Source organism: Microcaecilia unicolor, chromosome 2, assembly GCF_901765095.1.
Source record: "Microcaecilia unicolor chromosome 2, aMicUni1.1, whole genome shotgun sequence".
Taxonomy (NCBI): Eukaryota; Metazoa; Chordata; class Amphibia; order Gymnophiona; family Siphonopidae; genus Microcaecilia; species Microcaecilia unicolor.
This window is the reverse complement of record NC_044032.1, coordinates 4,283,331-4,417,880: the sequence shown is the minus strand read 5'-3', so window position 1 is coordinate 4,417,880 and position 134,550 is coordinate 4,283,331. Positions and strand designations below refer to the sequence as shown.

At 47.2% G+C, this 134,550-nt stretch overlaps 1 protein-coding gene across 2 annotated transcripts; it reads right to left on the bottom strand.

The window, feature by feature from the left end:
• Positions 1-30,158: 30,158 nt before the first annotated feature.
• On the bottom strand, positions 30,159-81,898 carry PDCD2L (programmed cell death 2 like). Of its 2 annotated transcripts, none has more exons than XM_030192742.1 (8): positions 81,856-81,898; positions 59,705-59,898; positions 56,332-56,495; positions 55,190-55,259; positions 54,083-54,453; positions 44,114-44,224; positions 42,684-42,835; positions 30,159-30,383 (listed from the first exon to the last, which is right to left on the bottom strand). In XM_030192742.1, exons 2-8 carry the CDS (start codon positions 59,825-59,827, stop codon positions 30,253-30,255), a joined length of 1,122 nt encoding a protein of 373 aa, XP_030048602.1. In that variant the 5' UTR covers positions 59,828-59,898; positions 81,856-81,898; the 3' UTR covers positions 30,159-30,252. The 2 variants fall into 2 exon arrangements, with proteins under 2 accessions (XP_030048602.1, XP_030048601.1); XM_030192741.1 differs by having other exon boundaries at positions 81,802-81,884.
• Between the last annotated feature and the right edge of the window lie 52,652 nt (positions 81,899-134,550).

The following is a 134,550-nucleotide window of genomic DNA, read 5'->3' as shown; positions in this document are numbered from 1 at the left end:
GTTGCAGGGAGCAGTCACGCAGCTGTCGGCTCTGCCGGTTCCCTGCCCTGGAACAGGAAGCAACGTCAGAGGGAGCAGAGAACTGGCGGAGCCCACAGCCGTGCAGCTGCTCCCTGTACCCCCCTTGCAGATTTCAATTACCCCCCTCCTCTGGGCGCATCACGCCCTAGGGTTGCAGGGAGCAGTCACGCAGCTGTCGGCTCTGCCGGTTCCCTGCCCTGGAACAGGAAGCAACGTCAGAGGGAGCAGGGAACTGGCGGAGCCCACAGCCGTGCAGCTGCTCCCTGTACCCCCCTTGCAGATTTCAATTACCCCACCCCCCTCCTCTGGGCGCATCACCCCCTAGGGTTGCAGGGAGCAGTCACGCAGCTGTTGGCTCTGCCAGTTCCCTGCCCTGGAACAGGAAGCAACGTCAGAGGGAGCAGGGAACTGGCGGAGCCCACAGCCGTGCAGCTGCTCCCTGTACCCCCCTTGCAGATTTCAATTACCCCACCCCCCTCCTCTGGGCGCATCACCCCCTAGGGTTGCAGGGAGCAGTCACGCAGCTGTCGGCTCTGCCGGTTCCCTGCCCTGGAACAGAAAGCAACGTCAGAGGGAGCAGGGAACTGGCGGAGCCCACAGCCGTGCAGCTGCTCCCTGTACCCCCCTTGCAGATTTCAATTACCCCCCTCCTCTGGGCGCATCACCCCCTAGGGTTGCAGGGAGCAGTCACGCAGCTGTCGGCTCTGCCGGTTCCCTACCCTGGAACAGGAAGCAACGTCAGAGGGAGCAGGGAACTGGCGGAGCCCACAGCCGTGCAGCTGCTCCCTGTACCCCCCTTGCAGATTTCAATTACCCCACCCCCCTCCTCTGGGCGCATCACCCCCTAGGGTTGCAGGGAGCAGTCATGCAGCTGTCGGCTCTGCCGGTTCCCTGCCCTGGAACAGGAAGCAACGTCAGAGGGAGCAGGGAACTGGCGGAGCCCACAGCCGTGCAGCTGCCCTGTACCCCCCTTGCAGATTTCAATTACCCCACCCCCCTCCTCTGGGCGCATCACCCCCTAGGGTTGCAGGGAGCAGTCACGCAGCTGTCGGCTCTGCCGGTTCCCTGCCCTGGAACAGGAAGCAACGTCAGAGGGAGCAGAGAACTGGCGGAGCCCACAGCCGTGCAGCTGCTCCCTGTACCCCCCTTGCAGATTTCAATTACCCCCCTCCTCTGGGCGCATCACCCCCTAGGGTTGCAGGGAGCAGTCACGCAGCTGTCGGCTCTGCCGGTTCCCTGCCCTGGAACAGGAAGCAACGTCAGAGGGAGCAGGGAACTGGCGGAGCCCACAGCCGTGCAGCTGCTCCCTGTACCCCCCTTGCAGATTTCAATTACCCCACCCCCCTCCTCTGGGCACATCACCCCCTAGGGTTGCAGGGAGCAGTCACGCAGCTGTCGGCTCTGCCGGTTCCCTGCCCTGGAACAGGAAGCAACGTCAGAGGGAGCAGGGAACTGGCGGAGCCCACAGCCGTGCAGCTGCTCCCTGTACCCCCCTTGCAGATTTCAATTACCCCCCTCCTCTGGGCGCATCACCCCCCTAGGGTTGCAGGGAGCAGTCACGCAGCTGTCGGCTCTGCCGGTTCCCTGCCCTGGAACAGGAAGCAACGTCAGAGGGAGCAGGGAACTGGCGGAGCCCACAGCCGTGCAGCTGCTCCCTGTACCCCCCTTGCAGATTTCAATTACCCCACCCCCCTCCTCTGGGCGCATCACGCCCTAGGGTTGCAGGGAGCAGTCACGCAGCTGTCGGCTCTGCCGGTTCCCTGCCCTGGAACAGGAAGCAACGTCAGAGGGAGCAGGGAACTGGCGGAGCCCACAGCCGTGCAGCTGCTCCCTGTACCCCCCTTGCAGCTTTCACCTGGGGCCCCCACTGTCCTGCCCTTGGTACGCCACTGGTAACAGGGACAAGGAGCTAAGGGTTGGGGGGGGATTGAAGTTCCACTCAACCCAGAGGAGCTCCATGAGTTAGGGTAAGTTCCCAGACAGTTCTTTGAGTTTGCTCTCCTGAGTGATGGGGTAAAGGGAGAGGCATCTGATGTTATCTTGAATTCTGCAGGGACAAGGACACAGAGAATACCCTGGTTATGATAGCGTAGTGGGGGAAGGGTGCTAGTGGAAAAGCAGAAAAGCCATAGCTAGTTCAAGTGATGAAAGAATGATGTTTGTTCTGTGGTAACACAGTGGGGGAAGGGCTAGAGGAAAAGCCAAACCGTGTAACTAACTTAAAGGGTGAAAAGAAGTGGTGTTTAACCCAGGGTTTGTAAGGTACCACAGTGGGGAAAGAGTCAGTTACTAAGAAATACCTCATAGCTACTTGAATGGTTGAAAAGGAATGTGATTCAATCCTTACTACTACTACTATTTAGCATTTTTATAGTGCTACAAAGCGTACGCAGCGCTGCACAAACATAGAAGAAAGACAGTCCCTGCTCAAATAATATGAGGAAAAGGTCCCTTGATTGTTTATAAATTGAATCCTGCCTAGAGCTGTGCTGTATAAGACCAGTAAGAAAACCTGGCCTGGATTGTGTAAGGTGAGGAAGGTCAGGCAGGAGATTTACGTAAGAGATTGCAGGAATATGTGGACTGTATTTTGATGACCCATTTTCTGTAATATGCTGTTTAGTTTGGACATATTAAAGAACCTGCGTACTACTACTACTACTATTTAGCATTTCTATAGCGCTACAAGGCGTACGCAGCGCTGCACAAACATAGAAGAAAGACAGTCCCTGCTCAAAGAGCTTACAGTCTAATAGACAAAAAATAAAGTAAGCAAATCAAATCAATTAATGTGAACGGGAAGGAAGAGAGGAGGGTAGGTGGATGCTCAGTCCACCAATAAGAGCCAACCTCATCAGTGATGTCACAATGGCTTGATTGCCCGATACTTGGCTCACTTCTGATATTGTGATGTCATAAGGGAAAGGGGGAAAGGGAAATGGGACTTGATATACTGCCTTTCTGAGGTTTTTGCAACTACATTCAAAGCGGTTTACATATATTCAGGTACTTATTTTGTACCAGGGGCAATGGAGGGTCAAGTGACTTACCCAGAGTCACAAGGAGCTGCACTGCACTAACCAATAGGCTACTCCTCTACTACTACTACTACTACTATTTAGCATTTCTATAGCGCTACAAGGCGTACGCAGCGCTGCACAAACATAGAAGAAAGACAGTCCCTGCTCAAAGAGCTTACAATCCAATAGACAAAAAATAAAGTAAGCAAATTAAATCAATTAATGTGTACAGGAAGGAGGAGAGGAGGGTAGTCTCCCCTGTTATTTAATCTCTACCTCAAGCCTCTGGCTGACCTGCTTTAGTCCATGGACACAAAATTCTACATCTATGCTGACGATGTGCAACTACTTATGCCCCTTGATCCCGAGTCTGTTCTCAACCAACTCTCTTCTCCATGAGAGAAGCTGGGAATAATTCAACAACAAGCTGACAGTGATGCCGTATATATTTTTACACTGTGAAAAGCTTGATGGAGTTACAGGGGCTTGTAGGGCTCATGCAACAAAGAGACCCAAATTAATTAGCTAGATCATAGAAGGAGCATGCCGCAGACAGATTAATAGATCTGATGGAAGAGGGGAGATGGGCTACTAGCTCGGCATGCTTACAGAATCAGGCTGACCAATAGAAAGAGTCCCACAAGACACAGGGATGTGGGACATCTGCATAGGTGGTTGATGACCAGCTGTTTGGGGAGGCTATAGTGGGAGGGGCTGGGGCAGGATCAGGGCAGAGTCTGAGCATAGCAGGGGCGTAGATTTTGGGTGGGCCTAGGCAAGAAGTGGGTGGGCACCAAGTGTTCTTCCCCTCTCCCACCACCACCAAAAAAATATCTCAGCTGGCGGGAAAACACTTCTTTCCTCCTTGGCAGTCTGCAGCAGGCATGCGCTGAAAACTGAGCATGTGTAGATGCCAGTATCGTGGAGAGTAGCGTTTTCATTACCATCAGGGGGAAGTCTTCAGCTGGCAGAGCTTGGGATCCCCACCAGCTACCGCTAAACATGTGCTACTGTTGGGTGGGCCTGAACCCTAAGTGGGTGGGCCCTGGCCCACCCAGGCCCACCTGTGGCTACGCCACTGTGTGAAAGAATAAAAATGGCAAGGAAAATTAGGCAGTGCAGACTTCAGTATGAAGTTATATATATGTATATATAGTTCTTATAGGCAACAGAATTACATTGAATTGAAAGAATTGTTCGTAGATGATGCCTCTACCTCTCTAGAGGCCTGCAGCCAGTCTGCCGCTCTCTTAGCCTTCTCTCTTTCTCTCTCTCATCCCCCTCTCGCTCACATATCTTCTCTCCCTCCCCTTCCACCCTCAGAAAAGTTGTTGATTTTGCTGTTCGTCCCATGAGATGGGGAGCTGCAAGATCAACAAGCTCTTCACGAACCTTGTTATTCAAAGTGAGAGCTGGGGGGCTGTACAGTTCAGTTGGCAGGAAAGTACATTTCTGCAGCGTAGACAGCCAGGACTTTTGGATGACGCAAAACCGCCATCGCCAAGGTCCAATTTCCAGGCACCATAGCAATCTGGCACTCGGGATTTGTTGAGCCTTGACTTGAATGATTTATATATGTCTAATGTTTCATATTATGAGCATAGAAATCAACAGATCCATAGCTATCATTAAAAGACGTATAAGCATACATTAACTAATAGTTGCCCCAGTAACCTCTGTCACTGATGATAAGCACCGTGCAAATACTCCAGGGAATTAGGCACCAAAACAGCATAAGAAACAGAACAGTATTTGCAGTATTCTGGAACTATATCAACCTACTTTAACACATAAAACAATGAATAGAGATCTAGTACTTTTGTTGAGCATGAGACAGGGGTAAAGAGACTGCTGGACACAGAAGTACGGAAGGGAAGATGCTAGACCAGACTGCAGAGACCATCCCAAATAGCGAGACATTGTAGTGGTAATTGCTAAGCAAGTTTAGGAAAAACAGATGATTGCAGTACTCGGTAAACACGCTTGCCACTGTTCACACAGTATATCAAGACACCACAGAACCAAACAGGGTTTGTTTTCCAGGTGGTAATACCCAATGAATCAATATGCCAAAGTGTAAAATATATGAATCTTTATTATATAATAAGAAGAAGAATTAGCAAAACAGCAAAATAAATACTGACCAGCTATATTTTGAATGTCTCCAATTAAATCTCTGTCCACTTCTGCCTGTATACCACACCAATGAAAACAGATTTTCCATATTAACCCACGTTGCTTCTTCCTTTTCTGCCAAGTCCTGTAATTCTCCTGCCACTTTCCTCCCTTTATTTATATCCCATTCTTCTCGAATAGATTATAGCCCAGTGTAACTATATCCCAGCCATGGCTCTCTGTGAACAATCTCTCTGTGACCACCACTAAATCCAAGTGAGCCTTTTCTATCACAGCGTCTAGACTCGGATCTTCATTTGCTCATGCTACAGGTACTAGTACACACAACTTTCCAGATGTTGCCCCCCCCCCCCCCCCCCCCCAATTTCTGTAGATATATTTGTTTTACTTACCTAAGGGTTTTTCTTACTTGGGGGCTTTGTTCGCTCATCCCCAATGATTCTAGTTTAAAGTACAGGTTAGCCAGTCTGCGGCAGAAGACACTTAGTGCCTTCATCGATAGCTGGACACCATCTCTGCTTGGAAGCCTTTGGAAAATCATCCCATGGTCCAGGAAGCCAAAATGCTCTTGAGGACACCTTCCATGCAGCCATAAGAGTCATCTCTAGGATGTCAACTTCTCTGCTTTGTCCTTTATCATCAACAGAGAGAACGGGTGAGAACACCTCCTGCCCACCTATCTGCTTCACCCTCTCTCCCGGAGTCATGAAGTCACTTTTGATATGTTTCGTGGGAAACCTACCAGTATCATTTAAGCCAACATGGATAAGAAGCATCTGATAATAGTCAATAGACTTGATGAGTCCTGGCAAAAATCTCTGTACTGTCTTAAATCTTGGCACCAGGTGGACAGCACACCTCATAGTAACATAGTAGATGATGACAGATAAAGACCTGAATGGTCCATCCAGTCTGCCCAGCAAGATAAACTCATTACTTATGGTATGTGATACTTCATATATATATCTGATCTTGATTCATCCTTGCCATTTTCAGGGCATAGACCATAGAAGTCTGCCCGGCACAGTCCTTGTTCTAAAATTTCTGAAGCTCAATCTGTACAGCCACGATCAGGGAACAGACCGTAGACGTTTGCCCAGTACTGGCTTTGTTTCCCGATTACTACTGTTGCTACCTAATCTCTGCTAAGCTTCCTTGGATCTGTTCCTTCTAAACAGTATTCTTTTGTGTTTACCCCACACATTTTTGAATTCCGTTACCGTTTGCATCTCCATCACTACTACTACTACTTAACATTTCTAGAGCGCTACTAGGGTTACTCAGCGCTGTACAGTTTAACAAAGAAGGACAGTCATCACCTCCCGTGGGAGGGTATTCCCAATATCTACTATCCTCTCAGTGAAAAACGTACTTCCTGACGTTATTCCTGAGTTGGCCCCCTTTTAACCTCACTTCATGTCCTCTAGTTCTACCACCTTCCTGTTTGCAGATTTATACCTTTCAAGTATTTGAACATCTGTATCATATCACCCCGGTTTCTCCTTTTCTCCAGAGTATACATGTTCGGGTCAGCAAGTCTCTCCCCGTACATCTTGCTACGCAAACCCTATACCATTTATGTCATTTTTCTCTGAACCGCTTCAAGTCTTTTTACATCCTTAGCAAGATAACGGCCTCCAAAACTGAACACAATACTTCAAGTGGGGCCTCACCAACGACTTATACAGGGGCATCAACACCTCCTTTCTTCTGCTGGTCACACCTCTCTCTATGCAGACTAGCATCCTTCTGGTCACAGCCACTGCCTTGTTGCATTGTTTTGTCACATTGAGATCCTCGGACACGATCACCCCAAGGTCTATCTCTTGAGCAGAGCTTACCAATCTCTCCCCTCCTATCTGATACATCTCCTTTGGATTTCTGCACCCCAAGTGCATCACTTTGCACTTCTTCATTTTTGAATTTTAATTGCCAGACCCTTGACTATTCTTCCAATGTTTGGAGATCCCTTCTCAAGATTTTCATTCCCTCCAGGGTATCCACTACTACTACTACTTAACATTTCTAAAGCGCTACTAGGGTTACGCAGCACTGTACAATTTAACATAGAGGGACAGTCCCTGCTCAAAGAGCTTACAATCTAAAAGACAAGTGAACGGTCAGTCCGATAAGGGGCAGTCAAATTGGGGCCGTCTGGATTTACTGAACGGTAGGAGTTAGGTGCCGAACGCAGCATTGAAGAGGTGGGCTTTAAGCAAAGACTTGAAGACGGGCAGGGAGGGGGCTTGGCGTAAGGGCTCAGGAAGGTTGTTCCAAGCATAGGGTGAGGCGAGGCAGAATGAGCGGAGCCTGGAGCTGGCGGTGGTGGAGAAGGGTACTGAGAGGAGGGATTTGTCCTGTGAACGGACTGTATTGCCTATCTTTTTGTCATCCGCAAAAAGGCAAACTTTTCCTTCAGCAGTATCTCTCATAAATATGTTAAACAGAATTGGCCCCAGCACTGACCCCCTGAGGCACTCCACTACTCACCTTCCTTTCCTCTGAGCGGATTCCATTTACCAGCACCTTCTGCTGCCTGTCAGTCAACCAGTTTCTAATCCAGTTCATCAGTTTGGGTCTTAAGTTCAGCCCTCTCAGCTATTCAGAATACTGCACCTTGGTCACATTTATTTGAAACGGAAAACCAACACAATCCCTCCACTGCAAAACACTATACACAAACAGGCAAAAACACACTCAAATCCTTACCAAACTGTAACAGCACTAACTCCCAGAACAGGAAGAGCTAGAACCTCATGCGTGAAAAGGCAGCACTGTAAATATTACACCGGGCCCTAAAACACCAAAACACCACCAAGTGAAAAAAACAAAACAAGTAGAGTTGTAACCGGATCTCTACACAAATACTACATGCTAGCAGAATACTGCACCTTGGCCACACATGAAAAACACATGACACAACAGATATGACACAAGGGAGCAGAGATCAATAAAAGATATGAAGGCAAACAACCGAACTGGAAACCTCAAAAAGTCAGACTCTGCATACAGCAATGCTAGAGAACTGGAAACGGAGATGCAAACTATCACAGATGCACATTTCCAAAAGCTGACATATTCCAATTAATACATTTCTACCTTTGTTGTCTGAGCATTTTGTTTTTCTATTCACTTTGGTCCCAGTTTTATACTTTTCTCAGCTGCTTTTTTTTTTTTTTTAATTGTCTTTGCAATGTATCCTATCCATTTGACATTTCTTCTGTCTCCATGTCCACCATCCTCCTGCGTCCTGTCCACCATCTCCCCTCTGTGGCCCTGCCTCCATCCTTCCTCCAGTTTCAGCATCTGCCCTCAACGTGTCCCGATTCATCCCTTATATTCATCAGTTTCTCCTCTATGTCTTTGTCTTGCTTTATTCTGCATTTCCCCCTCATTGTCCCTGTCCTTTCCTGTGATCAGCATTATCCGTCTGTGTCCCTACCCCCCACCAGTGTTGCCCCTCTGTGTCCTTATCCTTTCCCCTCCATACCTAGCATCTCTTCTGTCTCCCCCCTCTCTCTTTTCTTCTTCCCACACCCCCCACCCTGGGACCAGGATGTCTCCCTCTCTCATCCCACTCCCCTCCCCCACATTTTAGTATGTCTCCCTCATAGGTCTTCAGGGTCTCTTCCCCTCTCTTCCATCCAGCATCTTTCCCCCTTTCCCCCCCCCCCACCCCATGCCTCCAAGTATCTATCCTTCCAGCGCCTCTTCCTGTCTCTGTCCCTCCCTCTCCCCTCCCATTCCAGCACAGCGGCACATAGTTCTCCCTCCTTGTCACCTGCAAGTCAAGCATTTCTTTCCTTTTGTTATCCCTTCCCCCCCCCACTCGCAGTTCAAGTGTTTCTTCCCTTTTCTTACCCCCTCACAGTTTCAGAGTTTCTCCCCTTTTCTTACCCCTCCTCTTCATCACCATAGGCACCCTGTATAAGAGTTTTGAGGAGGCTTCAGCAAACAAAACCTAAACAGGAGGACCCCCCCCCCCCGACTCTCATTCCATCTACTGTCCGAGACTGTTGGCAGCTTTCTTCTTTCCCTCCCTCCCTCCCTCCCGCTCCCCAGGTTTGAGGGTGCTTGCTAACCGTTCTCAATCACTGCCAGTAAGGGCACCACAGCGATTGAAAGGAACTGCCTCGATCTTCCCTGTGACGTGTTCTGATGCAATGTCCTGTTCCGCATGGGCAGGACACGTCACAGGGAAGACCGAGGCAGTTCCTTTCCATCACTGTGGTGCCCCTGCTGGCAACAATTGAGGAAGGTTAGCAAGCACCCTCAAACCGCGGGGAACGGGAGGGAGGGAAAGCTGCCGACAGTCTCGGACAAAAGGTGGAATGAGAGTCAGGGGGTCCTCCTGTTCAGGTATTGTTTGCTGATATACAAAGTGCCTATGGTGATGAAGAGGAGGAGGAGGCGCTGTTGACAGCAGCAGCCCCCATAGCACATCATACCACCTCTCCCACCCCAGGAGCAGCAGGACCAGCCTCAGGAAGGGTTTGTAATTTCTGAGGGAAACATAGTAACATAGATGACGGCAGAAAAAGACCTGCATGGTCCATCCAGTCTGCCCAACAAGATAAACTCATATGTGTATACCTTACCTTGATTTGTACCTGTCTTTTTCAGGGCACAGACCGTATAAGTCTGTCCAGCAGTATTTCCCGCCTCCCAACCACCAGTCCCGCCTCCCATCACCGGCTCTGGCACAGACCGTATAAATCTGCCCTCCCCTATCCTCGCCTCCCAACCACCACCCCCTGTTCCCCCCAACTGCTCCGCCACCCAATTTCAGCTAAGCTTCTGTGGATCCATTCCTTCTGCACAGGATTCCTTTATGCCTATCCCACGCATGTTTGAATTCCGCTACCGTTTTCATCTCCACCACCTCCCGCGGGAGGGCATTCCAAGCGTTCACCACCCTCTCTGTGAAGAAATACTTCCTGACATCTTTTTTGAGTCTGCCCCCCTTCAATCTCATTTCATGTCCTCTCGTTCTACCACCTTCCCGTCTCCGGAAAAGATTCGTTTTCGGATTAATACCTTTCAAATATTTGAACGTCTGTATCATATCACCCCGTTCCTCCTTTCCTCCAGGGTATACATGTTCAGGTCAGCAAGTCTCTCTTCATACGTCTTGGAACGCAACTCCCATACCATCCTCGTAAGGACATTGGTTTCCTGCATCTTTCCCCCATCTCCCCCAAGACATAGAGCTGAGGCTTTAGCAGTTCTAGGGGCAGCTGCAGATACAGCCAAACCTTGCTCTGCACCTGCCACTAGAACTGAAGCTTTGCTGGAGAGGATGGGGGGTTAATGCTCAAGGTCATTGACCAGCAACAAAGGACCCTGGAAGCTGGTCTAGCCAAGATTGAGCATGCTCAAGGGTGTATGTTATCTGCCCTTGAGCATGCTGGGATCCTAGGACCCAACCCCTCCCACAACCCTTAGCCTGCCACATCTCCTAAGGCAGCTCCTGCAACTCTTCCCTCTGCCCACAGTGATCCTTCCCCCTTCCTTCCCCCTTTTTGTTTATTGTAAATATGTTGACATTTCTTGTTTCACATTCATTACTACCTCCCCTTCTCTTTGTATTTTATATTTTACTTTTATAAATATTCACCCTGCATTTATGTTTCCTATCCTATATAATAAAAAGCACCTCCAACGTTTTGAAGCCGAGAAAGTGAAGCCTTGAAGCATTCCTGCGCTCTGTAAGGCTCCATCTCCTGAATTGACGTCACGTAGTTCCGGGTACAGCACCCGCAGCACTGACCAACCGCACGACGGCAGCACGAGGACCCGCCCCTGTCGCAACCCCCCCCAGGTCACCGCCACAGCCGCCACTCACCTCTCCACCCCCCGAGGTCGCCACCGCTCCCCATCCACCCCCTGCCCCCCCTGCAGCGCCCCATGTCCAGTGACCCTCTTCGCTCCCTTGCCCCCCCTGCAGCCACCCATGTCCAGCGACCCTCCTCGCCCCCTGCCCCCCCTGCAGCTCCCCATGTCCAGCGACTCTCCTCTTCCCCTGCCCCCCCTGCAGCCACCCATGTCCAGCGACCCTCCTCTCTCCCCTGCCCCCCCTCCAGCCACCCATGTCCAGTGACCCTCCTCTCCCCCTGCCCCGGTCTTGCCTGCCTGCTGCTGGTGCTGGCCCTCCCCCACTGTCGGATCGCTGTTCAAAATGGCCACCAAGACTTACAAGGGTGACCTCCAAGACTTCAGCAGAAGTCTCGCGAGCCCGCCACTGGAAGTCTCGGCGGCCATTTTGAAGACCGATCCGGCAGTGGGGGAGAGTCAGTGCCAGCGCCAGCAGCGGGCAGGCAAGACTGAGGCAGGGGTAGAGGAGGGTCTCTAGACATGGGTGGCTGCATGGGGGGGGCAGGGGGAGAGGAGGGTCGCTGGAGGGGGGCAGGGGAGAGAGGGTCGCTGGACATGGATGGCTGCAGGGGGGACAGGGGGGTGGAGGGGAGAGTGGTGGTGGCGGCAACCTGGGGGGCGTGCGAGGGTGACAGGGGCGGGGCCTCGTGTTGCTGTCGTGCGGTTGGTCAGTGCTGCAGGTGACGTACCCGGAACTACGTGACGTCAGTTCAGGAGATGGAGCCTTACAGAGCGCAGGAATGCTTCAAGGCTTCACTTTCTCGGCTTCAGAACGTTGGAGGTGCTTTTTATTACACAGGATAGGATATATATTGCATATGTAATACTGTGTCAATTTATGTATACATACATATTTTTATGTTTTATTTCATTTCATTTATATGTTATTGATTTTATTTGTACATGGTTGTAGACTCCAAAGGAAGGCCTTTTAGGCCGAAACATGATTCGTGTTGAGTCTTGGATTTTAAAAGAAAGAGAATTGGTTTGACCATCGTCTGATGCTCTATCGACGCAGTGAGCCATTTCACATATTACATGTGTAACTCAGTGGCGTAGCCAAGGGTGGGCTTGGGTGGGCCGATGCCCACCCACTTTAGGTTCAGGCCCACCCAGTAGCAGCATACCTATGATGTGGCTGGCAGGGATCCCCAAGCCCCACCAGCCGAAAACTCCCAACAAACTGTCCCTCCTGCATACCTTGTAAGTAGCAGATCTTCACCTGCAGTGAGCAGTGAGATACATACTGCTCGCACCAGCCCCACAGCCTTTCCTGTGATGTATTTCTGCCTACATGGAAACAGGAAGGAAGGGTGTGGGGCCAACATGAGCAGTGTGAATTAGTTGCTGCTCGCTGCTGGTGAAAATCTGCTATTTAAAAAGGTATACTGGAGAGGGGGGATGTTTGAGAGACCATATGGCATGCAGGCGAGAGAAGGAGAGACCAAATCACTTGTGGAACGGGGCAAGGTTCTTCTGCCCACCCATCTTGGGTCCAGGGCCACCCAAAATTGGGTGTCTGGCTATGCCCCTGGTGTAACTTCCAGTGTGATAATAGAATGGATGACTATTGTAAACTGCTCAGGCAGGAGCAACACTTTCACAGATGACTGTTACTAGGCCTTGATGACTGTTCTGGATGCAACTCATCAGTAGATACAGACTGTTAGTGCTGCATCGTTATGTCACACGTGTCCTACAAATGGAATGGCACCCATGCTTTCTGTGGTTTGCAACCTCGTAACTTCATGACTTAATGTGCATAGAAGATACTCATGTACATGGCTGCAGGGTCTACCTGACCACCATGATTAACTACCTGTTGAACCCTGTCCCCTACTATACATATGTGTGGCATGGTTTACCAACAGGCTCATTTTCAAAAGAGATAGGGAGGAGTGGCCTAGTGGTTAGGGTGGTGGACTTTGGTCCTGGGGAACTGAGGAACTGAGTTCGATTCCCGGCACAGGCAGCTCCTTGTGACTCTGGGCAAGTCACTTAACCCTCCATTGCCCCATGTAAGCCGCATTGAGCCTGCCATGAGTGGGAAAGCGCAGGGTACAAATGTAACAAAAATAAAATAGATACTATTGGAGATTCTACATGGAATGTTGCTACTATTGGAGATTCTACATGGAATGTTGCTATTCCACTAGCAACATTCCTTGTAGAAGGCTGTGCAGGCTTCTGTTTCTGTGAGTCTGACGTCCTGCACGTATGTTCAGGACGTCAGACTCACAGAAGCAGAAGCCTGCGCGGCCACATTGGTGATCTGCAAGGGCCGACTTCTACATGGAATGTTGCTAGTGGAATAGCAACATTCCATGTAGAATCTCAAATAGTAGCAACAGTGGAGGAGTGGCCTAGTGGTTAGGGTGGTGGACTTTGGTCCTGGGGAACTGAGGAACCGAGTTCGATTCCCGGCACAGGCAGCTCCTTGTGACTCTGGGCAAGTCACTTAACCCTCCATTGCCTGCCACATTGAGCCTGCCATGAGTGGGAAAGCGCGGGGTACAAATGTAACAAAAAAAAAAAAAAAGTGACATAAATCGGCATTTGGACGTCCATCTCACAGGAACGTCCAAATCGGTATAATCAAAACCTCATTTTGGATGTCTTTCTCCGAAGTCCGTTAGAAGTGCATTCAAATCATAAGGGGGCGTGTTCAAGGCGGGACTTGGGCGTTCCTAATACTTGGACGTCTTTCAGCCATAATGGAACAAAGCAAAAACATCCAGCACTAAAACTTAGACGTTTTGAGCTAGACCTGTTTTTGTTATGAATAAGGCACAAAAAGGTGCCCCAAATGACCAGATGACCACTGAAGGGAATCAGGGATGACATCCCCTTATTCCCCCAGTGGTCACTAACCCCCTCCCACCCCCAAAAGTGTGTTGAACAGTGTGGGCAGATGGGAAAAATTTTCCCCACCCAAAATCGGCCCTAAACCAGCCCAAAACCCACCCAAAGTCAAACCCCGCCTCCAACGTCACCGCCCCCGCCCCCAACATCACCGGCCCCCGCCCCTGACGTTGTTAGCCCCACCCCTGACGTCATCTCTGATGTCATTAACCCCGCCCCTGATGTCAACCCTACCCCGGAAAAGCTTCTATTGGCCCAAATTGGACCAATAGAAGCCCCGGAAAAGCTTCTATTGGACCAAATTGGACCAATAGAAGCCCCGGAAAAGAGCACAAACCCCGCACAGCTGCAACGAAAAAGAAGCCCAATTTCCCGCAGCCCGCAGCCTTCAAAAATTTCCAGCATCCTGGCTTAAAAACCAGCCCAATTGGGTGGGAAACCCACCCATCTGGCAACACTGGTGTTGAAGAACATTACTTGTCAGCCTCAGATGGTATACCCAGATTCATGACAGCAGAATGCAGGTCCCTGGAGTAGTTTAGTAACAAATTGTATTTCCACCATTCACAACGTATTGTAAGCCACACTGAACCCGCAAATAGGTGGGAAAATGTGAGATACAAATGCAATAAATAATAACAGTAGTAGGTGCAGTGCACTTCAGACATGTGGACCCAGGCCCATACTCCCCCTACCTGTTACACTTGTGGAGGAAACTGTGAGCCCTCCAAAACTCACCAGAAAACCACTGTACCCACATATAGGTGCCCCCTGCACCCATTAGGGCTATGACATTGGTGTACAGTTGGGGATATTGGGTTTTGGGGGGACTCAGCACACAAGGTAAGGGAGCAATGGTGAGATGTGTACCTGGGAGCATTTTATGAAGTCCACTGCAGTGCCCCCTAGGGGCGATTGCTGTCCTGGGATGGCAGAGGACCAGTCTACTAAAAATGCTGGCTCCTCCCATGTCCAAATGGCTTGATTTTGGACGTTTTACAATTGGACTTTTTTTTTTTGTTCAAAAATGGCCAAAACTCAAATACGTCCAAATTGCAAAACGTCCATGGTATTTTCGAACACAAAAGATGGACGTCCATACACACAGGAGTAAGCTGTGTAGTTCAACATTAGTTTTTGTTAAGGTTCATAATTTGAAAAATTACAGAAGGACCTTACGAGACTGGGAGACTGGGCGACTAAATGGCAGATGACGTTTAATGTGAGCAAGTGGAAGGTGATGCATGTGGGAAAAAAGAACCCAAATTATAGCTACGTCATGCAAGGTTCCACGTTAGGAGTTACGGACCAAGAAAAGGATCTGGGTGTCGTCGTTGATAATACACTGAAACCTTCTGCTCAGTGTGCTGCTGCGGCTAGGAAAGTGAATAGAATGTTGGGTATTGAGGGTCACGTGATGACGCGGAGCTGAGCGGAGACCTCTGAAACCGGCTCCGACTCAAGCGCTTAAAAATCAGCTATTTAAACACCGACCTCCCCCCGGGGTGAGTTCCATACCTGCAACTGCAGACGGCGGAAGGTGAGAGGCACAAAGAGAACGAGTCGGGAAAGCGCTGCGTTGAGCGTGAAGGAGGTTATGCCCGCCAAGACCCCGCGGGGAAAGCAAAACATCAGCGCGACGCAAGGCAAGATGGCGGCGGCTCCGGAGACAGCGATGGCGGGCCCGCTGCCAGCTGACATGGTGCGGGATATGGTACAACAAATTTCCGTGATGTTGGAGGACAAATTAACCAAGCTGCAGACGTCGGTAGACCAAGTTCGCGAGGCGCTGGAACGCCAGAGCGCCAGACTGCAGCATGTGGAGGACAGAGTCTCGACATGTGAGGATACGGCGGCGAACACGAACGAGCGAGTGGCAGCCTTGGAAAGAAAATGCGAGCAGCTGACCCAGAAGGCAGATGATCTGGAAAATCGCAGCAGAAGAAATAATCTTCGGCTTGTGGGCATCCCAGAGTCCGTGAAAGCAATGGACTTACGAAAAATGGTGGAACAATGGCGGCCTAAGGAGTTTGGCCTGGACACCAGAAAAATTCCCCTGCAGGTGGAGAGAGTGCACAGAGTAGGAGTGATAAGAGAGAATGAGAGCAGGCCAAGGCAAGTGCTAGCAAAGCTGTTGAATTATATGGACAAGGAAGCACTACTGCAAGCATACAGGAATAAATCGGGCCTTACATATGAAGGAGAGAAAATCCTGCTTTTTCAGGACTACTCGACCATAGTATCTGACCAGCGGAAAGTTATGGGTCGTCACTGTAAAAGATTGTATGACAAGGGAGTCCGTTTCGCTTTACTATACCCGGCAAAGGTGCGGGTGATGCATGAGAACAAAACTTTGTTTTTTAGTGAGGCGGCGGAGCTGGAAAAATTTGTGACTACCTTGCCATGAAAGAGAACAGTAAAAGAGAGGAGATATGCTGGAGGCGCTTTTTTCATCTCTCTGGAGTTGAAGGGCAGTGGAAGAGGCAAGGATATAAGGCGCTTAAAGAAGGCAACGAATATGCAGCTGGCCAGAGCAGCATGTAAGCGCAATTATAGTGAAGAGAAATCCTGTGCCATGAACTGCCCAGTTTAAGTTACACAGTTTACAAGTTGGACCTTTAAGTATGCCCATGTTTTTACTAACATTCATGTTTTTCCCTACTTTAGGGAGCGCAAGTGTCTAGTTATAGGAGTATAATGGAATGAATAAGAAAAGTCTGTGTTGAGCGGGGTGTGGGATATCCCCGGGGGGAGAGGGGAGGTAGGGGTAGTGAGTGTGGAGTTCGGGAGAGTTGGTGGTGTGAAGGGGAGTGTGTATGTTGAGTTTTGATATGCACAAGGGGTATGTGGACTTACAGGGTAAGACTGGTAGGGGCAGGATGGGGGGGGGGGGGGGGGGGGGAGCAACCAAGGGGGGGGAGAGGAGGGTGGGAGGGAGTAAAAGTTTCTCAAAAAATACTCATGTGGAGAGTGAACGGACAGTGGGGGGGGAAGAACAAGACCAGAGAGTAAAAAGAGAGGACAGTCTGAGAACCAACAGAAACAGGTACAATGTGTGTTAAGTCTGGGGGCTCAGCTGGGAGGCCCGCAGATTATACCGGGAACTGGAGCACGAATTGACAAGAAATGCTCTATCCCTAATGGTTAATCTTAAGATTGTGTCATTGAATGTGGACGGAGTACATTCCCCAGTAAAGAGAACTAAAATACTGCAGGCCCTCAAGCGCCAAAAAGCGGATGTGGCCATGCTTCAGGAAACCCACTTAAATAAATTAGAACATCTTAAGCTAAAGAAAGACTGGGTAGGGGATGTATTCTTTGCTGCATACAATGGCAGACAACGAGGGGTGGCAATATTGCTTAAGAAAAATGTGGCTTTTGATTTGCATAACATGTATCAGGACCCTGAAGGGCGTTTTTTAATAGTGACAGGTGACCTGCAAGGGAAAAGGGTGGGACTATGTAGTGTTTATGCTCCCAATGTTTATAACCATAAATTTTTTACTCTACTGACAGCTAAGTTGGTAACATTAGACAATTACCAGCTTATAGTTGGGGGGGACTTCAACATTACAAGTGACCCTTCAATTGATTGCAAGCCAGCGCGGAGAGCGGGAAGGGATCATGAGGATAAGGGAGTAAATTTACTACTGAAAGATTTAGCATTAGTGGACATATGGAGGCAGCAACACTTAGAAGATCATGATTACACCTTTTTTTCCCACCCCCACGGGGCCCATTCACGCCTTGACTATCTGCTGGTATCGTATTCACTTAGTGTCGTAGTGACTCGCTCGGGAATAGAAGAGCCAGCTGTGTCAGATCATGCCCTAGTGTGGGTGGAGTTATCTTGGGGAAAAAGGGAGGGCCCGGACCGCTGGCGGATGAATCCGGCGTTATATAGAAGCAGGGACTTCTGTACCTATCTGAGGCAGTGCTGGCTGGATTATATAAAAGACAATGACACACAGGAGGTGAGCCCAAGGATTTTTTGGGAAGCTGCAAAGGCAGTGTTAAGAGGGAAGATCATTTCCTATGTTGCTTCTAAGAATAAAGCTCGGGGGGAGAAAATAAAGGTGCTTACTACACAACTGCGAGAAGTGCGCAGGACATTGATAGGCCGCCCAACCGAAGGCAATAGACAGGCATACGTGGAGTGTAGGAAAAACATACAGGTTGTGCTGGATGAGGGTGCGATGTATAATGTTAAATTGTATAAATATAAATTACAGCAATGGGGCAATAAAACTGGTAAAATGTTGGCGTCTCTTGTAAATCAGAGGTCAACGAGGAAGTACATAAGTAAAATTAAAAACGTGCAGGGGAGAGTATGTGCTACAGCAACAGAAATTCAAGGGGAGTTTGTACATTTCTTCTCTTCCCTGTATGAAGAGGGGTCCTTCCCAGAGGATAAATGTAGAGAATTCCTTGAGGGGGTGGGTTTGGCTAACATAACGGTAGAGCAGCAGCAGATGTTGAACGCTCCGATTCAGGGGAAGGAGGTACAAAATATCATTAAACGATTAGCCTTAGCAAAAGCACCAGGTCCCGATGGGTTGGGAGGGGAATATTATAAAATCCTCCAAGATATGATAGTGGCGCCGTTTATTGCAATGTGTGAAGATATAAGAGAAGCGGGCAATATGGGCTCGGTCTTAAATCATGCACATATAGTGGTGCTTCCCAAGCCTGGGAGGGACGGAGAGCTGGTAGGCTCCTATAGGCCAATCTCACTGCTGAACCAAGATGTAAAGATATTAGCGGCAGTGCTCGCGAGCCGTTTGGGACAAGTGGTGCCTTGTATAGTACATCCTGATCAGGTAGGATTTGTTAAGGGAAGATATGCATCGGCCAACATCTTAAAAGTGTGTAGAGTTTTGTTGGAAGGGAAGGGGAGGAGAGGGGATGCTATTTTGGCCAGCCTGGATGCCGAGAAAGCCTTTGATAAGGTGATCTGGAAATATATGTTCTGGATCTTGGGGCGTTTCGGCATCCAGGGGGAATTCTTGAGCTGGATTAAGGCACTATACAGCTCCCCGACGGCTCAAATACTCATAAATGACTCCTTATCGGAAGCATTTGCTTTGGGAAGAGGGACCCGACAGGGGTGTCCTTTGTCGCCCTTACTATTTATCTTAACTTTAGAACCACTGGCAGCCAAAATCAGACAGGAAACGAGCTTGAAAGGGATAAAAGTGGGAGGAGAAGAATATAAAATAAATCTGTTCGCAGACGACATGTTGCTGCTGATAGACGACGCAACTGAAAATTTACCGGTAGTTATGCAGATTATTCGAGAATTTGGGGCCTTCTCAGGCCTTAGCATAAATTTTGAAAATCGGAGGCGTTGGCGGTCAATGAAGCGTGTCGTTGTTTTGATTTGCTGAGCTTCCCACTACGTCGGGCACAAGGAGGTATCAAATATCTTGGGGTATACCTGAGTGCAGACATGGCCTGGGTATACAAACGGAATTTAGTTGGACGCATAGAAGAGGTAAAACAATTGTGTAAAAAGTGGAAGGAGTTCCCAGTAAATTTCATGGGTAGGATTGCATTAGTAAAGATGGTGTTATTGCCTAAGTTATTGTACCCATTGCAAATGCTGCCACTGTGGGTGGGAAGGGAGGAAGAGAAACAATATAAAAGCATAGTAAGCACCTTTATTTGGCATTCTAAGCGCCCAAGGATAGCATTCACCAAACTGGTATACGGTAAAGCACAGGGAGGGCTCCGACTCCCAGACCTGAGGAGATATAATGTGGCAGCGTTAATGCGGTGGATACATGAATTGGTCTCGGGGGAGGGGCATTATGCGCTCCCGGGATTTTGGGAGAGCTGGTGTAGTCCTAATGACCCCTTTACGGTGTTAGAGTCTTGGGCAGTGCAGGGAGCCCGGAAAATAGTGGGGAACCCCTATGTGGCTGCGTTACAACGGGCATGGAGGTGGTGGAGAGGACATGGAGAGGCGGGTAAGGGGGTCAGTCCATTTATGCCGTTAGTGGGAAATATGGCTTTCCCAGCAGGGCAGGGCGTGTCGGTATTCGGGAGCTGGCGGGACAAGGGATGTCGGTTTATAGGACAGTTCCGAAAAGAGGGAGATGATGCCTTTCCAACCTTTGATACGGTAAAGCATGAACTGCAGATAGCTGGCTCACAATTTTTTGCTTATTTGCAAGTCCGAGATTACGTGCTAAGTGAAGAGCGCAGGACTCGGTCTTTAGCTCGGTTCACTAAATTAGATTTATTGTTTATGCAGACTAGCCCACTAAGTAATGGGATGTCAAGATGGCATCAAGCGATCAGAGACCACAAAAAAGCGCCCCATATGTCACACTTAGCAGAAGAATGGAGCAGAGATATAGTAGAAGAGGTCATGGTGGAACGCCTGGGGGCAGCTTTTCAAAATCTGGGGAAGACAACTCCGAATGCATCATTACAGGACATTCAGTACAGGATCCTATACAGGGTGCACATCACGAAGGCCAGAGGGAAGGTATTGGGGATGTGGGAGGAGGACATGTGTAACAAATGTAAGAGGAATGTGGGTTCATTTTTGCATTCCTTTATGGAGTGTCCATCATTACATGAGTTCTGGACAAGGGCGTTGCACCTACTAGAAGAGATATTGCAACGTACAGTAGAGTGGCAGTATTCTGTTACCCTGATGGGATGTGGGGAGTCACTCCAAAAGCAGGGATTGGGTGCGGCCCAGACCAAATTCATATTACTAGCCATGATAATTTTGAAGAAGTGTATATTAAAAGTGTGGGTTGCTGAGGAGCCCCCGGACCTGGAATCGTGGAAGTCATGTATGGTAGAAATGGGTAGCTGGGTAAGCATGACATATAAATTTGCTAACGCTCTCAGACTTCGCCAATACCGAGATCTCTGGGGAAGAACTCAGGTTTTGCTCTCACAACAATGCTCCAAGTAGGGACAGTAGAGTCTATGTTTAGTTGGGAAACTCACTGGGGAGGGGCAATGGGGGAGGGACGGGAGATGGGAGGGAGGGAGGAAAGGGGTAATAAATAAAATGCTGTGGAGATCAGATGGATATAGAGTTATTATATGTTGATGTACAAAGAGTGTTATTATGACTGTATAGGTTCTGTTAAGTCGAAGACATATGCTGTATGATAACTGACTCCTCAAGTAATAAAAATATTTAAAAAAAAAAAAAGAATGTTGGGTATTATTAGGAAAGGTATGGAAAACAGGTGTGAGGATGTTATAATGCCGTTATATCGCTCCATGGTGCGACCACACCTTGAGTATTGTGTTCAATTCTGGTCTCCGCATCTCAAGAAAGATATAGTGGAATTGGAAAAGGTGCAGCAAAGGGCGACTAAAATGATAGCGGGGATGGGACGACTTCCCTATGAAGAAAGACTAAGGAGGCTAGGGCTTTTCAGCTTGGAGAAGAGACGGCTGAGGGGAGACATCTCGGGCCCTTGCTGATTTCTTACACTTTAAGTTCATGCTGACCTCCTTCCAATCTGCTCTTTCACGTGCCAAACAGGATTATTATATCCAACTGACCAACTCTCTTGGCTCTAATCCTCGACTTCTCTTCACCACATTGAACTCTCTCCTCAAGGTGCCCCCTCCCCCAACTCCCCCTTCATTATCTCCTCAGACCCTTGCTGAATTCTTTCACAACAAGGTTCAAAAGATAAACCTTGCTTTCTCTACCTCACCAGCTCTCCCTCCACTAGTCCGTTCCCCTCTCTCTCCTTCCCCTCATTCCCTTTCCTCCTCTCCTGAAGTTACTATTGAGGAAACTACACTTCTCCTTTCTTCCTCAAAATGTACCACCTGTTTCTCTGATCCCATTCCCACCCACCTTCTTAATGCCATCTCTCCTACTCTTATTCCTTTTATCTGTCACATTCTCAACCTCTCACTTTCCACTGCGACTGTCCCTGCTGCCTTTAAACATGCTGTGGTCACACCTCTCCTTAAGAAGCCTTCACTTGACCCTACTTGTCCCTCTAATTACCGACCCATCTCCCTCCTTCCTTTTCTCTCCAAATTACTTGAGCGTGCTGTTTGTTCACCGCCGCTGCCTTGATTTTCTCTCCTCACATGCTATTCTTGACCCATTACAATCTGGTTTTCGCCCTCTCCACTCAACCGAAACTGCGCTCACTAAAGTCTCCAATGACCGATTACTGGCTAAATCCAGAGGTCAATATTCCATCCTCATTCTTCTTGATCTTTCCGCTGCTTTTGACACTGTCGATCACAGCATACTTCTCGATACCCTGTCCTCACTTGGATTCCAGGGCTCTGTCCTTTCCTGGTTCTCTTCCTACCTCTCCCTCCACACCTTTAGTGTTCACTCTGGTGGATCCTCTTCTACTTCTATCCCTCTGCCTGTCGGCGTACCTCAGGGTTCTGTTCTTGGTCCCCTCCTCTTTTCTATCTACACTTCTTCCCTTGGTTCATTAATCTCATCCCATGGCTTTTCCTACCATCTCTATGCTGATGACTCCCAAATCTACCTTTCTACCCCTGATATCTCACCTTGCATCCAAACCAAAGTTTCAGCGTGCTTGTCTGACATTGCTGCCTGGATGTCTCAACGCCACCTGAAATTAAATATGACCAAAACCGAGCTTCTCATTTTCCCCCCCAAACCCACCTCCCCGCTCCCCCCGTTTTCTATTTCTGTTGATGGCTCTCTCATTCTCCCTGTCTCCTCAGCTCGAAAACTTGGGGTCATTTTTGACTCTTCTCTCTCCTTCTCTGCTCATATCCAGCAGACCGCCAAGACCTGTCGTTTCTTTCTTTACAACATCCATAAAATCCGCCCCTTTCTTTCCGAGCACTCTACCAAAACCTCATCCACACCCTTGTCACCTCTCGTTTAGACTACTGCAATCTGCTTCTTGCTGGCCTCCCACTTAGTCACCTCTCCCTCTCCAGTCGGTTCAAAACTCTGCTGCCCGTCTCATCTTCCGCCAGGGTCGCTTTACTCATACTACCCTTCTCCTCAAGACCCTTCACTGGCTCCCTATCCGTTTTCGCATCCTGTTCAAACTTCTTCTACTAACCTATAAATGTATTCACTCTGCTGCTCCCCAGTATCTCTCCACACTCGTCCTTCCCTACACCCCTTCCCGTGCACTCCGCTCCATGGATAAATCCTTCTTATCTGTTCCCTTCTCCACTACTGCCAACTCCAGACTTCGCGCCTTCTGTCTTGCTGCACCCTACGCCTGGAATAAACTTCCTGAGCCCCTACGTCTTGCCCCATCCTTGGCCACCTTTAAATCTAGACTGAAAGCCCACCTCTTTAACATTGCTTTTGACTCGTAACCACTTGTAACCACTCGCCTCCACCTACCCTCCTCTCTTCCTTCCCGTTCACATTAATTGATTTGATTTGCTTACTTTATTTATTTTTTGTCTATTAGATTGTAAGCTCTTTGAGCAGGGACTGTCTTTCTTCTATGTTTGTGCAGCGCTGCGTATGCCTTGTAGCGCTATAGAAATGCTAAATAGTAGTAGTAGTAGTAGTATATAAAATAATGAGTGGAGTGGAACAGGTGGATGTGAAGCGTCTGTTCACGCTTTCCAAAAATACTAGGACTAGGGGGCATGCGATTAAACTACTGTGTAGTAAATTTAAAACAAATCGGAGAAAAGTTTTCTTCACCCAACGCGTAATTAAACTCCGGAATTCGTTGCCGGAGAATGTGGTGAAGGCGGCTAGCTTAGCAGAGTTTAAAAGGGGGTTGGACAGTTTCCTAAAGGACAAGTCCATAAACCGCTACTAACTGGACTTGGGAAAAATCCACAATTCCAGGAATAACATGTATAGAATGTTTGTACGTTTGGGAAGCTTGCCAGGTGCCCTTGGCCTGGATTGGCCGCTGTCGTGGACAGGATGCTGGGCTCGATGGACCCTTGGTCTTTTCCCAGTGTGGCATTACTTATGTACTTATCTTTTTTTGAAAATGACCTTCTTCCTGAGACCCTGAAGCAGCCTTGCGAAACGCTGGCCATCGTCAGCTCAGGGCACAAGAGTTCAAGAGAGCACAGCAGTATTTAGGGCAACGCGGTCCAAGAGCATCACCGTGAAACGTAAGTGATGGTGCTAATATTAGGTTTTTTTGGGCCAATGACGAAGGTAAGATCCCTGTGATCTGTTTCCGCTCCGATAGATTGATTAAGATCTAGGAGCTCTTTGAGGCCTTTTTTTTCCCTGCAAAGTGATATACTGTTTTGAATACAGTTTATTTATTTATTGCATTTGTATCCCACATTTTCCCACCTCTTTGCAGGCTCAGTGTGGCTTACAATACATCGTGATAGGTGGAAATATAATTAGAAAATATACATTTAATGGTACAGAAGGATCTTGGGTAGCATTATAATAAAAAACATGATAGTAATATAGCAAGCAGATATAATTAAGACAGTTCTGAATATATGTGGAGGAATTGTATATGATCATATTTGTGGTATGCCTTTAAAGTCATTTTTTCCGGCAGCGGATTAATTTTTAATTTATCCCCTGCCATTATCTAGTACGTCACCTGCCAACTCTATGGTAGAAAAACCCCTTCCTGACCTCCTCTCAGCTGCTCTCCATCTTTTTCCAAGATTGTGCATTCCCCTCTCAGTCCCCCCCCCCCCCCCCACGCCATTTCCAATATCCCTCCCTCCCCACAATCAATTTTATTCCTTCCATGGCTTCCCAACCTACCTCCCCCCCCCCCCCCCCCAAAGATCATAAAGAGCAGCAGTGGGATTTGAACCGGCCACCCCCACCCCCACCCCCCCATCCACCCATGCTCCCAAATTCATGAATAGTGTATTACTGTTTGAGGTTACTGTAGGAAAGTAAAATCAGATGAGCACAGAATTACACCCAAGCCAAACTCATGCTTACATTCATACAATCTACTGGAATAAAACAGGCCCATTACGGAGTCAACCCTATGCCAGTTTGTTATACAGTGCAAATGTGCAGGAGATTGATTGCACCTGGTCATTTGTGAAACAGGATTATACTCAAAAATTACAACCGATATACATATATTGTCTTGCAGTTTACTTTGAATTACATTGACTACAGAATCCTTGGATTAAAATATGCTGTTTAATCACTATTATACATTATTAATAGTCACACTTCACTACAGTACAGTTTATTATAGTTTTAAAATATATTTCACTAAATATGTTATAAATAGATTTGAATGCAAAATGTATAATTAGTCGCAGCTTATTAAATCTCTGTTTATTATATACTTCAACTATCAATGTCTCACAGGTACTCTGACCATTTTCAAATGCTTTATCGACATGAGAAATAACATTTTTTTTTTTGTTACATTTGTACCCCGCGCTTTCCCACTCATGGCAGGCTCAATGCGGCGGCCAATGGAGGGTGAAGTGACTTGCCCAGAGTCACAAGGAGCTGCCTGTGCCAGGAATCGAACTCAGTTCCTCAGGACCAAAGTCCACCACCCTAACCACTAGGCCACTCCTCCACTGTTGCTACTATTTGAAGTCGGGCCTTGCAGATCACCACTGTGGCCGCGCATGCTTCTGCTTCTGTGAGTCTGACGTCCTGCATGTACGTGCAGGACGTCAGACTCACAGAAACAGAAGCCTGCACAGCCTTCAACATGGAATGTTGCTAGTGGAATAGCAACATTCCATGTAGAATCTCCAATAGTATCTATTTTATTTTTCATACATTTGTACCCTGCGCTTTCCCACTCATGGCAGGCTCAATGCGGCTTACATGGGGCAATGGAGGGTTAAGTGACTTGCCCAGAGTCACAAGGAGGTGCCTGTGCCTGAAGTGGGAATCGAACTCAGTTCCTCAGTTCCCCAGGACCAAAGTCCACCACCCTAACCACTTGGCCACTCCTCCACTGTTGCTACTATTTGAGATTCTACATGGAATGTTGCTATTCCACTAGCAAGGAAATGGGGTGGAGAGAGCCCAATATCAAGAGATCAGTCACCACATATAAGGGTAAGATGCTCCTTGTTGTGTTCGATTGCTGTGGAGAGCGTAAACCCCGCTTTGCCTTGCTATTCCACTAGCAACATTCCGTGTAGAAGTCGGCCCTTGCAGATCACCAATGTGGCCGCGCAGGACGTCAGACTCACAGAAACAGAAGCCTGCGCAGCCTTCTACATGGAATGTTGCTAGTGGAATAGCAACATTCCATGTAGAATCTCCAATAGTAGCAACATTCCATGTAGAATCTCCAATAGTATCTATTTTATTTTTGTTACATTTGTACCCTGCGCTTTCCCACTCATGGCAGGCTCAATGCGGCTTACATGGGGCAATGGAGGGTTAAGTGACTTGCCCAGAGTCACAAGGAGCTGCGTGTGCCGGGAATCCAACTCAGCTCCTCAGTTCCCCAGGACCAGAGTCCACCACCCTAACCACTAGGCCACTCCTCCACTGTTGCTACTATTTGAGATTCTACATGGAATGTTGATAGTGGAATAGCAACATTCCATGTAGAATCTCAAATAGTAGCAACATTCCATGTAGAATCTCCAATAGTATCTATTTTATTTTTGTTACATTTGTACCCTGCGCTTTCCCACTCATGGCAGGCTCAATGCGGCTTACATGGGGCAATGGAGGGTTAAGTGACTTGCCCAGAGTCACAAGGAGCTGCGTGTGCCGGGAATCCAACTCAGCTCCTCAGTTCCCCAGGACCAGAGTCCACCACCCTAACCACTAGGCCACTCCTCCACTGTTGCTACTATTTGAGATTCTACATGGAATGTTGATAGTGGAATAGCAACATTCCATGTAGAATCTCAAATAGTAGCAACATTCCATGTAGAATCTCCAATAGTATCTATTTTATTTTTGTTACATTTGTACCCTGCGCTTTCCCACTCATGGCAGGCTCAATGCGGCTTACATGGGCCAATGGAGGGTTAAGTGACTTGCCCAGAGTCACAAGGAGCTGCCTGTGCCTGAAGTGGGAATCAAACTCAGTTCCTCAGTTCCCCAGGACCAAAGTCCACCACCCTAACCACTAGGCCACTCCTCCACTGTTGCTACTATTTGAGATTCTACATGGAATGTTGATAGTGGAATAGCAACATTCCATGTAGAATCTCAAATAGTAGCAACATTCCATGTAGAATCTCCAATAGTATCTATTTTATTTTTGTTACATTTGTACCCTGCGCTTTCCCACTCATGGCAGGCTCAATGCGGCGGGCAATGGAGGGTGAAGTGACTTGCCCAGGGTCACAAGGAGCTGCCTGTGCCAGGAATCGAAATCAGTTCCTCAGTTCCCCAGGACCAAAGTCCACCACCCTAACCACTAGGCCACTCCTCCACTGTTGCTACTATTTGAGATTCTACATGGAATGTTGATAGTGGAATAGCAACACTCCATGTAGAATCTCCAATAGCAGCAACATTCCATGTAGAATCTCCAATAGTATCTATTTTATTTTTGTTACATTTGTACCCTGCGCTTTCCCACTCATGGCAGGCTCAATGTGGCTTACATGGGGCAATGGAGGGTTAAGTGACTTGCCCAGAGTCACTAGGAGCTGCCTGTGCCTGAAGTGGGAATCAAACTCAGTTCCTCAGTTCCCCAGGACCAAAGTCCACCACCCTAACCACTAGGCCACTCCTCCTCATGTAGTGCATGAAATTGGAAGCAAAAGAAGGGGGAGCAATAGAGACAGGGCCGATCTTAAGCAGGGTAAACAGGGGCGGTCGCACAGGGCCTCACGCTCCTAGGGGCCCCGCATCTCTGCCATGTCTGTCCTCCTGTCCCGGAACACCTCCCTGATCCGTACCGTATTGTGCGCCCGCATTTCACTAGAGCGCATCAGGCAGTGGCAGCGATTTTCATATCCTGTCAGCTGCCGCGCCCAGTGCCTCTTCACCGCTGCGTCCCGCCCCCCTTTTCATGTCACTTCCTGCTTCCGCAAGGGCGGGATGCAGCAGTGAGGCGGCTCTGGGCTTGGAAGCTGATGGGATATGAAAATCGCTGCCGCTGTCTGCCGCTCTCTACTGAAACATGGCGGATGCATATCTAGGTACGGGGTGAGGTGGGGTTCCGAGAGCTCTAAACCTCCTTTTAAACTGATAAATTACGGGTTATGGTGGCGGGTGGGGGAGGTTGTGGGTGGGAGCCCACTGAAGTAGTCTGGACAGGGCTCTGCAATTGCTTAGACCAGCCCTAAATCGCGATACCAACTACAGGTATTTTGTTGTAACAATACATGAAGAAAATGTAAGGTAATGGGAAAGGATATTAAAAGATAAAAACTAGTTTTGGATTGAACTAAACAACCATGTGTCTCAGCTCTAGAACACGACGTGGAAGGCTTCTCCGAGGCAGCTGTTTGAGTTATTTGGATTACAAAGTCCAGCTCCAACAGGATTTAAAAGTTTTTTGAAGCGTACAATGGTGATGGCAAAGCGAGTCATTTTGCAGTTATGGTTGGTGGGGGATCGCCCGACCATATCCCACTGGAGATCAGCTATGATACAAGCCTGTGCACTTGAGAAGACAGGAATCCCGGACTTGGCTTCTAAAAGAGGCGAACAATTCTGTAACATTTGGTCTCCCTTTTGGGACTCTCTCACTCCGGTAGCACGTAGCAAGATATTGAATTGTTAATTCAGATAGGATACTGGCTGATTAGGAATAGGTAGGGGAGGGAAGCAAAGGAGGGATGGGGAGAGGGAGGATAGGGGAGGGGGAGGGGAGATAAGTGGGGATAAAGTTTAAAAGCATGCAAACCAGACACTGTTTATCTTTTGTATCGTATTGGTTTCATTTTGATTGTACATTGACCACGTTTGGATTGCAATAAATAAGATTTATAAAAAAAAAAAAAAAAAAGATAAAAACTACTGCGATATTCCATAAGATTCCAGTATAATGCAGCTGGTAACAGATATGGCTATATTCTGCCATGATGTAATACAAACAGCTCATGTACTGTGGTATTCTCAAAGGCATTAAAAATCATCACCAATGGCCTGAAACTGATAGGAAAACTATGCCCAAAACCAAGCTAGGCAGGATTTAGCAGTTGCTCACAACAGAGCCAAAAAAAAACATACATAATTTTAAAATATATTACGTTAGGTGTCAACCCAATCCGTATTAATAAAAAAAAAAAGAATATTTTTTCCCTGCCACATTAGAAAAATAGAAATGTCGTAAACAAAAACATAGAGACACTTATTTGGTAAGAGATGGTGATTTGCATCATAGCAGTGACCAGGGGCATAGCCAGACTTCGGCAGGAGGGGGGTCCAGAGCCAAGGTGAGGGGGCACATTTTAGCCCCTCCCCCCTTCATTGCCGACACCAACAACAACTTTGACCCCCCCTGCTGACGACCCTCTCGACCCCCCCCCCCCCCCCGCTGTCGCCTACCTTTGCTGGCGGGGACCCCAACCCCCACCAGCCAAGGTCCTTTTCTTCCTTTGTTTTGTTTCTGAGTCTGACATCCTGCACGACGTCAGACTCACAGAAATAGAAAGAAGCCCTGCAGATCGCAAGGCTTCGCTCTGTTTCTGTGAGTCCGATGTCCTGCAAGGCTTCGTTCTTTCTGTGAGTCCGACAACCTGCAGGGCTTCGTTCTGTTTCTGTGAGTCCGATGTCCTGCAAGGCTTCGTTCTGTTTCTGTGAGTCTGACGCCCTACAGGGCTTCGTTCTGTTTCTGTGAGTCTGACGTCCTGCAGGGCTTCGTTCTGTTTCTCTGAGTCTGACGTCCTGCGGGGCTTCGTTCTGTTTCTGTGAGTCTGACGTCCTGCAGGGCTTCGTTCTGTTTCTGTGAGTCTGATGTCCTGCAGGGCTTCGTTCTGTTTCTCTGAGTCCGACGTCCTGCAAGGCTTCGTTCTGTTTCTGTGAGTCTGACGTCCTGCAGGGCTTCGTTCTGTTTCTGTGAGTCTGACGTCCTGCAGGGCTTCGTTCTGTTTCTCTGAGTCCAATGTCCTGCAAGGCTTCGTTCTTTCTGTGAGTCTGACGTCCTGCAGGGCTTCGTTCTGTTTCTGTGAGTCCGACGTCCTGCACATTGTACGTGCAGGATGTCAGACTCGGAAACAAAATGAAGGAAGAAGACATTGGCTGGCGGGGGTTGGGGTCCCCCGCCAGCAAAGGTAGCAGACGGCGACGGCGGGTTGATGGCAGGAGGGGGGGGGGGGTTGAGAGGGTCGTCGGCAGGGGGTCCAGGGCCAAATCTACGGGGGCCCAGGCCCCCGTGGCCCCACAGTAGCTACGCCCCTGGCAGTGACAAGTGTCCGCTATTGAAAATCCAGTTTTTTCTTGTTTAAACTATGCAGCACAGCAGAAACCAAATTAACTCTACTCAAAGAAGCGCTGATCCGGGTCTTCCTGTACAAAGGCAAACTCCTCTAAAGGACACTGTTGATCGGAAGCCCAACAGCTTTTCTGGCAGGTGTAAACTAATACTGTTCCAAATTCCACCGACACATCTGGAGAGAAGAAAGTAAAAATGAAGGTCAGCAAGTGAGACCGAGACAGGCTGCCTACAAGGAAGAACTTACACAGAGAACTGGCACATACAGAGAATGTAATTGACAAAATATGAAGGACACTTATTCGGTACTATTCCTCAAAAATTATATACAAAACAATAAGAATAGATATTTGCATTATATATTAGTGTACTTATCTATTTATTCATATAGTGCTTTTGTCTTACTCACATTAACCTGTTCAAGCATCTCTATATATAAAAGGCACCACCAACGTTCTAAATGAAGCCTCCAGCCGGAAGTGTGAAGGGGGAGAGATATCCGGTTTCCCCACGAGTGTCTGCCCCGCCCTCGCTCTCTCTGTAACACTACTACTACTATTTAGCATTTCTATAGCGCTACAAGGCGTACGCAGCGCTGCACAAACATAGAAGAAAGACAGTCCCTGCTCAAAGAGCTATGTAATAAAAGTGAGCCAAGTATAGGACAATCAAGCCATTGTGACATCACTGATGAGGTTGGCTCTTATTGGTGGCCTGAGGCATTATGACATCACAATATTAGCTCTGGTTACAAGAGACTACTACTACTACTATTTAGCATTTCTATAGCGCTACAAGGCGTACGCAGCGCTGCACAAACATAGAAGAAAGACAGTCCCTGCTCAAAGAGCTATGTAATAAAAGTGAGCCAAGTATAGGACAATCAAGCCATTGTGACATCACTGATGAGGTTGGCTCTTATTGGTGGCCTGAGGCATTATGACATCACAATATCACCTCTGATTACAAGAGATTACTACTACTACTACTATTACTATTTAGCATTTCTATAGCGCTACAAGGCATACGCAGCGCTGCACAAACATAGAAGAAAGACAATCCCTGCTCAAAGAGCTTACAATCTAATAGACAAAAAATAAATAAAGTAAGCAAATCAAATCAATTAATGTGAACGGGAAGGAAGAGAGGAGGGAAGGTGGAGGCGAGTGGTTACAAATGGTTACGAGTCAAAAGCAATGTTAAAGAGGTGGGCTTTCAGTCTAGATTTAAAGGTGGCCAAGGATGGGGCAAGACGTAGGGGCTCAGGAAGTTTATTCCAGGCGTAGGGTGCAGCGAGACAGAAGGCGCGAAGTCTGGAGTTGGCAGTAGTGGAGAAGGGAACAGATTACTACTACTATTTAGCATTTCTATAGCGCTACAAGGCGTACGCAGCGCTGCACAAACATGGAAGAAAGACAGTCCCTGCTCAAAGAGCTATGTAATAAAAGTGAGCCAAGTATAGGACAATCAAGCCATTGTGACATCACTGATGAGGTTGGCTCTTATTGGTGGCCTGAGGCATTATGACATCACAATATCACCTCTGATTACAAGAGACTACTACTACTACTATTTAGCATTTCTATAGCGCTACAAAGCATACGCAGCGCTGCACAAACATAGAAGAAAGACAGTCCCTGCTCAAAGAGCTATGTAATAAAAGTGAGCCAAGTATAGGACAATCAAGCCATTGTGACATCACTGATGAGGTTGGCTCTTAATGGTGGCCTGAGGCATTATGACATCACAATATCAGCTCTGGCTAAATCACTGCTATATGTAATAAAAGTGAGCCAAGTATAGGACAATCAAGCCATTGTGACATCACTGATGAGGTTGGCTCTTATTGGTGGACTGAGGCATTATGACATCACAATATTAGCTCTGGTTACAAGAGACTACTACTATTTAGCATTTCTATAGCGCTACAAGGCGTACGCAGCGCTGCACAAACATAGAAGAAAGACAGTCCCTGCTCAAAGAGCTTACAATCTAATAGACAAAAAATAAAGTAAGCAAATCAAATCAATGAATGTGAACGGGAAGGAAGAGAGGAGGGTAGGTGGAGGCGAGTGGTTACGAGTCAAAAGCAATGTTAAAGAGGTGGGCTTTCAGTCTAGATTTAAAGGTGGCCAAGGATGGGGCAAGACGTAGGGGCTCAGGAAGTTTATTCCAGGCGTAGGGTGCAGCGAGACAGAAGGCGCGAAGTCTGGAGTTGGCAGTAGTGGAGAAGGGAACAGATAAGAAGGATTTATCCAAGGAGCGGAGTGCACGGGAAGGGGTGTAGGGAAGGACGAGTGTGAAGAGATACTGGGGAGCAGTATCACAAACAGTGAAGGAAAACACAGCAAAGCACGAACTCAAATCGCTCTCTCTGTAACAGCAGAAGCCCTCACTATCTCTGTAACACAAACACAGCAGGAAACTTAACACAGAAGGACTCGACTCCAAGGGGGGAGGGGACAGAGAGGACAGACAGCACAGGGGAAGGGACACACACACTCCCACATGCACACAGAAGAAAACCTTGCTAGCCCCCGTTTCATTTGCATCAGAAACGGGGCTTTTTTTACTAGTATCTATATATACACATACATATTCTCCACAAGGCTCTGCAGCCAGACTCATATTCGGAAAGGCGAAATATGAAAGTGCCAGACCCCTTAGGAAAAAATTACATTGGCTACCACTAACAGACCGAATTACATTCAAAATCTGCACCTTGACTCATAAAATCATCCACGGAGAGGCCCCGATTTATATGTCATATAAGTACATAAGTAATGCCATACTGGGAAAAGACCAAGGGTCCATCGAGCCCAGCATCCTGTCCACGACAGCGGCCAATCCAGGCCAAGGGCACCTGGCAAGCTTCCCAAACGTACAAACATTCTATACATGTTATTCCTGGAATTTTGGATTTTTCCAAGTCCGTTTAGTAGCGGTTTATGGACTTGTCCTTTAGGAAACCGTCCAACCCCTTTTTAAACTCTGCTAAGCTAACCGCCTTCACCACTTTCTCCGGCAACGAACTCCAGAGTTTAATTACGCGTTGGGTGAAGAAAAATTTTCTCCGATTTGTTTTAAATTTACTACACTGTAGTTTCATCACATGCCCCCTAGTCCTAGTATTTCTGGAAAGCGTGAACAGACGCTTCACATCCACCTGTTCCACTCCACTCATTATTTTATATACCTCTATCATGTCTCCCCTCAGCCGTCTCTTCTCCAAGCTGTATAGCCCTAGCCTCCTTAGTCTTTCTTCATAGGGAAGTCGTCCCATCCCCGCTATCATTTTAGTCGCCCTTCGCTGCACCTTTTCCAATTCTACTATATCTTTCTTGAGATGCGGCGACCAGAATTGAACACAATACTCAAGGTGCGGTCGCACCATGGAGCGATACAACGGCATTATAACATCCTCACACCTGTTTTCCATACCTTTCCTAATAATACCCAACATTCTATTCGCTTTCTTAGCCGCAGCAGCACACTGAGCAGAAGGTTTCAGTGTGTTATCGACGACGACACCCAGATCCCTTTCTTGGCGTAGCTATAATTCGGGTTCTTTTTCCCCACATGCATCACCTTGCATTTGCTCAAATTAAACGTCATCTGCCATTTAGCCGCCCAGTCTCCCAGTCTCGTAAGGTCCTTCTGTAATTGTTCACAATCCTGTCATGAGTTAACGACTTTGAATAACTTTGTGTCATCAGCAAATTTAATTACCTCGCTAGTTAAACCCATCTCTAAATCATTTATAAATATATTAAAAAGCAGCAGTCCTAGCACAGACCCCTGAGGAACCCCACTAACTACCCTTCTCCATTGTGAATACTGCCCATTTAAACCCACTCTCTGTTTCCTATCCTTCAACCAGTTTTTAATCCACAATAGGACATTTCCTCCTATCCCATGACCCTCCAATTTCCTCTGTAGCCTTTCATGAGGTACCTTGTCAAACGCCTTTTGAAAATCCAGATACACAATATCAACCGACTCCCCTTTGTCCACATGTTTGTTCACTCCTTCAAAGAACTGAAGTAAATTGGTCAGGCAAGATTTCCCCACACAAAAGCCATGCTGACTTGGTCTCAGTAATCCATGTCCTCGGATTGCTCTGTAATTTTGTTTTTAATAATAGCCTCTACCATTTTCCCCGGCACCGACGTCAGACTCACCGGTCTATAATTTCCCGGATCTCCCCTGCAGCCTTTTTTAAAAATGGGCGTTACATTGGCTACCCTCCAATCTTCCGGTACCATGCTCGATTTTAAGGATAAGTTGCATATCACTCCGTAAGCTCGTTTTTCAGTTCTATCAGTACTCTAGGATGAATACCATCCGGTCCAGGAGATTTGCTACTCTTCAGTTTACCGAACTGCCCCATTACGTCCTCCAGGTTTACCGTGAAGTCAGTAAGTTTCTCCGACTCGTCCGCTTGAAATACCATTTCCGACACCGGTATCCCACCCAAATCTTCCTCGGTGAAGACCGAAGCAAAGAATTCATTCAGTCTCTCCGCTACGTCTTTGTCTTCCTTGATCGCCCCTTTTACCCCTCGGTCATCCAGCGGCCCAACCGATTCTTTTGCCGGCTTCCTGCTTTTAATATACAGAAAAAATTTTTTACTATGTTTTTTTGCCTCTAATGCTATCTTTTTTTCATACTCCCTCTTGGCCTTCTTAATCTGCGCCTTATAGACCTATCAGCAAGAAACACAAAAAGTTCCTCACGTACTTTTCTAAACCTCCACTACCCTAACTGTAAGGGACTTAAATACAAATCATTATATGCATCCAGCTTCTCCTACATCTGCGCGCAACGTTGGAATGCATTGCCGAATGCCTTGAAAACAACACACGATCTAACAGCCTTCCGGAGGTCACTGAAAACCAAATTATTCAACGAGACTTATAATAATAATCCTTCATAAAAGACTGATTTCACATCTGTATTAGAACTAATCAACACTGAATTTCTTAAACTGGTTACTTTAATTATACTGTTATTAATTAATCGTTATACTTTATCCTACTCTCTGCATATCTGTAATGTATTAATTATTTTTCTTACTTCTAATTTTCCTGATATCTTATGTACTTTAATTACTACTACTACTACTTAACATTTCTAGAGTGCTACTAGGGTTACGCAGCGCTGTACAATTTAACAAAGAGAGACAGTCCCTGCTCAAAGAGCTTACAATCTAATAGACAAGTGAACGGTCGGTTCGATAGGGGCAGTCAAATTGGGGCAGTCTGGATTCACTGAACGGTAAGGGTTAGGTGCCGAACGCAGCATTGAAGAGGTGGGCTTTAAGCAAAGACTTGAAGACGGGCAGGGAGGGGGCTTGGCATAAGGAGGCAGGAAGGTTGTTCCAAGCATAGGGTGAGGCGAGGCAGAATGAGCGGAGCCTGGAGTTGGGGGTGGTGGAGAAGGGTACTGAGAGGAGGGATTTATCCTGTGAACGGAGGTTACGGGCGGGAACGTAAGGGGAGATGAGGGTAGAAAGGTAGTGAGGGGCAGCAGACTGAGTGCATTTGTAGGTAAGAAGGAGAAGCTTGAATTGAATGCGGTATCTGATCGGAAGCCAGTGAAGTGACCTGAGGAGAGGGGTGATATGAGTATATCGGTTCTGGCGGAATATGAGACGTGCAGCAGAGTTCTGAACGGATTGAAGGGGGGATAGATGGCTAAGTGGGAGGCCGGTGAGGAGTAAGTTGCAGTAGTCCAGGCGAGAGGTAATGAGAGCGTGGACGAGAGTTCGGGTGGTGTGTTCAGAGAGGAAAGGGCGAATTTTGCTGATGTTAAAGAGGAAGAAGCGGCAGGTCTTGGCTATCTGCTGGATATGCGTAGAGAAGGAGAGGGAGGAGTCAAAGATGACTCCGAGGTTGCGGGCAGATGAGACGGGGAGGATGAGGGTGTTATCAACTGAGATAGAAAGTGGAGGAAGAGGAGAAGTGGGTTTTGGTGGAAAGACGATGAGCTTGGTCTTGGACATGTTCAGTTTCAGGTGGCAGTTGGACATCCAGGCAGCAATGTCGGATAAGCAGGCCGATACCTTTGCCTGGGTCTCCGCGGTGATGTCTGGTGTGGAGAGATACAGTTGGGTGTCATCAGCATAGAGATGATACTGGAAACCATGAGATGAGATCAGGGAGCCCAGGGAAGAGGTGTAGATTGAGAAGAGAAGGAGTCCAAGAACAGATCCCTGGGGAACACCAACAGATTGTCATGGCGGCATAATGTAAGCCACATTGAGCCCGCAAAGAGGTGGAAAAATGTGGGATACAAATGCAGCAAATAAAAAAAAAAATAATAAATATATATAACGCAAATATCTATTCTTATTGTTTTGTACATACAGAGAATGGTCAGATAAACATAGACGGCTCCCATGTCAAGAAAACTAGTTTGCCAATCCAATCTTAAGCAGATGCGACATGATTGTGTTGGTCAAAATATATATCATGAAGATTTTTCTGCTGAAGTAAATAGCACGGTTCCCCCTTTAAAACAACAATACTCTTACTCTCTGCAAAGTTAAAATCTGAAATGATTAAAAAAATTGACTTACCAATGTCGTTTCTAAAATACAAAGCAGAGGAGTGTGGTAGCCGTGTTAGTCCACTCTTAAGGTGATCAATAGAAATTAAACAAAATAAAACATGGAAAAGAAAATAAGATGATACCTTTTTTTATTGGACATAACTTAATACATTTCTTGATTAGCTTTCGAAGGTTGCCCTTCTTCGTCAACCTTCAAAAGCTAATCAAGAAATGTATTGAGTTATGTCCAATAAAAAAGGTATCATCTTATATTCTTTTCCATGTTTTATTTTGTTTGATTTCTATTGATAATATACAAAGAAAATAATCTTTTCTATCAAACACTGTATGAAAAAGCTCAAAACCTTGTAGCATGGGTTAATTACTGGTACTTTCGGAAGTGAGATAACATACACCCTCTGGCATAGTCAACAGTAGCTGTATCAAATCAAATGCTGACGACCCTGATATGCAGGCTGACCCAGGAAAAGAGAAAATGGAGGGAGCAGAGGGATACCCGGGGGGTGGGGGAGGTAGAGTGCAGAAAATGTACACCTCTTGAGCACCGAGCCCAACAAGAGGTTAACATTTTTAATAGCTGTAGTAGAAACCCAGATAAGGCCCATTTTTGCAGTGAAGTGAGGGGCTACTGGAGGATCCTGGGTATACAAACCTTCAGGCGCAAAAGGATTTTTATTACTTACTCAAAGGTGAAACAGTCTAATTATTAAGAACATAAGAGTAGCCCTACTGGGTCAGACCAATGGTCCATCTAGCCCAGTATCCTGTTTTCCAAACAGTGGCCAAGCCAGGTCACAAGTTCCTGGAAGAAACCCAAATCATGGCAACATTCCATGTAGAACCCCAGAGAATATCAAGATTCTGGAACCCTAAAGAGTGACAAGATTCCATGTAGAACCCCAAAGAATAGCAACATTCCATGTAGAACCCCAATGAATAGCAAGATTCTGGAACCCTAAAGAGTGACAAGATTCCATGCAGAATCTCAGAATAGCAACATTCCATGCTACAAATCCCAGGGCAAGCAGTTGCTTCCCAAGTCTGTCTCAATAGCAGACTATGGACTTTTCCTCCAGGAGTTTGTCCAAACCTCTTTTTAAACCCAGATACGCTAACCACTGTTACCACATCCTCCAGCAAAGAATTCCAGAGCTTAACTATTCATTGAGTGAAAAAATATTTCCACGTAACTTCCTCGAGTGTCCCCTAGTCTTTGTACTTTTGGAATGAATAAAAAATTGATTCACTTCTACTCATTCTACACCACTCAGGATTTTGTAGACCTCAAATCATATCTCCCCTCATCCGTCTCTTTTCCAAGCTGAACAGCCTTAACCCCTTTAGCCTTTCCTCACAGGAGAAGAGATCCATTTCCTTTATCGTTTTGGTTGCTCTTCTTTGAACCTTTTCTAATTCCGTTACTTCTTTTTTTGAGATAACGGCGACCAGAACCGTACGCAATACTCAAGGTGCGGACGCACCATGGAGTGATACCAGGGGCGTAGCCAGACTTCAGCCGGAGGGGGCCAGAGCCCGAGGTGAGGGGGCACATTTTAGCCCCCTCCCCCCCATGCCGCCAACTTTGACGACCCTCTTGACCCCCCCCTCCCGCCACCAACCCTCCCCCGCCGTGGGCTACCTTTGCTGGCGGGGGACCCCAATCCCCGCCAGCCAAGGAGGTCCTCTTCTTCCTCCGAAACGTGCAGGACGTCAGACTCACAGAAACAGAACGAAGCCTAGCTGATCTGCAAGGCTTTGTCCTGTTTCTGTGAGTCTGACGTCCTGCCCGTACAACGTGCAGGACATCAGAAACAGAACGAAGCCTTCGGAGAATGAAGAGGACCTCCTCGGCTGGCGGGGATTGGGGTCCCCTGCCAGCAAAGGTAGCCCACGACGGGGGAGGGTTGGTGGCGGAAGGCGGGGGTCAAGAGGGTCGTCGACAGGGGGTCCAGGGCCTAATCTACGGGGGCCCAGGCCCCCCCAAGCTAGGCCACTGAGTCATAGTAACATAGTAACATAGTAGATGACGGCAGAAAAAGAATTGCATGGTCCATCCAGTCTGCCCAAGACAAACTCATATGTGTATACCTTACCTTGAATTTGTACCTGTCCTTTTCAGGGCACAGACCATATAAGTCTGCCCAGCAGTATTTCCCGCCTCCCATCACCGGCTCTGGTACAGACCGTATAAGTCTGCCCTCCCCTATCCTCGCCTCCCAACCACCACCCCCTCTTCCCCCCACCTGCTCCGCCACCCAATTTCAGCTAAGCTTCTGAGGATCCATTCCTTCTAAACAGGATTCCTTTATGTTTATCCCACGCATGTTTTAACTCCGTTACCGTTTTCATCTCCACCACCTCCCGCGGGAGGGCATTCCAAGCGTCTACCACCCTCTCCGTGAAAAAATACTTCCTGACATCTTTCCTGAGTCTGCCCCCCTTCAATCTCATTTCATGTCCTCTCGTTCTACCGCCTTCCCATCTCCGGAAAAGATTCGTTTGCGGATTAATACCTTTCAAATATTTGAACGTCTGTATCATATCACCCCTGTTCCTCCTTTCCTCCAGGGTGTACATGTTCAGGTCAGCAAGCCTCTCTTCATACGTCTTGGAACGCAAATCCCATACCATCCTCGTAGCTTTTCTTTGCACCGCTTCCATTTTTTTAACATCCTTCGCAAGATACGGCCTCCAAAACTGAACACAATACTCCAGGTGGGGCCTCACCAACGTCTTATACAGGGGCATTAAAACCTCCTTTCTTCTGCTGGTCACTCCTCTCTCTATACAGCCTAGCAATCTTCTAGCTACTGCCACCGCCTTGTCGCACTGTTTTGTCGCCTTCAGGTCCTCAGATACTATCACCCCAAGATCCCTCTCCCTGTCCGTGCCTATCAGACTCTCCCCGCCTAACACATACGTCTCCCTTGGATTTCTACTCCCTAAGTGCATCACTTTGCATTTCTTCGCATTGAATTTTAATTGCCAAACGTTAGACCATTCTTCTAGCTTCTTCAGATCCCTTTTCATGTTTTCCACTCCCTGTGGGGTGTCCACTCTGTTGCAAATCTTGGTGTCATCCGCAAAAAGGCAAACTTTACCTTGTAACCCTTCGGCAATGTCACTCACAAATATATTGAACAGAATCGGCCCCAGCACTGATCCCTGAGGCACTCCACTACTCACCTTTCCTTCCTCCGAGCGAACTTCATTCACCACCACCCTCTGGCGTCTGTCCGTCAACCAGTTCCTAATCCAGTTCACCACTTCGGGACCTATCTTCAGGCCGTCTAGTTTATTTAAGAGCCTCCTGTGGGGAACCGTGTCGAAAGCCTTGCTGAAATCTAAGTAGATGACGTCCATAGCACGTCCTTGATTTAATTCTCCTGTCACCCAGTCAAAGAATTCAATGAGATTCGTTTGGCACGATTTCCCTTTGGTGAAACCATGTTGTCTCGGATCTTGCAACTTATTGGCTTCCAGGAAATTCACTATCCTTTCCTTCAGCATGGCTTCCATTACTTTTCCAATAACCGAAGTGAGGCTTACTGGCCTGTAGTTTCCAGCTTCTTCCCTATCACCACTTTTGTGAAGAGGGACCACCTCCGCCGTTCTCCAATCCCTCGGAACCTCTCCCGTCTCCAAGGATTTATTAAACAAGTCTTTTAAGAGGACCCGCCAGAACCTCTCTGAGCTCCCTCAGTATTCTGGGGTGGATCCCGTCCGGCCCCATGGCTTTGTCCACCTTTAGCTTTCCGAGTTGTTGATACACACTCTCTTCCGTGAACGGCGCTCTATCCACCTCATTTTCAAGTGTACTTTTGCCAGTCCCTCTCGGTCCTTCCCCACGGTTTTCTTCAGTGAAAACAGAACAAAAGTATCTATTTAGCAAATTGGCTTTTTCTTCATCATTTTCTACATAGCGTTTTGTTGTATCTATTAGTCTCACAATTCCCTTTATAGTCTTTCTCCTTTCACTAATATACCTGAAGTTTTTGTCTTCCCTCCTTACATTTCTAGCCATTTGTTCTTCCGCTTGCGCCTTCGCCAGACGTACCTCTATCTTGGCTTCTTTCAGTTTCATCCGGTATTCCTCCCCGTGTTCCTCCTCTTGAGATTTTTTATATTTCTGGAACGCTAACTCTTTAATCTTTATTTTCTCAGCCACTTGCTTTGAGAACCATATCGGTTTCCTTTTTCTCTTGCTTTTATTTACACTCTCCTTACATAAAGGTCTGTGGCCCTGTTTATTACTTCTTTTAGCCTGGACCACTGTCCTTCCACTTCTCGTATGTCCTCCCAGCCCATCAGCTCCTTCCTCAGGTATTCTCCCATTTTGTTAAAGTCAGCTCGCTTGAAATCCAGGACTTTGAGTTTAGAGTGGCTGCCATCCACATGAGCCGTTACATCAAAACAAACCGTTTGATGGTCACTGTTTCCCAGGTGTGCAGCCACTCGGACATTTGACACACTATCCCCATTCGTGAGCACCAGATCCAACGTGGCTCCCTCCCTCGTGTGTTCGTTCACCATTTGTCTGAGCAGAGCACTTTGGAAAGCATCCACAATCTCTCTACTTCTTTCCGATTTTGCAGATGGAACCTTCCAATCTACATCCGGCAGATTAAAATCTCCCAACAACAGCACCTCTCTTTTCTTCCCCAACTTTTGAATATCAGCGATCAGATCTTTATCTAGTTCTTCCAATTGTGTCGGGGGTCTATAGACAACACCCACATGGACCAAGGTTCTATCCTCTCTTTTTAAGGTGATCCATATCGCTTCTTCCTTTCCCCAGTTCCCTGTCATTTCAGTCGCTGCAATATCATTTCTCACATACAGAGCTACTCCTCCACCTTTACGTCCCTCTCTATCCTTCCTAAAAAGATTATAGCCTGGTATGTTTACATCCCATTCATGGGAACCATGGAGCCATGTCTCTGTGACTGCAACTATGTCCAAGTCAGCCTCCAAAATCAGGGCTTGAAGGTCATGAATTTTATTGCTTAGACTGTGAGCATTTGTGGTCATCGCTTTCCATGTACATTTCCTAGTATGTGTTTTGGTTTTAGTGATTTGTGAGGGTGTTTTCTCTTTGGGTACCTTCTCATATTTTTGTTCCCCCTTCCTTGCTTTTTCTTTTTTTTCCGCTTCAGTTTTATTTTCAGGAACATCACAGTGCTGTAGTGGAGCAAAAGAATTTTGTAGTAGTAACACTTGTGCGGGTGGATGCTTTTGTGTCACATGATGAAGTCTGCCTGAGCCTACTGTGAACCATCTGTTCCTTTGTGGTTTTATTCTCTGAGGAAGTGGTGAGAAGTTATGATTCTGCACAGTCCTATAAGTTGCTTTAATTGCATCTAATTCTTGCATTACAGTCATACAAAGGCATTAGGCTATGGTTGCTAGGAGTAGGTGTGTTACCCATAGGAAGGGGTTAAAATTAAAACTGTAGCTGCTGGGGGGCAGGTGGGCATTGCAGAAAGGCTAAGACTACAGCTTTTAGGAGTAGGTAGGTGGGTGCATTACTCCAACCATTTACAATCTCCCTTAATTTTCCCTCGTTGCCCCAGAAACCATAGCCCTAAAGCCTCTCTCCCCTCACCAGATGTGCTGTAGACGGGTGACCGATGAGGAGAGCAGTAGATTCTTATCCACTCCTTCCCTGCTACTGTAATAACTTACTGTGCATCACCTTGAGCATAGGGAAATTTAAAAAAATAAATAAAATTACATGCATTCCAAATCTGGCTCCTAGATCTTAAGAAACTTTGTCAAGCCCTGCTATAAGCCACTGTGTTACTTACTGACGTCCCCAGGCTCATCAAGACTCAAAATAAATGGCTGAACTACATGAATACAAGATATTATGCAATAATTTCAAAACAAAAAGGCCCAGTACCTGTATCAACACCCTTAATTATGCTGACCAGGGCCGGCATAAGCTGAAACTCAAAGATTCTTCTGCTTTCACAGCTACTGCACGCTGGCACCAATTTATTATTGCTGAGTGGCGAGGAGGTTATAAATAAAGGCTGACCGTTCCAAGAATACCTCAGAGACAAAAATCAAAGAATGTGTTAACATGAACCAATGCCAAACTGGTTAAAAGCAGTTAGATCACAAAGGAATGGCTATATTAGTTTATAAGAAAAAGAACAAACAGGTATACTGGAGCTTGGGGAACACAGTGGGGATGAATATTTTGATAGTGTTTCCCCTTTGTTAGGTCTTACCTGCTAATTTTCTTTCCTTTACTCCCTCCAGACACATGGGTATATGCATTCCTGCCAGTATCTGGAGACTGAGAACCACTGTCTTATAATGTAACCTTATAAGAATCGTGTGCAACCCACATCCAGCCAGTATTTCAGGCAGCGGCGTACCAAGGGCGGGACGGTGGGGGCGCAGAGAGCAGTCGCGTGCCTGTCGGCTCCGCTGGTTCCCTGCTCCCTCTGCCCCGGAACAGGTTACTTCCTGTTCCGGGGCAGAGGGAGCAGGGAGCCGCGCGGCTGCTCCCAGCAGCTAAAAATGCACCGGGGGGTGGGGGGGGGGGGGGGGGGGGGGGGGGGGTGGGGTTGATGTGCCGGGGGGGGGGGGGGGGTGCGCATCGGCGATTCGCCTCAGGTGGCAGCTGACCTAGGATCGTCACTGATTTCAGGGCATTCCAAACTGTAGGTTGTGATCGTGCAACAAGGTCAAATCCCCTTCCCTCTGTCCCCCCTCCCCCAAGTCTGGACCCCCCCCCCCCCCCACACCTTGGAAAAAGGACCATTCCATCCCAGCAAGCCTCCCTGGATCTACCTTAACAGGCCTGGTGGTGTAGTACTAGTCGAGAGTGAAGCCCACTCGCTCCTGCCCCTAGTGGTTTCTGCCCAACCACCACTAGACCACCGTGGGGAGGGGGGCAGAGGGATCTCTTCGCATGGTGGAAGATTCAGGAAGGGGTGGTCCATCTTATCTTAGGGGGAGTGACATGAGGGAAGGAAACTGGACCTTGTGGGGGGGGGGGGGGGGGGGGGAGTGGATGAAAAATCCTCTACATGGGTTAGTGTCGGCCGAGACCAGATAACTTCCTGTGGCCAGGACATGTCCCATGACAAGCAGATGTTCAATGCCTGTGCCCCGATATGGCTCGACGTTGAATATCAGTAGCTTACTTAGCCAACAATGGCCAGCATTAAAAAAAAAAAAAAAAAAAAGAACCACTGACCACATCCAGCTAAATATAGAGCAGTGGGATTTCTTTTCTGTTATTCACTGCCTTTTTCTTAGTCACTGCTTACAGAGAAATTAATCAGCCAGACGCTACTGGTATCGTTAGCAACCTACCTTAGAATCTGCTGACTGCAGGAGGAAATTCTTTTCATGAATTTGTGGAAGACTTGATCTCTGTTCCCTACACACTTTTCATATCTCTCATCCTCACCTTTACCTGCAAAACTGGGCATAAAGAAAACAATAGCATACTGGAATTGTATATAAGATTATGAACAACCGGATAAAAAAATAAGCATTTCATTTTACCACACTAAGGGCCCCAGTGCTAGCGTCGGCGTATTCTTTACACGTGCGCCGAGGCCCCCTTTTACCACAGCTGGTAAAATGGAAGTCTCACCTTCCTGCAGGAAATGGCCGGGCAGCAAGTAAAGCGCATGCCGCACGGCCATTTGGGGGAGGGGGGGGGGGAGAAGCCCTTAACACCATCCACTGAGGTTACGTTAAGGGCTCCCGCGTTAACCGGGCAGCGCGCAGCACTGCTCGATTAAAGCTGGGTACACTCCGGAGCTACAAAAATAAATACATTTTTGTAGAGCCGGAAATCATGGCGCACTGGGGGGGGGGGGGGGGGGGGGACTTACCGCCGGGCTGCTGCGGTAGCCCTGGAGAGCAAGCGGTAAAAAGCCCGCGTTGGGCTTAGTAAAAAGGAGCCCTAAGTTTAGGCTTCTGAAATCTTTCCTGGGGTTCCCCAATAACCAGTTTGGATTACAGGACATTCACAGTACAATGACTGTACAATAAATCAATTTGCATACAGTGGAAACCAGTACAGGTTAAAATGCAGTTTGGGGATATAGTTCACAGTACTGCTCATTCAGGGCTTGCAATATTAAAAAAAAAAAAAAAAAATTTTGTACCTGAGGCAACAGAGGGTTAAATGACTTGCCTAGATGACAAAAGCAGAGCTGGTGCAAATGGGAATGGCGGAGCAAAGAAAACCACCCCAAAAGGGGCGGAGGTACACTGGTTCATACTGTAAGGAGGAGGTAGAGGGAAAGCAGAGAAGAGCTGACAGGGGCAGTCAGCCAAGAAATGAAGAGCACTCTCTGCCGGGAAAAGGGGGTAGGAGGTTGGTAAGAAAGGAAGAGAACTACAGAACCCAGCAGCACTTGCAAGGGAGGAGGGAACATGAGAGACAGCACTCCAACTCCCAGCAGGCAGAGAAGTCAGGAGGTGATTGGGAGATGGAGGATAATCAAGTGGAGGAGCAGCACCTGGGAGAGAGGGTGGGGGAAGACTCCATGGAGTGGGAGGAGATTGATCTGGAGGAGAACAGTGAAAATACCAGGAAAGAGACTGAACAAGAGCAAATGGAGTTCTTCTGCTCAGGACAAAGGGTAATTACCTGAAGAAGGTCAGTCTGGACATTTGGTGGGAGGTTGTCAGAGTGTTGGTGTCTGACAAGCGAGGGTGGAGAAAATGCCTCTATCTCCTTGGCAGTAGGAGAAAGGGAGTAGAGGAATTGACTGATTCAAAGGTATTTCAAGTTGTTGTGAAGTTTCAAGACTGAACTGTTCTGAACTTTTGGGGATTGTTGGGTGGGGGAAGAAGGGAAGCCAGGGGCACAGAGACCAGCAGCTGTAGTCAGTGGACCTGCTGTTTTCTCGCTGGTTGTACTCTGAATAAAGCACTCTACTGAATAAATAGTACTGTGAATTACTTTTTGCAAGTGAGCAGGAACAGTTCCGCTTAGGAGATGGATTAGCCCCAATTGTGTGGGCGAAGAAGGACAGCTCGGAGAGGTGCTAAGTTGTGCGCAGACCACACGGAGGGGTGTTGAGCGGAGAGCGGACAGCACGGAGAGGTGTCGAAACAAGAGCGGACAGCACGGAGGGGTGCTTGCTGACATTTGGTGGCAGTGGTGGGATTTGACCGAACTACCTGGTTCTCCAAGAGAGAGAGGAGCAAGGCGCAAAATCCTGGGCTATCCGGTGAGCATATAGCAGGGCCGGAAGGGGATTTTTGTGGATGCATGTGTGGGGCCGCAGGGTGGCAAGCCTATAAAAGCAGCTGCACTTGGAGGTTGTTTTCTTTTGTGTCGTCTAGGAGAGAAGAAGACCGGGTGTAATGGATCCAAAGGAGATGTTTTCCTTCATGGCCCATCAGTTCCAAAAACAACAGGAACTGGCGCACAAACTGATGGAGGACTCCTTGGCCGCGTCGAGGGCCCAGCAACAGCCACTTCTGGAACTGTGTCAGGAGTTGTTGAAAGGAGGAGCACGGGTACAGCCTGGGTCGACAGTGCCAGAGGGAACTGCAACTGGAGGAGGACCGTTGCCCGGAGGCCTGATGGGGATGAACTGGTTACCCTGGGGTAAGCTGTCCGATAAGGACGACATTGAGGATTACCTGGGGGCATTTGAACGGGTAGCGGTTGCTGCAGCCTGGCCAGGGGAGCAATGGACTATGAGACTGGCCCCGGCGTTATCCGGGGAGGCACTGGCAGCTTTTCGCAGTCTCCCTGCTGTGGAGATTGCAGACTATGCTAAACTTAAACGGGCTATTCTGGACAGGTATGGGCTAAGTAAGCAGTCCTACCGAAGGAAATTTAGGGAATGGAGGTGGGCAGAAGGGGAGACGCCCAGGGCTTTGGCCCAGAAATTACTGGATTTAGCCACCAAGTGGTTAGAACCAGAAAAAAACTCAGTGACACAAGTAATGTTAGAGCTGGTGTTGGAGCAGTTTCTGGAGGCCTTACCGGAAGAATTAAAAAGGGATTTGATTAGGCGGGGCTGTGGGTCCTTGGATGAAGCTGTTAAAAGTATGGAATGCTTTCTAGAGTCCCAGCATGTGGGTGGGGGAGGGGTGCGGGCGGGGAAGGGAATATATATGACAGGGTCTAAGCCTCTTCAGGCAAGGAGTGAACCGGCTGGGAAGGGAGAAAGGGGAGTGGGGGTCTCGGGATATGCTGGGGATCGTATTTGCTATAGGTGTGGGCATAAAGGGCACTTAAGGAAAGATTGTAGGGCCAAGGAGGGCTTTACTTCTCACTCTTATAAGCAGGTGTCCCATCCCTTTACCCAGGTCGTGGAGGTGGGGGGGGTGAAAGTGGAGGCCCTATTAGACTCGGGAGCTGACCAATCTATGCTTTCGAGGAGTTTATGGTCCCGTATAAGTAAGGGAAAGAATGATCAGGGAGGGTCTAGTCATGGTGAGGTAGCTATTCAATGCATTCATGGGGCTAGTACCAGATATCCTTTACATTGGGTGACCGTAAAAGGGCCTATGGGGGCACACCGGATATTAGTAGCGGTGTTGTCTCGGCTGCCTCAGGACCTGATACTGGGGAGGGATTGGGCTCCGTTTTCCCCAATATGTGAAGGGGGGAAAAGCCTTTGTAACTACCCGGGCTCAGGGTCAGTCACAACAGGAGGGTGGGGAGGTTCTTCCTTTGGAGCAGGTTTTTCCCTTTCATCCTGAGATTTTTGGTACTCCGGGGAAGAGTAGGAAAGGGGGCCGGCAAAATAAAGGAGCTCAATGGAAAAGAAGTCAGGCCATGATAGAGGTCGAGGGGGAAGGAGATTTCCCAAGAGACCTGGGGCAGCTCATAGAGCAGTTTCCCTCTTTTCAGAGGGAGCAGGAAGCGGACGGTACCTTGCAGTACGCCTGGAGTAGGGCCCGAGAAGGGGAGGGGGGCTCTTCCCCGCATTTTAGGGTGGAGAAGGGGCTGCTATTCAGACTGAACTCGGTAATAGGGAAAGGGTGGCAGAAACAGTTGGTGATACCAAAGGGATTTCGAAGCCTGATCATGAGATTAGCGCATGATCACCCGCTGGGGGGACATAAGGCGACACAGGGTACCCTGGACCAAGTTTTGCAGAGGTTTTATTGGCCAGGGGTTTATAAAGAAGTGGAAGGGTATTGCAATTCCTGTGGGCTCTGCCAGAAGGTAGCTGAGAGGGGGCCAGAGCGGGCGCCTTTATGTCCCTTGCCTCGTATTGGGGTTCCGCTAGGCCGCCTGGCTATGGATATTGTAGGACCGCTCCCCAAGTCACGGAGGGGGTTTTGTGTATATTTTGGTGGTGTTAGATATGGCCACCCGTTTCCCGTGGGCGGTGCCCCTGCGTACAGTGTCAGCTAAGGTGATTGCCGCTGAGCTGATTCACATTTTTTGTACGGTGGGGTTTCCCCGGGAAGTACTTACTGATAGAGGCACTAATTTTCTCTCCCGTACATTGGCTCAAGTATGGGAGGCGTTTGGTATTGCACACATCCGTACCGCAGCTTACCATCCTCAGACCAATGGTCTGGTAGAGAGATTTAATAAGACTCTTAAGACTCTCTTGCGTAGAGGGTTGGGTAGCTGTATGGATGAGTGGGATCGCCTCTTGCCGTTTGTCTTATACACCTGTAGGGAGAGTGTGCAGGCTTCCTTAGGAGTGTCTCCGTTTGAATTAATGTATGGGAGGGGTCCGCGGGGAATTTTAGATATCCTGAGGGAACAATGGGTGCCACCGGATAGAGGAGACTGTACAGTGGTCTCTTATCTGTTTGACCTGAAGGGTAGGTTACGACGGTTGGGGGGCTATGCTCGGGATAGATTGGGTAAAGTCAACAATATCAGAAATCATATTATGATCGGGGAGTGAAAGAGCGAGAGTTTGCAGAAGGGGAGAAAGTCATAATTATGATAGCAGATGGCCCGCACAAATTTGAAAGTCGGTGGAGGGGACCGGTGGTGATTACTAAGAAATTGGGGCCAGTTACGTATGAGGTGAGGAATAAGAGGGGGAGAAAGCAAACATATCATGTGAATGTGTTAAAGTTGTGGAGGGAAAGGAAGGTGCTGTGGGGCGGGACTAAGGCGATGGAGGAGGAGGATCTGGGGCCTCAGATCGCGGACATCTTTAAGTCCCTGAAGCCCCACATTGCAGGGGAGTTGAATAAAGGTCAGCAGCAGGAACTTGGGGCCCTACTAGAAGAGTTCCAGGATGTACTTACTCCATGTCCGGGGGAGACACATTTGAGCATGCATGAGATTGTTACAGATCAGGGCCGGGTGGTTAGGCAAAGACCTTATAGGCTGTCCCCAGTGAAACAACAGGAGGTGATTAGACAGGTGAAGGAAATGCTGGAGTATGGTATTATTGAGGAATCATATAGCCCTTGGTCTAGTCCAGTGGTGCTGGTGCCTAAGAAAGATGATACCTGGCGGTTTTGTATTGATTTCCGCCAGGTTAATGCCCTCTCCTCTCCCGATGCCTATCCTATGCCTCGTATTGAGGATTTATTAGATAGGTTGGGGTCGGCCCAGTATCTTTCTACGCTGGACTTGACCAAGGGATATTGGCAGATTCCTTTATCTGCGGAGGCTAAGCCCAAGACGGCCTTTTCTACTCCCTTGGGGCTCTTTCAATTTAAGAGGATGCCGTTTGGCTTGAACTCCGCAGCGGCGTCCTGTCAGCGCCTGCTGGATAGGGTCTTACGGCCTCATCAGAGTTATGCTGCGGCTTATCTGGATGACGTCATTATCCATAGTGAGGACTGGGTTACACACATGAGGCAGGTCAGGAAGGTGTTAACAGCTTTCCGGGAGGCAGGTCTCACTCTTAATCCCCAAAAATGTCACTTCGCCAGGCAGGAGGTTAAATATCTGGGCTATAAGGTGGGGGGTGGGCAGGTAAAACCCTTGTTGGATAAAGTACAAAGTATTAGGGAGTTTGCTTATCCAGCGACAAAAAAAAGGCTGCGGAGTTTCCTTGGGCTAGTCGGGTACTACCGCAGGTTCATTCCCCATTTTGCCTCACAGGCGGAACCCTTAACAAATATGTTAAAAGGGAATCGACCGAACCAGTTGAGATGGGGGGAGGAGGAGAAGGAAGCCTTTCAATGTTTGCGTTTAGCGCTATGTGAGGATCCGGTGCTGAAGGCAGTTGAATGGGACAAACCCTTTGTGCTGCAAACGGATGCGTCGGGGGTGGGCTTGGGGGCAGTTCTTTCTCAGATTCATGATGGGGAGGAGCATCCGGTGTTATATTTGAGCCGTAAACTCCTTCCTCATGAAAAAGGCTATGCCACAATTGAGAAGGAGTGTCTGGCTATTAAGTGGGCCACCCAAATGTGTCAATACTATTTAGAGGGACGGCCCTTTAGACTCATTACAGATCATGCCCCCTTGAAATGGTTAATGCATATGAAAAGCGCTAATGCCAGACTTATGAGGTGGTATCTGTCCTTACAACCCTTTCAGTTCCGGGTGGAGCATCGGGCAGGGAAACTATTGGGGAATGTTGATATTTTGTCCCGAATGGCTGGTCAGGAGGTTGAAGTAGTTAAACCCCGGAAGGGAAAAAGGTTCTTAAGCGGGGGGGTATGTAAGGAGGAGGTAGAGGGAAAGCAGAGAAGAGCTGACAGGGGCAGTCAGCCAAGAAATGAAGAGCACTCTCTGCCGGGAAAAGGGGGTAGGAGGTTGGTAAGAAAGGAAGAGAACTACAGAACCCAGCAGCACTTGCAAGGGAGGAGGGAACATGAGAGACAGCACTCCAACTCCCAGCAGGCAGAGAAGTCAGGAGGTGATTGGGAGATGGAGGATAATCAAGTGGAGGAGCAGCACCTGGGAGAGAGGGTGGGGGAAGACTCCATGGAGTGGGAGGAGATTGATCTGGAGGAGAACAGTGAAAATACCAGGAAAGAGACTGAACAAGAGCAAATGGAGTTCTTCTGCTCAGGACAAAGGGTAATTACCTGAAGAAGGTCAGTCTGGACATTTGGTGGGAGGTTGTCAGAGTGTTGGTGTCTGACAAGCGAGGGTGGAGAAAATGCCTCTATCTCCTTGGCAGTAGGAGAAAGGGAGTAGAGGAATTGACTGATTCAAAGGTATTTCAAGTTGTTGTGAAGTTTCAAGACTGAACTGTTCTGAACTTTTGGGGATTGTTGGGTGGGGGAAGAAGGGAAGCCAGGGGCACAGAGACCAGCAGCTGTAGTCAGTGGACCTGCTGTTTTCCTCGCTGGTTGTACTCTGAATAAAGCACTCTACTGAATAAATAGTACTGTGAATTACTTTTGCAAGTGAGCAGGAACAGTTCCGCTTAGGAGATGGATTAGCCCCAATTGTGTGGGCGAAGAAGGACAGCTCGGAGAGGTGCTAAGTTGTGCGCAGACCACACGGAGGGGTGTTGAGCGGAGAGCGGACAGCACGGAGAGGTGTCGAAACAAGAGCGGACAGCACGGAGGGGTGCTTGCTGACAATACGTAAAAGGTTGCAGAAGCAAGACGTGGGAAAGGTAGGCTCTTCTAAAAACCGGAGGAGACGTCTATAAAGGAACAATTCTTTATTGCAAGCGAAGTGACAACGACTCAACACAGCTGTGTTTCGGCGCTAGCTCGTGCCTCCTTCAGGAGTCGCTGATTGTGTAAAGTTGATAGTTTGTTACAAAAAAAGCTTTCATGTAAAGATATAAAACTTCCACTGAACAGAGAAGAGCATCTTAGTGTAGCAATAGCTTCAATGAAGCTATTGCTACACTACGGTGTTCTGACAGTGGAAGTTTATACCTTATATAAAGGTTGATGATACGTTGAAACCCTCTGCTCAGTGTGCTGCTGCGGCTAAGAAAGCAAATAGAATGTTAGGTATTATTAGGAAAGGAATGGAAAACAAAAATGAGGATGTTATAATGCCCTTGTATCGCTCCATGGTGCGACCGCACCTCGAATATTGTGTTCAATTCTGGTCGCCGCATCTCAAAAAAGATATAGTGGAATTAGAAAAGGTGCAGAGAAGGGTGACAAAAACGATAAAGGGGATGGGACGACTTCCCTTTTAGGAAAGGCCGAAGCGGCTAGGGCTATTCAGCTTGGAGAAAAAGCGGCTGAGGGGAGAAATGATAGAGGTATATAAAATAATAAGTGGAGTTGAACGGGTAGATATGAAGGAGTGGCCTAGTGATTAGGGTGGTGGACTTTGGTCCTGGGGAACTGAGTTCGATTCCCGGCACAGGCAGCTCCTTGTGACTGTGGGCAAGTCACTTAACCCTCCATTGCCCGCCGCATTGAGCCTGCCATGAGTGGGAAAGTGTGGGGTACAAATGTAACAAAAATAAAATAAAAAATACTAGGACTAGGGGGCATGCGATGAAGCTACAATGTAGTAAATTTAAAACAAATTGGAGAAAATATCTCTTCACCCAACGCATATTTAAACTCTGGAATTCACTGCCGGAGAACACGGTTAGCTTGGCAGAATTTAAAAAGGGGTTAGATGGTTTCCTAAAGGAAAAGTCCATAGACCGTTATTAAATGGACTTGGGGAAAATCTACTATTTCTGGGATAAGCAGTATAGAATGTTTTGTACTTTTTTGGGATCTTGCCAGGTTTTTGTGACCTGGATTGGCCACTGTTGGAAACAGGATGCTTGGCTCGATGGACCTTTGGTCTTTCTCAGTACGGCAACACTTATGTACTTAGGATTTTGAATGGAATCTTACTACTCTTTAGGGTTCTAAATGGAATGTTGCTATACACTTTGAAATTCTGCATGGAATCTTGTTATTCTTTAGAATTCTAGAATCTTGCTACTCTTTGGGGTTCTACATGGAATGTTGCTACTCTTTGGATTTCTGCCAGATACTTGTGACCTGGATTGGCCACTATTGGAAACAGGATGCTGGGCTCGATGGACCCTTGGTCTGTCCCAGTATGTCAATACTTATGTAGGCGCAGCAATTCAGTCACCACTTGTATTCTATAGTGCCAGATGCCATTACAGAACAGGCGCTCCCCATGCTGGATCAGGTCACCTACATCTAAGTGCCCTTAGAATTGGCCCTTATTCTCTCCAACTCTACATGAATGAATGCCAAAACCACCAACCTCTATGGTGAGTAAATTAATGGAATACGTCTAAGACAGAGGATAGAGAGGTTTCTGTAATCTGAGAGAGCACAGGAATGTCGCCAAGCAGAATGTGCCTGGCGTAAATCGGGTGAAACACCTTTTTAAAAAATGGAAAAAATTATTTACTATTATAAACATCAGATAAAACTGCTATTTCTGGGATAAGCTGCATAAAACGTATTGAACTTTTTCGGGATCTTGCCAGGTATTTGTAACCTGGATTGGCCACTGTTGGAAACAGGATGCTGGGCTTGATGGACCTTCGGTCTGTCCCAGTGTGGCAATACTTATGTACTTATGTACTTGGGCTTCTGAATGGAACGTTGCTACTCTTTGGGGTTCTACATGGAATCTTGTTACTCTTTAGGATTCCGGAATCTTGCTATTCTTTGCAGTTCTACATAGAATGTTGCTACTCTTTGGGGATCTTGCCAGGTATTTGTGACCTGGATTGGCCACTGTTGGAAACAGGATGCTGGGCTTGATGGACCTTCGGTCTGTCCCAGTGTGGCAATACTTATGTACTTGGGATTCTGAATGGAACGTTGCTACTCTTTGGGGTTCTACATGGAATCTTGTTACTCTTTAGGATTCCGGAATCTTGCTATTCTTTGCAGTTCTACATAGAATGTTGCTACTCTTTGGGGATCTTGCCAGGTATTTGTGACCTGGATTGGCCACTGTTGGAAACAGGATGCTGGGCTTGATGGACCTTCGGTCTGTCCCAGTGTGGCAATACTTATGTACTTGGGATTCTGAATGGAACGTTGCTACTCTTTGGGGTTCTACATGGAATCTTGTTACTCTTTAGGATTCCGGAATCTTGCTATTCTTTGCAGTTCTACATAGAATCTTGCTACTTTTTGGGGTTCTACATGGAATGTTGCTACTATTTGGGTTTCTGCCAGTCACTCGTGACCTGGATTGGCCACTGTTGGAAACAGGATGCTGGGCTTGATGGACCTTCGGTCTGTCCCAGTGTGGCAATACTTATGTACTTCTTACAATTCCTCCCAGTTTTAATCCGTCTTTACATATCATATCATTGGGATGAATTATTCCCAAGCATCTTGATCATCCAAATGACGACGGCTAGCAATTTCTTTTTCAGGATACCCCTTAGGAATAATGAAATCAAATTATAGGTAAACTTAAAACTGGTTTTAACGAACACCCATTCTTACCTTTCTGACATCATCTCTTCTAAATTAATGCCTTCCCTCTGTTGATATTCTTTCAGAAGTTTCTGTGCATGATCAGCGTCGGTGCAGTCGGTGTATTCTTCCTCCTCAATAACACTGATGTAATAAGGCTGAAGTAGAGGAACCGGGCTTGTCATGATTAGCCGTCCTTCTATTGGTTTATGACTACCTAAGGTTTCATCCAGGGCCAGTCCCTGAAACTGAGCTGTACACTCCATGTCAACACATACATTAGAGCTGTTCGTTCTATTTAAGTCTGGTAGATGACCACACATGCTTCCTGTTAGTTCATCTTCATCTTTTCCCCAGTCATCTGCTTCTTCATACCAGTCCGTAGTTTTAAGTTTAGCCTCCTGGTTCAAGGAATTAAAAAAAAAGTATAGTATTGTTTGAGGTGGTAACAGCCTTCTCAAGATGAACTTCCACTCAATGGATGTCACATTTATTTATTTACTAGTAAAAAAGGCCCGTTTCTTAAGGCAAGGAAACAGGCGCTAGCAAGGCAATCCTCCACCCTCCCTCACTGTGTCGCTCTGTCCCCTCCCAGCCTCCCTGGCCTGCCACCCACCCAGTTCAAGGCCCCCTCACGCCCCTCTCACCGAGTTCCAGACTGTGCCCTCCCTCCGTTTTCAATACCCCCCCCCTCCGCGTTACGGACCCCTGTACCCCCTTCCGCGACCCTGTCGATCCCCCTTCTCGCCGAAAACCGTCCCCCACCGCCGTCGAGTACCTGTGCCGACGGGGGACCCCAACCCCCGTCAGCCGAAGTCCTGCTCTGGCCTTCGCGGCGTTGCTTCCTCAATGATCTTCTGTTCAAGTTTCTGTGCGTGCGTCAGACGCACATACAGGACCTTGAACAGAAGATCACTCAAGGAGGGGGGCCTTGGAGGAGGGAGGGAATTAGACGTGAAAATAGAACAGACCAATACTCACCCGTTTTAACGGGCTTAACGGCTAGTACAAATATAAAACATGTACATAAAATTATATTTCCATTAAGAAAATAAACTAAAGAATGAATATACTTTATTAGTTCTCTTGGCTTGGTTTCTAGTTCTCATTGAAGCATGTGGTGATTGGGCACTTTACCTGCTTTGAAAGGCACGTCTGCACTTCTTTTCCATGTACTTCCAAATATTGAGAGCGTAAAACTTTCCAGCTGTAACACAAGTAGATGAAGATATGGAAAATAAAGTTATCATCCAGGTAGACTTAGGATAGCCACTGTTCATCTCAGGAAATGGAACTATTAGAAATCCGATCTACTTTTTTGGGAATTCTGTTGGGTACTTGAGACGTGGACTGGCAATGGTCAGACAGGATGGATGCCATGATGGACCTTGTTCTGACTCAGCCTGGTTTCCTTATCATAAGGAGTCGAGCCTCCCTGCCCCGGAGAAGCACGAGGGCAGGAATCGCACGCTCCAGATGCTGCTCTCCGGTTCCCACACCGGGAGCAGCGTTTGGCAGATTTGGAAGGGGCTGCCATATGCCCTGCTTGAAAAAGGCAAAAGAGGAATCCTCCCCACCAGCTACAAACAGCTCCCCAGTCCAACTGAAGCAAAATCCCGGTACTGTGAGAGCCTGCACTGAACACACAAATAGTGTGATTTTTATTTTTATTTATTTTTTTTTTTAAATCACAGAAAACAGGAGATTACAACTCACATGTTCCTGCCCAATTCTGACAGGAAAGGAATCAGCGGGAGGGGGGAGAAAGGGAGGGCCCTGGCAGCACCAGGTATCCCTGCTCAGCCTTAGGGAGCCCTCAACCCTGTGGGGTCCTTCTACTCGTCCCAAGGGAATGGGCGAGGAGTCCCAAAATCCAGAACTGCAGAGTTATGACCATCCACCTGCTAGATAGAGAGAATACTGAGGTTTGGCTGGCTACGTATGACCACATATAGAGCCTCAGAAGTTCTCTCTACCTCCACCTGCTGGCAGAGGGACATAACCCACCAGTCTCTGGATTGATCTGTGGGACACTAAGGAAGATGACAAATGACAAACTAAGAACTTTTGAAGACATAAAAGACCAAAGACAACCCTCAAGAAGAGCATTTTTGCAAGCTTGTAAGCTGCACGTGTGCTCTTGAGATACCAGGCGTGTGGCTTGAACAAAGCAAGCAGCAGTTTTGTATAGATATGCTACTGTAGGCGAGGTGTGCAAATGGAACTGTACACATGCAAAATTTTCTCTTTAATCATCCTCAAAAATTAAACCAACATACCTTTCCGATTTTCCCCAGCACTGCTTCCTGCCACATGCAAATACATTAATCACGCGGTGGAATGGAGAACCTTCCAGTGGACAATAGATCTGTACTACATGGACTAAGGCCGAGTTGCAAATTCCACAAGAAGGATAAATCATGGTTACTGAAGGAAAAACGTCCTGAAATAATAAACAAAGGTTTTAATTCCAGTTACATCTTACAGTACAGGGAAGGCTAGAAATTATCAATATGTAATAGAACAAACCCTCAACTTTTATGGTACTGGCTACTCATGCAAATTAGTTAACACTTCTATTAGAACAAAATCTTGAAGTCCAAGTATTATAGCACAACAAATATATTTGGCATGTTTAATGATGAAGTGTTTGTATTTTCCTGAAAACTTGACTGGATCGCGGCCCTCGAGGACAGAGGTTGAACAACCCTGGTCTAAACACTATCCGAGAAATCTGATCTCCATTACGCTAAGTTATGAGAAGAATTCTTCCTCCTCTCTTCCAGTCTCTTGCTTGTATTTCAATGCAAGATCAGTTTGTAATAAATCCTTTAAGGTCTTAATAGGTGACTCACAGTTGGGATTGCAGATAATGACTTCATTCTAATTTCAGATCTTTGTTCCCCCGTTTATAATTTCCAGGATTTCCTCTGGAATCTTTTTTTAAAAAATCGGCATTACATTGGCCACTCTCCAATCTTCTGTTAACCATGTTCGATTTAAGGATAAATTACATATTACAAACAATAGCTCTGCAAGTTCATTTTTCAGTTCTATGAAAACCATCCAGTCCAGGAGATTTGCTACTCTTCAATTTGTAGAACTGCCCCATTACATTCTCCAGGTATAAAGAGAATTCATTCACTTTCTCCGACTCATCAGCTTCGAATACCATTTCTGGCACCGGTATCTCTCCCAACTCTTCCTGATTTTCCACAAGGGAAAACGGAAAAGCCAGCCGTAGTGAGCTTAGAGTCACTTTGAGGCATATTTTCAAAGCACTTAGCCTCTTCCTTACAATCTTTGGTAACAAAAAATTACTGAACTAATTAAGACCCTATCAGAGGCTGCACTCATTCAAGTACAAATTAATGAATATGAAACCTCGGAAGTAAAACGCTTGGATGAAAGAACTAAAAAAAAAAATGGAACTTTTTGGTCAAACTTTGCTTAGAGAAAAGAATTTTACTTTCAGACGGTTGGAATATTTAGAAAATCAATCCAAAAGGCTTAATTTTAGACTAATAAATTTTCCTAGGTCACCATTAATTACACCAATACAGGTAGTAAAGAAATATTGGGTATGTCAGAAAGTTCACGACCACCAATAACTCGAGCATTTTATTTACAATCTGATTCCAAATCGGAATCAGGAAAAGTACAACCTCAGGGTGGTGAAGTGATGGATCTGGCTACTTTTTTGGAATCATCATTAGAGGTTATAACGCAAAGAGTAAGATTATTAGTATCTTTTGCCTTGGAAATGGACAGAGATGCAGTATTGAAGCTTTCCTTGAGACATTTAGATTCAATTTTTGGGGGATGTAAAATGAGAGTTTTTCCAGACTTATCCAGAGAAACACAGAAAAGGCGCAAGGCGTTTCTAGCTTTGCGCCCGAGGACTGTGGCAATAGGAGCAGGTTTTTTAATGAAAATGTCCTTGTATTTGTCGAATTTTTTTTCAATCTAAACAGTTTCAATTTTTTGATCCCAAACAATTAGAAGAATTCTTATTAAGCAAGGAAGAGGTCACTATAGAAGTTTAGTCACAAATGTATTTTATTTTTTATTTTTGTTACATTTGTACCCTGCGCTTTCCCACTCATGGCAGGCTCAATGCGGCTTACATGGGGCAATGGAGGGTTAAGTGACTTGCCCAGAGTCACAAGGAGCTGCCTGTGCCTGAAGTGGGAATCGAAATCAGTTCCTCAGGACCAAAGTCCACCACCCTAACCACTAGGCCACTCCTCCACTGTTGCTACTATTTGAGATTCTACATGGAGTGTTGCTATTCCACTAGCAAGGAAATGGGGTGGAGAGAGCCCAATATCAAGAGATCAGTCACCACATATAAGGGAGCATCTTACCCTTATATGTGGTGACTGATCTCTTGATATTGGGCTCTCTCCACCCCATTTCCTTGTTGTGTTCGATTGCTGTGGAGAGCGTAAACCCCGCTTTGCCTTGCTATTCCACTAGCAACATTCCATGTAGAAGTCGGCCCTTGCAGATCACCAATGTGGCCGCGCAGGCTTCTGCTTCTGTGAGTCTGACGTCCTGCACGTACGTGCAGGACGTCAGACTCACAGAAACAGAAGCCTGCGCAGCCTTCTACATGGAATGTTGCTAGTGGAATAGCAACATTCCATGTAGAATCTCCAATAGTATCTATTTTATTTTTGTTACATTTGTACCCCGCGCTTTCCCACTCATGGCAGGCTCAATGCGGCAGGCAATGGAGGGTTAAGTGACTTGCCCAGAGTCACAAGGAGCTGCCTGTGCCGGGAATCGAACTCAGTTCCTCAGTTCCCCAGGACCAAAGTCCACCACCCTAACCACTAGGCCACTCATCCCGCCCCGGGGATTTATTTGCCAAAAAATATTTTGTGGTCGGTAGTGAAGAAAACTAATAGTAATTACTTACTTAATTCATTGTTTAATTATTATTTCCAAAATTGTGTATTATCACTCATAAATGTGAATTGTTTGTCAAAAGCTTAATAAAGTAAATAAAAAAAAAAAAGAATTCCTTTAATCTGTCCGCTACGACTTTGTCTTCCCTGATTGCCCCTTTTACCCCTCGGTCATCTAGCACTTCAACCGATTCTTTTGCCGGCTTCCTGCTTTTAATATACCTAAAAAAAAATTTTACTATGTGTTTTTGCCTCCAACGCAATCTTTTTTTCGAAGTCCCTCTTAGCCTTCCTTATAAGCGCTTTGCATTTGACTTGCCATTCCTTATGCTGTTTCTTATTATTTTCAGTCGGTTTCTTCTTCCATTTTCTGAAGGATTTTCTTTAAGCTTCTTTTACAAAGCCACGTTAGCGATTCTCGCGCAGCAAATGAGAGGAAGCCCACAGGAATTGAATGGGCCTCCTCTCATTTGCCGCACGGCTTTGTAAAAGAGGTCCTTAACTTGTTAATTTGATCTGTATTAAACTTCAATACGGTTTTAACTTCAATTAATTTGTACTTTTTTTTAGTCATAACTAGCTTCTTTATTGTGATCCGCGTAGACTCAGTTATGGTAAATGCAGAATATAAGCATATATATCGCACTGTATCGAATGTTTCTGGTTTTCTTTGCTGCCCATTTTATCCTTTTACAGCATCGCCACATCTTTACCATAATATGAAAACTCTCTTCCTTACCGGTAGGTGGCCAATTTTGCTCGTATCCCAAGAGAAAGCACTGCCATTACCGATAGGCAAATCTTTCAATCCCAGCAGCACAGACGGCTTTGACAAAGAAGCAGCAGCAGCTGAATCCGCCATCCCTGAATGTGGATCCCGTTTCAATTGTTGATCTTCGAAAGATGGCCAGTGGCTAGCATGTTAAGCTGACACTATGAGACAAAAACACAAGACCTGCCAGGTTATTAGCAAACTAGATTAGATTATATTATAATCTGTTCTTGTATTCCGCTAATACTCAATGAGTTCGACGCAGATCACTACACCAAGAACTAGGTAAAACAACTAGGACCGTACAGAAAACTAACCAAAACTTCTACAAATAAAATCTAGACTAAATCAGTTTAGAAACTACATCTTCAAAAAACCGAGCAGTTTTTTTTAAAAATCATTTTCCAGTTATATTCTGTTCTTAAATTCTCCAATTGTATGTTCCAAGCTTTAGCTGCCTCATAAGAAAAGAGAATTAAATAGTCACTTTGATCTTATAACTTTAGGATAAGATAACTGTGAAATAAAAAGAACCATCTTTAAAAAAAAGAAACTGGCAAAGAAGTGCCAAAGGAAAATGGATTAAACAACAGCAGGAATGTTATTGGTATCAGTGACATTATGGAACAAGACTGAATAGTTACAGTGATGTAAAAATATTTTTTATTTTTTTTTATACTTTGTGTCACGCTGAATAATTTCCGATCTTTAAAAAAAATGTAAATTTTTAAAAAAGGGAACCCAAGTAAACATATAATAGTTTTAAAAATTATTACTTCACTTATTTTACGCCTATGTTTACTAAGTGGCGCTATGGCGCGTTAGCGTTTTTAACATGTGTAAATGGTTTACGAGTGTTAAACGCCAACATGCCCATAGAAATGTGTAGCCGCGTTAGCATTTAACACACCTTAAATTTATAGGCGCGTTAACACGCCTTAGTAAACATACCCCTAAGTAACAAAGGGGCCCCTTTTACTAAAGCTCAGAGCACATGCTAAATGTCCTTTTTTTATACACATGGGCTGTTTTTTTCAACCTGTTCTGCCCCCCCCCCCCCCGTCCCATCTTCAGCTCTGTTCCCCTTCTCCCCCTCCCCAAGTGCCATTCATCTGCTACTCCAGGGCCGGACTTAGGCAGGGGCGACAGGGGTGGTCGCACAGGGCCTCGCGGCGCTCCCCCTCACACCCTGCTGTTGCCATGATCTGACTCTTTCCTCCCCTCCCCAGAAGCGCAGGGTGCCCTCCCGGCACATACCTGAAGCCACCCTGGTGGTCTAGTGGATTTTTCAGGGCAGGAAAGATCCCCAGGCTTTCCTACCCGCTACCGGCGCTGACCCTCTTGCTCCCGCATTGCTCTTTAAAAATGGCTGCAGAGACTTGCGCTGAAGTCTTGCGAAGCCGCCGTTGGAAGTCACGGCTGCAAGAGGGTCAGCGCCGGCAATGCGCAGGAAAGCTTAGCTGATATTGGGTGGCGGGCGGAAGAGGGGTTGGTGGTTGAGAGGCTAGGATGGGGGAGGGCAGACTTATACGGGGTCTGTGCCGGAGCCAGTGATGGGAGGCGGGACTGGTGGTTGGGAGGCGGGAAATACTGCTGGACAGACTTATACGGTCTGTGCCCTGAAAAAGACGGGTACAATTCAAGGTAAGGTATACACATATGAGTTTATCGTGGGCAGACTAGATGGACCGTGCAGGTCTTTTTCTGCCGTCATCTACTATGTTACTATGAAAGACTGAGGATGTTTCCTGCCCAGAAGACTCCACTAGACCACCAGGGTGGCTTCAGGTATGTGCAGGGAGGGCACCCCGCGGCTCGGGGGGGGGGGGGGCAGGGAAGAGGTATGGAATAGATTGATAGGTGGGTGGGAGGGAGGGGAGGACACCTTAAAAAAGAAAAAAAAATCAAGGTAATATCTGTACCATTGGGACTAGTTTTTCATAGGTGGATTAGGACTGCCATGGTGTGGTAAGTTTTCTGTATAGGTTTTAGTGTCTTCTGGCAAGTTTTGTTTTATTTCATAAACTGTCTGGCTCTATTTGAAAGTAGGCTCTGGGGCAAGGGCTGCCTTTGGTGGCCCTTGTCACCAAAAATAAGAATGCTCAGGACTAATGGGCTCCACATCCTGTAGAGTCACCACACAAACAAAAGCCCATCTGATTTAAACAAAGTGTCTACCGGTGGAAGGAGTATTCCTGAGGTGATGGTCACAGTCTGAATAATTTTACTTGCAGTTAAGGCAGGCTGCCTGCTCTGGCCGGTCCCAGGACCTCTGCTACCTCCCGCCTCCTGATGTAACTTCCAGTTTCCTTACAGCTGGGATGCAGCAGAGGCAGCCTGTGTTCAGTGTTGCCAATTCCGTGGTTCGCCTGCGGAATTGGGCTGGTTTCGTGTGACCGCCACGGGGTTTTTTTTTTTTTGAAAGCCGCAGGATATTGGGTGGGTTTTCCCGCGGGGCTTCTATTGGTCCAATTTGAACAATAGAAGCCCCACGGAGGCAGGCTGCAGGCTTCTTTTTAATGCCTGCAGCGTGCTGCGAGCCCCCTTTTGAGGTGTTGGGAGGGACTTGGGAGGACGAGAAATGAGACGACCAGCCTGCCTGGCAGCCGCTGCCTAAGCCTTCCCTGCAGTGCTAGACGGAGACTTTACTTACCACCACCAGCAGCGACCTGGACTCCGGGCAGGGGTCCGGCGGGCTGCAAGGGGACTGTGTAAAGTTGTTTAAAAAAAAAAAAAAAAATCCTTGCATGCTGCCTGCCTGTGCTGCTGGAGCAGAGCGTGAGCTGTTAAAAAACAAAACAAAAACATTTGCTGGCGTGCTGCGGTGAGCCTGAGGGTCGAGGCAGGGGGAGGTGTTAAAAAAAAAGAAGTTTGCTGTGTTTGGTTGACTTGGACGAGTGAGGGACTATTTAAAGAAAAAAAAAGCCTGTGTCTGTGGAAGGACCTGAGCAGTGACAACACAGCACTGTCGCCTGTCCGACACTGACCAGCGCCTAATTTACAACAGTCTGCTCCCCCTGACGTGAAAACCTGGCTACGCCCCTGGTTTGCACTTCTTTGTGTTGCCGCTCCAAATCTATTTAAAAGAACCCCTAAGCTCTTTCTACCTCCTTTCAACCTGGACTCCACCTCAGTAAACTTGCTGCATATCACCACTTTAAGGGGGTCCCACAGCTCATCTGTCACATCACCAGTATCATACTGAACAATTCTGTTATCTGGCTTTTCTCAAACATTTAAAAACTTGGTTTCAAAAATTGTTGGCAAAGTGGTAATTGTTTATTCTTGGTTGTTCTTTTATTGTAAATAAGTGGTCTGTAGGTACTGAGATTAGGTTAGGGTGGGAAGGGCTATATTTAGAGGTGGGGGAGGGGCTGAAAGTTGGTGTCACTAGTGAAAATAGTGCAGACAGCATCTGTTCTGATTGGGTGCATATACATTTATCAAACATTCAGCCCCTCCCCCCACATCTAAATCTTCCCCCCCCCCCCCCCCCCCCCCCAAGTCTAATGCTTACTCCTGAGCTTTTGTTTTGGTGTTTTTTTTTAATAAGCAATGCTCTTGGGACTTTGGTCGCCCAATGCCCATTTTAGATCCCCCCATCACAATTCATTCTTGGTGGTCAAGAATGGCCTGGTGGTTGAATTTATTCCTCCTGCAGAGTGAGGTGATTCGAGATTATTTGTAGTTCAGTGATATTGGTGATGTGACAGATGAGCTGTGGGACCCCCTTAAAGTGGTGATATGCAGCAAGTTTACTGAGGTGGAGTCCAGGTTGAAAGGAGGTAGAAAGAGCTTAGGGGTTCTTTTAAATAGATTTGGAGCGGCAAAACAAGGAAGTGCAAACCAGGGGCGTAGCCAGGTTTTCACGTCAGGGGGAGCAGACTGTTGTAAATTAGGCACTGGTGTGGCCCCACCTAGAGTATTGTGTTCAGTTTTGGAGGCCATATCTTGCAAAGGATGTAAAAAGAATTGAAGCGGTGCAAAGAAAAGCTACGCGAATGGTATGGGATTTGCGTTACAAGACGTATGAGGACAAACTTGCTGAACTAAACATGTATACTCTGGAGGAAAGGAGAAACAGGGGTGATATGATACAGACGTTCAAATATTTGAAAGGTATTAATGAACCTTTTCCAGAGATGGGAAGATGGTAGAACGAGAGGACATGAAATGAGATTGAAGGGGGGCAGACTTAAGAAAAATGTCAGGAAGTATTTTTTCACGGAGAGAGTGGTGGATACTTGGAATGCCCTCCCGCGGGAGGTAGTGGAGATGAAAACGGTAATGGAATTCAAAAGTGTGTGGGATAAACATAAAGGAATCCTGTTCAGAAGGAATGGGTCCTCGGAAGCATAGAGGAGATTGGGTGGCAGAGCCGGTCGGGGGAGGCGGGGCAGACTTCTAAGGTCTGTGCCCTGAAAATGGCAGATACAAATCAAGGTTACAGGGGCGTAGCCAGACTTCGGCGGGAGGGGGGTCCAGAGCCCAAGGTGAGGGGGCACATTTTAGCCCCCCCCCACCAACTTTGACCACCCCCTCCCGCCAGCAATGGTAGCCTCCCGCCACCAACCTGCCACTGCCTACCATTGCTGGCGGGAGACCCCAACCCCCGCCAGCAAAGGTCCTCTTCTTCCTGTGCAAGGCTTCGTTCCGTTTCTGACGTCCTGCATGTTGTGCGTGCAGGACGTCAGAAACAAAATGAAGCCTTGTGCAGGAAGAGGCGGACCTCGGCTGGCGGGGGTCCCCAGCCAGCAAAGGTAGGTGAAAGCGGGTGGGCGGGTCGAGGGGGTTGTCGGCAGGGGGGACCAGGCCCCCGTGGCCCCATGTTGCTACGCCACTGGTAAGGTATACACAAAAAGTAGCACAGATGAGTTTATCTTGTTGGGAGACTGGATGGCCCGTGCAGGTCTTTGTCTGCCGTCATCTACTATATTACTATGAGAAGATCGCCCATCTATATTCAGAACTGTTTCATAATATCTGCTTGTATACTATTACTTTGTTTTATTATCATCATGCTAACCAAGATCCTTCTGTAATACTAAATGTTTCTTTTCTAACATTCTTCCACTATTCATGATGTATTGTAAGCCACTTTGAGCCTGCAAAGAGCTCGAAACCTTGGGGTCATCTTTGACTCTGCTCTCTCCTTCTCTGCTCATATCCAGCAGACTGCCAAGACCTGTCGTTTCTTTCTTTACAACATCCGTAAAATCTGCCCCTTTCTTTCCGAGCACTCTACCAAAACCCTGATCCACACCCTTGTCACCTCTCGTTTAGACTACTGCAATCTGCTTCTTGCTGGCCTCCCACTTAGTCACCTCTCCCCTCTCCAGTCGGTTCAAAACTCTGCTGCCCGTCTCATCTTCCGCCAGGGTCGCTTTACTCATACTACCCCTCTCCTCAAGACCCTTCACTGGCTCCCTATCCGTTTTCGCATCCTGTTCAAACTTCTTCTACTAACCTATAAATGTACTCACTCTGCTGCTCCCCAGTATCTCTCCACACTCGTCCTTCCCTACACCCCTTCCCACTCCGCTCCATGGATAAATCCTTCTTATCTGTTCCCTTCTCCACTACTGCCAACTCCAGACTTCGCGCCTTCTGTCTCGCTGCACCCTACGCCTGGAATAAACTTCCTGAGCCCCTACGTCTTGCCCCATCCTTGGCCACCTTTAAATCTAGACTGAAAGCCCACCTCTTTAACATTGCTTTTGACTCTTAACCACTCGTAACTGAAACAGACTAACTAAATCAGGAGACAAAAGGCAAATTGGTTCCAAAGCAATGCAGCTTTATTGCTAGCAATTGAACAGCACTGAGTTTTCTCTCAGGATACTGTGTGTCAGAAATCATCTGACACTCCCATTTATACTCCCTGCTGGGCCTGCGCATTGGGCCCCTTATACATCACAGTTGACATGCGCAGTACACATTTGTAGTTCTCACAGTATACATTTGTAGTTCACAGTACATACACACGTCATAATACTGAAATGATACTGGCTAGGGAAACGAAACTTAACATCTTGTTCTACACACACACATAATACAATGCTCCTTTCTGGCAGAGGAGATAAGGTTCGCTAGGCTCAGAGATGCAGGATGGGGGTGGCAACACCCTCCCACGCAGTCTATTTATGTGCCGTCTACGTGCAGGCTGACTTCCTGTGTACAAGCCTTGGCAGCTAACTGTTACAAGCGGTTTATCTAATGCACCTGCTTCCTGTCTCACACAGTAAGGCATCAAAGCAGCAAGAGCTGACAAGTTGTGGTTAAGGCACAGTAAATGTTCACTTCATTAAGTATAGAGCATGCCATAAAAAGGCAGAAGCAGAGGTAGTCTGCACAAAGCAAAGTCCATCTGTAGTATGCACAGAGCTTGAGCTTGTCCTGATGGTCCATTTGTGTTCAATGTTCAGTGGTTCACTCCTACAATTCCCCCCTTTTGATAACCCTTGCGCAGCCGCTGGTTACTTCGCCGGGGTTGAGACGGAGGGTCCCTAGTGGAGTCCCCCCCCCCTTTGTAGCCGGACTTGTGCTGTCGCAAGGGCGTCGGCCCATCGATTGCCTAAGGGGAACAAAGTTCTGTTTCATCCACGTCTGATTGTGGTATGGGAGAATACATCTGGAGGACCATAAGTTGGGCCGCTGCCCGGCGGTCGGCTATGTTTTCCATGGTGGAGCGGAGGCACCTGAAAACAAGGGGGAGAGACAAGGGTATTAATAAGCAGGACAACAAGAATAGGCCACCCATGATAAGGATACTCTTGAGGCTCCCAGAGGTCGGGAGCCAGTCGGTCAGGGAGGACGTCCAATCCCAAGCGCTGTTCCAGGTTTGGACAGGGACGTGGGCCAATTTTACCATACGGTCAGTGATCTCCTTGATGACGTGACTCTGGTCATCAATCTGAAGGCAGCAGTTGCTGAGGTTAAATTTGCCGCACACCCCGCCCTCCTGGGCCAACAGGTAGTCAAGTGCGAGGCGGTTCTGGTAGACAGCGGTAATCAATTTGGTGTTTTGCCGCGCCAAGACGTTAAGTGCAAAGGCTGAGTCGTTAGTGAGTATTTCTAGCACGGCCTGCAGGCGGATAATGCGGTTTAGCATATAGATGGGGGTACGGTACCCATACGTGCCATCCTCAGCCCACGTGGCCGGTCCGTAGTAATGAATGATGCGGTCTGGGGGCCACTCGTTGTCCTTCCAATCCCCAATTCGAACCTTGGGTCTGCTGTCGCGGGGGGACCGTTTCCTCCTTCGTCTGCTCGCGGGCCCCTGTTCCGTATAAAGGGGGATACCAAGCGTTTCGCCCATCTGGAGAGGCAGTAGGAAGAAACTGGGTCGGACTGTGCCCAGGAGGCAGGTACCCGACCAACGAGGCGGGAGTTGTTCGTATGCCCTGCGGCCGCATATATAATAGTAACCTTCTGGGGCTATCCATTTTTGGGAGACATTTCCTCCGTTTGTCCACGTCCGGTTCAGAGTGGGTTGGGTCCACAGGGGCGTCGGCAGGGGCAGACCGTCTGTTTGCCACCAAGTGATGTTGCTGCCATTGAACTGGACAACTCCCGTACAGGAAGAGTCGCCAACCGGGACAGAGTAGCGTTTCGAGCGGGCCCGGTTGGCGCAAAGTGTGCCTATGATGTTGGTTCTCAAGGCCCATTCGTAAGGACGCGGGCGATGCGGGAAGGTAAGGTTTGTGGTGTTCAGGGTATCCCACATGTACTGGTGGACCTCCTTCGCCTCCCAGGGCCACTGTTCACCCATGTCAGTGCCCCCGCAGACGAAACAGTTAGTAACTCCGAGGGAGAGTGCGATGTTCTCGGCCAAATTGAGGAACATGTTCCGGGCTTCCGGGGAGATGGGAAACTTAGTGGCTACCTCCTCTGCCCGGGCTATCTCATCGAATACCTCCTGGTATCCGACGACCGTGGTCTGGTAATGAATGGAGGGTTTGGACTCGGTGCGTTGTATGATAGTGATGTAGGATTCAGGGTCGTCTCCGGTGCCGTCAATGCCCATGGCCCAGGTACGGGACATCTCGTCCTGGGGGCGGTGGAGTGGCCAGTCGATAGAGATGAAGTTACCGGAGCCCCGGCGGAGAGCGCCAAGGTTGTGGCACCCGGAGTAGCCTCCTCCCGTATAGTCGCACACGTCATCCCAGCCTCTGCCCCGACACGGCCACCACGTATTGGGTCGAGGTAGGCGCAGAGCCAGGTACTGCGGGCAAACCCACTTATGGTTTTGGGTGTAGGCCTTCCGCCAGGAACTGGAGCCACACTTCACCGAGAAGGGGTGCTTATCAAAAGCGGCACAGAGATCAAACCACAGGGTCAGGGTCGGGGGACCGTCTGCCAGGGTCCTGGAGGAGTTGACGTAGTGGAGGACTTCGCCCCCGACGTCCGGGGAGTAACCAGACAGGGCCGGTAGACCAACATAGGCGGTGACATTCACGTATCTAGGTTTTACCGGGCTGTGACAGATGGTGCGATTCTACTGGAGACACCGGTGGAGTTGCAGAGGCCCTTCCGGGGTGGGGACAACACACGGCAAAACGGGCCTACACTCCTTGTCCGGGGGGAGGGATTGGTGGATGAGAGTGGTAGTAAGGTTATAGCCGTCCGCTATCCGGAGGCGCACCAGCCGCAAGCATTCGGTGCAGTTGGGGCTAAGGGTGACAGGGCCTGTCGGGGTTGAGCAAAGGAGGATTATGAAGAGTAGGTTCAACATCATATGTAAGGGGGGAGGTATCCCAATCTTTGCAGCAAGAAGATAATGAAGCTCAGGATGAAGGCTGCAATGAACACAGAGCCGAAGACGCAGTGGGTCCAAAAGCTGAGCTCCTGTTGCTGGGCAGGCATGGACCCGGTTCACTTCCTCGTAAGGGTCAGCCGTAGTGGAGCGTCAGGATGTTGATGGGCAGTCCAAACTTTAGGTGTGCCCCCGGTAGGTGCAGCGGGTTTCAGCCTGGTCCAATGTATCCACACGGGACTTCCTGCAATTTTAACAGCGGTTGTGGTAGTTAGGAGAACAAGGGAGGGCCCTTTCCACTTGGGCTTTAGACAATCAGATTCATCCCACTCCTTTACCCAGACTTCATCCCCCACCCTAAACTGGTGTGTAGGACTAGTAAGGACCAGGGGACCTACACTCTCAGTGTACTGTTGGATATCCTGCACTACCTCGCGCAGGGCCTTCATCTGTTTTACTAAGGAGCTCTCGTCCTGTATCTGCAAGGAGTCGGGAAAGGAGGGTAGTGGTGGTGGCCTGGCGTACATCATCTCGTAAGGAGTAAGGCCTGTAGCCTTGGGGGTGCACCTAAGATGCAGCAAGGCCAGTGGGAGCAGGTCGGGCCATTTGGCTTTGGCTTCTTGGCATAGCTTGGCCAGCTGGTTCTTCAGGGATCGGTTAGCTCTCTCCACTATTCCACTACTCTGGGGTCTCCAAGCACAATGCAACTTCCAATCGAGGCCCAGTCTTGTACTGAGCTGTTGGGTAACTTCGCTGGCAAATGCAGGACCGTTGTCAGAGTTTATCTGTTTGGGAAGGCCGTATCTCGGCAGGAGGTGATGGATCAATAAGGAGGTGACTTCTTTAGCCATTTCCGTTCTGGTAGGCTGAGCCTCAATCCATCCGGTGTAGGTACACACAGCGACGAGGATGGCTTTGTAGCCCCGGGCTGGGGGCATATGTGTGAAGTCAATCTGGCAGACGTGGAACGGGCTAGTGCCTCGGAGAACATGTCCTGGCGTAGGCCCGGGCCCTGTTCTTGGGTTGTTCCGAGCACAAGTTGCGCATTGGCTGGAGGCATTTTTGGTCCAGAGGGACAATTTATTGATGTAGTAGGTCTTCTCGAGCAGGCGCCCCAGGGCGTCCCTGCCCAGGTGGGTGCGGTTGTGGGCCTCCCTGGCCACCGTCCAGGCCAAAGCTTCGGGTATCCATATGCGCCCATCCTGTAGTACCCACCAGCCATTGCGTGACTCCAGGCCCTCTTGCCGGGCCCACTCAGTCTCTTGTGGGGCATAGATGGGGGTCTCTGTGGGGAGGTGAACGACGAGTACAGAGGCAGAGGAATGAGAAAGGTAAGGGAGTCGACTCGCTCTTTTTGCTGCGTCGTCTGCCCGCTGATTTTCCCGGGCGATAGCGTCAGTCCGGCCGGGAATGCATCACAGCTACTTTCTTTGGCTTCCACACTGACTCGAGTAGTTGACAGATCTCAGTAGCGTTTGCGAGTCCCTTCCCCTCAGCGGTTAGATATCCTCTCTCTTTGTACAAGGCCCCGTGCACCTGGAGGGTAAGGAAGGCGTATCTGGAGTCGGTGTAGATGTTAACGACTTTTCCTTCAGCCCACTGGAGGGCTCTGGTGAGGGCGACCAACTCGGCTTTCTGGGCTGACGTTCCGGGCGGCAGAGCCATAGCCTCGATCACATGGTCCTCGGACACGACAGCATAGCCAGCTCTTCGAATTCCCTCTATCACTTGGCTGCTTCCATCGGTGAACAGGGTTATGCCCCCTTGCCAGGGTTGATCCTTGAGGTCGGGTCTGCTAGAGTGCACGGTGGCCATTACCTCCTCACAGTTGTGGAGTGGTGGCTCCGGGGCCGGAAGGAGGGTAGCAGGATTAAGGTTAGTTGTGTCCAGGATCTGCACCTCCGGATTCTCGCATAGGAGGGCTTGGTATTTGACCAATCGGGAGTTGGTCATCCATCTGGGTCCGTGGCTCTCGAGTAGGCCACGGATGGTGTGGGGCATAGTTACAAAGAGTGTTTGGCCAAAGGTGAGCTTATTGGCCTCGTGTATCAGCAGACAGGCCGCCGCAATACTTCGAAGGCAGCCCGGCCATCCTCGTGCCACGTTGTCCATGCTCTTGGAGAGGTAGGCTACAGGGCGTTGCCAGGTGCCGACCAGTTGGGTAAGGACTCCAAGTGCCAATCCCTTCTTTTCGTCGATGAACAAGTGGAACGGCTTGGTCACATCTGGCAGTCCGAGCGCTGGTGGGGCCACAAGGGCTTCCTTGAGGTCCTGAAGGGCTTTCAGTTCGTGTTTCTCCCACTGGAGATTTTGGCCCTTGAGTTCAGGTCCTTTCAGTTTGGCGTACAAGTCCTGGGTTAGGACTGCGAAGTTAATGATCCAAATCTGGCAATACCCGGCTGCGCCTAGTAATGCCCGCAATTCCTTCTTATTGGCAGGAGTGGGTTGGTTGCGGATGGCTTGGGTTCGGGGGATACCGAGCCTTCGGGTCCCTTCTCGGAGGCGAAAACCCAGGTACTCGACTTCGATCTCACATATCTGTGCCTTTTTCCGGCTGGCTCGGTACCCCTGGGCTTCCAGGGTTTTCAAGAGGTAAAAGGTAGCTTCTGCACAGTCCGTGTACGTTTCACGGGCCACTAACAGGTCATCCACGTATTGGACGACCGGCCCATACTCGTCCTGATACGTTTTCAGGTCCTGGGCAAGTTGGTCACCAAAGAGGGTAGGCGAGTTCTTGAATCCCTGGGGAAGCCGGGTCCATGTAAATTGCTGCATATTCCCAGTCTGTAAGTCTTCCCACGTGAAGGCAAACAACTTCTGGCTGTCGGCAGCAAGAGGGATGGAGAAGAAGGCGTCCTTCAGATCAATGACACTATACCACTTGGTCTGGGCTGGCACTTGGGCTAGAATGGAGTAGGGGTTCGGTACGAGGGCAACTATATCGGCCACCTGGTTGTTGACCTTCCTCAGGTCTTGGACGGGCCTGTATTCGGATGTTCCTGGCTTCTTCACGGGCAGTAATGGGGTGTTCCAAGCAGATCTGACCGGTTTAAGGACCCCTTGTTGAAGGAGTTTCTGTAGGTGTGTTTGCATACTATGCCGGGCTGCATAAGGGATGTGATATTGTCCTTGGTTGACGACTTGAGCATTTGGTTTGAGCTCAACCCAGATGGGGATGGCGTTAACGGCCAGTCCGCCGGGGTTCACTTCTGCCCATACGTTGGGTACCCCAGCCATTAGGTCTCTCCTCTGCCGTGCGAAAGGGGTGTCCTGGCAGTAACGACAGTCGTCAGGGCCTGCAATCAGGGGGGCGTGTAGCCTCCATTCTTCCCGCACAGGGCAGATGAGCGTCACCGGTTGGTCTTCAAAATGGGCTTCCACTTCGCCCGTGGGTTTAAACTTCAAGGTGGCTTGGAGTTTGCACAGTAGGTCGCGGCCAATCAGGGGGACTGGACATTCGGGGATATGGATGAACTGGTGAGACACCATCGTCCCTCCGATCTGGACTTGGCGTTCCTTGAGGAGGGGAGCCGTGAGTGACTTCCCAGAGGCACCCACAATCGGTATGGTTTCTTTCGTGGCCGGGGCGATGGCAGTGGTGATAACAGATCGTTGGGCCCCAGTGTCTAGGAGGGCCTTCATCAATTGCGTCCCCACTCGGATTTCCACCAGAGGGTCAGTGGGGACTCTGCCCTCCCGGTCCCTTCATGCCGTGTGGTCCCGGGTCGCGTCAAGGGCCATCTGCCATTCTTGGTTTTCGGTACGTCCCCGGCCTCGACCCCGTCCTCGTTGTCCATGTCTGGGGCCTCGTGGTCGATCGTCGTCCTCCTCCCCTCTCTTCTGGTCTCGTGGCTTCTCCGGGCAGTCCGCCCACCAATGCCCTTCTTCTCGGCAATTGGCGCACTGGTCGCGTCCTATGGGGGACCGTGCTCCCCGGCCTCTTCGGCCTCTGCCACGTGGTCTAGACCCCAGGCGTTCTTCCAGCACCGTGGCCAGCACATCCGCATTCTCGCGCATCCATCTGGTCGACTCCTTCCGGGCTTCGGTCTTCTCCTCCTGATCGCGATATCCGAATACACGATCGGCTATAGCTTTCAGTTGACTGATACTCATTCCTTCAAATCCTTCAGTTCTCTGGAGTTTTCTTCTTATGTCTGGTGCTGACTGACTAACAAAACTCATGACCACCGTAGGGACGTTTTTGGGATCTTCGGGATTTATCGGGCTGTGTCTTCTAAAGGCGTCCATAAGGCGTTCAAGGAAATCTCCTGGGCTTTCGTTCTTCTGTTGGACTATATTGTGGATTTTTCCCATATTGGTAATCTTCTGTTTTCCCTTTTTAAGGGCCGCCAGGTATGCCTGCTGATACTGGCGGATGACGGTTTGGCCCTCATCGGTTCGGTAGTCCCACGCAGGGACCGCGGTGGGTACTTCCGTGTCTAGGAGGTTCTGCAAGTTGGCATGGCCCGGGTTGGCATCCCGAACAGCTTGTTCCATATTCTGTTGTAAGAGACGGCGTTCTTCAGTGGTTAGAATGTGGGCGCTCAATTGCCTGAGGTCACCCCACATGGGATTATAACTGTATATGATGCCTTCCACCAGCTCTATCAGCTGTTCGGGTTTCTGGTCATACGACGGCCCATGCAGTTTCCAGTTATACAGGTCGGCACTGGAGAAGGGAACGTGACTGTAGACGGTCGACTGGATGGGCTGGGCTCCTGGCGCCGGGTTAGGGGTATAGGTCGTAGACTGCCGGACCGGGTATAGGTCGGTCACTTCCGCTCTCCGGTTGGAAGGAAGGGTGCTTAATGGACTCGATTGGGGAAATCGAGTAATTTTCTTTACAACCCTTTTGCTTTTCCTGGAGGTTGCGGGACCTGTCGACTCGGGCGTACTTGGTCGGGAAGTATCTTCAGCGTCCGGCTCTGACTCGGAGGCTTCGCCGTTGTCCGGGCCCTGTTCCAAGTTCACGAGGTCGGGATATAAGGGGGCGTAGGGAGGGGGCGCAGTATCTTCTTCGTAGGCCTCCGTCGTGGTAAGTATTGGGGCCTTCGGGGATAGGTTTTCGGGTAAGCCCTGAACTTTCCCTCGGGTTTCTTTTAGGGGTTTCGCTCTGGGAAGTATACTGGTAGTACGGGGCGCAGCCTTAGTCTTAGCGATGGTAGTAAGGGGCGTGGTCTCTGGGGCTTCAATGCTGGGGGCGGTCGGCCTTATGTGGGCGGTCTCTACGGCCTTCGCGGCGGCAGCGGTTGCCGGGGTTTGGAGAGCGAAGGTAGGGGTTTTCATAGGGGTCTTCAGGGCCCCGAGTTTAGGTTTCCGCCCCTTTTTCTGCTTGACCACCATGAGGGCGGCCTTTTCTACCTTACGTTGGGCCCAGTCCGGCGGGTCCCGGACTACATTTAACCACGCCTCTATGTACGGTATGTCCTCGGGGCAGCCGGGGTTTCCCTCAACTATAACAATATCCATAACAGTCGCCACCTTCTCATACTCAAATGACCCTTCCGGGGGCCATTCCGCAATCCCTAGGCCAGGCCACATAAATTGACATCGCTGTATCATCCCGGCCCTACTGCATTTATCTTGGTCGAACACTTCGCTAAAGTGTTCCGTCATTAAGTCTAAAGGTGTGGATCCACCCCCGCCCATCCTAACCTGAGTGCCAAAGGATAGGAGACAGACAAAGGGGAAAAGGATGGTGGAGGAGTAAGGGGTCTCGTTCCACCGGACACAGAAGGATCAACACTCGGCCTGACTGGAATGCGGTCGCCCGATCCGGAAATGCAAGCCCACTCACACAACTTCCATACGCCACAAGAAACCCTCCCGTTCGGTTTCTTCGCCCAAAAGCCTAGTGAGGTTTCGGGACCTAGTCCGTATTAGTCACTGGCTAAGAGGGTGATCAAGCCTCTTCTTCGGTCCTTTACCGGGCCGGTCACTACGTAGAGTATACTCGCCTGTCCGTCGTCGTTGCAGGCCGCGTCTCTCCAGAGAGAAAAAAGAAAAAAAAGAAAGATGCTTTGCCGGAACCACACAGCCCCACTTCCAGTCGACCGGAATCGATCGGCCCTCCGCCGTGAGATGGACGCTGAAATCAGCGGTGGCCACTCACCACCTTCCCGGCCGGGGGGTCGATGACCCGACCGCAGTGGGGTAGGGGAAAGAATATAATCCGATTTCCCTTTTGTAGTCACTCCTGGCTGGCTCGCCAATGAAACAGACTAACTAAATCAGGAGACAAAAGGCAAATTGGTTCCAAAGCAATGCAGCTTTATTGCTAGCAATTGAACAGCACTGAGTTTTCTCTCAGGATACTGTGTGTCAGAAATCATCTGACACTCCCATTTATACTCCCTGCTGGGCCTGCGCATTGGGCCCCTTATACATCACAGTTGACATGCGCAGTACACATTTGTAGTTCTCACAGTATACATTTGTAGTTCACAGTACATACACACGTCATAATACTGAAATGATACTGGCTAGGGAAACGAAACTTAACATCTTGTTCTACACACACACATAATACAATGCTCCTTTCTGGCAGAGGAGATAAGGTTCGCTAGGCTCAGAGATGCAGGATGGGGGTGGCAACACCCTCCCAGGCAGTCTATTTATGTGCCGTCTACGTGCAGGCTGACTTCCTGTGTACAAGCCTTGGCAGCTAACTGTTACAAGCGGTTTATCTAATGCACCTGCATCCTGTCTCACACAGTAAGGCATCAAAGCAGCAAGAGCTGACAAGTTGTGGTTAAGGCACAGTAAATGTTCACTTCATTAAGTATAGAGCATGCCATAAAAAGGCAGAAGCAGAGGTAGTCTGCACAAAGCAAAGTCCATCTGTAGTATGCACAGAGCTTGAGCTTGTCCTGATGGTCCATTTGTGTTCAATGTTCAGTGGTTCACTCCTACATAACCACTCGCCTCCACCTACTCTCCTCTCTTCCTTCCCGTTCACATTAATTGATTTGATTTGCTTACTTTATTTATTTTTTGTCTATTAGATTGTAAGCTCTTTGAGCAGGGACTGTCTTTCTTCTATGTTTGTGCAGTGCTGCATATGCCTTGTAGCGCTATAGAAGTGATAAATAGTAGTAGTAGTAGTCTCTTGTAACCAGAGCTAATATTGTGATGTCATAATGCCTCAGGCCACCAATAAGAGCCAACCTCATCAGTGATGTCACAATGGCTTGATTGTCCTATACTTGGCTCACTTTTATTACATAGCTCTTTGAGCAGGGACTGTCTTTCTTCTATGTTTTTGCAGCGCTGCGTACGCCTTGTAGCGCTATAGAAATGCTAAATAGTAGTAGTAATCTGTTCCCTTCTCCACTACTGCCAACTCCAGACTTCGCACCTTCTGTCTCGCTGCACCCTACACCTGGAATAAACTTCCTGAGCTCCTACGTCTTGCCCCATCCTTGGCCACCTTTAAATCTAGACTGAAAGCCCACCTCTTTAACATTGCTTTTGACTCGTAACCACTTGTAACCACTCGCCTCCACCTACCCTCCTCTCTTCCTTCCCGTTCACATTAATTGATTTGATTTGCTTACTTTATTTATTTTTTGTCTATTAGATTGTAAGCTCTTTGAGCAGGGACTGTCTTTCTTCTATGTTTGTGCAGTGCTGCATATGCCTTGTAGCGCTATAGAAGTGATAAATAGTAGTAGTAGTAGTCTCTTGTAACCAGAGCTAATATTGTGATGTCATAATGCCTCAGGCCACCAATAAGAGCCAACCTCATCAGTGATGTCACAATGGCTTGATTGTCCTATACTTGGCTCACTTTTATTACATAGCTCTTTGAGCAGGGACTGTCTTTCTTCTATGTTTTTGCAGCGCTGCGTACGCCTTGTAGCGCTATAGAAATGCTAAATAGTAGTAGTAATCTGTTCCCTTCTCCACTACTGCCAACTCCAGACTTCGCGCCTTCTGTCTCGCTGCACCCTACACCTGGAATAAACTTCCTGAGCCCCTACGTCTTGCCCCATCCTTGGCCACCTTTAAATCTAGACTGAAAGCCCACCTCTTTAACATTGCTTTTGACTCGTAACCACTTGTAACCACTCGCCTCCACCTACCCTCCTCTCTTCCTTCCCGTTCACATTAATTGATTTGATTTGCTTACTTTATTTATTTTTTGTCTATTAGATTGTAAGCTCTTTGAGCAGGGACTGTCTTTCTTCTATGTTTGTGCAGTGCTGCATATGCCTTGTAGCGCTATAGAAGTGATAAATAGTAGTAGTAGTAGTCTCTTGTAACCAGAGCTAATATTGTGATGTCATAATGCCTCAGGCCACCAATAAGAGCCAACCTCATCAGTGATGTCACAATGGCTTGATTGTCCTATACTTGGCTCACTTTTATTACATAGCTCTTTGAGCAGGGACTGTCTTTCTTCTATGTTTTTGCAGCGCTGCGTACGCCTTGTAGCGCTATAGAAATGCTAAATAGTAGTAGTAATCTGTTCCCTTCTCCACTACTGCCAACTCCAGACTTCGCACCTTCTGTCTCGCTGCACCCTACACCTGGAATAAACTTCCTGAGCCCCTACGTCTTGCCCCATCCTTGGCCACCTTTAAATCTAGACTGAAAGCCCACCTCTTTAACATTGCTTTTGACTCGCAACCACTTGTAACCACTCGCCTCCACCTACCCTCCTCTCTTCCTTCCCGTTCACATTAATTGATTTGATTTGCTTACTTTATTTATTTTTTGTCTATTAGATTGTAAGCTCTTTGAGCAGGGACTGTCTTTCTTCTATGTTTGTGCAGCGCTGCGTATGCCTTGTAGCGCTATAGAAGTGATAAATAGTAGTAGTAGTAGTCTCTTGTAACCAGAGCTAATATTGTGATGTCATAATGCCTCAGGCCACCAATAAGAGCCAACCTCATCAGTGATGTCACAATGGCTTGATTGTCATATACTTGGCTCACTTTTATTACATAGCTCTTTGAGCAGGGACTGTCTTTCTTCTATGTTTTTGCAGCGCTGCGTACGCCTTGTAGCGCTATAGAAATGCTAAATAGTAGTAGTAATCTGTTCCCTTCTCCACTACTGCCAACTCCAGACTTCGCGCCTTCTGTCTCGCTGCACCCTACACCTGGAATAAACTTCCTGAGCCCCTACGTCTTGCCCCATCCTTGGCCACCTTTAAATCTAGACTGAAAGCCCACCTCTTTAACATTGCTTTTGACTCGTAACCACTTGTAACCACTCGCCTCCACCTACCCTCCTCTCTTCCTTCCCGTTCACATTAATTGATTTGATTTGCTTACTTTATTTATTTTTTGTGTATTAGATTGTAAGCTCTTTGAGCAGGGACTGTCTTTCTTCTATGTTTGTGCAGTGCTGCATATGCCTTGTAGCGCTATAGAAGTGATAAATAGTAGTAGTAGTAGTCTCTTGTAACCAGAGCTAATATTGTGATGTCATAATGCCTCAGGCCACCAATAAGAGCCAACCTCATCAGTGATGTCACAATGGCTTGATTGTCCTATACTTGGCTCACTTTTATTACATAGCTCTTTGAGCAGGGACTGTCTTTCTTCTATGTTTTTGCAGCGCTGCGTACGCCTTGTAGCGCTATAGAAATGCTAAATAGTAGTAGTAATCTGTTCCCTTCTCCACTACTGCCAACTCCAGACTTCGCACCTTCTGTCTCGCTGCACCCTACACCTGGAATAAACTTCCTGAGCCCCTACGTCTTGCCCCATCCTTGGCCACCTTTAAATCTAGACTGAAAGCCCACCTCTTTAACATTGCTTTTGACTCGCAACCACTTGTAACCACTCGCCTCCACCTACCCTCCTCTCTTCCTTCCCGTTCACATTAATTGATTTGATTTGCTTACTTTATTTATTTTTTGTCTATTAGATTGTAAGCTCTTTGAGCAGGGACTGTCTTTCTTCTATGTTTGTGCAGCGCTGCGTATGCCTTGTAGCGCTATAGAAGTGATAAATAGTAGTAGTAGTAGTCTCTTGTAACCAGAGCTAATATTGTGATGTCATAATGCCTCAGGCCACCAATAAGAGCCAACCTCATCAGTGATGTCACAATGGCTTGATTGTCCTATACTTGGCTCACTTTTATTACATAGCTCTTTGAGCAGGGACTGTCTTTCTTCTATGTTTTTGCAGCGCTGCGTACGCCTTGTAGCGCTATAGAAATGCTAAATAGTAGTAGTAATCTGTTCCCTTCTCCACTACTGCCAACTCCAGACTTCGCACCTTCTGTCTCGCTGCACCCTACACCTGGAATAAACTTCCTGAGCCCCTACGTCTTGCCCCATCCTTGGCCACCTTTAAATCTAGACTGAAAGCCCACCTCTTTAACATTGCTTTTGACTCGCAACCACTTGTAACCACTCGCCTCCACCTACCCTCCTCTCTTCCTTCCCGTTCACATTAATTGATTTGATTTGCTTACTTTATTTATTTTTTGTCTATTAGATTGTAAGCTCTTTGAGCAGGGACTGTCTTTCTTCTATGTTTGTGCAGCGCTGCGTATGCCTTGTAGCGCTATAGAAGTGATAAATAGTAGTAGTAGTAGTCTCTTGTAACCAGAGCTAATATTGTGATGTCATAATGCCTCAGGCCACCAATAAGAGCCAACCTCATCAGTGATGTCACAATGGCTTGATTGTCCTATACTTGGCTCACTTTTATTACATAGCTCTTTGAGCAGGGACTGTCTTTCTTCTATGTTTTTGCAGCGCTGCGTACGCCTTGTAGCGCTATAGAAATGCTAAATAGTAGTAGTAATCTGTTCCCTTCTCCACTACTGCCAACTCCAGACTTCGCGCCTTCTGTCTCGCTGCACCCTACACCTGGAATAAACTTCCTGAGCCCCTACGTCTTGCCCCATCCTTGGCCACCTTTAAATCTAGACTGAAAGCCCACCTCTTTAACATTGCTTTTGACTCGTAACCACTTGTAACCACTCGCCTCCACCTACCCTCCTCTCTTCCTTCCCGTTCACATTAATTGATTTGATTTGCTTACTTTATTTATTTTTTGTGTATTAGATTGTAAGCTCTTTGAGCAGGGACTGTCTTTCTTCTATGTTTGTGCAGTGCTGCATATGCCTTGTAGCGCTATAGAAGTGATAAATAGTAGTAGTAGTAGTCTCTTGTAACCAGAGCTAATATTGTGATGTCATAATGCCTCAGGCCACCAATAAGAGCCAACCTCATCAGTGATGTCACAATGGCTTGATTGTCCTATACTTGGCTCACTTTTATTACATAGCTCTTTGAGCAGGGACTGTCTTTCTTCTATGTTTTTGCAGCGCTGCGTACGCCTTGTAGCGCTATAGAAATGCTAAATAGTAGTAGTAATCTGTTCCCTTCTCCACTACTGCCAACTCCAGACTTCGCACCTTCTGTCTCGCTGCACCCTACACCTGGAATAAACTTCCTGAGCCCCTACGTCTTGCCCCATCCTTGGCCACCTTTAAATCTAGACTGAAAGCCCACCTCTTTAACATTGCTTTTGACTCGCAACCACTTGTAACCACTCGCCTCCACCTACCCTCCTCTCTTCCTTCCCGTTCACATTAATTGATTTGATTTGCTTACTTTATTTATTTTTTGTCTATTAGATTGTAAGCTCTTTGAGCAGGGACTGTCTTTCTTCTATGTTTGTGCAGCGCTGCGTATGCCTTGTAGCGCTATAGAAGTGATAAATAGTAGTAGTAGTAGTCTCTTGTAACCAGAGCTAATATTGTGATGTCATAATGCCTCAGGCCACCAATAAGAGCCAACCTCATCAGTGATGTCACAATGGCTTGATTGTCCTATACTTGGCTCACTTTTATTACATAGCTCTTTGAGCAGGGACTGTCTTTCTTCTATGTTTTTGCAGCGCTGCGTACGCCTTGTAGCGCTATAGAAATGCTAAATAGTAGTAGTAATCTGTTCCCTTCTCCACTACTGCCAACTCCAGACTTCGCGCCTTCTGTCTCGCTGCACCCTACACCTGGAATAAACTTCCTGAGCCCCTACGTCTTGCCCCATCCTTGGCCACCTTTAAATCTAGACTGAAAGCCCACCTCTTTAACATTGCTTTTGACTCGTAACCACTTGTAACCACTCGCCTCCACCTACCCTCCTCTCTTCCTTCCCGTTCACATTAATTGATTTGATTTGCTTACTTTATTTATTTTTTGTCTATTAGATTGTAAGCTCTTTGAGCAGGGACTGTCTTTCTTCTATGTTTGTGCAGTGCTGCATATGCCTTGTAGCGCTATAGAAGTGATAAATAGTAGTAGTAGTAGTCTCTTGTAACCAGAGCTAATATTGTGATGTCATAATGCCTCAGGCCACCAATAAGAGCCAACCTCATCAGTGATGTCACAATGGCTTGATTGTCCTATACTTGGCTCACTTTTATTACATAGCTCTTTGAGCAGGGACTGTCTTTCTTCTATGTTTTTGCAGCGCTGCATACGCCTTGTAGCGCTATAGAAATGCTAAATAGTAGTAGTAATCTGTTCCCTTCTCCACTACTGCCAACTCCAGACTTCGCACCTTCTGTCTCGCTGCACCCTACACCTGGAATAAACTTCCTGAGCTCCTACGTCTTGCCCCATCCTTGGCCACCTTTAAATCTAGACTGAAAGCCCACCTCTTTAACATTGCTTTTGACTCGTAACCACTTGTAACCACTCGCCTCCACCTACCCTCCTCTCTTCCTTCCCGTTCACATTAATTGATTTGATTTGCTTACTTTATTTATTTTTTGTCTATTAGATTGTAAGCTCTTTGAGCAGGGACCGTCTTTCTTCTATGTTTGTGCAGCGCTGCGTATGCCTTGTAGCGCTATAGAAGTGATAAATAGTAGTAGTAGTAGTCTCTTGTAACCAGAGCTAATATTGTGATGTCATAATGCCTCAGTCCACCAATAAGAGCCAACCTCATCAGTGATGTCACAATGGCTTGATTGTCCTATACTTGGCTCACTTTTATTACATAGCTCTTTGAGCAGGGACTGTCTTTCTTCTATGTTTGTGCAGCGCTGCGTACGCCTTGTAGCGCTATAGAAATGCTAAATAGTAGTAGTAGTGGGAAAAGGTGGGATACAAATGCAACCAATAATAATAATAATAAGATGGTTCCAGATTCTACATACCAAATCCTTAGGAAGCCCAAAACAGCAACTTATGATCTACTAGACCGTCCCATCTACCTAAGACCATTTCAATTTACCTAGAATGAAGCTGGTCTCTTGCAGCAAAAGAATATCAGGGAGCATGCACTCCAAAGCAGCCAGAGCCTGCCACCCTTCTTACATGAAAAGAAAATTACCTGGATCCCAGTCCAACATCTCTCCTCACTATCTGTGATGCAGCCACATCCTACCTTTAAACTCATGCACGTGGTCACTCCAGTCATCACCACCGACTTCCTTCTTCCGCGCCCCGCCCCCTCCCTCTGGCACAACCTGTCTCCTTCCTCGGCCAAGGCCGGCCCACACTCGAGACTGCATGACGTCAAGACGTTGAAGCTACTTAGCGTTGTCTCTGTTTCCCCTTTTCTCGCGCAGCCGTCGTTCTGTGTACACCCAAAACAAAGCAAACCTAGGAGCTGCCCCATCCACGTTTTTATTTTATTTTATTTGTTACATATGTAGCCCACATTTTCCCACGTATTTGTAGGCTCAATGGGGCTTACGTAGTACCGGAGAGGTTCTTTATTGTTGGTAGCATTTCTATTTAAGCTCACTTATATTTTGAAACGTGCCAGCTGGAGCAGCATACGGATTCTAGGAAGTATAATAACGGAATAACTTTTTGTAGGTGTTAGAAATCGTAATCAGTGTGTGGCATTTGGAGGGGACACCCTACCCTAGCATGTGTTATATTTGTGCAGAGGTTTCTTTCACCTGGTAAAGGGCCACTAAAACAAACATCATATTATGAGAATCAGGTGATCAAATTCAGAGGGTTTTTTATTTTATTTACTATTTATGGCAGTTATAGCCCACATAAACATGAATTAGATTGAAACCTGGGAGCATTTAAAATCTTTTTTTCTTCCTGTGCCTAGTTTAAGGGCCCTGATTACTAAGGTACGTTAGTGTTTTAGCGAGCAGACACTTAGCGCACGCACTATCCATATAAGCGCCTATAGGGATATTATACACACCTACATGGTTAACGCGCGTTAAAAACGATAACTTGCCTATAACACTGCTTAGTAAACAGGGCAAAAGAAAGATGGTTTGTGGGAATTTGTTCTTTTGTTTTGTGGAATGCAGTGGTGTATTATAAAAATGTACTTAATATTGTTATCACTACTATTTAAAAAAAGATATTAAATAATGAGGGCAGAGCTACCTTCAAGTCCAGAATCAGTCAAACGTGCCAACATTTTCCAGTTCTGTGATATATATTTATTTCTTCTTCAAGTCAGTTTTCAACAGCATTTTCTCAGTTATTACCAAAATGTGAACACAATTATGTTAATTAATACGTTTTGGATGTTACGGAATTCTATTATTCTGTCTCACTGTATTTCCAGTTTTGGCACAGTATAAGTCATCACAAGGCCAAAATATAAGAGAATCAATGGAATGCATTAGGGGCTTATAGCCCATTTAGTTAAACAAATGAGAGATCTGCATGAAAAAAATATTTATTTTTATTATTTTGACTTATGAAAACCACTTGTCCCTGAAACATGCTCAAAACAAAATAATCCGTTTGTACAAAACAGATGAGTTGAAGATGTGATTCAGTGTGCCCCAATTTTATTTATTTATTTATTGCATTTATACCCCCGCTCTTTCCCGCTCGATAGCAGGTTCAGTGCGGCTTACAATGTATGGGTACAAAGTGTTATAAAGATAACATATTGTAAGGGTACAAGTATCATAGAGGTAATACGATGTATGGGTAAAAAGTATCAAAAAGAATACAATTGTATAGAGAAGGGCAAGATGAAGAGAGGTGGGGGGAGGGTTGAGGCATGTTAATGTTTAGGGTGTGGATTTTGATCGTGAATTAGGTTGAGTCGTTTGGATAGGCTTGTTTGAAGAGGTATGTTTTCAGCAGCTTTCTGAAGCGAAGATGTTCATTAGTTGTTCGGATGAATCTTGGTATGGCGTTCCAAAGTTGGCTGCCTATAACGGAGAAGTTGGATGCATAGTAGGTTTTGTATTTGAGACCTTTGCAATTAGGGAGGTGAAGATTGAGATAAGTTCGAGATGATTTGTAGCTGTTCCTGGCTGGAAGGTCGATTAGATTGGTCATGTAACTTGGAGATTCTCCGTGGAGGATCTTGTGGATCAGTGTGTGGGCTTTGAAGTTTATACGTTCCTTGATGGGGAGCCAGTGGAGTTTTTCATGAAGTGGTGTTGCACTTTCGAACCGTGATTTTCCAAAGATAAGTCTGGCTGCCGTGTTTTGGGCAGTTTGGAGTTTTTTTAGGATTTGGGCTTTGCAGCCAATAAAGATACTGTTGTAGTAGTCCGCGTGGGTGAGTACTGTGGATTGTACCAGATTGCGGAACATTTTTTAGGGGGAGGAATGGTTTTACTCTTTTCAATACCCACATCATGTTGAACATCTTCTTCATCATGGCTTTCGCGTGAGTTTCTAGAGTTAGATGGTTGTCCAGCGTTACTCCTAGAATTTTCAAGTTGTCGGATATTGGAATTGTGACGTCGGGGGTGGTTGGAAGTAGAGTGGAGTGTCTTGAGGAGAGAATTAAGCGTTGAGTTTTTTCTTTGTTCAGTTTCATTTTGAAGGCATTGGCCCAGGAGGTTAAGATATTCATGCCAGTTATTACTTTTTCAGAGATTTCAGCAAGGGTGGATTGAAAAGGGATGAATATGGTGACGTCATCGGCATAAATGAAGGGGTTTAGGCCAACTTTGGATAGTGACTTGGCCAGAGGAATCATCATAAGGTTAAGAGGATCGGGGATAGAGGCGATTCTTGGGGGAGTCCACATTGTGAGGACTACGCAGGGGATATCGATGAGGTCAATTTGACTTGGTAGGTTCTTGTAGTGATGAAACTTTTTATCCATTTAATGATGTTTCCGCCTAGCCCTAGTTTGTCCAGTAGTTTTGTGAGAATATCGTGATCTACCATGTCAAATGCGCTGGATAGGTCGAACTGGAGAAGAAGTATGTTTTTGCCAAATGAAATTTCTTGCTTGAACTTGGATATTAAGGTGAGTAGTACTGTTTCCGTGCTGTGTGCAGGTCGGAAACCTGATTGTGACTCATGAAGTATGGAGAATTTTTGTATGAATTCGTTGAGTTGGGAGGTCACTCGATTTTTCCATTAATTTGGTTGGAGAGGGGATGGAGGCCACAGGTCAATAGTAGCAGGGCTTTTTTTGAGGGGGTACTTGGGGGTACTGAGTACTGTAGGGCTATTTCCCTGTGAGTCTTACTCGGCTGGTCTCAGCCTGTGAATACAACTATATAGGATGGAGCCATGAACTATGACCCTGTACTTCAGTGAAGCAAGCAGATTCAGCTTTCTGTTTTTGTCAGCTCTCTGCTTGTGGTAAATCACTGGCAGACCTGGAAAATCTCAAGGAGGCAGTGGACCACCTGCCCCTCCTTTTACCTCCCTGATAAGGACAAGGGGAGTAAGCCATGGCGCCAGCAAGGCTGATGAGACAGGATATGCCCATCACAAGGTAATAATTGAAGGTCAATAAAAGGTTTCTTGCTCAGGGAAGGAGCTGGACAAGATCCTGATTGGTTGCTGTCTGGTCACCTGAGAATCGGGGACTGAAGAGCGGGAAAGAGGGGATAAAAGGAACAGGGTCTGGAAGAAGGAGGGGAGGTTCGCCAAAAAAGTTCACCTGAAGGTTCGCCTGGAAGAGGGGTAGCTGGAGAGAGAAGACCAGCAAGACCTGAAGTGGTCCACAACCTTGTGAACTGTCTATCTGAAGAGAGTACCTGTTGGTCCAGCTGTGCCGGCCAGAGTGACTGTAATCCTGCTTGCTAAGGTGGACTCGCTGTGGAAGACAGCTTGAGTCTGAAGGGAAAACCTCTGCCAACCTCATATGAGAGACCACCCAAGAGTCAGCTCAGTGAGAATTACAGGGACTTATTCCTATTAGTCTGGGATTAGTTAGTGGGTTTTTACCTCAGCAAAGGCGGGTTAGTTCAGAACTGTGGTCAGGAAGGTGGCTGCTAACTGTATTACTTCATGACCTAGTCAGTTACAAATCAGGATTGTGTATAAGTAACCAGTAACCGTAATAACCGTGTTTTAGTTAGACAATACATTCTAAAGTGTTCTTATCAGCATAAGGTCTCTATATTTGTACCTAAGTCTTAGTGCAGAGTGTATCATTTATATTTTCTTATCGCTATAATAAATTCTAATATATTTCAGCGGTGACTTTTATTTATCACAGTTCTCTACTACGGAAGGAAAGTTCTGGTGTAGGCACCAGAAGAGGCAGGTTCCTGGAGAATAATACCCCTAGAAGAGCTCCCGCATTGCTCTTTAAAATGGCTGCAGAGACTTCCGCTGAAGTCTTGCGAAGCCGCCGTTGGAAGTCACGGCTGCAAGAAAGAGCTAAGAAGTTGTTAGCCAGACTTCTGTAAATGGGAACCTGGAAATCACTCGTGGGTAGCTTTTCCCAAAGAGTTATTTATTTATAATGCCTACAGTACCGGCACCTTTTCATTATCTGCTACAATTGACTCATGGTCCCCAAGTTTTAATGAAAGAGCTGAGGCTCTACACACCAATTCTGCCTTGTCATAGATTCTGTGACTGTTGCAGGGGGCCTGGCCATTGTAGGGTGGGTCCCTCAGTGATCACCCCACCCCGAAGGGTGGCCTGGCATTTGAGTACCGGCACCTTTTTCGCTAGAAAAAACACACTGATAGTTAGTGATGTCTTTCGCTGGTTTCTTGGGGTTTTTTCGTAATGGTGTGAGTAGAATATTGCCATATTCGGAGGGGAAGGAGCCTTGTTGAAGTAGGAAGTTTAGGTGGGTGGTGAGGTCCGTATGAATCGAGCTGGGGCATTTTCATTAGATAGTTGGGGCAGGGGTCCAGGTGGCAGTGCGATTTGGAGTTTGGATAGTGTTGCACGTCTTATATTCCGCCTGAAACGATATACTCATATCACCCCTCTTCTCAGGTCACGTCACTGGCTTCCGATCAGATACTGCATACAGTTCAAGCTTTTCCTTCTTACCTACAAATGCACTCAGTCTGCAGCCCCTCATTACCTCTCTACCCTCATTTCCCCTTACGTTCCCACCCGTAACCTCCGCTCACAGGACAAATCCCTCCTCTCAGTACCCTTCTCCACCACCGCCAACTCCAGGCTCCACTCATTCTGCCTCGCCTCACCCTATGCTTGGAATAAACTTCCTGAGCCCTTACGCCAAGCCCCCTCCCTACCCATCTTCAAATCCTTGCTCAAAGCCCACCTCTTCAATGTTGCTTTCGGCACCTAACCTATATACCTTTCAGGAAATCTAGACTGCCCCTATTTGACTGACTGTACATTTGTCCTTTAGATTGTAAGCTCCTTTGAGCAAGGACTGTCCTTCTATGTTAAATTGTACAGCACTGCGTAACCCTAGTAGCGCTTTAGAAATGTTAAGTAGTAGTAGTAGTAGATTTCATTGGTGGTAAGCAAGTGGGAGTTTTGGGCAACACATGCTATTCCGAGGTCTGCTGTGAACCCATGTCACCTATGAACCACAATAGCTTATTGGGCCTTCCAATAATACAAGACAACAGACTCTGAAGCTCAGCAAATGTTGGAAAGAGAATGGGACTGGGACTTGATATACCACCTTTTTCTGCAACTACATTCAAAGTGGTACACAGTATATACAGGTACTTATTTTTATCTGGGGCAATGGAAGGCTAAGTGACTTGCTCAGAAGGGAGGGGAATTGAACCCAGTTCCCCAGGATCAAAGTCCACTGCACTAACCACTAGGCTACACCTCCACTAGCAACATTCCATCTAGAACCTCAAGTAGGGAAAGGGAATGGGACTTGATATACTTCCTTTCTGTGGTTTTTTTTGCAACTACATTCAAAGTGGTTTACATGGTCTATACAGGTACGTCTTTGTATCTGGGACAATGGAGGGTTAAGTGACTTGCCCAGAGTCACAGGGAGCTGCAGTGGGACTTGATCGAAGTCCACTGCATTAGCCACTAGGCTACTCACTCCACTCCTTCGGATTCTGGAATCTTGCTGTTCTTTGGGGTTCTACATGGAATGATGCTACTCTTTATTTTATTTTTGTTACATTTGTACCCTGCGCTTTCCCACTCATGGCAGGCTCAATGCGGCTTACATGGGGCAATGGAGGGTTAAGTGACTTGCCCAGAGTCACAAGGAGCTGCCTGTGCCGGAAGTGGGAATCGAACTCAGTTCCTCAGTTCCCCAGGACCAAAGTCCACCACCCCAACCACTAGGCCACTCCTCCACTGTTGAGATTCTACATGGAATGTTGCTATTCCACTAGCAACATTCCATGTAGAAGTCGGCCCTTGCAGATCACCAATGTGGCCGCGCAGGCTTCTGCTTCTGTGAGTCTGACATCCTGTACGTACGTGCAGGACGTCAGACTCACAGAAACAGAAGCCTGCGCAGCCTTCTACATGGAATGTTGCTAGTGGAATAGCAACATTCCATGTAGAATCTCCAATAGTAGCAACATTCCACGTAGAATCTCCAATAGTATCTATTTTATTTTTGTTTACATTTGTACCCTGCGCTTCCCCACTCATGACAGGCTCAATGCAGCTTACATGGGGCAATGGAGGGTTAAGTGACTTGCCCAGAGTCACAAGGAGCTGCCTGTGCCTGAAGCGGGAATCGAACTCAGTTCCTCAGGATCAAAGTCCACCACCCTAACCACTAGGCCACTCCTCCCCCTGCATAGAATACTTGTTAATGAGACGTGATATACTGTATTTCTGTGGGGTTTTTTGCAACTACATTCAAAGTGGTATACATTGTATATACAGGTACGTATTTGTACCTGGGGCAATGGAGGATTAAGAAGGTGCAGTGGGAATTGAATCCAGTTCCCCAGGATCAAAGTCTGCAGCTCTAACCACTAGGCTACTCCTCCACTCCACCGTATAAAGCACACAATACTGATAATACAGGACTAACTGGGCCACTAAGACAGAAAGCAGCTTGAGATCAAATAATGATGCTCAGCACACAACTGTCCCCACTGACCACAGCCAGGAAGACAGGTTCAAGTGTCTAAACACACAACCTCAATGAGATTGTTTTATAGTACAAAGTTTGCAGACATTCTTTCCTAACAGTCGCCTCTCTGTCCCTGGTGGACTCAATCTTAGCTTTGCTGAAGTTAAGCAGTACAGAGATAGGTGAGTGGGAATTTAATCCAGATCCCCAGTTTTCCAGGCCTGGCGGGCCCCAACAATTATGCTACTAGTCCAGGCTGCGCTCCTATATGCATGGGTGATGGGGATGCTTAGACTCTCATGGCTACTGTCTTGCTATGGAACCAGCAGTTCAAGACAGATCGGCGAAAGTACCTTACTGAGGTGACAGCCTTTTGGGGGACAATGTGGAGGAGGTCACTGACCTCATTAAAAAACTTACTGACACCACTCCAGTCCACCTCTCGGTAGTCTCCAGCTGCATCCCTCCTCAACATGTGAAACTCCTCACATATATCAGAAATGTTTAATCATGCCTTCGGTTATATTACTATCATGTATTCCATTACCATGCAACCCCAAAATCCATTCTGTAATACCATATATCTATTCTCTTCTTACTTCCACTATCCAGGATGTATTGTAAGCCCCATTGAGCCTACAAAGAGGTGGGAAAATGTGGGATACAAATGCAATAAATAAATAAATAAATAAAATATAGAGAATGACACAGGGATCTGCAGTAACCGTGGGGACTGTTTTCAGTGGAGGTCTGTGGTTCTATGGTCCCCTCTGATAACCATCTAGTGTCAGAGAAGGCTGTAATATGTGGGAATTCTTGCTCTGATCTTCTACGTACCATAAGAAATATACCATTTGGACAAGTGGGGCAAGATATAGGGACCAGCCACCCCCAAGATATGGGGTGACAGAGAAGACAGAGGCTATGTTCCTTCAAAGGGGAAAGTCTTTATTCCTTACCAATTTAGATAATAACAAAGCAATCCAGGCAATAACAAATAGCAATTTGATATGAGAGGGAGAGAGAGAGACCACGGCTGTAAAAATGTACTCACTGTTGACAGTGGCGTTCCTAGGGGGGCGGCGATGGGGTGCGGTCCGCCCCAGGTGCACGCCGCCGGGGGGGGGGGTGCCGCGCACGCCTGTCCTCCGTTGTTCCATGCTTCTTCTCTGCCCCGGAACAGGTTACTTCCTGTTCCGGGGCAGAGAAGAAGCATGGAACAGCAGAGGACAGGCGCGCGCGGCACCCCACCCCCCCGGCAGCGTGCAACCGGCGGGGGCGGGGTCCTTCGCGGGGGTGTCGTTTCACTGGGGGGGTCCGTGCTGCACGTGGGGCGCTGCACCCAGGGGGCGGGGTGCATAGGCGATCCGCCCCGGGTGCCAGGCCCCCTAGGAACGCCACTGATCGTTGATCATCTCAGCTCTGCCTAAATACAATACAACAGTGACTTATATACCCTTTTTGTACAATGGAAATTCCCTCCCAAATCATACAGCCGCAACTTCAGCTAATTCTGTCTTACTTCATTGTTTACACTAGCCATTAAGCCCGTAAAAACGGGCGAGTATTGCAGCCCCTCCTCTTTCCCCTGGCCTCACCCCATCCAACGATCCTCCCCCCCACTATCCAGCAAACCCTCCCTCTTTCCCTTGGCCTCCCCCTTCCCTCCACCCATGTCCAGCAAACCCTCCTCTCTGCCCTGCCTCACCCCATGTCCAGCAACCATGCCCTCTCCCCCCTGTCCTCCCCCCATGTCCAGCTACCTTCCTCGCCGCCGCTCCCTCCCCCCTCCATGACGGGCCCCTGCACTGACCTGACAGTGCCTGCTGTCAGGTCAGTGCAGGGGGGGCCCGATACGGAGGGGGCGGGCAGCGGCGGCGGGGATGGGGGGGAGGATGGAGGTTGGTTCACGCGATGTTCGTCTTCCAGGCAGCAGCGGCGGCTGACAGTCGAACTCCGTTTCCCTCTCTGTCCGCCCGCTGACGTCATGACATCTTGACGCGAGGACGGGATCAGAGGGGAAGTCTGTACTGCCGCATTTGCAGGTGAGTCGGTCACTTGCCGTTTATATGTTGATAGATTGGAACAAACTATCTGAATGTTATGGAACACAGCATCTTATTAAGTCCAAGGTTTCTTTACAGGAGATTGAAGCCGTCATTTTGCCCACAGGAATTTCTCCAAGACCCACTGTCTTATTGTAGCGCCCCTAGGTTTCAGTGCTGCTCCGCTTCACAACAATAACAAAATTTGCTATTGGTCACAGCCACCGGGGTAAGATGTTTCCCCTGAAGCGGAGCACACGTCCACCCAGCACTACTGTCTTTTTTTTTTGTAATAAAGGAATAAAGTAACTAAAATAAAATAATTTTTATTAACAGAGTTGATTATTTTCAGAGTGTGAGCAACTCCATTCACGGGAGTAAAGCAATAAACCACTGTTTAACAGGTAAATATGTTTTGTTTATTCCACAGCCAACATTTGTTTAGCAGTTAACACATTTAAATAGTTTAAACAGCCCAAAATACTTTTCTTTCTGTTAAAACATTTTACAAGCCTTTATGTCAAATTCTTTTCCACCTTGTGGAAACTTAAATTACTTTCAAAAATACTTTTTAAGTTCAAAAGGCAAACCTGAAGTGACAACATGCAACAGTGCATATTATTAATCTGTACGCTAACAAAAAATTTACTTTTCCCAGTAACTTCAAGCTCATTCTCTTCCTAGGGTTCCGGATTTCATAGAACTGTAACAGGATTCTCAGCTAGTAAATCAGGAGACAAGAGGCAACTGGTTCCAAAGGCAAGACAGCTTTTATTGTTAGCAATGTAACAGCACTGAGTTCAGTCTCAGGATACTGTGTGTCAGAAATCATCTGACACTCACATTTATACCTCCCCTATGGGCCTGCGCATTAGGCACCTTATACATCATAGTTGACATGCGCAGTAAACATTTGTAGTTTTTGTAGTTCTTACAGTACATACACACGTCATAATACTGAAATGATACTAGCAAAGGAAATGAAACTTATCGCCCTGTTCTAGCACACACATATAATCACACAATGCTTCTTTCACAGAGTTGATAAGGCTCAATGGAACGTAAGGCTCAGAGATGCAGGGTGGGGGTTGCGACACTCCCAAGCTATCTTCTATTCATGTGGTGTCTACATGCAGGCTGGTTCTGTTTTCAAGCCTTGGCTACTAAATGTTACAAGCTGTTATCTACTGCACCTGCATCCTTTTGTATCTTGCAAGCAGGCGCTGACAGTTTGTGGTTAAGGCACAGTGCAAGAGAATGTAAAAGTTCTGTAAAAGTTCAGTTCTGGAATCAGGTATAAAGAAGGCAAAGTCCTTGGGTAAATATGCACAGGTCTTGAGGCCGTCCTGACAGTCCTGATCCAGTGCTGTTGAAGGCCGGATCCGGTGGCCACTTCTACAGAACCAAGTTCAAAAATTCATGAAACCAAGTTCAGGAATTCTCGGAACCGAAACCCAGCAAAACCCAAGTCCCAGCAAATCATCAGATAACTAGTTTAATAGTCCATAACCTTTGCTCCTATCTTGACCTTAGCCAAGAACAAGTTTCTTTGGTTTAAAATTGTTTATTTTTTTCCACAGGTCAAACGAACAACATCAGATACATCCGGAACTTTCAGGAACCTCAGGAACTTTCAGCTCTCAGGTAAGTGAGTGATGAACTTTGATATTGCAAGAAAAGCCAGTGCATAAGCTTAAAATTTCCTTAACCATTTCAACAGTCCAAAACTAAATTTATGTGTGCACACAAAACACACAAAAAATAGTTCTGCAAAATTATTTAGAATTAAAAAAAAAAAAAACTTATCCTCTACTTCACAGTTTCAGTCAAGAATCCCCTGCTGCAGGAAACTGGAACTGTCAGGAACCACCGCTGTCACTTAGGAACAACAGCAGCTGCCACTCCGGATTGCTGTTGGAACTCACAGGAACCTGCTTTAATGCAGTTGGTGCACAGGAACAGGACCTTAAACACTACTGTGACACTGATACAGGGGTTCTGGCACTAGTACTGGCTAACCTTAAAACCAGGCCCAGCTTCTTCATCTGACAGATCCTCCTCTAATGTCAGCTCTTGGAGATAAATAAAAAAAACCCTAAGCCACCCTGTTCAAGAATCCTGTGCTATATTCTGGAGTCTATTCCTCCAATGTCACTACTTTCTTGTACAATTGCCCTCTTAAAATAATAAACTCTTCTCCTTCAACTGGAAATTCCCCAGCCCAACACCCTTAAGGTGCTCACTCCGAATCCCAACAATTGTTGGGAAATAACTTCTGTGCCACTTTGGCCTTTCTCATATAAATTAAACCCCTTTGTCTGGAGCACTGGAGAATCCCTTTTCAATTCCCTACTCCTTCCCGTACAGCTTCCAAAAGGATTCTCTGCTTTATCAGCCTTTCACTGAAATAGCCTCTGTTTTCTCTTGGCTAGGGTTACCATATTTTGTCCCCCAAAAAGGAGGACACATGCCCCGCCCCCCACACACCACACACTCCACCCCCTTTCACACCATGTCCCGCCCCTTTCACGCCTTCGCTCCGCCCCCTGTCACATTTTCCCCTTCCCCCTGTCACACACCCCGTCACCCCCCTCCCCTTACCTTACTACTGCCCTGGTGTTCTAGTGACCTCTTCGGCGCAGGAAAGAGCCCCCTCTTTCCTGCCTGGAGCGCTGCCCTTTATGCATCCTTCCTGTTGCTGATCTTGGTGCCGATTCAAAATGGCCACCGAGAGTTGAAGTTTCACGAGGTCATTTCAACTCTTGGCGGCCAGGAAGGAAGGATGCATGCAGGGCAGTGCTCCGGGTAGGATAGAGGGGGCTCTTTCCTGCCCCGAAGGCGGAAGAGGTCACTAGACCACCAGGGCAGTAGTAAGTAAGGGGAGGGGAGGCTAGCAATCTGCCTGTTTGTCCGGATTTCTGGACAAATAGGCAGGCTGGCGGGCAGGCCGTCCTATAGGACGGCCCGCCCACCAGCCTGCCCGTTTGTCCAGAAATCCGGACAAACAGGCAGATTGGCAAAACCCGTCCGGTTGCCCGGACATGTCCTCAAAAGAGGACATGTCCGGGTAAATCCGGACATATGATAACCCTACTCTTGGCCTATACTCTGCAGAAAGAAAACTTTTTTCGTCTGCTAGCATTGAAAAGCCTCCCTGTCAATCCTCTTTTCCTACCCTTCTCCTCCTCTACCCAAGCCGTAGTGAAGGAAACCAGAACTAGATGACGTGGAGGGGCATCATCGAACGTCGTCGGTGAAATAGATCGCGGCGATGTATTTTGGCGGCGGCGCAACAGCTGGCCGGAACCGTATTATCGAACAAAATGGCCGGCCATCTTTTTTTTCGATAATACAGTTTAGCCCGGCCAAATGGCAGAGTTCGCCGGGTTTGAGATCGCCGGTTTTGTTTTTCAGCGATAATGGGAAAAAATGCTGGCCATCTCAAACCCGGCGAAATCCAAGGCATTTGCTCGGGAGGAGCCAGCATTTGTAGTGCACTGGTCCCCCTGACATGCCAGGACACCAACCGGGCACCCTAGGGGCACTTCTAAAAATGTTTTAAAAATACACAAATAGCTCCCAGGTGCATAGCTCCATAGCTCCCTTACCTTGGGTGCTGAGCCCCCTAAATCCCCCAACTCCACTCCCCACAACTCTACACCACTACCATAGCCCTTATGGGTGAAGGGGGGCACATACATGTGGGTACAGTTGATTTGGGGGGGGGGGGGGTTGGAGAGCTCAACACTTTGCACCACAAGTATAACAGGTAGGGGGGGATGGACCTGGGTCTGCCTGCCTAGAGTGCACTGCACCCATTAAAAACTGCTCCAGGGACCTGCATACTGCTGTCAGGGAGCTAGGTATGACATTTCAGGCTGGCATAGAGACTGGCAAAAAGGTGTTTTATTTTTTTAGTGTGGGAGGGGGTTGGTGACCACTGGGGGAGTTTAGGGAGGTCATCCCCCATTCCTCCGGTGGTCATCTGGTCAATTGGGGCATCTTTTTGAGGCTTGATCGTGAAAATTAAAGGACCAAGTAAACCCGGCAAATACTGATTAACGCCGCTTTTGTTTTTTCCATTATCCGCAAAAGCCGGTCATCTGGTAGCCATGCCCATGCCTGCCCATGTCCCGCCTTCGCTTCACCGCCGACACGCCCCCTTGAACTTTCGCCGGCGACGGGGAAAGCAGCGATGGTGTCAAAAAAGCCGCTTTCGATTATACCAATTTCGCCGCTTTTGCGAAATCACCGGCCATCTCCCGATTTATGTCGGAAGATGGCCGGTGATCACTTTTGAAAATAAGCCTGATCATCTGATAGGGAAGAAGCTGGAAACTACAGGCCGGTAAGCCTCACTTCAGTTATTGGAAAAGTAATGGAAGCCATGCTGAAGGAAAGGATAGTGAATTTCCTGGAAGCCAATAAGTTGCAAGATCCGAGACAACATGGTTTCACCAGAGGGAAATCGTGCCAAACGAATCATTGAATTCTTTGACTGGGTGACAGGAGAATTAAATGAAGGACGTGCTATGGACGTCATCTACTTAGATTTCAGCAAGGCTTTTGACACAGTTCCCCACAGGAGGCTCTTGAATAAACTAGAAGGGCTGAAGTTAGGACCCGAAGTGGTGAACTGGATTAGGAACTGGTTGACGGGCAGACGCCAGAGGGTGGTGGTAAATGGAGTTCGCTCGGAGGAGGGAAAGGTGAGTAGTGGAGTGCCTCAGGGATCGGTGCTGGGGCCCATTCTGTTCAATATATTTGTGAGTGACATTGCCGAAGGGTTAGAAGGTAAAGTTTGCCTTTTTGCGGATGACACCAAGATTTGCAACAGAGTGGACACCCCGGAGGGAGTGGAAAACATGAAAAAAGATCTGAAGAAGCTGGAAGAATGGTCTAACGTTTGGCAATTAAAATTCAATGCGAAGAAATGCAAAGTGATGCACTTAGGGAGTAGAAATCCAAGGGAGGCGTATGTGTAGGTGGGGAGACCCTGATAGACACGGACGGGGAGAGGGATCTTGGGGTGATAGTATCTGAGGACCTGAAGGCGATGAAACAGTGCGACAAGGCGGTGGCCGTAGCGAGAAGGTTGCTAGGCTGTATAGAGAGAGGTGTGACCAGCAGAAGAAAGGAGGTTTTAATGCCCCTGTATAAGACGTTGGTGAGGCCCCACCTGGAGTATTGTGTTCAGTTTTGGAGGCTGTACCTTGCGAAGGATGTTAAAAAAATGGAAGCGGTGCAAAGAAAAGCTACGAGGATGGTATGGGAGTTGCGTTCCAAGATGTATGAAGAGAGACTTGCTTACCTGAACATGTATACTCTGGAGGAAAGGAGGAACAGGGTGATATGATACAGACGTTCAAATATTTGAAAGGTATTAATCCGCAAACGAATCTTTTCCGGAGATGGGAAGGCGGGTAGAACGAGAGGACATGAAATGAGATTGAAGGGGGGCAGACTCAGGAAAGATGTCAGGAAGTATTTCTTCACGGAAAGGGTGGTGAACGCTTGGAATGCCCTCCCGCGGGAGGGGTGGAGATGAAAATGGTAACGGAATTCAAACATGCGTGGGATAGGCATAAAGGAATCCTGTGCAGAAGGAATGGATCCACAGAAGCTTAGCTGAAATTGGGTGGCGGGGTGAAGAGGAGTTGTTGGTTGAGAGGCTAGGATAGGGGAGGGCAGACTTATACGGGGTCTGTGCCGGAGCCGGTGATGGGAGGCGGGACTGGTGGTTGGGAGGCGGGAAATACTGCTGGACAGACTTATACGGTCTGTGCCCTGAAAAAGACAGGTACAAATCAAGGTAAGGTATACACATATGAGTTTATCGTTGGCAGACTAGATGGACCGTGCAGGTCTTTTTCTGACGTCATCTACTATGATACTATGTTACTATCTGTCCCCCCTGACCCAATCAAACTCTCTACCTAAGCCGTAGTCAAGGAAACCAGAACTGGATGACATCATCTGTCCCCCTGAGCCAATCAAACTCTCTACCCAAGCCGTAGTCAGGAAACCAGAACTGGATGACATCATCTGTCCCCCCTGAGCCAATCAAACTCTCTACCCAAGCCGTAGTCAAGGAAACCAGAACTGGATGACATCATCTGTCCCCCCTTGAGCCAATCAAACTCTCAAACACCAGAGTTACAGTTTGTGCTGAGAAAATAGAATCTGGATTTTCCTGATGTCAGCTCAAAGATGCGCAGCCCCTTAAAACTGCGTTCTCCCCAGAAACAACTTTAAATTAATATTTTTTTTGGTCAGATCCCCATAATTCAGCCAAATAGGACCCCCAAATGCCCTTACTAACAAAAGAATTTAATTAATTAATTTTCTCCAACGCCCTGTCCAGGCCTCGATTTCAGGCCTACTCAGAGCTTCAGAGCCTTACTGAGCATGTGCAAAGCTTGTAATTACCCAGTAATGCTCTCTGCCTTCCCCTCACTTGAAGCCAAAGTTGCCAGGTGGGCGGTTTTCTCGCCCAATTGGGCGACCAGCTGTGGGAAAGGTTTGACGGCTGCGGGCTGCGGGAAATTGGGCTGCTTTTTCACAGCTGCGGTGCGGGTTTGGGCGGTTTTCCGGGGCTTCTATTGGTCCATTTGGTCCAATAGAAGCCCGCAGAGGCGGGGTTAATGACGTCAGAGGTTATGTCGGGGGTGGGGTTAATGATGTCGGAGGCTACGTCGGGGCAGGGTTAATGACGTCGGAGGAGCGTCAGAGGTGGGGTTAAAGATGTCGGAGGCGGGGTTAAAGATGTCAGGGGCGGGGTTGATGGCGTTGGAGGCAGGGTTGATGACGGAGGCGGGGTTTGACTTTGTGTGGGTTTTGGGCGGGTTTGGGGTTGTTTGTGGGTGGGGAAAATTTTTTCAACCTGGCAACCTTGCTTGAAGCCAGCCATCAGGGCTGGTCACAAACAACTTCTGCTGCAAGCCTCCCTGGTGCCACCTTCCACCAGATCAGCCCCTAAAATGTCCCAAAATGGGCCAGGAGTATCCTGGACCCCCTAGAAGGGTCTCAAAATTAGAGCAAAAAAAAAAACCAAAGAAATTGAACTGGCCTCAGACCTCCTCCGGAACCCCAAAAGGATCCAGAAATGCCTCAGACTGCCTCTGCAGCCCCGAAAAACCACAACCAGCTCCACACAACAGGTAAACACACTTTTAATTTATTTTTAACCCTATTGCATCATCATTGTTTTTGTCTAGTAACCTCACATCTTCGCTTTCAAACTGTGGTATACATTCTTAGTGTCCTTGTGATGTAGAGACAGTGGCACCAACTCTGTCAGGGAGGGGAAGAGCGCTCCTTGCTGTGGATCAGCATGACCTCGAATTCACAGCTTTCAGAGAAGTAAAGTACAGAAAGATGCAGCTCTCAGGCATTTTAAGTTTGAGCCCTTAGCTATGCAGTTCATGGGCCATAACTGACCTGTCAGTGGTCAGAAAAGTGCAAATCAATTCAGGATGGAGACAGAGCTTGCGGGGACAGATCCCATGGGGACGGTGCAGGGACAGGGCCCACAGAGATGGGACAAACTTTGTCCCTGTGTTATTTCTACTTGGAAACCTGTTATGAACTGGACTGTTATTTATGTTTGAGTGATGCAGACAACGATATTTTTTTATTTTTTTGGAAAAACAAGCACTCATGCTGGCCACAACTAGCAAAATTTGCACGGGGGGATCCTGTACATCCTGCTACCAGCACATCTTCTAAGAAGACCCTTCTATTCCAGGAAGGACTGTGGAAGACAGGAGAGCTAGACTGAATCCTGAGATTGTTGATGACTTATTAAACAATCATAACAGTGCTTCATAGGGCATATTTCTCCCTCTAGGGCAAACAGAGCGGGTTGCATTTTGTACCCTGGACATTTTAGCAGGGTGGATTACGATTCCTTGGGGTAGTAGAAATTAACTATTGTTGGGTTGGAAGGTAGAGGTGGTGGTTGTGGGGGGGTTATTATAGCTGCTCTTGTTATTATTGTTTTCTATTTGTAATTTATAGACAACAGTTGCACAGCATATTGTTCCTTTGTATACTTTAATAAAAAGATTTAAATATAAATCATAAGTGTTCAAGGCTTCTGTAGATGTGGACAGAGCCCATGGGGATGGACGGGGCCAGAACCTGCGGGAATGTGGCGGGGACGGGGAGGGGATGGAGACAGAACCCACAAGGACTGGGCAGGGACAGGACAAACTTTGTCCCCGTGTCATTTTCTAGTTGGAAGGGTAGAGGGTGGTGGTGGGAAGGAGGGTTATTATAGCTGCTCATTGTTATTATTGTTTTCTATTTGTAATTTGTACACAATAGTTGCATAGCATGTTGTTCCTTTTTATACTTTAATAAAAAGATTTAAATATGATCATAATTCTTCGAGGCTTCTGCAGACGAGGACATGCATTTAGCAACAGGAAGTCTGGTGCACATCACTGATCAAAACAATCTTTTGCAACTTCCCAGTCAATGTCATGAAACTTTCATCTATTAGGAAGTGTGTATTTTCTCACGTTGGTTCCTTGCTTTGTAACTGTACTACTACTACTTAACACTTCTATAGCGCTACAAGGCATACACAGCACTGTACACCATACAAAAAGACAGTCCCTGCTCAAAGAGCTCACAATCTAAAAATGGAATGTTGCTAGTGGAATAGCAACATTCCATGTAGAATCTCAAGTAATAGCAACATTCCAGAATCTCAAATAGTAGCAACATTCCATGTTCCACTGCACTAACCACTAGGCTACAACTCCACTAGCAACATTCCATCTAGAAGCCTGCATACATGCAGACGTCAGACTCACAGAAACAGAAGCCTGCGCAGCCGCGTTGCTGATCTGCAAGGGCAGGCTTCTACATTACTACTACTACTTATCATTTATATAGCGCTACAAGGCATACGCAGCGCTGTACACCATACAAATAAAGACAGTCCCTGCTCAAAGAGCTTACAATCTAAATAAGACAGGTAAGAGACAGAACAACTAAGGGGTAAGGGGAATTAAATAGAGGAGGGGATAAAAGGTACAGGCAAGTGAGCAGTGGTTAGTACTCAAAAGCGGTGTCAAAGAGGTGGGCTTTTAGCTTGGACTTGAAAACGGCCAAAGATGGGGCTAGGCGTACATGCTCGAGAAGTCTATTCCAGGCGTGTGGTGCAGCGAGATAGAAGGAACGGAGTCTGGAATTAGCAGTAGAGGAGAAGGGGACAGACCAGAGAGATTTGTCAACAGAACGGAGTGCCCGAGGGGGGGTGTAGGAGAGACAAGAGTGGAGAGGTACTGGGAGCTGCAGAGTGAATGCACTTATAGGTCAGTATGAGAAGTTTGAATTGAATGCGGAAACGGATAGGGAGCCAGTGAAGTGACTTGAGGAGAGGGCTAATGTGAGCATAGCGACTTTGGCGGAAAATGAGTCGTGCAGCAGAGTTTCGGACTGCCTGAGGAACTTCAAATGCTTCTTCATATACTGTATTTTGCAAGCTTTTAAAGCCTTGGATGTTTCATCAGTATCATCAGTGTGATGTGTTAGGGATGTTGATTGCCTGTCGTCTGTCCGTCAACCAGTTCCTAATCCAGTTCACCACTTCGGGACCTATCTTCAGCCCTTTAGTTTATTTAAGAGCCTCCTGTGAGGAACCGTGTCAAAGCTTTGCTAAAATCTAAGTAGATTACGTCTATAGCACGTCGATGATTCAATTCTCCAGTTACCCAATCAAAGAATTCAATGAGATTCGTTTGGCACGATTTCCCTCTGGTAAAACCATGTTGTCTCGGATCTTGCAGCTTGTTGGCTTCTAGGAAATTCACTATCCTTTCCTTCAGCATGGCTTCCATTACTTTTCCAATAACCGAAGTGAGGCTTACCGGCCTGTAGTTTCCAGCTTCTTCCCTATCACCATTTTGTGAAGAGGTACCACCTCCGCCGTTCTCCAGTCCTCGGAACCTCTCCAGTCTCCAAGGATTATTAAACAAATCTTTAAGAGGACCCGCCAGGACCTCTCTGAGCTCCCTCAATATTCTGGGGGATCCCGTCCGGTCCCATGGCTTTGTCCACCTTTAGCTTTCCAAGTTGTTGATACACACTCTCTTCCGTGAACGGTGCTATATCCATTCCATTCTCAGGTGTACTTTTGCCAGTCCCTCGCGGTCCTTCTCCAGGATTTTCTTCAGTGAAAACCGAACAAAAGTATCTATTTAGTAATTGGCTTTTTCTTCATCATTATCTACATAGCGTTCGCTCTATCTTTTAGTCTCACAATTCCCTTTTAGTCCCTTCTTTCACTAATATACCTGAAGAAATTTTTGTCGCCCCTCCTTACATTTCTAGCCATTTGTTCTTCTGCTTGTGCCTTCGCCAGACGTACCTCTCTCTTGGCTTCTTTCAGTTCATCCGGTATTCCTCCCCGTGTTCCTCTTCTTGAGATTTTCTATTTCTGGAACGCCAACTCTTTAGCCTTTATTTTCTCAGCCATTGCCTGGAGAACCATATCGGTTTCCTTTTCCTTTTATTTACTCTCCTTACATAAAGGTCTGTGGCCCTATTTATTGCTTCTTTCAGCCTGGACCACTGCCCTTCCACTTCCTGTTCGTCCTCCCAGCCCATCATCTCCTTCCTCAGGTATTCCCCCATTTACTAAAGTCAGCACGCTTGAAATCCAGGACTTTGAGTTTAGAGTGGCCGCCCTCCACTTCAGCTGTTATATAAACCAAACCGTTTGATGGTCACTGTTTCCCAGATGTGCACACATCCCACATTTGACACATATCCCCATTTGTGAGCACCAGATCCAGCATCGCTCCCTCCCTCGTGGGTTCCGTCACCATCTGTCTGAGCAGAGCACTTTGGAAAGCATCTACGATCTCTCTACTTCTTTCCGATTTGGCAGACGGAACCTTCCAATCTACATCCGGCAGATTGAAATCTCCCATCAACAGAACCTCTTTTTTCTTTCCTAATTTTTGAATATCTGCAATCAGATCTTTATCTAGTTTGTCCCGTCCGTGGCCGTGACAACCCTCAGACTTACCCTGTTTCTGGGAGTCAGTGTCTGTGCTGGCTTCTGCTTGTCGCTGTGTCTGTGTCTGTCCTAGGTTCTCTCTGGCTCTGTGTGCTGATTGCCCTACTGAACCTCACCTGTGTGGGCTTTGCCTCTTCCAAGATGGCTGCCGCCTCCTCCTCCTTGCCAGTACCCAAGATGGCTCCCGCTGTTCCTTCCTATGGGATGACTGCTCTGTGTGTCAAGCCTCTGTTTGGTTGCAAGGTGATTGCTACAGCTGTGGCTCTGGTGTTGATGGGCTTTATTAGTCACCTGAAGACTACAGTCCTGGCCTTTGCATCTCATCTAAAGGTCCTGGTGTATTGAGTGCCCTGTACCCGGTGTCAGTGTTTGCTCTGTGTGAGTTCTATGTTTGTTAGACTAGCTAGCTTAGGCACCGTGTGGCTTATAGCCTGTGTATAGCTTTGCTAGTGTTCTATGTTTGTTCAGACTAGTTAGCTTAGGCACCGTGTGGCTTGTTGCCTGTGCATAGCTCTACTAGTTCTCTGTGTTTGTTTCCAGTGTATGACTAGTTAGCTTAGGCACCGTCTGGCTTGTTGCCTGTGCATAGCTCTACTAGTTCTCTGTGTTTGTTTCCAGTGTATGACTAGTTAGCTTAGGCACCGTCTGGCTTGTTGCCTGTGCATAGCTCTACTAGTTCTCTGTGTTTGTTTCCAGTGTATGACTAGTTAGCTTAGGCACCGTGTGGCTTGTAGCCTGTGCATAGCTCTACTAGTTCACTGTGGTTGTTTAGTGTTAGACTGGCCGCCCTTGCTAGTCACTATCCCAAGACTGTGTTTGTTCCTAGGGTTAGACTAGCCGCCCTTGCTAGTCACTATCCCAAGACTGTGTTTGTTCCTAGTGTTAGACTGGCCGCCCTTGCTAGTCACTATCCCAAGACTGTGTTTGTTCCTAGTGTTAGACTAGCCGCCCTTGCTAGCCACTATCCCAAGACTGTGTTTGTTCCTAGTGTTAGACTGGCCGCCCTTGCTAGTCACTATCCCGAGACTGTATTATTCCTAGTGAGACTAGTCAGCTTAGGCACCGTCTGGCTTGTAGCCTGTGCATAGCTCTGCTAGTTCTCTGTGATTGTTCCTAGTGTAGACTAGCCAGCTTAGGCACCGTCTGCTTGTAGCCTGTGCTTAGCTCTGCTAGTTCTCTGTGTTGGTTCCTAGTGACAGACTAGCCAGCTTAGGCACCGTCTGGCTTGTAGCCTGTGTAAAGCTTTGCTAGTGTTCTGCGTTTGTGTCCAGGGCATGACTTGTTAGCTTGGGCACAGCTTAGTTGTTAGCTGGTGTATAGCCTTCCAAGTCTCCTTAGTTTGCTCTGTGTATGTTCCTGTGTATGACTGTTTGCCTGGTATAGCGTTCCTATTAGCCTGGGTACAGTTTACTAGTCATGGTGTTGATTCCTGCCGACTGCCAGACCCGCTGACAGTTCCTAGCTTGTCTGCCTTGCCTTCGCCTAGTGCCAGGGGGGCCACTCCTAGGATCTTCATTCCTGCTGTTCCTGTAAGCCTACCGCTGCCAGAACCTGAGGGCTCACCCGAGGAGAAGGCAGTCAAGTGTAGGTGAAGCCTAGGTCCAGAGTGTTCCAGTTTCCGCGGGTTCCGCTCCAGTGTGTTCCGTCCAGCGGGTTTCACTCCTGTATGTTTCAGGCCAGTGGGGCCCTCCAGTGTGGCCAGTCCATGGGGCCCCACTCCAGTGGCGCACACCGGCCGTGCGTTCCAGTTCCGAGTGTTCCGGTGTAGTACTCCAGTCCGGAGTTCCGGTCCAGTCCTTATCTCCTCTCTACCTGGAGGGTGATTTTGCCTAAAGGACTCACAAACCCCCGCGCTCCCGGGGAAGAAGCCTGAAGGTATGCCAAGGTCCTCGAGAGCGCGGCAAGCGCGAGAGACGCGACAGGATGCAAAGGCCATGAGTTCGGCGAGATCATCAGTCCAGGTGGGCTTCATGCCCATAAGTCCGTGCCCTATGGACAATCCGAGGGGAAAGTCTGATTATTTTTTTTTTGATTCCAAGGACAGCCTAGTTTCTATTTTGGATCCCTATTTAAGCCTGTGGGAATACCGAGAGGAACTTCTGTCGAATCCAGCCTTTACGGCTACTCCTGAAGCAGCAGCAGAGAGAAAGCGTGTCTACCGGAGTCTGGGCCACTATAACCCAGTTTCTGACCACTATAACCCAGTTTCTGACATGAATTCGGCCATCACGCTCCGTGAGTACCGCCTCAGACTTCGGGAAGACCCAGCTCTGTGGGATACTCCGGAGGCTGAGATCGAAGGAAGACGCCGGGAACGTTCTCCGCCCGGGTCTTTTCAACCACCTCAGCCGAGTAGCCGGCCGTACCATGGTGGGGTAGCTCTTCGTCGGGATCCCAGTCCACCGATGCTGAGTCCAGTTCGAGGAGGGTTTCCGGTGGAGCCTTGGAAGCCTTTCCGAGTGAAGCCTCCAGCCAAGCCGCTGAGGTCGGGCCGAGGGAGGCGTCGGACCAAGCCCCTGACTTCAGGTCAAGTAGCGCTGCCTCCTAAGCGCCTGAGTCCAGTCCAGGGGATGCTTCATACTGAACCTCCTATTCCAGTCCAGGTGACGGGGAAGCTTAAGTCTCCGAGGCTAGTCCGAGGGAGGCGTTCGATGGAGCCTCGGATTCCTATGCAAGTGGCGCTCCAGGTCGAGCCTCCAGTCCTCGTCCAAATGGCACGCCCTTTGAAGTCTCCGAGGCCAGTCCAAGGGAAGCCTTCGATGGAGCCTCAGATTCCTGTGCAAGTGGCACTCCAGGTCGAGCCTCCAGTCCTCCTTCAAATGGCACGCCCTTTGAAGTCTCCGAGTCCAGTCCGAGGGAAGCTTTTGATGGAGCCTCAGAGTCCGTGCAAGTGGCGCTTCGGGTCGAGTCTCCGGTTCTTGTCCAAGCGACCCGTCCAGTCAAGCCACTGAGTCCAGTTCGAGTGGCGCTTCCGCTTGAGCCTCCGATCCCTGTCCAAAGGGTGTGTTCGGCCAAGCCTCAGTTAAAGTTCCGCCCTGCCAGGAGGCAGAGGGCGCATCGAGTTGCAAGTCCAGTCAAGATGCTGAGTCTGGATCGAGTTGCAAGTCCAGTCAAGATGCTGAGTCTGGATCAAGTTGTAGTTCCAGTCAAGATGCTGAATCTGCACCAAGTGCAGAGGTCAGCCAAGATATTGAGTCTGCTCTTGAGGATGAGATGACGTTCCAAGAGGACTGTGATAGACCTTGTTTTGATTCAGCCTGGGAGAAGACCTCTGAAGCAATAGCGGAGAGAAGGTGTGTTCAACGGCTTGGGGCCCGGAGAAAACCATCTTCTGCATTTCAGCCTGCTAGCCCTCCTGCGGAGACCGTCACCTCAGCTAGCCGTCCTGCTAGCCAACTCCAGAGACAGTGCTCCTCTTCAGCTAGCCATCCTGCTAGCCCCCTTCAGAGACTGTGTCTTCTTCAGCTAGCCGTCCTTGCTAGCCAACTCCAGAGACAGTGCTCCTCTTCAGCTAGCCGTCCTGCTAGCCCCCTTCAGAGACTGTGTCTTCAGCTAGCCGTCCTTGCTAGCCAACTCAAGAGACAGTGTTCCTCTTCAGCTAGCCGTCCTGCTAGCCCCCTTAAGAGACTGGGTCCTCTTCAGCTAGCCGTCCTTGCTAGCCACCTCAAGAGACTTTGGTCTGATCCTGCCCTGGGGAATATTCCTGAAGCTAAGGCTAGAGAGACGTCCCAGTCCGGGCAGAGGGGTGCGTCCAGCCCTGCAGCTGAATCTCTTCCAAGTTCCAGTTCTAACCAAGATGCTGAGCCTGTTCCGAGTTCCAGTTCCAGCCAGGAGGCTGAGTCCGTGTCCAGTTCCAGGGCCGACCAAGAGGTTGAGGTCGCCCTAAGTTCCAGTGTTCGTCAGGAGGCGGACCTTATGCTGAGTTCCCGTTCCAGTCAGGCTCCTGAATCCAGTTCCAGTCAAGGGGTTGAGGCCAGTCCGGGTTCCTATCCCGGCTCCGTGTTGGATGCCAACCCGGGTGCTAGTTCCAGATCCATTTCTGTTCAGACGTCTAGCTCCTGGCAAGATGGGAATGCCACTTCGAGCCTCAGCCCAGCTTCTGATGTCAGCTGGGGTAGTGACTCCAGCCCTGTTCCTGTCATTTCATGGATTTGCCAAGAGGTTCAGGACATTGTGGGTTCCCTCAGGGGAGGGTTACTTTTGAATTGGGTTCCTCTTGATGTATCCATGTTCCTGAGGTTGCCCCGTGGTGACCCGAAGGAGCTTCCTGGTCACAAGTTCTACTCTTGTCTGCCAGTTTTGAACTTCATTGTGACTTCCAGCCCAGTGATCTATGTCTGGCTTTTGAGACCTATCAGGAAGTTTCATCATAGTTACCCCTGGATACCCGACCGTCTCCGGGAGACCGAGAGGGGGGTCTTGAGGAGGGGATACTGTCAGGTCCGTGGCCGTGACCACCTTCAGACTTACCCTGTTTCTGGGAGTCAGTGTCTGTGCTGGCTTCTGCTTGTCTCTGTGTCTGTGTCTGTCTTAGGTTCTCTCTGGCTCTGTGTGCTGATTGCCCTACTGAACCTCACCTGTGTGGGCTATGCCTCTTCCAAGATGGCTGCCGCCTCTTCGTCTCTGCCAGTATCCAAGATGGCTCCCGCTGTTACTTTCTATGGGATGCCTGCTCTGAGTGTCAAGCCTCTGTTTGGTTGCAAGGTGATGGCTGCAGCTGTAGCTCTGGTGTTGAGGGCTTTATTAATCACTTGGAGACTACAGTCCTGGCCTTTGCATCTCATCTAATCTCATCTAAAGGTCCTGGTGTATAGAGTGCCCTGTACACAGTTTCAGTGTTTGCTCCGAGTGAGTTTCTATGTTTGTCTAGCTAGCTTAGGCACCGTGTGGCTTATAGCCTGTGTATAGCTTTGCTAGTGTTCTATGTTTGTTCAGACTAGTTAGCTTAGGCACCGTCTGGCTTGTTGCCTGTGCATAGCTCTACTAGTTCTCTGTGTTTGTTTCCAGTGTATGACTAGTTAGCTTAGGCACCGTCTGGCTTGTAGCCTGTGCATAGCTCTGCTAGTTCTCTGTGTTTGTTTCCAGTGATAGACTAGCCAGCTTAGGCACCGTGTGGCTTGTAGCCTGTGCATAGCTCTACTAGTTCACTGTGGTTGTTTAGTGTTAGACTGGCCGCCCTTGCTAGTCACTATCCCAAGACTGTGTTTGTTCCTAGTGTTAGACTGGCCACCCTTGCTAGTCACTATCCCAAGACTGTGTTTGTTCCTAGTGTTAGACTGGCCGCCCTTGCTAGTCACTATCCCAAGACTGTGTTTGTTCCTAGTGTTAGACTAGCCGCCCTTGCTAGTCCCTATCCCAAGACTGTGTTTGTTCCTAGTGTTAGACTGGCCGCCCTTGCTAGTCACTATCCCGAGACTGTATTATTCCTAGTGAGACTAGTCAGCTTAGGCACCGTCTGGCTTGTAGCCTGTGCATAGCTCTGCTAGTTCTCTGTGATTGTTCCTAGTGTAGACTAGCCAGCTTAGGCACCGTCTGGCTTGTAGCCTGTGCTTAGCTCTGCTAGTTCTCTGTGTTGGTTCCTAGTGACAGACTAGCCAGCTTAGGCACCGTCTGGCTTGTAGCCTGTGTAAAGCTTTGCTAGTGTTCTGCGTTTGTGTCCAGGGCATGACTTGTTAGCTTGGGCACAGCTTAGTTGTTAGCTGGTGTATAGCCTTCCAAGTCTCCTGAGTTTGCTCTGTGTATGTTCCTGTGTATGACTGGTTTGCCTGGGTATAGCGTTCCTATTAGCCTGGGTACAGTTTACTAGTCATGGTGTTGATTCCTGCCGACTGCCAGAACCCGGACAGTTCCTGCTTGTCTGCCTTGCCTTCGCCTAGGTGCCAGGGGGCACTCCTGGATCTTCATTCCTGCTGTTCCTGTAAGACCTACCGGCTGCCAGAACCTGAGGGCTCAACCCGAGGGAGAAGGCAGTCAAGTGTAGGTGAAGCCTAGGTCCAGAGTGTTCCAGTTCCGCGGGTTCCGCTCCAGTGTGTTCCAGTCCAGCGGGTTTCACTCCTGTATGTTTCAGTCCAGTGGGGCCACTCCAGTGTGTCCAGTCCAGTGGGCCCCACTCCAGTGCGCACCCGTCCGGTGCGTTCCAGTTCCGAGTGTTCCGGTGTAGTACTCCAGTCCGGAGTTCCGGTCCAGTCTTATCTCCTCTCTACCTGGAGGGTGATTTTGCCTAAAGGACTCACAAACCCCGCGCTCCCGGGGAAGAAGCCTGAAGGTATGCCAAGGTCCTCGAGAGCGCGGCAAGCGCGAGAGACGCGACATAGTTCCTCTAATTGTGTGGGGGGTCTGTAGACAACACCCACGTGGACAGAAGTTCTATCCTCTCTTTTTAAGGTGATCCATATCGCTTCTTCTTTTCCCCAGGTCCCTGTCATTTCAGTCGCCATGATATCATTCCTCACATACAGAGCTACTCCTCCACCTTTACGACCCTCTCTATCCTTCCTAAATAGATTATAGCCTGGTATGCTTGCATCCCATTTGTGGGAACTGTTGAGCCACGTCTCTGTGACGTCCACAGCAGCCCCTCCAATCGGAACACTTTCTAGCAAAGTCCTTTGCTAGTCCTCGCGCGCCGATGCGCACCGCGCATGCGCGGCCGTCTTCCCGCCCGAACCGGCTCGTGCCGGCCAGTCTCATATGTAGCAAGACAAAGAGAAGGGAAGACACAACTCCAAAGGGGAAGCGGGCGGGTTTGTGAGAACAATCAGCCTGCTGTCCTCGGAGAATACCTTCTACAGGTATGTAGCATTCGCTTTCTCCGAGGACAAGCAGGCTGCTTGTTCTCACTGATGGGTGACGTCCACGGCAGCCCCTCCAATCCCAAGGGACCTTTGAGAGTTTCCAGGGCTATGGAGCAGTTATACCCTCTGGGTGAGGGGCATATGGCTCGTTTTCAAATGCCTACAGTGGATGCCCTAGTAACATCCAGCCTTTAATGTCGGGCAAAGGAGAGCTTAGAAGTCCATGTTGCTGCACTGCATATCTCTTGAAGAGAGAGTGCTCCAGTTTCAGCCCAAGAGGAAGAAATCGCTCTAGTAGAATGCGCCTTAAAGGCTACAGGCGGAACCCTGCCGGCCAGCAGATAAGCTGAAAAGATAGTTTCTTTGAGCCAGGGGGCAATAGTGGCTTTAGACGCTGGAGACCCTCTGCGAGAACCGGATAGCAAAACAAACAGATGATCAGAAGTCCTGAAAGAGTTAGTAACTCGCAGATACTGCAGCAGAGTCCTGCGCACATCCAAAAGGTGCAGCTGCCCAAAAGATTCTGGAAACTCTTCCTCTGAAAAAGAGGGCAAGAAAATAGGCTGGTTTAGGTGAAAGGCTGAAACCACCTTAGGCATAAAGGAAGGCACGGTCCGAACCGTGACTCCGGACTCTGAAAATTGCAGAAATGGGTCTCTACAGGACAGCGCCTGGAGCTCTGACACCCGTCTCGCCGAGGTAATGGCCACCAGAAAAACGGCCTTCAGTGTCAAATCTTTCTCCGATGCTCGCCGAAGCGGCTCAAAAGGAGATGCCTGCAGGGTTTTCAAAACTAGCCCCAGGTTCCAAGCTGGACAGGGTGCTCGCACTGGAGGTCGGAGCAGAAGCATCCACCATCAACAGAAATAGAAAACGGGGGGAGCGGGGAGGTGGGTTTGGGGGGGAAAATGAGAAGCTCGGTTTTGGTCATATTTAATTTCAGGAGGCGTTGAGACATCCAGACAGCAATGTCAGACAAGCACGCTGAAACTTTGGTTTGGATGCAAGGTGAGATATCAAGGGTAGAAAGGTAGATTTGGGAGTCATCAGCATAGAGATGGTAGGAAAAGCCATGGGATGAGATTAATGAACCAAGGGAAGAAGTGTAGATAGAAAAGAGGAGGGGACCAAGAACAGAACCCTGAGGTACGCCGACAGGCAGAGGGATAGAAGTAGAAGAGGATCCACCAGAGTGAACACTAAAGGTGCGGAGGGAGAGGTAGGAAGAGAACCAGGAAAGGACAGAGCCCTGGAATCCAAGTGAGGACAGGGTATAGAGAAGTATGCTGTGATCGACAGTGTCAAAAGCAGCGGAAAGATCAAGAAGAATGAGGATGGAATATTGACCTCTGGATTTAGCCAGTAATAGGTCATTGGAGACTTTAGTAAGCGCAGTTTCGGTTGAGTGGAGAGGGCGAAAACCAGATTGTAGTGGGTCAAGAATAGCATGTGAGGAGAGAAAATCAAGGCAGCGGTGGTGAACAGCACGCTCAAGTAATTTGGAGAGAAAAGGAAGGAGGGATATGGGTCGGTAATTAGAGGGACAAGTAGGGTCGAGTGAAGGCTTCTTAAGGAGAGGTGTGACCACAACATGTTTAAAGGCAGCAGGGACAGTCGCAGTGGAAAGTGAGAGGTTGAGAATATGACAGATAAAAGGAATAAGAGCAGGATAGATGGCATTAAGAAGGTGGGTGGGAATGGGATCAGAGGAACAGGTGGTACATTTTGAGGAAGAAAGGAGAAGTGTAGTTTCCTCAATAGTAACTTCAGGAAAGGAGGAAAGGGAATGAGGGGAAGGAGAGAGAGGGGAACGGACTAGTGGAGGGAGAGGTGGCGCGGTAGAGAATGCAAGGTTTATCTTTTGAACCTTGTCGTGAAAGAATTCAGCAAGGGTCTGAGGAGATAATGAAGGGGGAGTTGGGGGAGGGGGCACCTTGAGGAGAGAGTTCAATGTGGTGAAGAGAAGTCAAAGGTTACAGCCAAGAGAGTTAGTCAGTTGGATATAATAATCCTGTTTGGTCCGTAAAAGAGCAGATTGGAAGGAGGTCAGCATGAACTTAAAGTGTAAGAAATCAGCAAGGGCCCGAGATTTCCACCAGAGGCATTCGGCGGAGCGGGTACAGGAACGTAGGTAGCGGATATTAGAAGTCAGCCAAGGTTGGGGTTTTGTACGCCTTATAAGGCGGGTCATCAAAGGTGCAAGAGTGTCTAAGGCAGAGGATAGAATATTGTTGTAAGAAGAAACAGCCTCGTTGACAGACGTGGATGGTGCCACAGTCGAGAGGAGGTTTGAAACATAGGAGGATAGAGATGAAGGGTCAATACCATGAAGATTCCTAGATAAATTAGATAAGATAGGACGGGACTGGGAGGGAGGAGATTTAAGTGTGAAAGTTATAAGATGGTGATCAGAGAGGGGAAGATCAGAGGCAAGGAAACTAGAGGGTGAACAGTTGGAGGAGAAGATAAGATCAAGACAGTGACCATTTTGATGAGTAGGGGAGGTGGAGCATAGTTGGAGATTAAAGGAGGATGTTAAAGCGAGTAACTTGGAAATATAAGAGTTAGAAGGATCATTAGCAGGAATATTAAGTCACCAAGGATAAGAGAGGGGGAGGAAGGATCATGGAAGAAGGCAAGTCAGGCATCAAAGTCACTGAGAAAGGATGAAAGGGACTTATCAGGGGGACGATAAATAACCGCTATTCGAAGAGGCAGAGGAGAGGCTGAGCAGTTGCACAGCTGTCAACTCTGCCGGTCCCCTGCCCCGGAACAGGAAGCTGGTGTCACAATGGTCAGGGGACCAGCAGAGCCGACAGCTGTGCAGCTGCTCAGTGCACCCCCTTGCTCAGAAGAGGGGTGATCCACCCCGGGTGGCAACCAATGTAGGTATGGCACTGATACATGCACTTGTAAAGAACAGACTTCTATTGCAGAAAAGTTTTATACTGATAGAAAAAAATACTGACAGCCTTTGTGGTAGTCTCCTGCTGTAAAGCAAACCTTGTGCATGCACCATAGCCAAACATAAGTATATAAGTAATGTCACACTGGGAAAAGACCATCGAGCCCAGCATCCTGTCCACAACAGCGGCCAATCCAGGCCAAGGGCACCTGGTAAGCTTCCCACATATTCGTTCATTGAGGATTGTTCCATGATTAATGCACGACACTTATGTGCAGAACAAAAACATATAAAAATAATACAGACACATTTATTTATTTATTAATTTGTTGCATTTGTATCCCACCTTATCCCACCTCTTTGCAGGCTCAAAGTGGCTTACAATACATCATGAGTAGTGGAAAAGTGTTAGTATCATAAACATTTAGTATTGCATGATCTTGGTTAGTATGATGATAAAGACAAAGTAGTAGTATACACGCAGATTTTAAGAAACAGTTCTGAAATTAAAGAGGCGAGTTGTGTAGTGTATATTCACTTGGGTTGGTCTTTTTGGTATGCTCTTTCAAAGAGATGGGTCTTGGAGTCCAAGATGGCCGCCGATAGAGACGGAAGCGTCTGAGTGCTCCTCTGCATTTCCTCAAACTTTTCTCTTTTTTCCTTCTTAACATGCCGAAGAGAAGAGGACGAGCTGCTGTTGCCGCTGCTGCCTCCCAGCAGCAAAGAACGTCTGCCTCAACGGGGTTAATAACGCAGTATTTGCAGAGGGCAACAAGCTTGGCAATGCTGTCGGTGAGCGGTCTGCTGGTTCCGCCCGCGAATGGAGATAGCGGGCCGAGCAATGGGCTGGAAGCCACCCTGAGCCCCGACGGAAGAGAGCGACCTCCTCAACCGGCGTTCAGCAGTTCTCCAATATCGGCTCCAGGGGACCCGGGTACCGAAGTGTTAGCGGGGTCTTCAGGCTGGGAGGCAAGTCTACCAATATTGGAGGAAAGCGGGAGTATTTTAACTCCAACTCTAACTGCACACGCCGTTTTAAGAACTACAGAGGATAAAGAAGGAGCAGCTGCGATGGAGACAAAGCAACAATTTGGTGAGCCAGTGGATATTTTGATTACTAGCTTTCAAAAAAAACCTGTGGAAGTAACTTTAGACAGTCTATGGTTGTTGATAGCGGATCTCGGTAAGGCTTTGTGCCCCCAAATGAAACAAATGAAAGAAGAAATAGTTGTAGTTGCTGGGAAAGTGAGAGAAATGGAAACTGAAACTAAAACATTATCATCACAGATAAATAAGGTTGAGACGGAAACTCAACAGATACAGTTAATACAAACAACGATGATTAAAGACTTGGCAAACCTGAGGAGGAAGTCAGAGTTTCTTGAAAATGCCTCTCGAGGCAACAATTTACGTTTTACTAATTTTCCTTTTCATGCGCTGATTTCCCCAAGGGAAATGTTGAAGCTCTACTGTAAAGACATTCTTAATATAAATGAAGATCTTATTCCCCCAGTGACACAGGCTTTCTATATTCCTATAAAGGCTGAAAAGAACTTACAGGTGCAAGGAAACAATCAGCCCCTAGATGCTTCGGCTTTCTTAGAAACATCTGACTCAGAACAAGTAATATCATCTACTTTAATAGTGACTTTTGCATTACTTACAGATAAGGTCTGGATATTAAAAAAAAAATTTTCAAGTAAGAGAAAAATTGTTTAAAGGATTATTAGTTCGGGTATTTCCAGACTTGGCACGAGAGACACAAAAACGTAGACAGAAATTCTTGCAAATGAAACGGGAAACATTACAAATTGGTGCAACTTTTTATTTAAAATATCCCTGCAAGTGTTTGATTTCATATCAGTCTGTAAAATATGTATATTTTGATCCCTCACAGCTGAACCTATTTATAACATCTCAAAACAAGAAAAAAGCCTCTTAAGGATATAAATATAACAAGCTTGTAAACATTTACGTCTTTATCTAAATGAATAGATTGTTTTTTCTTTTCCTTTTCATCTCCATTGTTGGATCTTTGGACTCCTCTATTGTGGACTTTTATGATGCCAATAAGGAATTTCACAATTTATATGTGTTTAATTTCCTAAGAGATATTGGTTGTATTAGCATTATTTTCTTGTCAAGTGATTTAACTTGTAATTATATAATTATAAATGCATAAATAAAAATTAAAAAAAAAAAAAAAAAAAAAACAAAGAGATGGGTCTTCAGTAGTATGCGTAAGTTCGTTCTTTCGTAGGTCGATTTCAAGTTGCACGGCAGTGCGTTCCATAACTGTGTGCTCAAGTAGGTGAAGTTTGACGCGTGCATTAGTTTGTATTTCATTCCTTTACAACTGGGGAAGTGCAGATCAAGGAATATGCGGGAGGATCTTCTGGCATTCCTAGGTGGTAAGTCTATTAGGTCAGACATGTAAGCTGGTGCGTCTCCATGGATAATTTTGTGAACTAGTGAACATATTTTGAACGTGATGCGTTCCTTAAGTGGAAGCCAGTGTAATTTTTCTCGTAAGGGCTTGGCACTTTCAAATTTAGGTTTGCCAAATATGAGTCTAGCTGCAGTGTTCTGGGCTGTCTGAAGTTTCTTGATTATTTGTTCTTTGCAGCCGGCATATAGTGCGTTGCAATAGTCAAGATGACTAAGCACCAATGATTGTACCAAGTTACGGAAAACACTCCTTGGGAAGAAAGGTCTTATTCTTTTTAGTTTCCACATTGAGTGGAACATCTTCTTGGTTGTGTTTCTCGCGTGGTTCTCTAGTGTTAGGTGTCGATCAATGGTGACTCCAAGAATTTTTAGGGTTTCTGAGATAGGAAGGTTTAGAGTTGGTGTATTGATGGTGGTGTATTCTTTTTTGTTGTGTTGGGAGGTTAGTATTAGGCATTGGGTCTTTTCAGCATTGAGTTTCAACCGAAATGCGTCCGCCCATGAATGCATGATTTTGAGGCTTTGGTTGATGTCATTAGAAATTTCTTTTAGGTCCTGTTTGAATGGGATGTAGATCGTTACGTCATCCACATAAATGTATGGATTTAGGTTTTGATTTGATAGTAATTTGCCAGGGGTATCATCATTAAGTTGAATAGAGTCGGTGAGAGGGGGGATCCTTGTGGTACTCCGCATTCAGGTACCCATGCGGCTGAAGTGGTCGAGTTGGATGTTACTTGGTATGACCTTGCGGTTAGGAATCCCTTGAACCACTGGAGGACGTTGCCTCCGATTCCGAAGTAATCAAGGATGTGTAGTAACATAGTAACATAGTAGATGACGGCAGAAAAAGACCTGCACGGTCCATCCAGTCTGCCCAACAAGATAACTCATATGTGCTACTTTTTGTGTATACCCTACTTTGATTTGTACCTGTGCTCTTCAGGGCACAGACCGTATAAGTCTGCCCAGCTCTATCCTCGCCTCCCAACCACCAGCCCCACCTCCCAACCACCGGCTCTGGCACAGACCGTACAAGTCTGCCCAGCACTATCCCCGCCTCCCAACCACCAGTCCCGCTTCCCACCAGCGGCTCTGGCACAGACCGTATAAGTCTGCCCAGCACTATCCCCGCCTCCCTACCACCAGCCCCGCCTCCCGATCTTGACTAAGCTCCTGAGGATCCATTCCTTCAGCACAGGATTCCTTTATGCTTATCCCATGCATGCTTGAATTCTGTTACCATTTTCATTTCCACCACCTCCCGCGGGAGGGCATTCCAAGCATCCACTACTCTCTCCGTGAAAAAATACTTCCTGACATTTTTCTTGAGTCTGCCCCCCTTCAATCTCATTTCATGTCCTCTCGTTCTACCATCTTCCCATCTCCGGAAAAGGTTCGTTTGCGGATTAATACCTTTCAAATATTTGAACGTCTGTATCACATCACCCCTGTTTCTCCTTTCCTCCAGAGTATACATGTTTAGTTCAGCAAGTCTCTCCTCATACGTCTTGTAACGCAAATCCCATACCATTCTTGTAGCTTTTCTTTGCACTGCTTCAATTCTTTTTACATCCTTAACAAGATATGGCCTCCAAAACTGAACACAATACTCCAGGTGGAGCCTCACCAATGACTTATACAGGGGCATCAACACCCCCTTTCTTCTGCTGGTCACACCTCTCTCTATACAGCCTAACAACCTTCTAGCTACGGCCACCGCCTTGTCACACTGTTTCGTCGCCTTCAAATCCTCAGATACTATCACCCCAAGATCCCTCTCTCCGCCCGTACCTATCAGACTCTCCCTGCCTAACACATACGTCTCCCGTGGATTTCTATTCCCTAAGATTCTGTGGTCTACCATGTCGAAAGCACTTGACATGTCAAATTGTAGAAGTAGTATGTTCTTACCAGATGTAATCGTTTGTTTGAATTTAGACATGAGGGTTACTAATACTGTTTCGGTACTGTGGTTAGACCTAAACCCTGATTGGGACTCGTGGAGTATGGAAAATTTATCTAGATAATTTGTAAGTTGCATAGTCACCAACCCTTCGGTTAATTTAGTTATTAAGGGAATAGATGCTACCGGTCTATAGTTAGTTAGTTCACTAGCGCTCTTCTTTGTGTCTTTGGGTATGGGGGTGTGTAAGATGTTTCCTTTTTCCTTCGGGAAGAATCCATTTTGTAGCATGTAGTTCAGGTGTTTTGTTATGTCGTTTATGAATTGTTGAGGGGCAGATGTCATCAGGTTGTTTGGGCATAGGTCTAGTTTGCAATGGGATTTGGCAAATCTTTTGAGCGTTTGGGAGATGATGTTCTCTGATAGTATCTCGAAGTTGGTCCATGTCCTGTCCGTTGGATGAATGCCAGGAGTTGGGTCTAGGCAATTAAGGAGTTCAGTATAGTCGGTGGTGCTGACAGGTAATTTAAGTCCTAGTTGTACTATTTTTTCGTTGAAGTATTTCGTAAGATTTTCTGCTCCAGGAGTGTCTTTGCTGTTGGTTGTGACTGGTGTGGTGTCTATTATTTTGCTCACGATTTGGAAAAATTTGTGTGTGTCCTTGTAGTTTGGTCCGATTAAGGTTTTGTAGTGTAGTCTTTTGGTTTGTCTTATGGTGTATTTGTATTTTCTTTGGAGTTGTTTCCAGGCGTTTAGTGTGGTGTCGTCTTTCTTTTTAGTCCAAGCTCGTTCTAACCTTCTGACTTGTGTTTTAAGTTTTTTCAGCTCTTCATTGAACCATGGTGTTGAATTCTTTCTGTGTGAAGATCTCGTTTGGGTTGGAGCAATGCTGTCTAGTATAGATCTACATCTATTGTCCCATTCTGAGAGGAATTGGATTGTGTCTGTTTTTGTTGTCCATTCATTGTGGTAAATCTGTTGCCAAAATTCTATCGGGTCAATTTTCCCTCTCGTGGAGTAAGTTTTTCGTTCTTGTTTAATTGGTGGTCCTTTTGTTCTCCATTGGAGGAAGATGTTTGCTTTGTAGTGGTCCGACCATGGTGCGGGTGTCCACTTTGTGTCTGTTAACGTAATGTTTGCATCGTGGTCAAAGTTGTGTGTGATGATGTCTAGAGTGTGTCCTTGTCTGTGGGTAGGTTGTGTGTGTGTCCTGTGAAGGTCCCATAATTGTAGGAACTGTATGCATTCTTGTGTGCTGGTTGAGTTGAGATCTTCAAGATGTAGGTTGATATCTCCTATTAAGATAAGATTTGTGTTGGATCCTAAATGGTGTTTACTGGGCTGGGGAAATAGGAAAGGGAAGAAATGGCAAAGTAGAATTAAAAAGATGGGACTGGCAGCGGCAAAAACACTTATTGCGATAAATTGGAAAAAGAAAACAGGCCCAACCATACAGGCTTGGATATTAAAACTTAAAGCGTTAGCCTCATTAGAGCAATTGACGGACCGCCGCAAGGGAAAACTTAACATGGGGGCAGAGGAATGGATACATCTGAATGACATTTTAACACATAATGTATAACTGAGGACTGTGAAAGCCAGTGAAAGTGAGAGAGGGTATGGTTTGAGGGGGGGATGGGTGGGCGGGTAGGTTGGGGGGGAGTTAGGGGATTCTAAATGATAATCTATGTCAAGTGAATGTACTATATTCAGGATTGATGACTATGTTATTTAGGTAAAAGATTGGAGATTGATATTTTGTAATGTTGATGGTTGGACATATTTATCACTAAAAATTATAAATTAAAAAAAAAAAGATTTGTGTTGGAGACACAAGTATTCGAGATAAAGTCCATGAGGTATGTTTGGGATTCATGCCAATTGCCTGGTGGTCTGTAGAGCAAGATTGCGGTAAGGTGTTCTTGCAGGTTTGCGTGGCTTATTCTTACCGAAGCGATTTCAAGTTGTGGTAGGATCAATTCGGTTATTGTTGTGATGATAAACTCTGATTTGTATATAATTGCTATTCCTCCTCCTCTTTTTCCATTTTTTGTCCAGTGGGTGATTTTGTATCCCGGTGGACATAGTTCTAAAATTATGGGGTCTTTAAGGTCATGAATCCAAGTTTCAGTACTGAATAGGATGTCTAGATTGTCTATGGTGATCCAATCTGTTATGTTCACTGTTTTATTTACCACTGATCTGGCGTTTGTGTATCCCATCTGTATTTGTCTGTATGGTTCCGTTTGGGATTTGGTTGTGTTGATTCTTATTAGTTGTCTGGTTTCTTTGCGTTTGATTTTGTTGTGTCCTTTCTTCTCTTTCTGTTGGTTGTTTTCGTATGCATGTGTTTGTAGTTTTAATTGGTTGTTATTCTTTTGGTTTGTTGTGCTGTAATTGGGTTGTCTGTGGTTTTTGTAAGTTGTGGGAAGGTTCTTGTTTATGTTGGGAGTGGTCCATATGTGGTGAATTAAGGGGAGGAAGTAAATTAGCATGAGCAGTTTGTTGGTGTTCATGTTGGTTATATTTAGTGATAGTTGATATGTCTGGTAAATATTATTTGGTGTGGTTTTGTTTGAGCATCAATCGATGTTTGTCATATATGAACATATGTGAGTAGTTCTTGAACCTTTGATATAGCGTCAGCAGTTTCAACATTAAACATAGTTAAGCACAAGCATAATATACGTTAATGTATATGAACATTGAGCATGATAAGCATTAAACATTCCCCCCCCCCCCCCCACACACACATCACAAATATGGCACATTCTCCATACCCATGCAGATACTACTAAAAAAATGCAAGCACACTGCTTCCTTTTATCACACACATGCTGGTAGAAAAAAATGCTAACTGTAAAGTTGGAGCAAAATCTCAAGGCGGGGGTATCAATAAATCAGAGAAAATCACCAAACCCCAAATAGAACTTAACCCAAAGCATTGACTCCTTAGCAGTGACTCATTTCACGAGCCTCACACTCATGGCTCACCTAGCCTCTTCCTTGGGTCAGTAACGTGCTTTGGTTTGCTCTCATAAATAACTTTTATAACTATACTATTTGAAAAAGTCACCAGATTTAAATATATTAATGTAGAAGTAAAGAGCACTTAATCTTAAATTACAGACCGTCTGACACTGGCCATGTTTCGTTACTGCATCAGGGACGGTCCTGCAAAAAATCATGATAAAATTAAAACCTAGCGTAAATAATAATTGACCTTGAATAAGATCCAATGTGCTCACACCATCTAACAACTTCATAGAAAGTGGAAGCACAGCAAGTGATGTCACGTTTTCCAAAACGCAGGAACTAGTATTGTGAGCCCTTGGGCCACTGCCGAGGAGCGGCAGTGGCAGGCAAAACCATCCCACACAGGGATAAGGCAGAACTCTAACAGGACCCGCTAGACTTCACCTGCACTTGACCACCGTTCCTCAGGAGTTGAGCCCCTGGGTGCAGGTGGCCAGCAGGACTTGCCGGACAGGGCTGGAACTGGATACCAGCAGGATACACTGAGGGACTAGAGCACACAGGGAGGCTAGGCAGAATACTAGAGTAGGACTCTCAGACAGACAAGGGACAGAACTGAAAGCTGCAAGCAGCCACTGAAACAGGGAACAAACACTGGTAGACAAGAGACAGAACTGAAAGCTGCAAGCAGCCACTGAAACAGGGAAAAAACACTGATAGATAAGAGACAGAACTGAAAGCTGCCAGGCAGCCACTGAACAAGAAACACAGACAACCTAGAACTAGACAAAGACATACAAACAAGAAACAAGACTGGGAAACAAGCAATAAAGTACAAGAAGCTATACAAAGACTAAACTAGAATCAGGCAAGAATACAGACTATAAACTGGACTAGGCAGAAGTGCAGCAAGCACCAACAAACCAGGGCCTTAGGCGATGCAAAGGCAAAGCAGAGAGTTTCCAAATGGCTAATAAGCCCAGCAGCAGCTGAGATTCAGCTGCAGCAATCTACTACTACTACTTAACATTTCTAGAGCGCTACTAGGGTTACGCAGTGCTGTACAAATTAACGAATAAGGATGGTCCCTGCTCAGAAGAGCTTACAATCTAAAGGACGAAATGTCAAGTTGGGGTAGATGAGATTTCCTGAGAAGAGATGTAGTGATTAGGTGCCGAAGGCGACATTGAAGAAGTGGGCTTTGAGCAATGATTTGAAGATGGGTAGGGAGGGGGCCCGGCGTATGGGCTCAGGGAGTTTGTTCCAAGCATGGGGAGAGGCGAGGCAGAAAGGGCGAAGCCTAGAGTTGGCGGTGGTGGAGAAGGGTACTGAAAGGAGGGATTTGTCTTGAGAGCGGAGGTTACGGGTAGGGACATAAGGGGAGATGAGGGTAGAGAGGTAAGGAGGGGCTGCAGATCGAGTGCATTTGTAGGTGAGTAGGAGAAGCTTGAACTGTATTCGGTATCTGATCGGAAGCCAGTGAAGTGACTTGAGGAGAGGGGTGATATGAGTATATCGGTTAAGGCGGAAGATAAGACGTGCGGCAGAGTTCTGAATGGACTGAAGGGGGGATAGATGGCTAAGTGGGAGGCCGGTGAGGAGTAGGTTGCAGTAGTCAAGGCGAGAGGTAATGAGAGAGTGGATGAGAGTTCGGGTGGTGTGCTCGGAGAGGAAGGGGCGAATTTTGCTAATGTTATAGAGGAAGAAGCGACAGGTCTTGGCTATCTGCTGGATATGCGCAGAGAAGGAGAGGGAGGAGTCGAAGATGACACCGAGGTTGCGGGCAGATGAGACGGGGACGATGAGGATGTTATCAACTGAGATAGAGAGTGAAGGGAGAGGAGAAGTGGGTTTGGGTAGGAAAACAATAAGTTCAGTCTTGGCCATGTTCAGTTTCAGGTGGCGGTTGGACATCCAGGCAGCAATGTCGGATAAGCAGGCCGATACCTTGGCCTGGGTTTCCGCAGTGATTTCTGGTGTGGAGAGATAAAGCTGGGTGTCGTCAGCATAAAGATGATAGTGGAAACCATGAGAAGAGATCAGGGAGCCTAAGGAAGAGGTGTAGATTGAAAAAAGAAGGGGCCCAAGGACAGATCCCTGAGGAACTCCAACAGAGAGCAGGATAGGGGAGGAGGACGAACCATGAGAGTGTACTCTGAAGGTACGATGGGAGAGATAAGAGGAGAACCAGGAGAGGACAGAGCCCTGGAACCCAAAGGAGGACAGTGTGTCAAGAAGTAGGTTGTGATTGACAGTGTCAAAAGCGGCGGATAGGTCGAGGAGGATGAGGATGGAGTACTGACCTTTGGATTTGGCGAGGAACAGGTCATTGCAGACCTTAGATAGTGCCGTTTCTGTCGAGTGTAGGGGGCGAAAGCCGGATTGAAGCGGATCGAGGATGGCATGAGTGGAGAGAAAATCAATGCAGCGGCTGTGGATGACGCGTTCAAGCAATCACCAGGCAGCTACAGGTGATGTGCAGGCTCAAACAAGACAAGCAAGTCTGGCAGGCCGGAAGATCTGGATGGGACTGGGCTGAAGTCTGGAATGGGAAACAGCACACAGACAGTCCAATGCAGCCACCAGAGGGCAAGAGGAACACAAACCAAAACACAGGCAGAAAGCATACTGAAGCACAGAGAGGCTTAACACACACAGGTGCATAGGCGCCCCGTATAAGAGGCACCTTCCCAATCTCTGGCGGCAGCATAAACTGGAGCTTCCCTCCCCGCGCTGCCTTTCTGCCTGACTCTCCGCTCCCCGACCCAGTGGCCGCAATAAACAGACCGTGCGCGAGACCATAGAGCTCCGCTACATGTCGCTGATCCCGCCCGAACAGGATGTTGCATCATAGAGGGTGGAACTAGAAGATCAGCGCCACCGTGCAGCGATCCATGATGGCCCCGCGCACAGTGTCTGCCTACCTACGGCCACTAAATCGGAGAGACAGCGGGTACTTTAGAAGTTATTTAAGGTGCTGCGTGCTGGAGAAGCAGATGCCATTGGGAATCTGCTCTCAGACGGCTGCGCTCCAGCGTTGACTTAAATGAGGTTAGCAGAAACAAGTTCCTCTGGCTCTGCCTTCCCCACCTCTTCCCTGCCACTGCCACCGTTTCAAGATGATGGCAAACTTTTTATCACGTCAGTCTTTCTTTGTGCGGTTGGTACAACTTCCTCTCCAAGCCATTAAGCAGCAGCTTTCATCATTCACAGCAAGGGAAACTAAAGAAGAGGTAACATGAAAGACAAAATAAGAACAGTATATCTTAATGAAATTATACAGCTGTTGAAATCGTCATCTATGGATAGATGAAGTGATTTATTTTGTTGTGTACTGTAATTTCGATGGACAGGAATCTTTCTTGAGTGGAATGTCCAGGATATGCAAGACCAGGCACCCTAGAAGAGTTATTTTTGTGTTATGTACTGTACGTGCCTTTGCAACAGTTCAATTGAGGGCCTTTTTAAAATTATTATTATTTTGTTAATTCCCAGAGGCATGCATAAAGTAGTATTGTTAACCGATCACTGGCATTTTAATTAGAGAGGAAAAAATAAAAGAGTGTGCATAGGCGGTCGGTGGCTAGAGGGAAGAAAAACGAGAGAGAAGATAATGCTGCAGCTGGAGGCAGGAAATGGGAGGAAAGAGAGAGGATGATGGGGGAGGGAAGAGGCAGAGACACAATGCTGGATATTTTGGGGGGGCAGACAGAGAAGCAAACCTAGATGTTTTGGGGAAGAAGAGGCAGATGGGCAAAGCTGGATATTAGGGGGAGAGAAGAAACAGAGGAGCAAAGCTGGATAGTGGGGGGGGGGGGGAAGAGACAGAGGAGCAAAGCTGGTTAATGGAAAGAAAAACAGGCAGTGCTGCATGGTGGAAGAAGAGAGAGAGGGAGGAGCAAGGCTGGAAGGTGGGGGAGAGACAGAGAGGAGATCCTATGGTATGTGAGGTAGGGTGAGGTGGGAGAGAGAGAGGAGATCCTGGGTGCCTGGGGCATGGGAAGAGAGAGAATATATGCTGCATGGCAGGGAGGCTGAAGAAAGTTAGATGGAGGGAGAGAAACAGAGAGAAGATTATGGCAGGCAGGGAGAGAGAGACACACTCACAAGATCCTGGGTGGTTTGATGGAAGAGAGAGAAAGAGGAGAAACAGATCCGATATGGCTGAGGGGGAGTTGAGACACACACAAACACACCCTGGGTGAGGGAAAAAGATGGAAAACAGGGAAAATGAAGCATGGATAAGTCTGAGTGGTCAGAGAAGTAGAAAAATGGAAGAAAGCAGAAAAGAAAATATTAGTGCCGGAGATGGATGCAGTAGCAGATGTGAAGAAGACATGCGAAGAGAGAACAATGATAAATGGACAGGAGCTATGGAAAGAGTTAAAAGACAGAAAGGCAGTAACCAGAGACTGTGACCTGCACAATTAGAAAAATTAGATGTCAGATAGCAAAGGTAAAATTATTTTAAATGTAGAATGAAGTAGCCATGTTAGTCCACTGTATAGGTTAATAAACAATAATAAAACAAAATATGTAAAATAAGATGACAAATTTTTATTGGACTAAATACATTTTTGACTTGCTTTCAGAAGTCTAAAGCTCCTCCTTTCTCAGGTTAGTAAATTCCAAAAAGCTAGTAAAAAATGTTTTAAATTAGTTCAATAAAAAGGTATCACCTTATACATTTTTGTTTCAAATATTTATTCATTTTTTAATTTACTGAATGGAATGTGTCAGTTTCTGAAATTTAAGTCTGTTGGTCTGACTCAGTATGGCTACGCTTATGTTTCAGTCAATTTGCTTTATAGGTCCTGAGTGACTTTTTAAGGTTTTGTAATAATTTTCAATATGCCTAATATTTAGCTCATAGCATTCTCAGTAGTAGCTCAACTTTCACTTGCTAACCTTGAATCTTACTATCACATTTTGGATGGGACACCCTTGGTATCTCTGCACTCTGGAAATTGGACCTTAGCACTGGTGCTTTTGTGTCTTCAAATGTTCTGACTGCCTATTCTATAGAAATGCACTTTCCTTCCAACTATACTGTTCAGCCATCAAGCTCTCAGACAGTTTGACCAACCACTTTATTCTTTGACATATGATACATATCTAATATCTAAATTTAATAAAAGATATTACTTGTTACTATTTTACTTTTTTTTTTTTTCTGTGTTGTCAGATAATTATGGATGTAAGCCCCACCCACGGCACCCCCCTGACTCCGCCCCCTTTAGCCTCCCCAAACAGTTGGGCCACCGACCGCCTATACACAGGTGCAGTATAGTGGAGTAATCAGAGCCATGCTGGAAGCAGCCAGCACACAGAGACAGGGACAGTACTAACTCAGAAAGACCAGACAGAAGCCAGGTTAGAAGCTGACTGCCAGAAATAAGGTAAGCCTGAGAGGGGTCACGACCACAGACGTGACAATGTATAACTTAAAGCAAACCAGCCGACCCACCCTCCAATCAAAATGCAACTTCACAGCAGTGAACTCCAATACATTTTGTCAATAACTTGCCATTGTACATCTTCCCATGAATGTCCCTTCAATAACCAATGGGCCACTAAAGGCACCGACATCACGGCACTCTTAATACACAACTTGTGTTATTCAAATGCAATTTAATAGGATGGGATGACCGCCCGAGATATATATATATATATATATATATATATTTAACACATTTATACCCCACATTTTCCCTCTAGTTGTAGGCTCAATGTGGCTTAAACAAGACCTTAGGGCAGGCAATAGTTCAGGGGAAAATGTTTTAGAAAACAGTTAAGCAATGTTATAAAAATTAGTAAACTTATAGGTACCATATAGTACAACAGGAGTAATAAGAGAAACTATAACATAGTAAGGTCCATGGATTTTGCTGTAGTAAAGAGAAGGTAAGTTAGGTTGAGTCAGGAGGGTAGGCCTTCTTGAACAGGATGGTCATCAATAATTTCCTGAAATTTAGATGGTTCTGAGTTGATTTCAGGAATCTGGGTAGTACATTCCAGAGCTGTGCTCCTAGGAAGGAAAAACTAGATGCGTAGCTGGACTTGTATTTGAGGCCATTGCAATCTTGATAATGTAAATTTAAGTAGGAACGAGAAAAACTGGAACTGTTTCTGGGTGGTAAGTCAATTAGATTTAACATGTAACCAGGAACTTCTCCATAAATAATTCTGTGAATCAAGGTGCAAATATATCTGATTAGAAGGACATTTAATCAAATCATGTTATTAGAATCACAAGTGGTATAGTGATGTTACTAACCCAATGCAGAGGCTAGGTGAGCCACTGAGGTGTCAGTGCTTTGGGTTAAGTTCTGTTTGGCATGGGTGATTTTCTCTGCTTTGCTCGAAAATGTCTGTGTATCACTCAGAATGTTCATTGTAATAAGAGCTATTTGCATTGCATTTTTTGTTGCCACTTCTGCAGACTGTAAAAGCACTGCTGAAACCCTTTGTGCATTAGTTGCACAATAACGTACGAGCAAAACTGGCTAAAACCGGTCTACACAAGTTACAAGACCGGTAAGTTTTGAGCATCAGGGCCAGAGTCTTTGAGTTGGTGTGGAGGAAGAAATGGGCATTAGTAGAGGCTTGGAAGCAGGGAGGAAGGAGATTGTAATCCCTATAATGGTAATAATACAGTTAGTTTTATTACTGTATAGGATGTATATTTTATTTGTACTATTTGTTTATCATATTGGTATTGTTTGTTTTCACATTGGTGTTGTTTGTTTTTTTTTTCAGTTATTATGTCTGTAATTGTGTAACCTGTTATGGGGAGAGCAGGCTATATGCATGAATGAATAAATTAATACAAAATGGATATGTCTCCATGTGCTGCCCGGGAGCGAAAGGTTAGGACAGCTGTTGTAGTTGGTGATTCGATCATTAGGCATATAGATAGCTGGGTGGCTGGTGACTTGCCTGCCTGGTGCAAAGGTGGCGCACCTCACGCATCACCTAGATAGGATTCTAGATAGTTCTGGGGAGGAGTCGACTGTCTTGGTACATGTGGGTACCAGTGACATAGGAAAATGTGGGAGAGAGATTCTGGAAGACAAATTTAGGCTCTTAGGTAGAAAGCTCAAATCCAGATCCTCTAGGGTAGCATTTTCTGAAATACTACCTGTTCCACGTGTAGGGCCCAAGAGACAGGCAGAGCTCCGGAGTCTCAATGCGTGGATGAGACGATGGTGCAGGAAGGAGCGTTTTAGATTTATTAGGAACTGGGCAACACTCTGGGGAAGGGAGAGCCTATTCCGAAAGGATGGGCTCCACCTTAACCAGGGTTGGACCAGGCTGCTGGCATCTGCATTTAAAAAGGAGATAGAGCAGCTTTTAAACTAGAAATGGGGGGAAGGCCGACAGTCGCTCAAAAGCGCATGGTTCGGGATAAGGTATCTTGCAAGGATACCTCACAAACAGGAAAGATAGGGTTTCTGGATAGTGAGGTTGCACAACAGACCGTGGTAAGCCAGGTGCCCTTAAATACAACTAAAGATCAGACAAAAGATGGCAAATCAATAGTGTCAAGTACTAAGCATCATGCAAATAGGAACAACAAACATACTCTGAAATGTCTATATGCAAATGTTAGGAGTCTAAGAAATAAGATGGTTGAGTTGGAATATATTGCACTAAATGAAAAATTGGATATAATAGGCATTACTGAGATTTGATGGAAGGAGGATAACCAGTGGGACACTGTCATACCCGGGTACAAAGTATATCGTAGTGATAGGGTGGACCGGACTGGTGGATGGGTAGCATTGTATATTAACGAGAGCCTTGACTCAGATAGATTACAAATTCAGCAGAACACAAATCACACCTTTGAATCATTGTGGGTTGAAATTCCATGTATAAAAGGGAAAAGGACGGTGATAGGAGTGTACTACCGTCCGCCTCGCCAGGATGAGCAGGTAGACGCAGAAATGATAAAAGAAATCAGAGACGCGAACAAAATGGGCAATGTGATAATAATGGGTGACTTCAATTACCCAAATATAGACTGGGTAAATGTAACATCGGGACACGCTAGAGAGGTACAATTCCTTGATGAAATCAAGGACAGCTTTATGGAGCAGCTGGTGCAGGAGCCAACGAGAGAAGGAAAAATTCTAGACTTGGTCCTTAGTGGAGCGCATGATCTGGTGAGGGACGTTATGGTACTGGGGCTGCCAGATAACAGTGATCATAATATGATCAGTTTTGATATCAACCTTGAAGTAACTATACACAGGAAGTCAAATATGTTAGCATTTAACTTTAAAAAAGGAGACTATGATAAAATGAGAAGAACGGTGAAAAAAAAACTTAGGGGGGCAACTGAGAGGGTAAAAACTGTACAACAGGCATGGACGCTGTTCAAAAATACCATCCTGGAGGCCCAGGCCAAACATATTCCGCAAATTAGAAAAGAAAGACGGTAGTCCAAAAGACAGCCGGCCTGATTGAAAAATGAGGTGAAGGAAGCTATTAGGGCTAAAAAAAAACGCCTTCAGAAAATGGAAGAAGGAATCGTCTGAAAATAACAAGAAGCAGCATACGGAGTGTCAAAGCAAATGCAAGGCGCAGATAAAGAAGGCCAAGAGGGATTATGAAAAAAAGATAGCATTAGAGGCAAAAAAACATAGTAAAAAATTTTTTCGGTTTATTAAAAGCAGGAAGCCGGCAAAAGAATCGGTTGGGCCGCTGGATGACCGAGGGGTAAAAGGGGCGATCAAGGAAGACAATGACGTAGCGGAGAGATTGAATGAATTCTTTGCTTCGGTCTTCACTGAGGAAGATTTGGGTGGGATACCGGTGTCGGAAATGGTATTTCAAGCGGACGAGTCAGAGAAACTTACTGACTTCACGGTAAACCTGGAGGACATAATGGGGCAGTTCAGCAAACTGAAGAGTAGCAAATCTCCTGGACTGGATGGTATTCATCCTAGAGTACTGATAGAACTGAAAAATGAGCTTGCGGAGCTACTGCTAGTGATATGCAATTTATCCTTAAATTCGAGCCTGGTACCGAAAGATTGGAGGGTGGCCAATGTAACGCCGATTTTTAAAAAAGGTTCCAGGGGAGATCCGGGAAATTACAGACCGGTGAGTCTGACGTCGGTGCCGGGGCAAATGGTAGAGGCTATTATTAAAAACAAAATTACAGAGCACATCCAAGGACATGGATTACTGAGACCAAGTCAGCACGGCTTTTGTGTGGGGAAATCTTGCCTGACCAATTTACTTCAATTCTTTGAAGGAGTAAACAAACATGTGGACAAAGGGGAGCCGGTTGATATTGTGTATCTGGATTTTCAAAAGGCGTTTGACAAGCTACCTCATGAAAGGCTACAGAGGAAATTGGAGGGTCATGGGATAGGAGGAAATGTCCTATTGTGGATTAAAAACTGGTTGAAGGATAGGAAACAGAGAGTGGGGTTAAATGGGCAGTATTCACAATGGAGAAGGGTAGTTACTGGGGTTCCTCAGGGGTCAGTGCTAGGACCGCTGCTTTTTAATATATTTAGATTTAGAGATGGGAGTAACTAGCGAAGTAATTAAATTTGCTGATGACACAAAGTTATTCAAAGTCGTTAACTCGCGACAGGATTGTGAAAAAATTACAGAAGGACCTTACGAGACAGGGAGACTGGGCGGCTAAATGGCAGATGACGTTTAATGAGAGCAAGTGCAAGGTGATGCATGTGGGAAAAAAGAACCCGAATTATAGCTACGTCATGCAAGGTTCCACGTTAGGAGTTACGGACCAAGAAAGGGATCTGGGTGTCGTCGTCGATATTACACTGAAACCTTCTGCTCAGTGTGCTGTTGCGGCTAGGAAAGCGAATAGAATGTTGAGTATTATTAGGAAAGGTATGGAAAACAGGTGTGAGGATGTCATAATGCAGTTATATCGCTCCATGGTGCGACCGCACCTTGAGTATTGTGTTCAATTCTGGTCGCCGCATCTCAAGAAAGATATAGCAGAATTGGAAAAGGTGCAGCGAAGGGCGACTAAAATGATAGCGGGGATGGGACGACTTCCCTATGAAGAAAGACTAAGGAGGCTAGGACTTTTCAGCTTGGAGAAGAGACGGCTGAGGGGAGACATGATAGAGGTATAAAAAATAATGAGTGGAGTGGAACGGGTGGATGTGAAGCGTCTGTTCACGCTTTCCAAAAATACTAGGACTAGGGGGCATGCAATGAAACTACAGTATAGTAAATTTAAAACAAATCGGAGAAACGTTTTCTTCACCCAACGCATAATTAAACTCTGGAATTCGTTGCCGGAGAACGTGGTGAAGGCGGTTAGCTTGGCAGAGTTTAAAAAGGGGTTAGATGGTTTCCTAAAGGACAAGTCCATAAACCACTACTAAATGGACTTGGGAAAAATCCACAATTCCAGGAATAACATGTATAGAATGTTTGTACGTTTGGTAAGCTTGCCAGGTGCCCTTGGCCTGGATTGGCCGCTGTCGGGGACAGGATGCTGGGCTCGATGGACCTTTTCCCAGTGTGGCATTACTTATGTACTTATGATGCTGGGCAACTGGGTAGAGGATAATAGAGAGGGAAGAGCAGATGTTAGCCACATTTGGAGGGGGGCAGGGCAGATGTTGTGAGGGGGAAGGTAGACACGGGAATGGGAGATGCTAAATTCAGGGGGGGAGAGATGCAGGGTTGAAGGTTGGGCCAGCGTTAGAGGGTGGCAAACAAGGTAATTGCTCTGTGCCCCCATACCATAGGGGGCACCAAACCTGCCTCAAACTAAAGGAGGCATAGGCTGAAGGCTAGCTTTTGGGCCCCTTCCCCATTTCTGCCCTGGGCCCCTGAATGTCTAACACCAGCTCTGCATCCTATACCCTTTGGGTGGCCCCTGATTCCCAATCATTTTGAAACGTTAGCTCTAATGACTAGAAGTAGATCCAGTGGCAGCCCTACCATTAGGACAACAGAGGCAGGGGCCTCAGGTGGCACTCTTCTGAGGCGGAATCGCCCCCTGCCCTTTCTTCCCCGACTCCCTTCCCCAAATTTAACTTTTCTTGTTTTTTAAAAAGTGGCAGTGGCATTTTATAAGAAAATATTTCATACCTACTACTCCAAGGTAGAGCAATTTTCAGTGTGTATTAGTGGATCAAGCTTAGCTAATAACCTTCTTTTTCTCCTTATGTGACACATGAACCAGAACATCTTGATTTTCCATCACTCATCATGGGAAAGTGGGCACAGTATGGAAAACATTATAGCAAGAACTGGGAAAAACTAAGTTTCAACCTAATTCATGTTTAATTATTTACGGTCTAGCTCCGGAATACATGATTCCTTTAATAGACCTCCCACCTAGAAATGCCATCAACACAGCCCGCACCTTTCTCCAACTTCATTATCCGTCTTGCCGGGGTGTCAAATACAAGCGTCTTTTTGCCTCTACTTTTCACTACTCCAGCCCGAAGACTTGGAATGCTTTACCTCTGAACCTAAAATCTCAATCTGATCATCACCTTTTCAAGAAGATGTTGAAAATGTTCCTTTTTGAAAAAACTTACTCCATTAGTAATTCTGCTTATTAGTCACCCTAATTGCTGTTAGTGCTCTCTCCTTATTCTGCTGTAAAATTCATGTGTTGTACTTCTCTACTTTTGTAATTCATGTAAGCCATATTGTGCCTGCATTTGTGGGAAAATGTGGGGTATAAATGAACCATAAATAAATAAAAATAAAAATAAATGATGCCTTGAAGGACCGGATATGCAGTGTGCCTGGTGACAATACCAAAGCTTTATGCCGGTATTACAAATGTGATATCTGTGCACATTCTGCTGATTTTATTAGCCACGCCTCAATAACAAAACATAAGCGGAACACAGCGCCCTTTTCCAGTCAGCTGCCATTCAAAGAACATAGACCACACTGTCAAGATAGCAGAGCTGAAGTTGGCAGCACATGTTGCATGCCATTCCAGTACTGCAACGATTGAACACCTAGGCGAGGTTGTCAAGGACATTTCAGGCAAAGACATTGCTCTATACCAAACAAAATGTTCGCCGGACAAACCCAACTTGGCGAATTTGGCCCAGGTTCTTCAGCAACAACAGGCCCAGCTGAATCGTCTGTCCGGAGTCCTGCAGGACGTTTGTTCCCAGTTGTCTACTCTTCAATCCCAACAGCAAGTTCCTGCTGCACCGTCCAGACCAGTTTTACCCATTCCTGGGTGGTTTGACGGTACCCCTTCCGCTTGTCGAGGGTTCCTCAACCAATGTCTTATGTTTTTTGAAATGCAACCCAGAATCTTTTCCTCCGATAAACTCAAGATCACTTATATAATCTCCCTGCTCTCTGAACCAGCCCTGGCTTGGGCCTCTCCTCTCTGGGAGAAGCGTGATCCTCTACTCACTGATCTTGGGGAATTTCTTTGCCACTTTAGGTTACTTTTCGACGTGCCTGGACGTTCCTCGCAGCCGGAGATCTTCTACGGATTCAACAAGGCAATTGCTCTGTAGAGGCATATGCCATACGCTTTCAAATCCTAGCCTCTGAGGTGAGATGGAACCAGGAGGCCCTCACGGCCATCTTCTGGCAGGGGTTAACGGGCCGAATCAAAGACGAGTTGGCAGGCTAGGAACTTCCGACCACATTGGATGCCCTGATTACTCTCTGCGTCCGTATCGACGTTCGGTTTCAAGAGAGGACACAGGAACGTTCTGCTCAGCGTCAATCAGAGACCATCTCCTCGGGTGTCGCGTCCTTCTTCTCCTAAAGGAGCTACTGGCACCACTTCTGGAATCTCCGGAGAGCCGATGGTTATCGGGCGGCATCGCCTCTCTGAGAAGGAAAGGGCTCCTGATGGGACAATCAACTCTGCCTCTATTGTGGGCAGGCTGGCCATTTCCTGAGATATTGCCCGAATAAACCGGGAAATGCATTGACCTAGGGCCTCTGAAAGGGGTGGCCCTGGGTCGATTCTCACCACTTCCGGATATTCTTGTCTCCGTCCCTATTTTCCTGCCCTGGAAGGAACTTTGTATTAGCACCATGGCTTTGATCAATTCAGGGGACGGAGGGAATTTTATTGACGCCAGTCTCCTAGTCCAGCTTGGAACTCCCTCAATGGCCTGCAAACCTATGTTACAAGTGACCTCCATTCAGGGACTGACTCTACCCTACTCCATTACCCATGTCACTCGGCCGTTGCAGATGCAAGTAGGAATTTTACATAAGGAAGAGATTCAGCTTCTGGTTCTTTTCTGGGCCATCCATCCTGTTATTTTAGGCCTGCCTTGGTTACAACACACACCAATTATCAACTGGACCACTAGCGATATCGACAGTTGGGGTTCCCAATGTTTTGCTTCCTGTTTCACGCCGGTGGTCCCTCCTCCGAGGACTATTTCTTTCTCCCCAGGGGGCCTGCTTCCCTGCGATGCTTCCTTTCCTGTGGAATATCGAAATTTCCAAGATGTTTTTAATGCCCAGGAGGCTGATTCCCTTCCTCCACATCGTCCTTTTGACTGCCCTATCGAATTACTTCCGGGCAAGACACCACCTCGGGGTCGGCTATATACCCTCTCCTGGGAGGAATCTAAAGTCATGCGGGAATACATTCAAGAAAACCTCCAAAAGGGCTTTATCAGACCCTCCTCCTCTCCGGCGGGGGCAGGTTTCTTCTTTGTAACCAAGAAGGACGGCTCTCTGCAACCTTGTATAGACTACCGTGGTCTTAATGAAATAACCATTAAGAATCGGTATCCGCTCCCTCTGATTCCAGAACTTTTCGGCCGTCTGCAGGGAGCATCTATCTTTACTAAGCTGGATCTCTGAGGTGCCTACAATCTGGTCTGAATCCAACATGGGGACGAATGGAAGACCGCCTTTAATACCCATGAAGGACATTTCGACTATCTAGTCATGCCATTTGGCCTTTGTAATGCACCTGCGGTCTTTCAGGAATTCATTAACTTCATTTTTCAAGATCTCCTGTACTCCTCAGTCATAGTTTACCTGGATGATATTTTGTTTTTTTCTGCTTCTGTTCAAGACCACCCTCGTCATGTCCGCATCGTTCTCAAACACCTCCGGGACTACTGGTCTCTTCACCAAACTAGAGAAGTGTTCGTTTCATCAACTGTCTATTCCATTCTTGGGATATATCGTCTCTTCAGAGGGGCTCCAAATGGACCCCACCAAATTCCGAGCCATCCGGGATTGGCCCATGCCCCAGGGTCTCCAGGCCTTGCAACGTTTTTGGGGTTTGCTAACTACTATAGGCAGTTCATCCATCAATATTCCCTTATCACTGCCCCTCTTACCGCACTGACCAGGAAGGGTGCTGATGTGAGGAACTGGATACCGGAGGCCAAGGAGGCTTTCGCCACCTTAAAGCAAGCCTTTCTCTCTGCTCCTGTGCTTCGAAGCCCGGACACCAAAAAACCATTCATTTTAGAGGTGGATGCCTCTTCGCTGGGGGCAGGAGCCGTTCTGTCTCAAACCTCAGACTCTGGCAAGCGTCATCCCTGTTTCTTTTTTTCCAAAACATTTTCTCCGGCAGAGCGTAACTACACCATTGGGGACCAGGAATTGTTGGCCCTTAAATTGGCTCTCCAGGAATGGCGATATCTCCTGGAGGGGGCCTTGCACCCCATCACTGTAATCATCTACCACAAGAATCTCCTATACCTTCAGGATGCTAAGAGACTAAACCTGCGACAGGCACGCTGGTCTCTTTTCTTTGCCCGTTTTAACTTCCGCCTGGTATTTCGACCTGCTGAAAAGAATATTCAGGCTGATGCGCTATCCAGGGCCTTCAACCCACCCGAAGAACCCGAGGAATCCTACCCCATGCTTAATCCTGCCTGTGTTGCCTCCACAACTGTAGTTTCTTCCATCAGCATGAAGACCTCTGTTCCACCTCAGACCAGGAAGAAGGTTCTCAAATGGGGACACTCCTCCATGTTTGCCGGTCACTCCGGATTCCGCAAGACTTTTCATGTAATCTCTCAATACTATTGGTGGCCACACATGGCTCAGGATGTCTTACATTTTGTTTCCACCTGTCCCATCTGTGCCCAAAACAAATCCTCTCCTGGCAAGCCATGGGGATTCTTATAGCCACTGCCAGTTCCACAGCTCCCTTGGCAGGAGGTATCCAGGGACTTTGTTACTGATTTACCACCATCCCAAGTTCACACGGTCATTTGGGTAGTGGTGGATCGATTCTCCCATATGACTCATTTCATTCCCAGGAAATCTCTCCCCTCGGCCGCTACTCTTGCCAAGAATTTCATCCAGCATATTTTTAGTTTACATGGCCTGTCTCTCCGGATCATAAGTGATTGGGGATCTCAATTCACTTCTAGGGTCTGGAGAGCACTGTGTTCTGCTTTTGGCATCACTACCCATTTTTCATCCGCTTACCACCCACAGACCAATGGAATGGTGGAACAGGTCAATCAAACTCTCAAGACCTTCCTGCGAATGTATACTAATAACTGACAGAATGATTGGTCCACATTACTCCCCTGGGCTGAATTTGCCTATAACAACGGTCTCCACACTGCCTCTTGTACGTCACCATTTTTTACAGTATACGGGCGCCACCCATGACTACCACTTCCGATCCCTCAGACCCAAGCCTCGCCTCAGCTCCAACAGACCCTTACTGATATCAGGGACATTTGGAGCAGGGTCCAACATCTTCAGTGAGCCGCTGCTAGATACAAGGTTTTCGCAGATCGTAAGAGGCGGTCTGCTCCGACCTTTCAACCTGG

Coding starts and splice junctions, on each gene's coding strand:
- PDCD2L (XM_030192742.1), bottom strand. CDS start 59,827: ATGGCGGATTCAGCTGCTGCTGCTTCTTTGTCAAAGCCGTCTGTGCTG. Junction 56,496..59,704: donor GCAAAATTGGCCACCTACCG/GTAAGGAAGAGA, acceptor TTATTATTTCAG/GACGTTTTTCCTTCAGTAAC. Junction 44,225..54,082: donor GAAGAGATGATGTCAGAAAG/GTAAGAATGGGT, acceptor CTTTATGCCCAG/TTTTGCAGGTAAAGGTGAGG.